This window comes from Papio anubis, chromosome X (assembly GCF_008728515.1).
Source record: "Papio anubis isolate 15944 chromosome X, Panubis1.0, whole genome shotgun sequence".
Classification (NCBI taxonomy): Eukaryota; Metazoa; Chordata; class Mammalia; order Primates; family Cercopithecidae; genus Papio; species Papio anubis.
The window spans coordinates 43,867,946-44,012,124 of record NC_044996.1 but is presented as its reverse complement, the minus strand read 5'-3'; the positions used below and the strand labels follow the sequence as shown (position 1 = coordinate 44,012,124).

The 144,179-nt window shown below is 39.6% G+C and overlaps 3 protein-coding genes across 9 annotated transcripts; 1 reads left to right on the top strand and 2 right to left on the bottom strand.

Annotated features, from left to right (window-relative positions):
• Positions 1-36,861: 36,861 nt before the first annotated feature.
• Positions 36,862-38,393, bottom strand: KCNE5 (potassium voltage-gated channel subfamily E regulatory subunit 5). The gene has a single exon (XM_003918134.5). The coding sequence runs from the start codon at positions 38,183-38,185 to the stop codon at positions 37,757-37,759; it is 429 nt and encodes a 142-aa protein (XP_003918183.1). The 5' UTR covers positions 38,186-38,393; the 3' UTR covers positions 36,862-37,756.
• A 16,636-nt stretch (positions 38,394-55,029) lies between these two features.
• On the bottom strand, positions 55,030-138,654 carry ACSL4 (acyl-CoA synthetase long chain family member 4). Of its 7 annotated transcripts, none has more exons than XM_031660972.1 (16): positions 138,404-138,654; positions 101,962-102,014; positions 88,940-89,176; positions 88,523-88,700; positions 87,066-87,175; positions 86,803-86,941; positions 84,066-84,216; positions 83,789-83,912; positions 79,938-80,009; positions 75,292-75,431; positions 74,411-74,583; positions 71,654-71,728; positions 69,119-69,310; positions 67,414-67,528; positions 65,275-65,432; positions 55,030-57,903 (listed from the first exon to the last, which is right to left on the bottom strand). In XM_031660972.1, exons 3-16 carry the CDS (start codon positions 89,165-89,167, stop codon positions 57,746-57,748), a joined length of 2,013 nt encoding a protein of 670 aa, XP_031516832.1. In that variant the 5' UTR covers positions 89,168-89,176; positions 101,962-102,014; positions 138,404-138,654; the 3' UTR covers positions 55,030-57,745. The 7 variants fall into 7 exon arrangements, with proteins under 7 accessions (XP_031516832.1, XP_031516828.1, XP_031516833.1 ...); XM_031660968.1 differs by having other exon boundaries at positions 88,940-89,468; positions 138,404-138,561; XM_031660973.1 differs by lacking the exon at positions 138,404-138,654 and adding an exon at positions 104,560-104,576 and having other exon boundaries at positions 88,940-89,179.
• Positions 137,748-139,074, top strand: LOC108583682 (synapsin-1). Its single transcript, XM_021932519.2, is given in 3 exon segments — positions 137,748-138,329; positions 138,331-138,460; positions 138,463-139,074. Coding segments are annotated over 3 exon segments (567 nt in total). The 5' UTR covers positions 137,748-138,281; the 3' UTR covers positions 138,852-139,074.
• The last annotated feature ends 5,105 nt before the right edge of the window (positions 139,075-144,179 follow it).

Below are 144,179 nucleotides of genomic sequence, written 5' to 3'. Positions count from 1 at the left end.
ATACCCTACAACCCAGTAATTTTACTCCTTGGACTGTTCTCTTGCACATGTGCACCAGGAGTCAAAAACAGGAATATTCAAAGAAGTACTGTTCATAATAGCAAATATTTGGCGGCAAACAAATGTTCATCAACAACAAAATGGATTAATATATTATGAAATATCATGTGATAGTAAAAATATAATACAGTTACATTAAGCAACATGGATGGTGTGGATAAATCCTAGAAACATTATGTTCCAGACAAAAGAAATCCAACAAGACCATATGCAGTAGAATATCATTTTTATAAACCTCATAAATATTATTTAGACATTCACACTTATGTAATAAAGCTATTCCTTAAGGCAAGGGTATAATAAACACAAAATTCAGGATACTAATTACCTCTGGGTTTAGGGAAAGGGTAGGATGGGATAGGCAAGTATGAATTATTAATAGTGTTTGAAATGGTTTGGCTGTGTTCCCACCCAAATCTCATCTTGAATCGTACTCCTGAACTTCCCACATGCTGTGGGAGGGACCTGGTGGGAGATCATTTAGATCATGCGGGCAGTTTCTCCCATACTGTTCTCATAGTAGTGAATAAGTCTCATGAGATTTGATGGTTTTATCAGGGGTTTCTGCTTTTGCATCTTCCTCAATTTATCTTGTCATAGCCATTGAAGAAGCGCCTTTTGCCTCCCACCATAATTCTGAGGCCTCCCCAGACATGCGGAACTGTAAATCCAATTATACCCCTTTCTATTCCCAGTCTCAGGTATGTCCTTATCAACAGTGTGAAAACGGACTAATATAGTGTTCTATTTCATGAATGGCATTGTGAATTCATTGATACTCATTATATTATTATGCATTTTAATATATATATGTGTTACATAGTTTTACATATCAAATAATACATTTAAAGAGATAAAAATTAAAAGTGTGAAGAATAAAATAATTCATATTTCAATATGTATATAGGTGGTTATGATTAAAGAAATATTGAAATATTGAGCTGTTTATGCCCTTATGTCAAAGAAAACATGAATGTAGCAGCCACAGTTGCAGATTGATAAAGATTTGTGGTATTGTCAACTCAAATAAGATGACTAATCAGTGTTGTGCTTTTCCAAAATGGTAAGTAATTCTTGGTAAAATTGCAAACAAAACAAAGCACGATTTTCTCTCATTTTACATGGTAGTTATATAATTGGAAAATTCAGTATATACTGAAACCTTTTAAAAGCTACTTCGTGTTTTTATTTAACACAGAGTTAGGTTCTGGACTCAGATAATTATAATCAGGTTTCACACCCTGCAAGGTGCAGGTGGAAAACTCCCAGCTTTTCTGTGAGTTGGGCTGGTATTTGAATGAGCTCATAAGAGAAGCTTCCAGATCTGACCATTGAAGATTATGTGAAAAGAGAGAGGAAGAAAGAAAGAGTTTTGGTTTGGGAAGATAAACTGGGCAGGGGCCAGAGGCAGAAGAATGTAGAGAGAAGAAAGAAGTCTAAATGCCAGGCCCCCTAAACTGGGAAAATTATTCAAGAGAATGTCCTGTGAATCTTCAGTCCAATGTTGTACAACTACTCCATGAGAGGCCTACTTACTAGGACCACTGTAATATCCAAGGGGACTTTGGGACACCTAATGGGGTGGAGGAGAAGAATCTGTACCTGTGCTTGTAGTGTTGGATAATTGGATCCCGAATATAACAGTACTCCAATCTGGGTCAGTGGGAAATTGACCTTACAGTCACATAACTTTATTAAACATGTGGGGATGTTGCACCCTGAGCAAAAGGGGCAGTGAAGTCAGCATGTGCCGTTTCTGGCAATGCCCACAAATGTCACCAGGAAGGACTCCACAAGCTTGATTCCCCCTTTATGGATATTTGTGCCGGATCCGCAGCTGTCCACTGACCTCGGCTTAGGAGTTGGGAGCAGGGCAAAGAAGGAAACAGGCTTAACAGATATGCAACTGGGCCAAAGGAAAAAGTAGCCCAGAATAACCTAGGAAGACAAAAAAAGCACTTGATACACAGGTACGGTGCCAGGAGTCAAGGACCGGAGATTGGGTCCAGTTGCGGAAACTGGGCATCCTAAATCTGTCTAAGATAGCTGAGCATTGGAAGGGCATGCTGTATGTGGTAGAAAACAACAAGGATCACTTTCAACATATAAAGTCCAGCCTCAGGGCAGCCAGGAATAGGGTGGAAGCAGCTGTCAAGGTGATATATTGTAGCAATCATCTGCCCATCAGGCAGTTAGAGGAGAGAGGTCAGGTGAGTGCTGATTAGAACAAGAAACAAGTTCTAAGTTATGTTTAAAAAGGAGAAATATGAATCTGTCTTGCAAACCAGATTGGAGGGGGTCCAGAAGGAAATTAATCCTGTAGAATTCAGAGTCTAGAGTGGAAGGCTTTTTCCTCACCCACTGGAATTAATTCAATCTCATTACTCACAAAATCAAAAGACAATGGGTTTATATATTGTTTGGAGGGGCAAGTTGCTGAGTAATGCATAGGATATAATCTAATTTAAGTATTTTATCTACCATAAGGGAAACAAGCACAATCACACATACACATTTGTAAGGGTATAGAGAAAGGTGTGAAAGGATACACACGAAACTGTTAACACTGGTTACTTAGGAGGTAGAATTAAGATATGAGGGTAAAGCGGTCTATAGTTTTCTTTGTATACCTCTATATCACTTGAGTTGTTCAACTACCATGTGAACATTCCTAAAAAGTTAAATCTGATAGAAAGATTGAGCTCACCCCTCCCCTCTGCATATTTAGCAGAAATTGGTCAGGAGAGGGAAAACTTTGACATTCAGCAGACACTGGAGGAAGCAGACACATGGGACATGATCACCTCTTTTTTTTCCTTTTTTTTTTGGATGGGGAGTTTAGCAGACTTCAGAAGGCTTTATTTCTGTCGGGAGGGGTGAGGCACACATTCCCAGAAAAGAGGAGGCAGGGACATGGGAGAAGGAAAGGGTAAAAGGGAGAGGACTTAAGGAAGATAAAGAAAGGACCAAATCAGGGAAGGATGGCCAACCTCTGGAGGTTTGGAGAGTTTTTATATGTGATGCCCCCAAGAACCAAGGCACTGAGACCTTGTGCCTTTGTAAGGGAATGAGGTAGCTCAGCTAAGGCTACAGTGCCTGCCCTCATTCTCAGCTTGGTGTGGCTTTGGACCAATCACCTGATATCTGAGAAATGCTTAAGGGTTTGTTAGGGTCCAAGGTACATGGTATACTTTAGAGAAGGCAAATGTGGCAGCACAACAGGGAGCAAAAGAGCGAAATAGCTGCCTTGCTCTCTCCATGGACATCGACAGCACCCTCATTATGGACTATGGGGTAGCAACAAGTGCCTACCTGCAAACAACTGTGGGCATCAGGGTTACAACGATTATCTACTCATGGATGGCAATCCAGCTGGAGAGACAGTAAAGTCCATTTCTCCTGCTTCCCCCATCAGTGGTAGCTAGAAATTCACCTCAAGTCAAAAGATAGAAGGGACACCACCTACATGTAACTGTATCTTGAAACAGGTCAGATCCCTAAGTACCTTCTGGATCACCAAGGACAGAATTACCTGTTTTACTATGGTTCCATTGTTGTTTTAACTTAGTTTTTAAAAATTATTAATGTCGGCCGGGCACGGTGGCTCAAGCCTGTAATCCCAACACTTTGGGAGGCCGAGACGGGTGGATCACGAGGTCAGGCTATCCACACCATCCTGGCCAACATGGTGAAACCCCGGCTCTACTAAAAAAAAATACAAAAAACTAGCCGGGCAACGTGGCGGGTGCCTGTAGTCCCAGCTACTCGGGAGGCTGAGGCAGAGAATGGCGTGAACCCGGTAGGCGGAGCTTGCAGTGAGCCGAGATTCAGCCACTGCACTCCAGCCTGGGCAACAGCACGAGTCTCCCTCTCCACCCAAAAAAAAAAAAAAAAAAAAAAAAAAAAAAAAAAATTATTAATGTCATGTATCAGCTCAGTAATTATTCCCAAGTGAAGGGTGTTTGAGATTATCTGAAGGTGAGGGAAGTACTTCGGAAAATCAGATATACTAGTCCTCACTCCTAGTGTGTCCAGAATTGGTGGGTTCTTGGTGTCACTGACTTCTAGAATGAAGCCACAAACCCTCATGGTGAGTGTTACAGTTTTTAAAAATGGTGTGTCCAGAGTTTGTTCCTTCTTCCCTGTGGGTTCGTGGTCTCACTGGCTTCAGGAATGAAGCTGCAGACCTTCACAGTTAGTGTTACATCTCATGAAGACAGCTTGGACCCAAAAAGTGCCCAACAACAAGATCTATTGCAAACAGCAAAAGAACAAAACTTCCAAAGCGTGGAACGAGACCCAACCAGGTTACTCGTGGCTGACTCAGGCAGCCTGGTTTTATTCCCTTATCTGGCCCCACCCACATCCTGCTGATTGGTCCATTTTACAGAGAGCTGATTGGTCCACTTTACAGAGAGCTGATTGGACCGTTTTGACAGGGTGCTGATTGGTGTATGTACAAACCTTGAGCTAGACACAGAGTACTGATTGGTGTATTTACGATCCTCTAGCTAGATATAAAAGTTCCCCAAGTCCCCATCAGACTCAGGAGCCCAGCTAGCTTCACCCAGTGGATTTCTCACTGGGGGCGCAGGCGGGTCTGCCTGCCGGTCTTGCGCCGTGCACCTACAGTGCTCAGCTCCTGGGCGGTTGATGGGGACCTAGCGCCACGGAGCAGGGGGCGGGGCTCGTCGGTGAGGCTTGGGCTGCGCGGGAGCCCAAGGCGGAGGGCGGGGCTTGGGCATGGCGGGCTGCAGGTCCCGAGCCCTGCCCCGTGGGGAGGTAGCTAAGGCCTGTGAGAACTCGAGCACAGTGCCAGACTGCCGGCACCCTTTGCAGCTCCTGGCCGGGGTGCTAAGCCCCTCACCGCCCTGGGCCGGCGGCGCCGGCTGGCCGCTCTGAGTGCGGAGCCGCTGAGCCTGCGCCCACGCCTGCCGGAACTTGCACTGGCCCAGGAGCACCGCACGCAGCCCCAGTTTCTGCCGGCGCCTCTCCCTCCACACCTCCCCGGGAGCAGAGGGAGGCAGCTCCGGCCTTGGCCAGCCCAGAGAAGGGCTCCCACAGTGCCATGGCTGGCTGGAGGGCTCCTCAAGCATGGCCAGAGTGGGCGCGGAGGCTGAGGAGGCGCCGAGAGCTAGGGCTGCTAGCACGTTGCCACCTCTCACTAGGTGAGTATCACTGTTTTGGTGACCAATTGCTATATGAATAGAAATGTATCATAGCACTCAGATATGTTGGGATAGAAAAGAACAGCAACAAAAAAGTGAGAACAGCTCTTTTAGGCCAGTAGTTCTCAAGAGAGTGATTCCTAGAGAGGCAGCTTTGGCATCATCTGGAAGTTTGGTAGAAATGCAAATTATTGGGTACCACCCAGACCTTATTGAGTTCTAAACTCTGCGGATGGAGCCTGACAATCTGTTTTAACAAATTATCCAGAGGGTTCTGATGCACACTCAAGTTTGAAAACCACTCGTCTAGCCAAACCCAAAGCCTTTTAAATTTATCACTCTCCTTGGCAGACCACCAACCCCCCACCCCATTATAGTTGAGCTCTTTAACCACCTCCTTTTGTTTAAATGTCTCATCCCTGAGTATCTCTAATTTCTCTTGTCTTTTATTTCTCTTTGAGTATCTCCTTTGCCTCTTCCTTTTTGCAAAATATGAATGTTTGCCTAGTGCTCGATAAGCTGCTCCTACAACCCTCCTTCTTCATTCTTCTTTCATCTACTCTCATAGTTTCAGTGACCATTTGTATGTTGATGCAGCTTGACATCAAAAGCCAAAACGGCAGCCTTCTATGACCATATACCCATAGACTAAAATCAAATAGTGTTTTCCACCAAGTGAGTGTCTAGTCATTGCTTCAAATTAGACTTACCCAACCTTCCCAACTCTGCTTTGTAGACTCTCCAAACTAACAAAAAAATCTCATATTTAACTTTGATGATTCCTTCTCTCTTTTCACCTAGCCCACCCAAACATTCTATTAAATGCTTTTTCACAATGTCTCCTGGATGTGTCACTCTCTGTTACTTTCCAATAACCAAGTCTGAATTCTCCACATCTGACACCTTAACCTCCTAAATGATCTTCAAGGTCATTTCCAGTCTCCCTTCCTTTGATGCCTTCCAAACTGCTAAATATCTGTTCGCAAAAACATTGTATACGTCATATCACCTTCCTGCTCAAAAATCCATTGATAACTTCCTGTCATTCACTGTTTCAAATCTAAATTACTCAGCCTGACATTCAAGACCCAGAACAATCTGGCCTTTTTCTTCCCACCCTCCATTCCTCACTTCGTGAGCATGTCCACATACCACATTGTAGCAAGTACCTAAAAGTTAGCAAAGACTGTGGCAAGCAATCTCCTTAGCCTATTCCTGGATTCTCTTAATCTGCTGCTGCTTGCTTATCTTCCTGGACCTCCAATCCCTGACTTTTGCTCTTGATATCATCTTTTAACCTCTTAGTTTTGATGAATTGGTCCAAATCTCCTTTCTGATTGACTGGACTCAACTCTTAACCCTTTACTGCTCTGACTTTAACATTGCCCTACGGTTTAGGGAAAAACATTTGTTTCACCAGCATTGAGCCTGAAGAACCCTTCCAGCTATACATCTCAACTTCTGTCTCCCACTCCTTCCCCATTGGAGGAAGTTCTTGGACATTGCCTCTACATTAAACCTTCCATTCAAATAAAGCTAACTCCTCACTGAGAGAATTCCCCCACACATACACACATCACTCTTACCCCATGGTGAGCTCTTTGCTCTTTCTGTTCCTCTCATAACCTGCCCATTGTTAAAAACCCATCACATTAAACCTGTTGGAATTTTCCCACACTCATAGAGTAGACTGGCTTGTGTACTAGTTGGCGGACCAAAGTCTGAGGCTGGGTTACAAGAAGGCCCAAATGCAAGTAGTATTCTCCAGGTTTCTCATATCAGGAAGAGAAACAGAAAGGGTGGGACAAAAAGAGAGAGGAAGGAGAAGGAAGAGAAGAAGGAGGAGTAGGGAATGGAAGAGGAAGTAGTCCGGTTCGAGTCCAGGTCTTTGAGAGGAAGAACAGAGTCAAACAACTAGTGAGACAAGGTGCAACATCCAGTTGCAAGGACTAGAGTGGGGTCACAAACAAGATGTTGATTTTTAAATTGGATTGTTATATATTGGAAGTAATAGCATGTCAGAAAACATGAAGGAGTATCTTTGAGCCAGGGGAGTGGTGGAATATTTGCCAGAAACAATGTTGGATATTAGTGGCTCATTTTATAGAATGGTAGGAGAATGAGTGTGACATGATGGCTTAAAGTTTCAATGTTGATGCAGATACCAATTCCTCCTCCTTCCTGCCTTTCAGGTTATGGCATAGAACTTCTATTTTTTCTGCCTACATTTTCTCCCTCTGTAAGCTCTTTTGTACCTTTAGTCTGCATTAAATAATCAAAATCCTTTTTTATTTTGTCCCTTCCTCTAAATATCATTCCAATTTTGTCTTCAGATTTTTAATAACCCGGTTGGATTTTATTATACATTTAGTGACAAACATACTGATACATAGTAGATTTCATTAGAAGACATTAAAAGGAGTTTCTGGAAATTAAAATAAAATATGATTGCCAAATTTAAAACTTCAATAGAGACATAGTCACATAGTCACCGCTGAAAACAAAATTAGTTTTCCTGGCCAGGTGTGGTGGCTCACGCCTGTAATCCCAGCACTTTAGGAGGCCGAGGCAGGCAGATCACCTGAAGTCAGGAGTTCAAGACCAGCCTGACTAACATGGAGAAACCCCATCTGTACTAAAAATACAAAATTAGCCAGGTGTGGTGGCACATGCCTGTAATCCCAGCTACTCGAGAGGCTGAGGCAGGAGAATCCCTTGAACCTGGGAGGCGGAGATTGCAGTGAGCTGACATTGCAGCAATGCACTCCAGCTTGAGCAACAACAGCGAAACTCCATCTCAAAAAAAACTAATAATTAATAAATAAATAAATAGTTTTTCAGAGGATGAATTGGAGGGAAAAACATTCACTTAAAGAAAGCAGAGAGGCCGGGCGCGGTGGCTCAAGCCTGTAATCCCAGCACTTTGGGAGGCCGAGACGGGCGGATCACGAGGTCAGGAGATCGAGACCATCCTGGCTAACACGGTGAAACCCCGTCTCTACTAAAAAATACAAAAAACTAGCCGGGCGAGGTGGCGGGCGCCTGTAGTCCCAGCTACTCAGGAGGCTGAGGCAGGAGAATGGCGGGAACCCGGGAGGCGGAGCTTGCAGTGAGCTGAGATCCGGCCACAGCACTCCAGCCTGGGCGACAGAGCAAGACTCCGTCTCAAAAAAAAAAAAAAAAAAAGAAAGCAGAGAGTTAGTAAAGATAAAAGCTAAAATTAAAGAAATAGAAACTACCACCACCACACAGCCCCACATCCTGCCTCCTACCACAGACACACAAAGGAGAATGGATAATTAAAACCAAAATCAACAGATCTATAGAAGAGACCCTCCTTCAGAGGCCTAATTTTTAAAAAGAGCAAAGATGAAAATATATGCTATTAGGAGTAAGAAATGAGGTTTAACCACTTAATAGATTGAAATAATGATAAGACAAAAATTATATGCAACTTGGTCAACAAGTCTGAAAATCTAAAGGAAATGAACGAATTTCTAGCAAGACATAGAATATCACAATTAACTCAAGAAGTGGTAGAAAATCTGAACAGACCAATAACTATAGGGAAAAAATAGGATATTTCTGAGTTTTATTTAACCTTCAAGAAAGTATTTTTCACATTTCTCAAACTGTCTCGGATTTGGTTAAAACTTCCAAATGTTTTCTGCACATACCTTTTTAAAATGTGATGGAAGAATGCAACAACGAAAAAACTGTAGGTCACTTTTACTTATAAATGTAGATGCAAAATGTTTTTATTTTATTTTTTTATTTTACTTTAAGTTCTGGGATACATGTGCAGAACGTGCAGGTTTGTTACATAGGTATACATGTGCCATGGTGGTTTACTGCACCTATCATCCTGTCATCTAGGTTTTAAGCCCCACATGCATTAGGTATTTGTCCTAATGCCCTCCCTCCCCTTGCTCCCCATACCCCAACAGGCCCCGGTTTGTGATGTTCCCCTCCCTGTGTCCATGTGTTCTCTTTGTTCAACTCCCACTTATGAATGAGAATATGCGGTATTTGGTTTTCTGTTCCTGTGTTAGTTTTCTGAGAATGGTGGCTTCGAGTTCATCCATGTCCCTGCAAAGGACACAAACTCATTCTTTTTTATGGCTGTGTAGTATTCCATGGTGTATATGTGCCACATTTTCTTTATCCTGTCTGTCATTGATGGGCATTTGCATTGGTCTTTGCTATTGTGAATAGTGCTGCAATAAACATACATTGGCATGTGTCTTTATAGTAGAATGATTTATAATCCTTTGGGTACGTACCCAGTAATGGGATTGCTGAGTCAAATGGTATTTCTGGACCTAGGTCCTTGAGGAATCACCACACTGTCTCCCACAATGGTTGAACTAATGTACACTCCCACCAACAATGTAAAAGCGGTCCTATTTCTCCACAGCCTTGCACCAAATGGTGATTATTAAAAAGCAAAGTGTTTCAATATAATATTAGCAAATAGATTCCAGCATAGAAGGAAGAAAAGTAATTCATTCTGATTAAGCAGGGTTTATATTTGAAGAATGCAGATATGGCTAAAGTAGGCAATCTATCCATATTATTCATTCCATCCACATATTAAAGGTGATAAATGTTATACGATTGTATCAAGAGGTAATGAAGAAGTATTCATAACTCATCAGGCATGGCTAATAAAGTCTTTAAAGAAAACAAACATGGAAGGAAAACACCTCAATCTGATAGACTGTTTGCCAAAACCCAACGAATACTATGAGATACTGTGAGTAAAAAAAGGTAACATCAATTGTGGGCTGCAGCAGGCCTGTCTGAGAATGACCTCAGTCTCCAGAAGAATTAAGATAAATGAACCTGAATGACATTATGCTAAATAGAATAAACCAGGTACAGAAAGACAAACACTGCATGATCTCTCTCTCTCTCTCTCTCACACACACGCACACACACACATATAAATATATATGCAGGATGGGAAAAGAGACATGCTGGTCAAAGGTCATAAGATTTCTATTATACAAGAGGAATCCATTTTAATGGTCTATTGCACAGCATGATAACCGTATTTAATAATAACACATACTTCAAAATTACTAAAAAAGTAGATTTTAAACTTACCACCAGAAAAGTAGGTAAGGTGATGGATATGTTAGCTTAATTTAATCTTCCTACGATGTACACATATATCAAAATAACACATCGTGGCCAGGTGTGGTGGCTCACATCTATAATCCCAGCACTTTGGGAGGCCAAGGCAGGTGGATCACTTGAACTCAGGAGTTCGAGACCAGCCTGGCCAACATGGTGAAACCCCATCTCTACTAAAATACAAAGATTAGCTGGGCGTGGTGGTGCACACCTGTAATTCCAGCTACTCAGGAGGCTGAGGCAGGAGAATTGCTTGAACCTGGGAGGTAGAGGTTGCAGTGCACTCCAGGCTGGGTGACAGAGTGAGACTCTGTCAAAAAAAAAAAAAAAATCACATTGGCCAGGTGTGGTGGCTCACGCCTGTAATCCCAGCACTTTGGGAGGCTGAGGTGGGTGTATCACAAGGTCAGGAGTTCAAGACCAGCCTGACCATCATGGTGAAACCTTGTCTCTATTAAAAATACAAAAATTAGCCAGGCATGGTGGTGCATGCCTGTAATCCCAGCTACTCAGGAGGCTGAGGAAGGAGAATTGCTTGAACCTGGGAGGCTGAGGTTGAAGTGAGCTGAGATCTCACCACTGCACTCCAGCCTGGGCGAATGAGCAAGACTCCATCTCAAAAAAAAAAAAAAAAAAATCACATTGTACCCCATGTGATGGTTAATACTGAGTGTCCACTTGATTGGACTGAAGGATGCAAAGTATTCATCCTGGGTGTGTCTGTGGGGGTGTTGCCAAAGGAGATTAACATTTGAGTCAGTGGGCTGGGGAAGGCAGACCCACCCTTAATCTGGTGTGCGCAATCTAATCAACTGCCAGCCCAGTGAATATAAAGCAGGCAGAAAAACGTGAAAAGGCGAGACTGGCCTAGCCTTCCAGCCCACATCTTTCTCTTGTGCTGGATACTTCTTGCCCTCAAACATTAGACTCCAAGCTCTTTGGTTTTGAGACTCGGACTGGGTCTCCTTGCTCCTCAAGCTTGCAGACAGCCTATTGTGAGACCCTGTGATCGTGTAAGTTAATACTTAATAAACCGCTCTCAGAGAGAGAGAGAGAGAGAGATCAGTCCTATTAGTTCTGTCCTTCTAGGGAATCCTGACTAATACACCCCATAATATATATACAATTATTATTTGTCAATTATGATTCAAAAAATAAATTTAAGCATACAATTACATAAAATTAAATATAGTTAAATAAAAGATAAATGGAAAACTTGTGTCTGTATTGGTGGTTGAATGCAACACCCTCTGGGTTGGGCTATCTGTAAGCAGCCTCGTAGGCTTCAGCTTTGCTGGCTAGAATGAATATGGTCAAATAGATACTGTCTTTCACTGAGAAAGAATGTACTTCATCTAGGTAACCGGGATCAAAATTTTAGATCATTACTTTGTGCCACACATGAAATAAATTTCAGCGGGATTAGAAATTTAAGTTTTCACATGAAAATTTTAGAAGAAAATAAAGAGAATATTTTTATAACCTTGGAATGGATATGGCCCATAAATGGGTTAAGCAAGATAGGAAACTTAGAAACCATAAAGAAGATTGACCAACTTGAGAACATAAAATTTTAAAACTCTCTGCGGCTCAAAAGACTCTGTAAAAACTTCACTGAGAAAATATCTGCAAATCAAGTGAAAGAAAACAGATTAATAGCCATATAATATAAAGAGCTCCTAAAATTTTTTATGAAAAAACCAACAGCCTAAAAATTATGGCAAAGGTTGCGAACAGGAAAATCACAGAAGTGGACATACAGATACCAACAAGCATATGATAAGTTTCTACTTTATAGGCAGTCAAGGATACAAAATATTGTAAATGATGGGATAGCATTTTTATTACCCTGCAGATTGGCATCATTTAAAAATATTGATAATGTTCTGTGCTGGCCAGAACATGGGGAACACCAACTACCTTACATTTACCTATAGTAGAAGAGTAAGTTGCCACAACCTTTTTGGAAGGTGATCTGGTAGTAACTATGAAAAATTTTAAATGTGTAGACCTTTGATCTGGCAATACCTCTTCTAGAAATTCTTCCTAGTATATTATTTTCACAAGTCAGTATTGATTTATGCTGAGGATGTTCACTGCCGTAGGTATTAGCACACACACAAAGGAAAACAATCTGAAGGTCTATCAAAAAGGTAATGGTTAAGTTAGCAGGCAACTATACACTCAAATACTAAAATGGAGCACAAGTTGATAGCTCTCTAACTCTCGGCCAGGAGAGTTGTCCATGATGTATTATTGTTGTTTTCAAAAAAGATGCAGAGTATTTTTCATAATATGATGGTATCTTTATTTTAAAATAGTTGGAGAAAGGAACCACATACATGTGGGTGCATATATAACTGCATTTAGTAGAATTCAGAAAAGAATCCGCCCACATTCACATATAATTTTAGATCCCCCTGAATTTCTACTGAATGTAGTTCATGAAATGTTTCTGTATAACAGACTACAAGGGAACAATTACTTGGTAAACGTGTATTTCTCTGTCAAATCAAAGTACTTCACTTCTGTTAAAAGAGTGTGATATTGTGGCTCTCCTGGTATATTTATTAAAGGAACATGTAACAAACCACACTGGTAAGTGTTCAAATGACAGAAAACAATTTTAGTAAAGTATTCAAGTTTAAAGAAAGCCTATATCAAAATTTAAAGTAACTTTGTGTGTTTGTGTGTGTATGTGTATGTATACTGTCAAAAAACAAAATTACAACAAATGCTTTTTAAAAATCTAATTGGCTTTTTTTGTGATTCTGGAAAACAAAGTGAAGGTTTCCATGAACTGAGCAGAGGTTGACTTTATAGGCAGAAAAGGGCTGAAGAAAGAAATAGTGAACAAAAAATGATGGGTCATTTCCAAATTATTTTCCTTGTAAAGGTTAAAATAGAGGGGACTTTCTTATCACACTGGCTAAAACTGGCCTGTCTGGGAATTTGGCTATTATCTTTGCCTCTCTTGGTTTGTCAGAAAGTCAGACAAATAACTTAGTTTCGACCTGGTGGCATGAAACTTCTGCATGAGTAACTCCATTTTGGTTTGGTCTACTGGGCCCAGCGCAAGGGCTCAGTCTGAACCAGTGGCCTCCTATCAATTTTAATAGGGTTCTTCTCCTATCAATTTTAATAGGGTTCTTCAGAAAAATTTGAAAGGACCCACATCAAACTGTTAACACTGATTATACCCCAGATGTTGTATAGGAAGGGAAAACTTTTTTTTCCGAATACATCTTCATATATAATTTAAAATGAACAAGTCGTTTAAACCCTCACTTAGCAAAGAGAAATTCAGGGCAGAGAGAGAACGCAAGAAAGACTGCAAGCAGCAAGACAGACAGGTGAGAGAGAGTGAGAAGAGAAGAGAAAAGAGAAGATAAGACAAAAGGCAAGAGAGAAAAAAACTGCAGTCGGTGATTGAGGAGGATGGGATCTAAGCAGCGCGGAGAGGCAGGCGCCTGAGGTCAGCCGCAGCCACAAGCCTTGGAGCTGCTAATCCCCGCGCGTCTGTGGCCAGCTGCCTGCAGCAGCCTGGACTGGCGGGCGCTCCAGTAATGTGGGAAGAAGCAGAACTTCACAGTCATTGAAACTGTACCTAAGGGAAACAGAGTGGGGCTCTGAATATATATCGATGGGAGCGACTGTTGCAGAAAGCAGACCAGAAAAAAAAGGCAGACGAAGCCTGCAAAGCCAGGCTGTGGGAAGTCTGCCCATCCACAGGGTCAGCTGGCTTGTGAGGCTCCAGGGGAAGGCTCCGGCTGCGCCACCCACCTCTTGAGCCATTAAGCTCAAATGCAGCAAGTACCTCTTGTTCCAAGAGGATGATAATCTGGAGGAGGGTGAGGAAGCGCAGATGATCAGGGAGGACAGGAGCTGGACAGAGAAACAAGCCAGTTATTCTCATTCCGCCTCTCACTGCGCCCTGCCCTTTAAAGGGGAGTCAGTGGAAAGCTGCTCTCTCTGCTACCCTTAGGGATGGGCAGGCCCAAGGGTTAGGAATGGGGAGGAACGTTATTGGCAAGAGAGGGAGACCTGACTCTGAGAAGGAAGAGTGTGGAGCTGGAAATATCAAGCCCCCTCGTCCTGCCAATCCTGACAGACCACATTGAGGCCTTTCACACAATGGAAGAATTTGAGCACAGCGGGCTCTGGATTGAAATCCCAACTCTACCACTTGCTAATTATGACCTTGGACAACCAACCTGACCTCTTTGGGTATCTTCTTTGTAAAATGAGGGAACAATAATAGTATTACCCCTCCCATGAGGTATTGAGATATTAAAGATGATAATGCATATGAAATATAGCACCCGGGAAAACGTAAGTGCCAAATAAATCCTAGTTATTATTAGAACATTAATTAATGTGTCATTTGTGTGCACAGCCCTAGACCAGGTGCCGAGCTTTAATAGCCACAGAGGCTCCTAGATTCCGTCTCTTCACCATCTCCAAGCCCTCCCCATTTCTTCTTCCTGCCCCCACCAGTGCCGGATCTAAAAGCCTATCTTGCTTTGGAGCGTTTCCAGCTGTTTGCTCATTTTCCACTAGCCTGCTGTTCCCCGCCCCCAATACATAGGCACACATTCTCTTGGGAAACACTTTCACTCAGAGAGTGAAACCACCCTGCCCAAGCCTTCTCTAAGTTCACGTGGAACTGAGGTGGGGAGCTGGAGAGGTTTGGGGGAGAGCAGTCTTAGGCTACAGATTTCCAGAGAGAACAGAGAAAGAATATTGAGGCTTGCTTGTGGGGCAGTTCGAGATCCCCAAGGCAGCCAGCAAATAGCAAATAGCAAATACTTAAGGTTGGTTTTTTAAATCAAGCATCTGCAGTTGCTGGGTGTAACCCTAGCCTCCTTCCTCTATGAAATGTGTGAATGTGCTATCATCAAGCATTCCACATATTGATTCTCTCACATTTCACTGACTTGATCCCTCTCTGACACCATTAACCCTGTATAACGGGGCACTTGCTCTTTCAAATCCAGGTCGATTCCTGCAGATGGCCAACTTTCATGATGGTTAACCAGCCATCCTTGGCTCCCCATCTCTGCTCAGAATATGCCATTCTATAGACAAACATGGAAGGCATAAGGGGGAAGACAAGGACTATTTCCTTAAACCTTTGTTTTGCCAAAGAATATGATGCTGCAGAATATATCCAATATGTCCAAATGTTCCCAAAAATAGACCTAGTGCTGAGGCTGTGTTCATGCCTGGGCATTCCTAGAACTGGTTTCACTATCCAGCTTCCAGTCGCTATCTGCGCAGAAGGTGGTAAAGAATTCTCACTTGATGTGGTGCTGAATAGTCAGTCCTTCGAGATTAGAAAGCTTCTTGATTTAGGAGACATTTGTTACGGAAAGATCTCAGTCCCCCTTGGGGAATCTCTGTTCACTCTCCCTGCTCACCATGTTCCTCCTCTTGCTGGCGCCTTCTCAGGCAGATTATAGCCATTGCTGGATGTGACAGCATAAGATCAGCTTGGACCACTCTGGGCAACCATGGCTTTCGACATCCTCATGTATTTTCTGCAAGTTGCTCCAAGTAGACATTCTTCTTTTTAGCTACTTACTGTCAGCTGTCTCACCACCCACCATCATGTCTTTTTAACATGTGTATTTTTATTGAGTCTGATTACAAATGTTAAACATGAGTATTGTAAATATTGACAAGTTACAAAACTGCAGTCTAACCATAAGGAAAACATTAAATGAACCTAAACTGTGGAACATTGTAATAAAATACCTAGACCAGCACTCCTCAGAAGTGTCAAGGTCATCAAATCAAGGAAAATCTGAGGAACTATCATAGTCCACAGGAGCCTAAGGAGACATGACAACTAAATGTAATGTAGTGTCCTAGATGGCATACTGGAACAGAAAAGGGGACATTAGGGGAAAAAACCAATGAAATCTGGAAAAGTGTGGTCTACAGTGATAATAATGTCTTAATATTGATTCATTTTTGTAAATCTGACAGGTGAAATATGATTAGTAATTGTTGCTTGTTTTAATTTTAACTTCTATGTTAGTGAAGTTGAACATTTTTTCGGTTTATTGGCTCTTTGTATTTCTTCTCCTATTAATTTCTTATTCATTCCTTTTGCTCATTTTTTCTGCTTTGTTTTTGATTTGTAAGAACTCTTTGTATAGTAAGCCCTTTGTATCATGTGCCGCAAATATTTTCTGTATAAAATTTTCCTGCAGTTTATTTTTAAAGGTGCTTATGATAGAATTGCTTTTCATTTTCTTTGGTTTTGCCATTTTCATGCCTTGTTCATGGCTTTTGTCATTCTCCACCTGCTTTCTTTCACATAACAGCCCTTCCAGGTAAAGTAATGGATGTGAAATGTCACATTAGTTGCCTTATGGACACACAGATGATGATGAAACTGGGACTTGAACCCAAGTCTCTCCACTCTTAGTCTAGTACCTTTTCCATTGCCAGGAAAGAGCAGAAGGAGTTATTTCCACATAAGAGAAAGGAAGCTTCTTTCTCCATGACTGCTAACCCCTCATGTAAAAATATACAGCTGGGCAGACTATATGACACACTATATGATAGACTAAATGACACACTATAGAGTCATTATGACCAATCTCAATGGGGCCCTTATTGCTGCCACACAATTTTATTAGTTTCTTCATTAGCCTCTTCAATCCTCCTCCACAATGCCAATTTAAAACATTCTTCATTTTTACCAAGCTTCTGATCGCCATCCCTCACTCTGTCCCTCTCCTATCTCACAGAGAAAATAAAACTTTTCAGGTGGGAATGCTCAACTTCCTACGCTATCACTCTTAAATTGTCTAAGTAAAGGGTCCCCCTCTCTTGTCCTATCAAAAAGAGGTGGGGGAGGATATTCCACCTTTTGCCTTCCACTGAAGTTCAGGCTCCAATAATATCCCCCTCTGTTTCCTGTGCCTTCACCTTCTCCCTCTCTATTTACTCTCTTAACAGCATTTAAACATGCACAAGCCTCTCCCTTCCTAAGAAATAGAAGCAAACGGCCACAAAGCCTCTGTAGCCAGACTGCCTCTGTAGCCAGACTGCCTCTGTAGATTCCTCCTCTCTGGGCAGGGCATCTTTGAAAGAAAGGCAGCAGCCCTAATCAGGGGCTTATAGATAAAACTCCCATCTCCCTGGGACAGAGCACCTGGGGGAAGGGGCAGCTGTGGGTACAGCTTCAGCAGACTTAAACGTTCCTGCCTGTTAGCTCTGAAGAGAGCAGCAGATCTCCCAGCACAGCACTCAAGCTCTGCCAAGGAACAGACTACCTACTCCTCCTGATGGGGAGACACCTCCCAGCTGGTGTCAACAGACACCTCATACAGGACAGCTCCAGCTGGCATCGGGCAGGTGCCCCTCTGGGACAAAGTTTCCAGAGGAAGGAGCAGGCAGCAATCTTTACTATTCTGCATCCTCCGCTGGTGATACCCAGGCAAACAGGCTCTGGACTGGATCCCCAGCCAACTCCCACAGACCAGCAGGTGAGGGATCTGACTGTTAGAAGGAAAACTAACAAATAGAAAGCAGTAGCATCAACATCAACAAAAAGGATGGCCATGCAAAAACTCCATCTGAAGGTCACAAACAGCAAAGACCAAAGGTAGATAAATCTGTGAAGATGAGGGAAAAAACAGCTCAAAAAGGCTGAAAATTCCACAAACCAGAATACCTCTTATCCTCCAAAGGATCACAAGTCCTCACCAGCAATGGAACAAAACTGGACAGAGAATGAGTTTGGCAAACTGACAGAAGTAGGCTTCAGAAGGTGGGTAATAATAAACTCCTCTGAACTAAAGGAGCATGTTCTAACCCAATGCCAGGAAGCTAAGAACCTTTGTAAAAGGTTAGAGGAATTGCTAACTAGAATAACCAGTTTAGAGAAGAACAGAAATGACCTTATGGAGCTGAAAAACACAGCACAAGAACTTCATGAAGCATACAAAAATATCAATAGCCGAATCAATCAAGTGGAAGAAAGGATATCAGAGATTGAAGATCAACTTACTGAAATAAAGCATGAAGACAAGATTAGAGAAAAAAGAATGAAAAGGAATGAACAAAGACTCCAAGAAATATGGGACTATATGAAAAGACCAAACCTATGTTTGATTGTTGTACCTGAAAGGGACAGAGAGAATGGAATCACATTGGAAAACACACTTCAGGATATTACTCAGGAGAACTTCCCCAACCTAGCAAGACAGGCCTTGCTATTCAAATTCAAATTCAGGAAATACAGAGAACACCACAAAGATACTCCTCAAGAAGAGGAACCCTAGGACACATCATCATCAGATTCACCAAGGTTGAAATGAAGGTAAAAATGTTAAGGGAAGCTACAGAGAAAGGTCAGTTTACCCACAAAGCAAAGCCCATCAGACTAACAATGGATCTCTCTGCAGAAACTCTACAAGCCAGAAGGAAGTGGGGGCCAATATTCAACATTATTAAAGAAAAGAATTTTCAACCCAGAATTTCATATCCAGCCAAACTAAGCTTCATAAGTGAAGGAGAAATAAAATCTTTTATAGACAACAAATGCTGAGGGATTTTGTCACCACCAGGTCTGCTTTACAAGAGCTCCTGAAGGAAACACCAAATATGGAAAGGAAAAACTGGTTCCAGCTATTGCAAAAACAAACCAAAATGTAAACATCATCAATACTATGAAGAAACTACATCAGCTAATGGGAAAAATAACCACCTAGCATCATAATGACAGGATCAAATTCACACATAGCAATATTAACCTTAAATGTAAATGGTCTAAATGCCCCAATTAAAAGGTACAGACTGGCAAATTGGATAGAGTCAAGATACATAGGTTTGCTCTTTTCAATAAACCCATCTCGCATGCAAGGATACACATAGACTCAAAATAAAGGGATAGAGGAAGATTTACCAAGGAAATGGAAAGCAAAAAAAGCATGGGTTGCAATCCTAGTCTCTGATAAAACAGACTTTAAACCAACAAAGATCAAAAAAGACAAAGAACGGCATTACATAATGGTAAAGGGATCAATGCAACAAGAAGAGCTAACTGTCCTAAATATATATGCACCCAATACAGGAGCACCCAGATTCATAAAGCAAGTTCTTAGAGACCTACAAAGAGACTTAGACTCCCCCACAATAATAGCAGGAGACTTTAACACCCCACTGTCATTATTAAACAAATCAATGAGACAGAAAATTAACAAAGATATTCAGGACTTGAACTCAGCTCTGGACCAGGTGGACCTGATAGACATCTGCAGAACTCTCCACCCCAAATCAATAGAATATGCATTCTTCTCTGCACTACCTAGCACTTATTCTAAAATTGACCACATAATTGGAAGTAAAACACTCCTCAGCAAATGTAAAAGGATGGAAATCATAACAAACAGTCTCTCAGACCACGCTGCCATCAAATTAGAACTCAGGATTAAGAAACTCACTCAAAACTGCACAACTCCATGGAAACTGAACAACCTGCTGCTGAATGACTACTGGGTAAATAACGAAATTGAGGCAGAAATAAAAAAGTTCTTTGAAACCAAGGAGAACAAAGATACAACATACCAGAATCTCTGGGACACAGCTAAAGCAGTGTTTAGAGGGAAATTTATAGCACTAAATGCCCACAGGGGAAAGCAGGAAAGATCTAAAATCAACACCCCAACATCACAATGAAAAGAACTAGAGAAGCAAGAGCAAACAAATTCAAAAGCTAGCGGAAGACAAGAAATAACTCAGATCAGAGCAGAACTGAAGGAGATAGAGACAAAAAAGAAACCTTCAAAAAATCAATGAATCCAGGATCTGTTTTTTTGAAAAGATTAACAAAATAGATAGACTGCTAGCCAGACTAATAAAGAAGAAAAGAGAAGAATCAAATAGACACAATAAAAAATGATAAAAGGGAGATTGCCACCAATCCCACAGAAATACAAACTACCATCAGAGAATGCTATAAATACCTCTACACAAATAAACTAAAAAATCTAGAAGAAATGGATAAATTCCTGGACACGTACACCCTCCCAAGACTAAACCAGGAAGAAGTCGAATCCTTGAATAGACCAATAACAAGTTCTGAAATTGAGGCAGTAATTAATAGCCTACCAACTAAAAAAAGCCCATGACCAGACGGATTCACAGCTGAATTATACCAGAGGCACAAAAAGGAGTTGGTACCATTCCTTCTGAAACTATTCAAAACAATAGAAAAACAGAGACTACTCCCTAACTCATTTTATGAGGTCAGCATCATCCTAATACCAAAACCTGGCAGAGACACAACAAAAAAAGAAAATTTCAGGCCAGTATCCCTGATGAACATTGATGAAAAAATCCTCAATAAAATACTGGCAAACTGAATCCAGCAGCACATCAAAAAGCTTATCCACCATGATCAAGTCACCTTCATCCCTGGGATGCAAGACTGATTCAACATATGCAAATCAATAAACGTCATCCATCACAAAAACAGAACCAATGACAAAAAACCACATGATTATCTCAATAGATGCAGAAAAGGCCTTCTATAAAATTCACACCCCTTCATGCTAAAAAAAAAAAAACCACTCAATAAACTATGTATTGATGGAACATATCTCAAAATAATAAGAGCTGTTTATGACAAACCCACAGCCAATATCATACTGAATGGGCAAAAGCTGGAAGCATTCCCTTTGAAAACCAGCACAAGACAAAGATGCCCTCTCTCACCACTCCTAATCAACATAGTATTGGAAGTTCTGGCCAGGGCAATCAGGCAAGAGAAATAAATAAAGGTATTCAAATAGGAAGAAAGGAAGTCAAATTGTCTCTGTTTGCAGATGACATGATTGTATATTTAGAAAACCCCATCATCTCAACTCAAAAACTCCTTAAGCTGATAAGCATCTTCAGCAAAGTCTCAGGATACAAAATCAATGTGCAAAAATCACAAGCATTCCTATACACCAATAACAGACAAACAGACAGCCAAATCATGGGTGAACTCCCATTCACAATTTCTACAAAGAGAATAAAATACCTAGGAATCCAACTTACAAGGGATGTGAAGGAGCTCTTCAAGGAGAACTACAAATCACTGCTTAAGGAAATAAGAAAGGACACAAACAATGGGAAAAACATTCCATGCTCATGGATAGGAAGAATGAATATTGTGAAAATGGCCATACTCCCCAAAGTAATTTATAGATTCAATGCTATTCCCATCAAGCAGCCATTGACTTTCTTCACAGAATTAGAAAAAAATACTTTAAATTTCATACGGAACCAAAAAAGAGTTCGTATAGCCAAGACAATCCTAAGTAAAAAGGGCAAAGCTGGAGGCATCATGCTACCTGACTTCAAACTATACTACAAGGTTACAGTAACCAAAGCAGCATGGTACTTGTACAAAAACAGATATATAGACCAATGAAACAGAACAGAGACCTCAGAAATAATGCCACACATCTACAACCATCTGATCTTTGACAAGCCTGACAAAAACAAGCAATGGGGAAAGGATTCCCTCTTTAATATATGGTGTTGTGAAAACTGGCTAGTCATATGCAGAAAACTGATACTGGACCCCTTCCTTACACCTTATACAAAAATTAACTCAAGATGGATTAAACATTTAAACATAAGACCTAAAACCATAAAAACCCTAGAAGAAAACCTAGGCAATACCATTTGGGACATAGGCATGGGCAAAGACTTCATGACTAAAACACCAAAAGCAATGGCAATAAAAACCAAAATTGACAAATGGGATCTAATTAAACTAAAGAGTTTCTGCACAGCAAAAGAAACTGTCATCAGAGTGAACAGGTAACCTACAGAATGGGAGAAAATTTTTGCAATCTATCCATCTGACAAAGGGCTAATATCCAGAATCTATAAGGAATTTAAACAAATTTACAATAAAAAAATCCCCATCAAAAAGTGGGTGAAGGATATGAACAGACACTTTTCAAAAGAAGACATTTATGCGGCAAACACACATATGAAAAAAAGCTCATTATTACTGGTCATTAGAGAAATGCAAATCAAAACCACAATGAGACACCCATCTCATGCCAGTTAGAATGGCAATCATTAAAAAGTCAGGAAACAACAGATGCTGAAGAGGATGTGGAGCAATAGGAATGCTTTACACTGTTGGTGGGAGTGTAAATTAGTTCAACCATTGTGGAAGACAGTGTGGCGATTCCTCAAGGATCTAGAACTAGAAATACCATTTGACCCAGCAATCCCATTACTGGATATATACCCAAAGGATTATAAATCATTCTAATATAGAGACACATGCACATCTATGTTTATTGCAACACTATTCACAATAGCAGAGATTTGGAACCAACCCAAATGCCCATCAATGTTAGACTGGATAAAGAAAATGTGGCACATATATACCATGGAATACTATGCAGCCATAAAAAGACTAAGTTCATGTCCTTTGCGGGGACATGGATGAAGCTGGAAACCATCATTCTCAGCAAACGAACACAGGGACAGAAAACCAAACACCGCATGTTCTCATTCATAAGTGGGAGTTGAACTATGAGAACTTATATGCACAGGGAGGGGAATATCGCACACCAGGGCCTATCGGGGGGTGGGAAGCAAAGGGAGAGATAGCATTAGGAGAAATATCTAATGTTGATGACGGGTTGATGGGTGCAGCCAACCACCATGCCTCATGTATACCTTTGTAACAAACCTGCATGTTCTGCACATGTATCCAGAACTTAAAGTATAATTTAAAAATTGTTTTTAATTTAAAAAAAGAAAAAAAAAGAATCACCATGAGATCATTAAAAAATACCGAGTTCTATACCCCTTTCCCAGGATTCTGATTTAATTGGTCTGGAAAAAAAAAGAAATAGCAGCAAACAGACACACTTCTTCAACCCTAGGTCGTCTTCCACCTTGCTTCTTCTAATAATGCAACTGTAAAAGCAAAGACCTTGCTTTGGAGCTGAGAGGTCTAAGATGCTGTATATGTGGTGCCAAGTTGCTACAAATCTATCTTGAAGGGAAGAAAAAAGTATTGCTTGCTGTAGGGGAGACAGTGCTGCTTTGGGAGGAGACAAACTTTTAGCTGAGGAGAGAGGAGATTGACCTGGAAGACTGGCCTGGCTTCTGTTCCCCCTCTGGCCCACCGGGCTGGATTTAAGTCCCTCTTGAAACACATAGAGACTTTGTAAGCTTCTCAGTGAGCACTGAGGTTCAGAGGCTGATAAGACAATTCACTTGCAACTTGATGAGACTCCAAGCATAAATAAGCCTGGCTTTGGGCTCCACTAAGCCAGTATAGAAAAGAATTACAAAAAGGATGGTTAGTCCTGCCTCTGTTCATAACTCAGATCTCCAGTGCCTCCCAGAGGAGCATGTGGTGCCAGACAGATCCCTGGGCATTGACACCAGTATGCTTATGATGACATCTAGCCACAATAGCTGGGGTTGACAGTGGGTTCTGGAGGAAAAGAAAAAAAAGGATAGTAAGTGCAACTGACGGATCAGCTTATAGGCACGTGGGAAGCATCCTTTTGAGTGATTCTCAGATACAAGCAGAGAACTCTCTGAGGGAACTACCTACCTACCTAGAGCACTTGAGGGATGGGAAAGTATAGAAACTTGAGTATAGCTATAAATGTGACCCAGAGTCACAAGCTAAAAGGGCCACAAGGCATTTGAGTCTACTCAGGACCATACACATCACTCAGAGAGTATCCAAAGGGAGAACTAACTCTTCTTTCCCAAAGGGTAGCCAGTGCATATTGGACAAGGCCCTAGCAGCCTTTGGATTGGCCTTTCTGTTCCCCATAGGAGTAAATAAGATGAAAAGTAGGCTCTGTCACATTGTATTTGGATTGGGGCCTGGGCTTGGCGGAGAAATGTTGCTTTTCTATAGATAGATGAGAGCAGGCTTTTTGCCCTGAAGCAAATGATCAGTTGACAGGGCTCAGTGGCAGGCTTCTGCTGCAAAAAGTGCTTGTTTCCACTTCTCCCCTCTCAGACATTTTGCTTGAATTCAGTTCTCTGCTGAAACAGACTCGCACTTAGGAAAAGTCTAGTGAGTGTCAACAGACATACACAGGCAACTTCAGCCATGGAAGAGAGGTCTTTCCAAGTGGCAAACAGCTCTGAGGCTAACCCAGCTGAGGGAGCAGTAAAGGTTTTAATTGTGGGTGATTACCCCAAAGACTCAAGGGGAATGAGCAGAAGAACAAAGAGAGAGATAAAGAAATGGGGTGGCATAAAGAGGAAAAATGCAGAGGAGAAGCAAAAACATCCCTTTTCATGTAAGATGCTTTTGGACAGAAACTCCTAGGAGCTGGGGCCTACATGTCGCCCAGAGAGCATTCAGTCAGTACTTGTTCTCTGTAGCTCTGTAAAGTGAGCACTAAAGTTAGTTGCCAGTCCCAGCAGATTGACTTCATGACCGCTGCTGTATGCCTTGAGCACTGATAGAATTCCCCTACCACCAGCACGTGGAAAAACATGTCTCTGATAAATTCCTCTTGATCTTGAACTTGAAAATCTCAAATAACTAAAATCCTGGTTTTGGGTCATCATGCACTAAAGTTTGTGGAGAAGCAGATGGCAGGAGAGAGACTTTTTAAAAAATAAAATGAACTGTCAAGGAATTATGTGGATTCAATTCAGATTCTGGAAAATTTTCCTCAGCTCTTAGAGATACCCACCTTAATAATAGATGCTTCTGGATTTCTGAGGTTTTGCAAGATCCTTAAATGTATTCCCAATTCTGAAAGAAAAATTTGGTAATGTTTAGGAGAGTAGAGGAGGAGGGAAAAAGGGAGGGAATTTCCCATCTTACAAGTGGACAATATTCTTAAACATCTAATGCCAAGAAGCTTTAGGCATTTATTTACTTCCTTAGGTGCTTAGAGAAACCAGGTCGGGGAGTGGATGTGATTATTCATTTCTCCTTTAAAGGGAAGCTCTGGTTCTCTTCTCAGTCACATGTGGAATTTACACAAGTTTACCCAGTTCACTGTACAGAGGCATTAAGTTGAAGGGCCATCTAAATTAAGCTGCCGTGCTTTGAGCTTAACCCCTACAACTTGGCTCCAGCCTGAGGTGACCTCAAGAGGACTTCTTCTATTGACAACAGTTGGAGACAGCAGTCCAGTTATTACTGATCTCAAAGACCCTGAGGAGGCAGGATTTGGGAGTTTTCTGGACACACAAAGTCACTGAACTGTATTCATTGGCATTTATTGAGTGACTAATAACAATAACTAATTATGTGTATTTTACATGCATTATCTCACTTCCCAACCCTCTGAGATAGGTAGGCCCTAATATTATCATGGGGAAACTGGGGTTCCAAGAAGTTAAATCACTTACCCAACGTCACTGAGCAAGTAAGTGACAGAACAGGAAGTCTGATCTGTCTGCATGATCCAAGATGCCATGCTGATTCCTTCCAAAGACTTATCAATTGATAATCCTTCCCTTTTATTTCATGTCCACCATTCTTGGAAGAATAGACCATACTGGCTATTTTCTGTTCCTACCACCAACTCACTGCTTAACCCTTTCCCTCTGGCTTTCCCTGTTCCCCACTAACTAGGCATCTGGAAGGTGACCAGTGACAGTCATCAGCAAATCAAATGTCTCCTTCTCAGCCTTCAGTTGCAACCAGTCTTCAGAGTCAGATATTCCTTCTTTCTTGAAATGCTTCTCTCCTTTGTTCTCTGCAGTTTTTCCTCTTTCCTGTTACCTTTTTTATCTGTCCTTCTCTGTCCTCTTCCGTAGATTTCTCTAATGCCTTTCTCCATAGATGTGGATTTTTCTCAAGGCTCTGCCCTCCACCTTGCCTCCGCTCTCCTAGATTCAAGATGCAATGCCTCAGTGAGAGGCAGCATAACATAGTGGCTATGAGCACTGACTCTAAAGTCAGGCTGCCTGAATTTCAGTACCCCTCTGTCATGTGCTAATAACTTTGGCAAGTTTCTCCATGCCTCTGTTTGCTCATCTGTAACATGAGGATTCATTGAGATCATGTATATAGAGCATTTGAACCAGGGTCTGACAGATAGTAAGCCTCATGCAAGTGTTTGCTTTTATATAGTCTGGGCCCCCAGGCCCTAACTTTCACCTACACTCCAGGCCCACTTCAACTGGTTTCTTCATATCTTTCCCCAAAGATCTCTAAGAATCACCATGTCCATAATTGCCTGTATGTCTCCTTCTTTCTATCCCACCTTTTATTACTCATCTCTGTCAAATATCACCACTATCCTCATCAGCATGCTGTTATACCAGCATACCAGGCATACTGGCACATGCCTGTAAACCCATCTTCTTGGGAGGCTGAGGCGGGAGGATCACTTGAACTCAGGAGTTCAAGACCAGCCCGGGCAACATAGTAAGAACCCATCTCAAAAACAAAACAAAACAAAACAAAAAACAAACCCAAGACTTTTCAGCTCTGTATGGGATGAAAGAAAAAGAAAACCCTAATGGGTTTGACCCTTCTCTCTCACTCACCATCTTACTGGTTGCATAACTCTGCCAATTCTACCTTTAAAAATTCTCCAATCTGGATGATGAAAATGTTTTGGAGTTGATACTGGTGATGGTTGCATACCATGTGAATACACTAAATGCCACTGAATTGTATACTTTAAAATGGTTCTAATGGTAACTTTTTTGTTATGTGCATTTTACTACAATAAAAAATGAGGGGGTTGAGGCTGCAGTGAGCCAAGATTGTGCCACTCCAAAGGTACTCCAGCCTGGGTGACAGAATGAGACTCTGTCTCAATAAAAACCAGCAACAACCAAAAACTGACCATATCTCTCTACGTCCATTGCCACTGTCATAGTCCAGGCGACTGTCATCTCTCCTCTGGAATACTGTCACAGCCTCCTAACTGGTCTTTTATACTTCTGCTTTTGTCTACCCCCAAAGGTACTGATCCAGGAGGTCTGAGTTGGGAGCCTGGGAATCTGCCCTATTAACAAGTACCCCAGAGAGAAAGTTTGGGAGTCACTGACTACAGCATGAAGTCCAAACTCCTTAGTCTGGCAGGATCTTTCATGTCTTCTCCTTAGTGTGACTCTCTTCCCCTTTATTTGACTTCTTCTTTGTAATTGCTTTATATTTTGACTAAGGATGATCATTTGCCATGAACTGAGAAGTAGGATTAAGATAATTTTCTCTGAAATTCAAGGAGGAGAGAGAGAGACAGAGAGAGGAGAGAGAGAGAGGAAAAGAGAGCTCTGGATTTAAACCTTAGCTCAAATCCTAGCTCTACCACTTACTAGCTATATCACCCAAAGTAAGTTACTTAACCTGTTTTCATCCTCTCTCTCCTTATCTGTTAAAATAATAGTACTACCCTACAGTTTTGCTGTGAGGATTAAATTAGATAACACACAAAAAGTGCTTCGTATTTATGTATTTACAGCACTTTTACAAAAAAGTTAGAGTTTTTAAGCTTAGAAAAAATAGAAATGATACATGTTAATGACATAGTTTTTCAATAAATGTCAGAGTTGTTTCCTCAGTGCTTAGCCCAGTGTGTGGCACACATCAAAAGCTAAGTACATTTTTTGCTGCTGCTGTTATTAATATCATAAAGTTGGGGCTAGGATCAAGCACACTGGCAGAGAGCTTAACTCTGGCAAGGTGAAGGAGCACATCTTCCTCAGAGCCGGAAGCATTTTAGATGGCTGTGTGGAGATGGCTCAGATAGAAGCTGAAGAAGCTCCTGTTAGTTGGCCTCAATCTTCTCAGAAATGAAGGAGGTGAAATCATCTCCTGAGAATGAAGGGGAGGGATGTGGCTGGGGGCTTGAGGAGAGGGCAGGAAGTTTGGAGCAGCTGCTGTAGGGAATGTGATAGGCAGTCAGCAAGCGAGGAATGAACGGATTGTTGAACAGCCAGAGAAGCCAGCTTAGAGAGCACACATTGGCAGAGAACCCAGTGCAGGGTTTTTCAAACGAGCCAAGAGTGGAAGCAGCCACCTTCAAGGGGTCACTCAGGGCTGCATATTGGAAAGACAAGAATGGGACGAAAGGTAGGATAGTGAAGGATTGTAGGATGGGTACAGGAACCATGGAACAGTCCATGGACCTGGGCTGCAAAGGAAGTTCATCTATATTCCTTCAACACATATTTAACCACCATATATTTTATACATATTATACAAGTGCCTGGGCATGAGGGATGCTGAAAAGAACCGTACACACAAAATTCCTATATTTAACACAGGCCCACACAAAGACTTGCACACAAATGTTTATACACGTTTTATTCATTATTGTGAAAAACTAGAAACTCAGATAATCTTCAACAGGTGAATGCATAAACAAACTATGATACCTACCTGAAATTACTCAGGAATAAGAAGAAATGAACTATTGATACATGCAACAATATAGATGCATCTCAAAAATCAGTATACTGAATGAAAGAAGTACATACTGCATTATTACATTTGTATAAAATTGTGGGAAATGCAAATTAATCTACAGCAACAAAAACCAGGTCATTGATTGTCTGGGCCAGCAGGAGGGAGACACAAAGCTAATTTTGGGGAGTGATAGGTAGGTTCATTATCTTGATTTTGGTGAGTTTTCACAGAATCAAGACAATATTCATATGTCAAATTCATATTCAATATTCAAAATCGACACATTTGTATGTCAAAACCCATCAGATCATCCACTTTAAATGTATGCACTGTTTGCATGTCAATTATACCTCAAAAAAGTTATCAAAATAAATTTTTTTAAATTGACCATAGAAAAATAAAATATAAAAATAAAAAAAATTGACCATGACATCTCTGCCTTCATGGAACTTATAGACTACATGGGAAAGACTGACAGTAAACTAGTAAGTAAATAAAAATGATTATTTTAGTCATTGTTTGCTGCTGTAAAGTAAATATATAGGACAATGGGATAGACAATAGGGTGGGAGTGGGAAAAAGGAGCAACTATAGATAGGATGGTGAAGGAAGGCCACTGAGAAATTGCCATTGAACTAGGTCCTGAATGATGAGAAGGAAACAGCCATTGGATGATGTAAATAAAGAACATTCCAAGCAGAGGAAACAACATGCAAAGACTTTGAGGCAGAAAAGAACTTGAAGTGTTCAAGGAACAAACAGCAAGAAGACTAGTGTCACTTGAGTTTAGTAAGCAAGGAGAAAAGAGTATCAGGAGATGAGGTTTAGAGAGGTTGGCTAGGGTCAGATCATGAGGGGCTATAAATCATGGTAAGGAGTTGAGATTATGTTCTAATCGTATGGGTAACCCAATGGAGGGCCTTGGATTACCCATATGATTAGAACATAAATAGAGAAGAGACATGTTCTACTTTATGCTTCAATATTGTTCTGACTGTTGTATAAAGAACTGATTCTTGTGGGGGGCAATGGTAAAGGTAGGAAGACCAACTAGGAAGTGTTAGGCTAGTTCAGGTAAGAAATGATGGGGATATAGACTACAGTGGTAGAAGTGGAGATCTTGAGAAGTGGTTACATGTAGAATTTCTTTTGAAGGTACAATGGAAAGAATTTGGCTCCTAGATTGGCTGTGGGAGGATGAGGGAAAGAGCAGAATCAATCTGACTTCTGTTTTGGCATAAGCAAATGGGTGCTTGGTGGTAGTACCATTTACAAAAATGGATGCTATCAATAAGGGTAATCCTATAATTAAGTATCTTAATAAGTCTCATCTAGAAGCAGGAAAGACTACACAGAAAGACCAAAGGTGTAATTTCTAGAGCAATAGTATTCACTCAAATTAGCTAGGAAAGGAGGATGTTTGGTGTTTTGTGTTTCACGCTAACCTTATGTTTGTCTGTGCATATATAACATGATGAAATGATCTTGTTTTGTCTTACTTCGTTATGGTCACAAAGACATGTCTTGTCTTGCCATTGGACTTATCTGGTACTGGTGAGATTGCTTATGTCCAATAGGAAAATAACATGGCCTACCTGTGAACATCAGGCAAGCTTCTAAGAAGAGTGAAACCTAGATGTAAATGTCACATCAGTTCCCAGATGTCAGGGATTGTTTTTTCTTTCACACATAGAAGAGCAAATTTGGGAGAAAGGAACTCAAAAACTCTAATTTGGACGTGTTAACTTCGAGATAGGTTTAGATACCCAAGGAGAGATGTTACATAGGCAGTCAAATATGCAAGTCTGAAGAGTAGGGGTTTCAATAGATAAAAACTATATAAATTTGGGAGTCATAATTGTAAAGATTGTATTTATATGTGAGGATAATATTTTTCATGTTGAGACTATTTGACATCATCAAAGGAGAAAGAGTAAGACGGAAAAGAGAGAAGGTCCCAGGATGAAGTCATGGGCAGTTCAACATTGAGAGGTTGAGGAGATGAGAGGTTGAGGAGATGAGAAGGCACCATTAAAAGGGACTGAGAAGAAAAAGGGCTAGTGAAGAAAGAGACAGTCCTGGAGACTGAAGTGTTATGGAAGTAAAAGGATGAATTTCAACAAGAGTCATCAACTCCATTAAATGCTGCTAAATAGTCACAAAGAATAAAGACTGAAAATTGGGCATTAGATTTGGCAACATGTAGGTCATTGGTGACCAGGACAAAGCAGTTTCATTGGTGTGAGGAGCTGAAAACCGTATTGCAATGGATTGAGACAAGATTGGAAGGTGAGAAACAGAGCCAGAGTGTAGACCATTCATTTGAGGAGTTTTACTCAAAAAGGGAAAAGAGCACTAGGGCAACAGCTGGAGGAGGAAGAAGGGCAAGAGAGTTGTTTTTAAGGTGAACAAGCCTAATATATTTTGTGTGCTGGCAAGAAATGAAACAAATGGAGCCAGAAGAAGAATAATATCCTGAAAAATAGCAATAGTAGTGGAGGGATTGGAAGTCAAGATGAGAGGGAAGTACAGAATGGTAGCTACTGAACCCTTCCCCTGGGCCAGGCACTATGTTAACTTCCTAATCTTCACAGCAACCCTGGGGAAGTAGGTACTACATCTACTTTACAGAGGTGGAAAGGAGGCTTGGAGGTTAAGTAACTCTCTTGACATCACCCAGTTAGTGAAAAACCATAGAGTTGGACCCATGCAGCCTGGCACTAGCACCTACATCCTATGCACCACAGTATTCTGCCTTAGTGGAAGATGGAAAAAATAAGAAGGTGGGGGATCTTGAACGTACCAGCCACCAGGTCTTGCTAGAGGAGAGGCTCACACTTCCATGGGATAGTGCCAGATAACTTGGTACACAGGATGGAGACTAACCCAGCTGATTTCAGAGCAGCTACCTCCAAGCAGGGCTTGTCATTTCTCTGTGGCCTTGAGTTAGTAGAGACTTATAGGTAGATTGCAGGAAAATGATGGCAACTCCATTCTTACAGTCCTCAGGGGACCCATCCTAGTATTTCTTCCCTCATTCCCCTCAGCCATTCCTCTTGGTGTTATGTTTGCTAAGGTGGCCTTTCAGTGGACAGAGGGCTAACTGGGAAGCAGGGCAAGGCCTTCTCTCCCCTTCCATCTGCCCCAATTACTCCCATCTCCACCCCCATCTTATCCCCCACAATAGGAGCGTCACATGAAAATGAAGATGCCCTCCTAGGCTGAATGTTGCAGTCTTCCAAAATCCCCTAGAAGCAGTGGAGTAAAGAAAAAAAAAAAAGTCCTTTCCTTGAGAAGCTAATCACAATGTTGTGACTGCCAGAGTTAGCTTACCCATATCATATTTGAGTATCCTAGGACAAGCCCTCTTTCATGCCCCTCTCCCTCACTCAGTGTCTGAAAGCCACTATTAAAAATATATTCTTGCATCATCGCTGAGATGAATCACAGATTAGGTATAAATGAATAAGATCATTAGATCCTAGCAGTAGGAAAGAGATAGTTTGGGAATACTGGGACTAGGGAGAGCAAGAGTGAGCTCGGAACAAGAAGGGGAAAAATGAGATAAATACTAATCCCATAGTTTTTCCAGAAGCTGATCCTAATCACATTGCCCCTAAAGAAGTGGTCCTAAAAGAGGAAGATTGAAATTAACAAGTCCTTTGTCTCCATTCTTTCTTGTGCTGGGCCTGCTGGAGCTGTAGCCCCTACTGGATCACAGTTAGATCCTAAAAAGAACCAAGGGGAGATCCCCTGTTGTTCTAGGGACCTGAAGTGTTTTCTTGAATAGACATCTTATGAGTCAGGTATGTGGAAATCCAGTGAGTTTGTACTGCAATCCAGTCATTCGTGGCCACCTCCATCCTCCCCAGGGTTCCAAGAGCATCTGGCAGTGAGAGTAGAATGTGACTTGAGAAGCTGTGGGAAGTCCAGCATACCCACCTGTGTACTCTGCCTGACATCTGTAAACATTTCAAGGTACATCTTCTTCCATATTCCACTGAACCCCACAACTGGAGTTTCTTTCTTGGGGTTTTACCTTTACACTATCCTAAGTGATCTGTTATAAAATGTGAATATCCATGGAAGGGGTACCATCTAAAGCAGTGATTAAGTATGCCACTTCTATTTAAGGGAATTTAAGCGTTCTCGTTTTTCTCTGACTGAAAATGGCACTGTGATAAAACAATGTCTATGTACTTAACACTACTGAGCAGTACACTTTTAAAAATGGCTATGTGGGTAAATATCACATAATGTGTATTTTACCACAATCTAAAAAATGTATCTGAGGGATTTCCCTGTCTACTCTGGCTGCACTCTCTTCAGAGGAAGAGGCACAGGCCACAGCTTTGACCACGACTCTGTCCTCTTTCAAAACATAGCAGATGGGGGACTAGTTGGGGCCACCTGGTCCCATGCTGTGAGGCCTAGCACCGAAAGAGGAATTGGCTTAACCACATTATTTGTCTTCCTGGACAGCCTATAGGTTATGTTAAGTAGGAACAAAAGGGCTGAAAAGTGACTTCTCATCCAACAGCTTCTCCCAAGGCCATTTTTGATGGAAAGGTCAAGTTCATCTAGGCTGACTATTGACCAATCTAATCTGTTCACCTTTGGTGATCCTCAGTCATACTCTCTTACCGTCACAGAACATTCCAGTTCACTCTTCCTCCTACCTCCCTTATGAAGCCCAGCACCCATGATTCTTACCCTTCATTCTTTTCTCTTATGCTCGCTACCAATCCCTGAGGACTCCTGTCTTCAAAAGTCTAGACTCCAGTCCTGGTGGAGCATTGTAAATAAAGTGCTACTGTCATACTTTTTTTTAAAGAGCACCATGGGCCTGCAGGTAAACGAGAGTAGAGTAGAATGGTGAGACAGTTATGCAGTTTCCTAGTCAGCCAAGATCCTGAGAATGGGGTAGATAAGCTTGAAAATGTGGGAGCCAGTGGCTAAGTATCAGCAATCCTCTTCTTTGAGCGTTAACAGTAGAAACTACATAATGGAAACTTTTCTCTTCCTCCCACTACCCCTACCCAAGTGCAAAGAGCACTCCTCCAAAGAAAGAAAAGGAAAGTATAAACTTAATACCTTCTATAGCTTCTATACTTCTCCTAGCCTTTTCCCATCTATTATCTCACTTGATCCTCAAATCCCCACAGCTGTAGACACTGGGGCACCAAGAGGTTAAGCAGCTCACTCTGAGAAACAAAGCTGGTTAATTGGCAAAGCCTGAGCTGGACCCAAGTTCTCCTGATTTCTGGTCCTATGCTCTCTCCACATCATGGTGTATTTGCTTTAGCCGGCAGGCAAGATTGTTTGGAAAGCAGCCCAGACCCTTTTATTGTTGTTGATGATACAAGTTATGTGCAGACCTTGGGTTTATAAAAGCAACGACAAATTGAAAAAGAGAAGATGGTAACTACAAACAAACAAAAGACCCCACTTATATCCTTCTAGAAAAGTAAAATTGACAACACAGAATTGTGTCTGTAATAGAAGAAAAGCATTTCTTTTCGCACTGTCGATGAGTAATTCCAGACATTGAAACTCAAAACATTCCCCTAGTTGTTCCTTGTAGAAAGCCTCAAGTTACAAGTAAGGAAGCAAAGGTCTTTTGCTTCATTATTATTTTGAAGTGAAGATCGAACCTGAATTGAAAGAGGATCTGGTTATGCAGAGGAGAAACAGACTGCTTGGTGGAGTAAAAAAAAAAAATCATTCTATTAGAATGTTTAACATCTTTAAAATCACATTAAGGACAAAGCTAACATTTTCCCAACTTGTATAGTCAGCTATTGCTTTTCAGGAATACATTATCAAAACCAGGGGTTGGCCAAGCAGCACCCAGTTCTTCTTTCTTCTCCCTATCTTTTGCTGACCACAATATGATCACTTCAATGCTGTTAACACCTCCACTGTCTGGTAAAAGTTGAGTGTCCAGACTTCTGAAAAACTTCATTATCTGGGAGACAGTTGAAAGTCTGAGAGTATTTGAAAAAAGCCACTAGAAAGTAAATTAAATCATTCTTCCCAGCCCGCGTCACTTTTCTCACCAGGAGGGTTCTATAGCTACTCTCGCTACATGTTCTTCATAGGTACCCTAAGTCATCATAAAAAGGTTAAAATGTTTTTAAAAGCAGGAACATTTTCCATGGGATTTGTTTTCCACAGCTGGCACATTAATATATAGTATGGGCACTGTCCCAACTGCTCCCAGCTTCTTTTATTTTTGGCAATATATTCTTTTAAATGTCTATGGGAAAATGATACAAATGTGTACCAAATTTCAACACCTGAAGCAGTGACTATGCTTCATTATCAAAGTAACCTTGAGGCTGGGCGCAGTGGCTCACGCCTGTAATCCCAACACATTGGGAGGCCGAGGTGGGCAGATCACTTGAGGTCAGGAGGTTGAGGCCAACCTGGCCAACATGATGAATCCCCGTCTCTACTAAAAATATATATATATATATATATGTGTGTGTGTATATATATATATAATTAGCCGGTGTGGTGGCGCAGCCTGTAGCCCTGCTACCCTGCTACTCGGGAACTGAGGCAAGAGGATCCCTTGAACCTGGGAGGCAGAGATTGCAGTGAGCCAAGATCGCGACACTGCACTCCAGCCTGGGCGACAGAGCAAGACTCCATCTCAGTTCTAAAAATTAATAACCTTGAGTCCCCATTATGCCAGATAAATGAATGGCATTGTTTTACTTAGAACACAGGACTGAAGACTGCCCCGTCACATGTCCTCAGCATTGCTGTATATTATGCCTTCCCTCCACATCCTCCCCAGGCCTTCCTGCCTGGCTGAAATGGCTCACACAGCTTCCCTTCTCTTTCTGTCATCGTCTTGGACTCCTGCCCAATCCCTGGCCCTCACCTTCAAGAGTGACCTTATGGCTGGAACAAGGACTGGAGAAGAGCCAATGGGGCAAGGCCAGTATAGCTTCAAGGAGTGAATCCTGGAAATAAAGGTAAGTTCACTTAACTTATTAATAGTTCCAATAAAATGCTAGATGGGCTGGAAGGTCAGACCCAATGCCTTGAATGAGGTTTGTGTGTTATCAGTGCATTTAAGTGACTGGTAATATATTTGTCCTGCTATCATTATCAGAGAACCCAGCTATATTTAAGCAAATTGGCTTACTTCTAAGAGGTGATTTTATTTGTGGTTGATGAAGCCCAAACAGCCATCATCAGATATAAGCATTTCAGCTGTAAGCAGGGAAATTTCTGACAACCTTTTTGAGACAAGGAGAACAGATGAGTACAACACATACCTCTAACTTTACCCATCATTGGTTAAGATTGCTCAGTTCAAGAATTTTCTCTTTGACTTCAGATTTATACTATTTGGTGGCTTCCTTGTCTGTTAATAAGCCACTTTAAAAAAGTTATTGGCTGGGTGCGGTGGCTCATGCCTGTAATCCCAGCACTTTGGGAGGCCAAGGCAGGCGGATCACTTGAGGTCAAGAGTTCGAGACCCTCCTGGCCAACATGGTGAAACCCCCGTCTCTACTAAAAATACAAAAATTAACTGGGCATGGTGGGGCACATCTGTAATCCCAGCTACTAAGGAGGCTACTTGGGAGGCTGAGGCAGGAGAATCACTTGAACCCAGGAGGCAGAGGCTTCAGTGAGCCTTGATTGTGCCACTGTACTCCACCCTGGGTGACACAGAGAGACTCTGTCTCAAAAAAAGTAAAATAAAAAGTTTTTAAGGCGGCTTCTAAACATTAGGTTTGATAATAGCTGAAAGTGATGGGTCTTAGAGGTTTTTTTAAAGTGCATCCTGAAAAACTGCATTGTGATCTTTGAAAGTGCTTCAGAAATAAGAAAAAAAGGAGGGGTAAGTGATAAAGTAGGTATAACTTTTGAAACACTTGAAGAAACAACCCATTTAGCCACATAAACATTTTCTTCACCCACAATCACACGTATCAAATTGGAACTGGATATATAGATACAAATATCACAACCACCCAACCCCCAAATCCAAACTTCATTTCCAAAAGCAAAAGAAAAAGGATTCCTTCTCCATATGGTACTGGGTCTTAAGGCTGGAATCTTTGAGAGAAGAGTCTTGCGTTATTGTTTAAACAACCTTTATTACCTGCCTCTGACATTCCCCAGGGTTACAGAGCAGGGAACATCTGAGCCTCAAGTTCCACGGATGAAGCAGACACTGCAATAACAACTGAATCAATAGAAGAGAGGCATTTGGAAGTACGGGGGTGATACACCCAGTAATGGTAACCCTCAGCAGAAGATGGCATAGCTACCAGAAATCAGGGAAGTTACCACTGGGATGAAAACTGGGGAGGCGAGAAAACCATACAGTTGCAGTCATAGATCATTTCCCTCCCGGTTGAGAACTCCTCCCGCTTCCGTCCCCCATTAAGTTCATTCTAATCCATAGACTGTTCCTAGTGTCCTGCTAGCTCCCTACTGAAAGAGAGAGGGAGGGAAAAGATGTCTGAGGTCTCTTCATTTCCTTTGTCTCTGTCCCTAAGGCAACTGGAAGCTGGAGCTGCTGCAGTCGGCCTGGCAAGCCTGCTGGCTCTACAGAGTGAGCAGTCGCTGGCAGTCCCTGGAGCAGCTGCCAGTTAGAAGGCCCAGAGTTCTGATAGAATGCATTGCTTCAGTTCAATGCCAAGTGTTGGACGTGTTGGATTCAGTTCCCAGAGGGCTGGAGCCTGCTGTCAGGGCTGTCTGAAGACAAGAGAGCAGAGGCAGTTTAGTGCAGTTGGATGTGCAGGGTAGGGGTGGAGGCGCAGGGGTGAAGAGGGAGAAACTGGCCAGGAATGGGTAAGGTGGTGCTTCTCCTTCCAGGGCCTTCCAGACAAGGTCTCCTGGCCTCTCACCATTATTTGGGCCTCAGATGAGGCGAACCCCGGAAGGGAGTGGGGGGTGAAAGGCGGGAGGCGCGCCCAGGGATGAGCGAGATGAGGAGGGCGCGAACCAGCAACCTGGGGCTGTGGTTTTAGACCCGCTCAGCCCCCTGGGCCAGGGCAGGCAGCCCCCCGGGGGCAAGCTGGCGGCAGCCCTCGGCCGGAGAGTCCGCGGCAGTCTCGGCGTCGGCGGCCAGGGCGCCTCCTGGGGCCCATTCATGCTCGGCGCTAGCCTGGGACGGCTCGTCCTTGGCCTCGACGAGCTTACGGGAGCGGGTGTAGGCCAGGATGAGGCCTCCGGCCAAGCAGGCGTAGAAGATCATGATGAGCAGGATGTAGAGATAGGCGTCGTCGCCCTTGGCGCTGGTCACTTCGCGGCCCAGGAAAGGGTCAGGCACGACCCCCATGCCCGTGCTGGGGCCAGGGCCTGCGCCCAAGCCGCTGGCGTTACCCCGATGGTGCAGCTCGAGCAACAGGCGGCTCAGAAGGGTTCGCAGCCTCTGGCTCTCGCTGCAGTTCATGGCTTTCGGGGAGTGACACGGCGGCTCCAGGACGCTGCTGACCTTTCCCCCTGGGCGAGGGGAAGCGAGCTAGCAAGCGGGCCGGCCGGCGGGCAGGGCTCAGCGGTGGCAACGGCGGTGGCACCCAGCTCTCCGGCGGTCTCGCAGTGGCTGGGGGCGCTGACCGCGGGGCCTCCTTATTCTCTCACTCCCGCCCCTCCTCCCCTTCCCCACCACGCCCCCTCCGGCCCGCGGCCGCCTCTTCCCAGGCTCTGGCTGTCTCGCTGCTCCAGGGAAAGGGGACAGCTGGTGGGGGGAGGAGAAGGGGACAAGAGTGGGGGCGAGGCTGAGAGACGGGCGGAGGGGGCGGGGGCTCGGAATGCGCGAGGCCCCGGGCAGCAGAGGCTGGCAGGGCAGCTTGCTGGGGCCAAGCCTGGACCCTGGGCTGCGGAAGAGAATTCCTTCCAAGTTCTGGCCACCTGCCCTGTAGGCCAGGCTTTGGCCCAGATACAGCATTTGGCCCCCTAAGGCAGCTCTGCCTTGGGGCGCTCAAGGGAGAGGGCAGACGCCTTTCCGCGGCAGAGACCCCTTGTCCACATTTTATGGAAGTTACTCCCATATACGAGGACCCAGGCCTATCTTTTTAGTCCTCATTCCTTTCTTTTTCCCCCCGCCCCCCTTCTCACCCCCCTCCCACCTTGTCGGAGGAGAGCATCTCATTCAGAAGATGCTCAGGCTGAATTTGGTGACTGAGTGCACAGGCACCTGCTAGAAGGCCAAGGCAGAGTAGAATTCCCTGGTTATCCAAAATGGTTTCTGGTGATATAAGTGATGTAACAGCCTTCTTGGAAGCACCCCTGCTCTGATGTTCTATGACACTTTTTGAAAAGTCCACACATCTTAGCACATGAATGTCCTATTCATAATGGGACCCTGTTTCCCATGGGTAAATAAGCCATCTTCCCAGAAGTGAAACCAAGTTCTTCCGGTAAGAGTAGCATGCACATTAAAAAAGGCCCTTTGAATACACTCTGTAGATGTCTCGGGATCTGAAAAGTGCCAGTTCTAGAGAATATGCTCACCCTACTCCCAGTTAGGCCAGCACACAGCTATGTGCCTCTCTAGACTTGGTAACAGGTCTAGGCCCTAATGGCTTATAGGACAGCCATTTTTTCTCAAAGGCTATCTTTTTTTAGGGGAAAACAAGGCACCAAGACAAAGATCAGGCCAGATATGTTAAATTGGAAACAGACTGAGCTTCACAAAGGAAAAGGGTTGGTTTGTAAATGGTGGGGTAGAAAAATTTAGGTAGTGCTGGCTAGGTGTAGTTGTCCATAGTTGCCAAATGAGAGCAGAAAGAAAGAAAAGTGTATGACCTTATGCACACCTTGAAAATAATGCTGCCTGTTCAAGACCGTTCAGTCCAGGGACCATTCCATCTATAGGTGCCATGGGTTAAAAAAGGAAGGTTTTCCGATGCCTCTCCCCCAACCGTTCTTCAGCTCACCATCCACCCAGGGGCTGTAGCCTTCTGTGTGTTCAGGTGAGGCTGGCATCAAACTGTATCCAGGGTCTCAAAAAGAGCCTTGCTTCACAGCCTCTAAACAGGCCTCAGAGACATTCCGCATGACCCTGACACTGGCTGCCTTCTAATCACCTTGCCTCAATCTTCTCACCTCAGAGGGGCTCAGGAAAGAATTGTTAAAGCAACTTGGCAGGATGAATGCCAGAGAACACAGCTAGAGAATTTTCAAAGCAGTACTAACCTAGTGATATGACTGTTGAGCTAAAAAGACTTCTCTTATCTGTTAAAACAAGAGTCCCCAACCTCCCAGGCTGCTGGACCCTGGCCTGTTAGGAACCAGCCGCACAGAAAGAGGTGAGCAGAGGGCAAGTGAGCATTATCGCCTGAGCTCCACCTCCTGTCGGATCAGCGGTGGCATTAGTCTCAGAGGAGCTCAAACCGTATTGTGAACTGTGCATGCCACGGATCTAGGTTGGATGCTCTTTATGAGAATCTAATGCCTGATGATCTGAAGTGAAACAGTTTCATCCCGAAACTATCTGCCCCTCCCCAATGTCCATGGAAAAAATTGTCTTCCACAAAACAAGTCTCTGGTGCCAAAAATGTTGGGTCTGCTGTGTTAAAACATACCTAGAAATATCTAGGGATTTTTTTTTTTTTTAGAGGAAAGGAGGAAGAAGCCCCTTTACTGTAACATAAAAATAATCATTTAAACTTGTTTTCCAATTTAAACAGCCTTATGAGCGAATAAGATTCTCATTTTCCAAAAAGGAAACTGAGGTTCAGACTGGGTAAGTAGCAGGACTGGAATTATAGTTTGACCTCCTTCTTCTCAGTCCTAACACATTACTTGCGTCACGTGGGTGGTATTCAAGTGCTACCTCCATTTTCCCACCTCTCCCTCCTCTTGAACCTTCTAGAGTCCAGTGCTTTCTGCCAAGACTGCTTTCCATAAGTCACTTCACCAGTGACCTCCCGGTCAAATTCAGGGGTCTCTGCTCCCTTTGCATCTTTGACCTCGAGGATGAATTTGAAACCATCAACCACCCACTCCTTCCTGCAACTCTCCTACCCTTGGCTCTTGTGGCATTGCATTCTCAGGTTTCTCTTCTTATCTCTCTGACCCATCATTCTCTGTCTCCTTTGCTGGTTCCTCTTCTTTCCTTCTCCCATTTACTATTGGAATCCCCAAAGACTCAGTCCTCAGCTATTCTGTCTCAACACCTATTTCCTTGAAGAATGTCTCTTTACATGGTTTCACCTACCACTTGGCATATATTTAGCCAAATTTGAATCTCTAGCTCTGATTCTTGGTAGCATGTCTCAGATCCCTCTGCTCCTTCCTTTCTCGTTTTATTGCCACAAGCTTAATCCATGTCCTCATTACCTCAGGTCAAATATGCAAACAGATAATCCTGGCTTACAGCCAAATCTATCATGTTATGGCTAGAATAATTCTGCAACACCACTTCCATCAATTCAGCCCTATGTTCAGAAACCCCGGAGTTGTTACTCATTGATTCTTTAATAGAGTTTAGTCTTCTGTGGTGGAACTTAAGTCCTTACCACCAATAGACACCATCTTCTCCCCTTTAAATTTGAAAAACAGCATCTTCCTGGAGTTCCTCTGCAATACTCTGTGCATTTTGCCTTCCTCAAAATTTGCTGACTGAAAGAAGCCTTGCTGTATCCCCGTTTGCGCTTTCAGATTCTTCACAATGCACCCTTCTGAGCTTTACTTTGCAGCATTCAATGCAGAAATCTTGGAAAACACAAAAAAGTAACAAGAAAAAATTTGGAAATCTTGGAAAACGCAAAAAAGCACAAGAAAAATTTTGGAAATCTTGGAAAACACAAAAAAGTGACAAGAAAAAAGAACAAAAAATTACCAATAGTGCATACTCATGACAAATCTCTCTCTCTCTCTCTCTCTCTCTCTCTCTCTCGTGTTTCATGGCCTTTTTCTCGTGTTTCATGGCCTTAACAACGTACTGTAAATTTTTCCATGTCATTTACTATTTCTCCATAGCGTTTTTTGTCTACACAGTACTCCAGACTATGGATCTGCCATAATTTAACTTTGCCATTTATTGTAATATTTATGTTATTTCAGGTTTTGCTATTAAAATGTTTTAATAAACACAATGCTACTTCTAGTTTTATTGAAAGACATCATTACCAGAGAGAAATCAACCTACTAATTTATAGAAGAATGGCATGGGGAGGGATAGATGTGTAGAAGCGGGTGGAAACAAACGGAGAATAGTCATAGAATTTAAAAAGGCCCAACACTCCGAAAAAAAAACAACAGGTGTGGGGCGGAGGGGATTCTGGCTTTCTTTTCACACTGGGGGCTTCTGGGCATCTTTTAAATCTCAGTTCCAGGCCAGCCTAGAATGGCTGAGATGCCAACCCCTTTCCCTACCACACTTAATGAAACTGCAAATCCAACAGATGGGCACTGGTTCTCATTCCTCACCACCGCTCCACCCTCACTTTCCATGAGCCCCATACCTGTCAAATAATCATCTGTTTATCCATCACCTGGAACTCATTTCCAAAATGGTAATCAAGGGTGTTGACAAAGGGAAGTAATTTACAATCATGTATTTAGACTTTCAAAGAGTCTCAGGAAAGATTCTCTTCCATGCCAAGGTTGCTTTAAAAGTACAATTGAGGCGCCATGGATAGGAAATGCTTTCCCCATTCCTTGAGACTGTGAGTGCTTCCTGCCAAAAGTGCAGCTCTATGGAAGTTGGTTGAATTGAACTGAGTTGAGTTTGGCTAGTTGCCAAAGGACAGACACAGATGGTAAGCACTGTCGGAATCCAGAAGGCTGGCAAAGCCACTGTGGGCTCTAAAGGAGAGAAAGAAAGAAGGCTTCATGAGGCACCAACTAAAGACTGAGAAAGAATCATTCATTCATTCATTCATTCATTCATTCATACAACAAATATTTATTGCATGTTACTTTGTGTAAAGCACTGTGCTGGGTCCTAGAGACACATCGGTGAGCAAGTCACATCGGTGAACAGTCTGTGCCTTTATAACTCTCACAGACACTTCTTTGTGAACTGGGGACAAATAGGGAGTGCCAAGATGTGGAGCTGGGTAAGTAGTGGGCAGGATGACCAGCCAGAATTCTGGTTTGGAGAGAACTGAGACTCTGGGCCCAATCTCTGAGCACTGGAGTCCAAAGCCTTGTTTGGAAAAAGGAAGACTCCAGGTGGTCTGAGCTCACTGTCCCAGGCTATGTTGCAAGCTTCTCTACCTCCTCCTAGCAGCACCATCTTGAGGATATGGTTTGCCATAAGCCACCACAGTAGGTCTGTTCTCAAAAGACTGATGAGAATGTAAATTAGACGGTTCCTGAATCCAACTGGGGCTTCTCAGTTGTTCCATGGGAATATACACAGCATTTCAGACTAACTGGGGTTTGATAAAGATCACAATAATTGTAGGTTGGAATGGGCCTCAGGAGCTTCAAATGCCTTAGAGACTTCTTGGAGATCTTCATGGGCTTGTGCTGATATCCCCCTCTGTTCAGGCCACATACTGAAGCATCAAATTTGGTCTCTGATTTCATTTATCAAGTGTCTAGCATATGCCAGGCATATTACATACATTATACTAATTAACCTTATAACAACCTTATGAGGTGGGCAGGTATGGATTCAACAGCAGTATGTCTTCAATGCTGATCAATCAGAATGGACTAACAAACCATCAGAATAGATGTTGACTGTGAACAACCAGTATGGCCTTACAGAGCCACAACATCATTGGGCAAAGAAGTAGGACAGAGGCACAGACTAAATGGCTTCCCATTTCCCAGGGGATCAAACCAAGATCGCATCTCCTTAGGCTTTGGGGCTGTCCTGGTCATTCTGAACCTCTCTTCATGGATGCTTCCACCTGCTCCCGTTGCTCATTGCAGGTACCTGAAAAGCTCCCTTGCCTGCCAACCCCCCTAAAGCAATGGCATCTATTGCACCTGCCCCTTTCTCCCAGTAAATTCCTAAAGATGTCACTCCTTGGCTCAAAATTCTTGAATGGGTCCACTAGACTTCCAAATGATCACCTTAGTGTGGCCTTCAAGACTCTCTGTGCTCTGGCTTGAAGACGCTGTCCAACCCTACTTACAGCACTAATTACCCAAAATGTCTTCAATGCCACACACCTTCTCAACTAGATGAAATCTCACTCTCCTTAGCAATCTCATAGTGTAAAATAATAGTGATGGATGGGCTCATCAGATGGCCCCTACAGACCTCTTGAGGGCAGGTGCTGTGTTCTTCCTCTTTGTATCCCTCACCATGCCTGGCACAGTGCCTGGCACATAGTATGTGCTCAGGAAATATTTACCTAGGTCTGAGGTCTGCCTTTCTGCAATGAAACTTTCTAGCTTTGATGTGAAACATTGAAGTTACATTTTTCCAAAACAATATTGTGTAAAATTTCAAACATATAGCGACATTGACAGAATTATACAGAGGATATCTGGTAACCATCTAGACTCTACCACTAATATTTTCCTATACTGGCTTTATTCATCTCTCACCTACCTATTCCTCCCTCCATTTGTCTATTCATTATCTTTTTTTTTTTTTTGAAGTTGCAGACATCAGTATGCACTTCACTTCTAAGCACTTTCCCCATACTTATCATTAACTATAGTCCAATATTTGTTTATTATTATTTTTTCCTTTTGAGGTAAAATATACATACAATGAGATATATAAATATTAACTGCATGTTTTCTGAGTTTTGGCAAATTTAACCCCTACTAAGACATAGACTACTACTCAAGAACATTTCCTCTTGTCCTTTCATAGGCAACCCTCTCCCTTCACCCCTAGAGGCAGCCACTGTTCTTTTTTTCCACCATTGATTAGTTTAGCCTGTTATAGAAGCTCATACATATGGAATCATAAGGCATGAACTTTTTTGAATAAGACTGCCTTTACTCAGCTTAATGTTTTTGAGGATCATGCTAATACATGATACATAATGATACATAATTCATATATATGATACATAAATCATGATACATGCTGTTGCAAGTATCAGTAGTTTGCTCCTTTTTATTACTGAGTGGTACTCCACTGTGTGACCATACTACAGTTTGTTTATCCATTCTCCTACTGATGAACACTTGGTCTGTTTCCAACTTCTGGCTATTAAAAATAAAACTGCTACAAATGTTCTCATACAAGTCCTTTTGTGGACATATGCTTTCCTTTTTCTTGGGTAAATACCTAGGTGTGGAAATGCTGGGTCAAGGGAAAGATGTACTTCAGTTTTATAAGAAATTGCCAGACATTTTACCAAAGTGGCTTGTATCATTTTAGACTCCCACCAACAGTGTAAGAGGATTCCAATTGTTTATGGTTACTTGTGCAGCTCTCTGCTTCAATTGCATGCTTAGCCTTGCAGTGCACCCATGAGATGCATTTATCATTGTACTTATAAAAGGGCCAAGCCTGACTGTTTGTGGCTTAGTACTTAAAACTTGCCCCAATTTTGATGACTACTAAATGAACACCCAAGCTCCAGGAAATTACTACATTGTGAGGGTAAGCTCTACGTGATAATAGCTTTTACTGAAAGTGACAAACATTGTGTTAAACACTTTACATACATTATCTCACCTAATCCTTAACAACAACCCTCTGAGGTAGGTAAAACAGCATTCCTATTATACAGATGAGGAAATTAAGTTGCAGAGAGGTTAAGTAACTTGTCCAAAGTCGATTAGCTCATAGGTGGTCAAGCTGAGAGTTGAACCAGAGTCAGTTATCTTTTTTATTGTCTACTGTCCTTTGTATAGAAACTATCAGGGAAAATAAAACATTTCAGGCTTGAAAGTCTCATCTAACCCTCTTATTGTAAAGGTGGAGCTACGGAGGTCCAGAGAGGAGAAGGGACTGGCCTGGAGTCTCTCATTAGTTAATGGCAGAGCCATCAGGAGCCAAGTGTGCTGACTGCTTCAATGTCAGGAAACCTTTTCACTCCACTGCACGGCCTCCTCCAATGCTTTTGGCAATTCACATTTTATTTCCAGCTTTGTGATGGTGACAAGGGTGGAAAAACCACTTTGAGATCTTTGAAATAAGTACATGAATCTAAAAGGGTGGAGTGAAATAAGGTCAACGTTGCCTTTTGGGCCAAAACATAAAGTCATAAATAAAATTGTCAAACTCATGTCAATTCCTGCCTAAACATTATCTTGAAAATGTTTCTCTCACCCACTCAGGCTTCTCTGGAAAATCAAATACAAGAAAATAAAATAAAAAATGTGGCTATTTGGAGTATTCTTGGGAAAGGAGTGGGAAAGGAAAAGGTCCGAGGGCACTTTTCTTTTGGACTCCCACAGCACCATCTGGTGGACGCCTGGAGTTTTCATTTCTCCTCATTCAGAATGTTTTTCTTTTCTTATCTTTTAATTCATACGTGTTTATTTATTTTTAGGGTTTTTTTTTTAAATATATACTTTAAGTTCTGGGGTACATGTGCACAACGTGAAGGTTTGTTACATAGGTATACATGTGCCATGTTGGTTTGCTGCACCCATCAACTCGTCATTTACATTAGGTATTTCTCCTAATGCTATCCCTCCCCCAGACCCCACCCCCAACAGGCCCCAGTGTGTGATGTTCCCCTTCCTGTGTCCATGTGTTCCCATTGTTCAACTCCCACTTATGAGTGACATGTGGTGTTTGGTTTTCTGTCCTTGACATAGTTTGCTGAGAATGATGGTTTCCAGCTTCATCCATGTCCCTGCAAAGGACATGAACTCATCCTTGTTTATGGCTGCATAGTATTCCATGGTGTATATGCGCCACATTTTCTTTATCCAGTCTATTATTGATGGACATTTGGGTTGGTTCCAAGACTCTGCTATTGTGAATAGTGCTGCAGAATGTTTTCCTACTCAAATGTTTCTGTGTCAGGCCCTGTGTTATTTACTGGGATCCAGATGAGACTTGGTAATTTGGTTACTGATGTGATGTTGCTAACATTCCAGGGGGTGGGAGAAAGGCAGATGCTACCCAGACTATTACAACAAGGTGTGGAAAAGGCACTGTTAGAAGTTAATAGAGCATAGTGCTTAAGAAGAGCAGCTCCAGCCTCAAACAAACCTGCCTTTTTACATTTTGGCTTGGCCACCTACCAGCTGTTACCTTAAGCAAAGTCATTCATCTTATCTTTGCTCCAGTTTCCTCGATTGTAAAATGGAGATAATAACCATGCTTACCATAGGATTTTGTGGCAAGGATTGAGTAAGATAATTCATGTACTGAACATAGTGCCTGGAACATATGAAATGCTCAATAATGTTGGCTGTGGTTATTTCATTAACGTTAAACGTATGGTGCAGTGGGAACCAGAGAGGAGCATTTAACTCAACCTCAGAGAGCTCAGGGCACATTTCCCTAAGCATGTGACAACTGACATAAGTTTTGAGTAGGAAATAGCCACTAGGTTCCTTTCTCCGTGCGGAAAACAATGCCTGTAACATTGGTAGGGAATAAACAATAGGGTTTACTCCTCTAATCTCACATTGTGAAGGATGACAGCATAGTGTTCCTTTGCCTCTGGGGTACCAGAGGTTGCAGTCAGGGCTTCTAAGCTGGAAGATGGTATGGGAACATTTAGGAATTATTGGAATTAGGCCCCAGACCACGTTAGAAATTGTTTCCATAGTGAACACACAGAGTTTGACTTGAAATTAGATGCTAAGAGAAACATGGTTGTGTCAACTACCATCTGTCTGTTCTAATTTCTACTTTGCTCTTCGGCAATGATGTTCACTGGCTCTTTATTCATCCAGCATTATGTTAAATAGGCATGATGGGGCCTGATAATTTCCCATTGCCTCCAAATTGTGCCTGGCATACACTACAAACGTATCTGACTCTATTCCTATTGCTCATCACCCTTGCAAACCCTTATCCCTTCCAGGTTATCCGAATTTTACTCATTCTTCAATGCCTAGACTTCCTCATTCATTCATTCATGAAATATTTTATGAGCATGTACTACAAGCTAGGCACAGTGGCAGGCACTAGATATATAACAGCATATGAGACAGACACAGTTTCTACTTTGACAGAGCCTGTGTAACTTGGACTACAGACAGGAAAACAAATCATTGAGACCATGTGTTACCAAAGCGCTCCAAGAAGAGGGATACATCTGAAATAGTGCTTTCTAGCAGTTTTTACCACATAGCACACATAGATAACATATATTGGCTCCCTGGGATAAATGGATAAAAAAGCAACCTGCCAGGGAGCTCTGGCCACCCCAAAGGCAGAAGGCATCAATATCTTAGGTGCATGAGGAATCTCTTGGAGATCTCTGGTGTAGAACCTCAAGCTGTAACCCGTGAAATTCCTATTGCTTTCACCCCATGTAGTCAATGAAGACTGATGGGGCCTTCAAGGACTACATGGGGTGAAAGCAACAGGAATTTAATAATGCAGTGGGCAGAGAGGATGCTGCTTTGAGTGAGTGCATGCTCCTTTTTATTATCTGGAATTTGGTAAAAGTCACTCTCGCCTCTTCAGCAGTAGGCTCAGACTGGAGGCCGTCTCAGGCAACTGAATCCTTAAAGACTGTTTGTCTTTTCCAAATTCCTACATATGTAGACTCTTCAGCTCACAGTTCAGCTTCTCACTCACCCCCATGGTCTGACATCATGTGCTAATAGCACAAGAACTTTTTTGTCTCTTCATAACACCTAGTAATACTACACAAGAAGGGCCAGAAGCATTTAAGTGCCATGTTTTAAGACGAAGGAAATCTAAGAGTATTGGAACTTCACAGAGCTTTAAAACAAAAATGGCTTTGCTACCTAAGAAAAGTCCAGTGCTCAATCTGTCTTTAAAACTTGTAAAAGAGAAACTCCCAAAGTTTTAAGAGAGAGAATGAAGTCAACAGCTCAAGCTAACATATTTGTACAACCTTACTTCCGGAAACAGAATGCTGAGTCCCTGCAGCTCCAGGCCAATTGGTTTTGGAGTTTGTCTTCTCTGAGCAAAACCAAAGGCCAACCAAGATAGCCCACAACCCCAGGAGATGGGATACAGAGCGCTATTGTTTATACCATAAGCAAAAAGGAAGAGTTCACAAGCAAAGAGAGCCTGGGGGCCTCTTGCAGACAAAACAAAGACTCCTGCTGAAATGTAACAGAAGATTCTATATCCTTTCCTTCACTTGGACTCCCTGAGAAAGGTTAATTCTGTCACCACCATGAATCTTGATGGGCAATAAAATGTAGAACTGCGTGAGAAATGATGCCACCCAGAGGAAGGCTGGGGAGCACACTTGAGCAATTTCAGCTTGTCTTTCTATATTTCTCCCTCAGTCAGTATCTAGGCAGGAGGGGCTTCCTAATTTTTCTCTCTGGCCTTGTCCCTCACCTACTCTTGGAGAGCCACTTTGCCACTTTCCTATGTTGATACCTGCTATTCAACATCCAAAACTGAATGTGGGGCATGAAGTGCCCTATAGTAAGGAATGTCGAAGATACAGCTAAGGTGAGAGAGTCATTTCTAAGAAGAGCAGTTGGCCATAGAGAAGAAAGTATATGTGGACATGTCTGTAATTTACATGTATGTACATGTATATCTAATTTGAAGCTTCTTATAACTTCATGGGCTAGCAAACAGCCAGGTGCAAAAATAAATACCTGACCTCAAAAGAATTATTTTCTGATTTCTACTGCAAAAGTCACTCGAGAGAGACACATGCATGGGTGAATTTTCAGCATACTCTCTCTTTTCTTTTTTCCCTTTGTTTTTGTTTGATTTATTTATTATAACCTCAAGGCAAAAATATGAATTGGGAAACTCGATGTTTAGCACTCCCAAGTGTCCCTCCACCACCACTAGAGCCCATTTTTAATTTGTGATACCCTTAGGAGTGTCTTCCAAGAAATGTTCTGATTCTATATCTCATCCTCTCAGAATCTCTCATTCTTTTTAGTGTTAAAGGAAATAGCTAGCTAACTTGTTGATATGGTTAGGCTTTGTGTCCCCACCCAAATCTCATCTTGAATTGTAATCCCCATAATCCTCATAATCCTGACATTTCAAGGGGGAGACCAGGTGGAGGTAATTGAATCATGGGTGGTTTCCCCATGCTGTTCTCGTGATTGTGAGTGAACTCTCACAAGATCTTATCGTTTTATAAGGGGCTCTTCCCCCTTCGCTCAGCACTTCTCCTTCCTGATGCCTTGTGAAGAAGGTGCCTTGCCTCCCCTTCACCTTCTGACCTGATTGTCAGTTTCCTGAGGCCTCCCTAGCCATGCTGAATTGTGAGTCAATTAAATCTCTTTCCTTTATAAATTACCCAGTCTCAGGTAGTTCTTTTTAGTGTATGAAAACAGACTAATACACCTGCCAAAGTGAAAGAAAAATTGATCCTACCAAGAAGGAAGAGTTAGAAGAGCCAACAGTTAACTAGGAGCCTCCTTCCTTGGTTAACCGTGAAGACTGTCGCCTCCTCTGTGAATTATTTTATTATTTAATCCTAAAGATAAATGCTAATAAAGGAATTGAAATATCTAGCAGTATGGCCTCCATTGGCCAGTGAGGGAGGATGAGGTATCGAAATTGTTTTTCTGTTTTGTTGTTGTTTTTAACCTTCCCATGTGATTCCTAAGTGCAGCCAGGGTGAAGAACCACTGGGAGAGATGAGCTTAACATACTGGAGAACATACTGGACTAAAGATCACAATGAATTTATTATATCAACAACTTAAAACTCTTCTGCTGAGCACATCTACAGAGGTGCTATATACACCTCTGTTACACAAAAGTTATACATTTCTTAATTACTGCTATTGTTGTGGAAATACTGCTTCAGTCATCGTCTTCAAATATGTAAATACAAGGGAAATAAATTTATTCCAGACAGTTCCAGATTCAGAATGTGTTATTCCTCCCAGAACAATGACACCGAGGACATCATTTTTCCTTTGAGGCTTTTACCTATCCTGCTGCTGAGCCATTTATGTGCCCTCTTTTTTTTTCTTTTTTGAGGTGGAATCTTGCTCTGTCACCCAGGCTACAGTGCGGTGGTGCAATCTCCGCTCACTGCAAGCTCTGCCTCCCGGGTTCAAGCAATTCTCTTGCCTCAGCCTCCCAAGTAGCTGGGACTACAGGTGCATGCCACCACGCCAGGCTAATTTTTTGTATTTTTAATAGTGACGGGGTTTCACTGTGTTAGCCAGGATAGTCTAAATCTCCTGACCTCGTGACCTGCCCACCTCAGCCTCCCACAGTGCTGGGATTACAGGCGTGAGCCACCATGCCTGGCCCCTTTTTTTGTTTATTATTTTAAGTTCTGGGATACATGTGCAGAACGTGCAGGTTTGTTACATAGGCATACATGTGCCATGATGGTTTGCTGCACCTATCAACCCACCATCTAGGTTTTACGCTGCACATGCACTAGGTATTTGTCCTAATGCTCTCCCTCCCTGTGCCCCTCACCCCTCGACATGCCCCAGTGTGTGATGTTCCCCTCTGTGTCCATGTGTTCTCATTGTTCGACTACCACTTATAAGTGAGAATATGCAGTATTTGGTTTTCTGTTCCTGAGTTTGCTGAGAACGATGGCTTCCAGCTTCATCCATGTCCCTGCAAAGGACATGAACTCATTCTTTTTTTATGGCTGCATAGTATTCCATGGGTTGTATGTGCCACATTTTCTTTATCCAGTCTATCACTGATGGGCATTTGGGTTGATTCCAAGTCTTTGCTTTGTAAATAGTGCTGCAATAAACATATGTGTGTATGTGTCGTTATAGTAGAATGACTTATAGTCCTTTGGGTATATACCCAGTAATGGGACTGCTGGGTCAAATGGTATTTCTGGTTGTAGATCCTTGGGGAATCACCACACTGTCTTCCACAATGGTTGAAGTAATTTGCACTACCACCAACAGTGTAAAAGTTTTCCTATTTCTCCACAGCCTTGCCAGCATCTGTTGTTTCCTGACTTTTTAATAATCGCCATTGTGACTGGCATGACATACTTTCTTGTATGACTCTCTACAATATACTCTTTACTAAGCACTTTGCTACCTCTTGCCTTTTTAAACGTTAAATTATCTAAATATATTGCTATGGTGTCAATGTTTTTCTATCAATTTTCTCTCCTATCCCATACCCACCTTTGATTCATTTGAATTCATTTGAAAAGACTTGAGAAATGTCTTACTACTGACACTGCTGCATGTAGCTCTTGCTTATTTACCCATCTGGGGAAACAGGATGTATTTCCTTTTTTAGAAAAGCCAATTTACAGATTACACTAAAATACTCCTCCTTTTGCATCACTCAGCTTTTTAACTTGGTAAGTTTTAAGAAATTTCAACAGCAAAGTTGTTATTCAAGGGGCATGATGGACTACAAGTGCCTTGAGTTACGTATTATCTGCCCTAGATGTAAACTTCATTGTTTTTTGTTGGATGATATTTTAAAAGGATATAAAATAAATTGGTCTAAAGACAGAAGAAGGAGGGAGGAGGGAGAGAGGAGGGAGGGAGGGAGAGAGAGGGAGGGAGGGAGGGAGGGAGGGAGGAAGGAAGGAAGGGAAGGAAGGAAGGAAGGAAGGAAGGAAGGAAGGAAGGAAGGAAGGAAGGAAGGAAGGAAACTAGAATGGGAAGTTCCTGTTGGAGAGAGAAGATGGAAAGTTTATTGACAGTGGAATAATGCTTTCAACATGGAGAGGAAATTTTCAATCCTATACCCAACCAAATTATCAGTTAAGGTCTCCAATTATTTCCCATTTATCCCTTCTCAGTAAGGTACTGTAGAATGTATTCTATCAAGGAGAAGTGATAATCCAAGTAAGAAAAAGACATGGGATACAGAAAACAGGAGATCCAACACATGACGAAGGTAAAGGGAAGTCTCAGGATGAGACCCTGCACCAGGGAAAGGAGGGCAAATGATCTGGTTCTAGGAGAGATTTTTTTCCAGATGAAATTGTTAGAATTCTTGTTATCTGGAAGTCGAGAGAGATTTAAGCAATTAGTTGCAGAGCCTGCAGTAGAATTAGCAGTAAGTGCATAGAAAACCAAGCAAATGAAAGAAAGACAATTATTAGTTCCAGTGGTTTAAAAGTGCAGAAGAAAATGAATCATTGTTTTCCCACTACTTTTCAGCTCTGAACAGCAGTTATTATAATGTAAAGACTTATTGATCTAACTATGCATTTATATTGAGAGGATGAGAAGTGTCCCTGTGTACACTGAAAAGTTGATAAAATTAAGAAGCAGGGATACAAGCATGTTATTTAGATACAAGAGGGTAAATACCAAAATAATCAACTAAAAGTGGTTGCCTCTGAGGCAGAGGAAATGGGGAGGATGAAGGCAGTGGATAGCTGTTTTTCAGCGACTTTGTGTAACAGCTGCCTTTAAACCTGTGCTTTTCAAACCGTGACTTACAATCTCTCTGGAGTGATGCTGTCCAACATGGACATAAAAATAAAAATCCAGGTCCTCAGTCATACTAACCACATTTTATTTTTTAAAAGATCTTTTACATTTTTGTTATTTTATTTTTATTTATTTATTTTTTTAGAGCTGGGGTCCCACTATGCTGACCAGGCTTGTCTCAAACTCTTGGCCTCAAGCGGGATCCTCCCATCTTGGACTTCCAAAGTGCTGGGATTGCAAGTGCAAGCCACCGGGCATGGCCAATAATAACCACATTTTAAATGATCCACGGCCACATGCACTACAGTGGATAGTGCCGATACTGAATCTTTTCAACTTCACAGAAAGTTCTACTGAGCAGCACTATTTTACAGGGTAATTAAATCAATTTAGTGAGTCACAGCCAACATTTAAGTAAATGAAATAGAATAGAAAACCAGTGTGCACCTCATTAGTATTTTTTCACAAAATATTTTCATAAAATGTGTGTACAGCATTGTGGATCACAATAAAAAGAAGTTTGGAAGCACTCCTTTACATTATGTGTGCAAAACCCTGATTAAAATTTTAAAAAACGTAAGGGTCAGGCACTGTGGCTCACATCTGTAATTCCAGCGCTTTGGGTGGCTGAGGTGGGAGGATTGCTTGATGCCAGGAGTTCAAGACCAGCCTGGGCAACATAGCGAGACCCCATCTCTACAAAAAAAAAAAAAAAATTGATTAGCTGGGCATGCTGATGCGTGCCTGTAGTCCCAGCTACTTCAGCGGCTAAAGTGAGAGGATTGCTTGAGCCCAGGAGAGTTCAAGGCTGCAGTGAGCTATGATGGAGCCACTGTACTCCAGCCTGGGTGACAGAGTGAGACCCTATCTCAAGACAAAAATACATAAATAATTAAAAAATAAGAGTCACAGACTCCTTATACCTAGTAGAATTCTCAACTTCTTGTGATTCATAGTCTCACAGCCCTATAGGAAACTCAGAACCTAGGGCACCATTTAAGAAAATAGAGCTTGGAACAGTAAGATCACAATACTAAAGCTAGACATGATGGACCATAAGGACTATCGTGTTCCCTATTTCTTCTGTCATTTGTGTTTCCCTTTTTGCAAAAGGCATCATTTTTGAAGTGTGTGTGTGTGTGTTTTTAATGGGAAGAAGAAACTGAGGCTAAGGCTAAGGTTATGAGATTGGCCCATGGTTACAAAGCTGGTGTCAATAAACCCAGGTCTCCTGACCTCTAGATCTAGAACTTTTTTCACAAAATCTTCAGGGGAAGTCAGTTCTTGAAGGCCCTGAGTATGCTAGTCAATACTTTAAACAACCTGACTGATGAACAGTGTCTAGATACAATAATAATTATGATAACAATAGCTAGCATAAGCTATTTTTCTAAACACTTTACATTTTAACTCTCACAACAATCCTATTAGGCAGATCCTATCAACCCAATTTTTCCAGATGAAGAAATGCAGCTCCAAAATGTTAATCAATTTGCCAAAAACTACAGTGGCAAAGCCAGGAAATAGAGCTCTTAATGCCATTTTATACACACCCTCATATAACTCAAATTAATTTCTCTCTAAAATATTAATTAGCCTAAAAGTAGCAGTTATAATTTGGTAGCACCTACTGACAAATCCATATTTTGTCCCAAAGTATCAGTGTTACAAAGGGGTTTTACTCTATTGACTGGATCAAAGTAACAGTTTGGGATTCAAATACTCTGAACTAAAGGATGGGACTATACAAGCCTGTTTAACTGCTTAATGCAATTCCACAAACTTGGAGATGAGTACTTTAAAAATATGTGTTTAAAACGTTGGCTAATAATCTTCAGACTTGGAGATTTTCTCTCAATGCATAATGAAGTACAAATTGGCTTGATAACATGGGTGAATTTATTTCTTAAGATTTGAGTGCAAACTTAAAAACAAGAACAAAGCTTTTCATCAAGAATAAACACAAAATCTCAACAATTCTGCAATCGTGCATTTTAACAGAAAGTACAAATATGAATACATTACAATTTGTAACTGCATTTAAAAATTAAAATATTTCTCTCCAAATCCAAAACACCACACAATCTTTATCTGTTCTCATCTTGTTACCTTAGAAACATTTGTCATATGCTATCAGGAAAATATAGGCAAGAATCACTAATCAGTTATTCATGATCAAAGAAACATGAATCTCCTTAACTGTGACTTTTTGAATCATTTATCTATATTTCTGAAATATCACACAATTATACCCTCCACTCTAGAGAAAAAAAAGAATAAATACAAATATCAAGGAGGCAGGAACATTCACGGAATTAAAGCAAAAGTCACAAGTGTTTGACTTAGAAATGTCCATATTGTAGTAAATTTTTAAAGTACAACTTTATTTGATGGCTGACATGTATGTAATAATTGTGAGCAATTTAAACAGTATAAAAATGTGAGATCAAAATCTTTAGTCTTAAATACTTGAAAAGTCACTATGAATATGGAAAGATTTGCTTACATAAACATGTATATTTTTGGATGGAAAATCAAGGGGTAGTGGCATCTCCCTGGTCCCTTAACAATGTTTGGATTTTTGCAAAGAATTAGCAGCACCCAACCTTAAGTGTTAATGATGTGTTTCTACAGGACCTATATAACAGATCAGTTGGCAGTGTTCCAGCTTTTGGGAGTCGGGGGCGGATCGAGGGTGCAAATATCTGAGATAAGACAGTGCATGCACTCACACATTTAAAATCACCATTCTAAATGGGAAAAAAAAAATCACATATTGGAAAAGTCTAAGAAACTCATTCTTAATGGGTAAACAGCAGGGCAGGAATAAAAGCTGAATAGTAGTCTACTTGATGATAATGGTTTTTCACTCTTCAAAGGCAAGTTGGGAAGAATGAGAATACTCACATACACATAACTCCAGGGAAAACTTGCCTAAAATTTTACCTTGCAAAACACTGAACAGAAATCTTTACAAAAACCTTCATTCTTGTTTATAATACTTGATTTTTCCCTTATTACCACCATATGCATAACATTTAAGTATTTTCTTTATAAATATTTTAGAGCAAAAAGAATTTATTTTGTTGCAATGGTGGCCCACATCTGTACAAAACAACATAAGCAACTCACACACACACACACACATATATATATGTATATATGCATATATATATAAAATGATTAAGAAAAAGTGCAAAGAGTAACAGTATTAAGATTTTTTGTGTTTTACAGTAACTATGGTTCAAGTGTGAATATTTATCAGGGATATATAATCCCAGGTTTTAATTAAAGATTCAAAAAGAAACCACACTCCCAAGTTACTGCACAAACATCAGTCCCTTATCAAGTAACTCTGCCCTTCTCCCAAATCTAGTATTTCCAGTTTCTAAGCTCTTCCCAAACAGGAAAAAATGGTAACAGTGTTTTCTTCCCTTTAACTTCCCAAAACTCATCCAAGTTAATCACCTGTAACTTCAAGCAAGATATTGGGGAAGTCATTCATTATAACCCGCTTTGCTAAAATTAAAGCAAAATGAAAGGCTTCCTGAAATGCAAACTACTGATCAAGAATCAAATCAGCAACAGCAAACAGACCTTAAATTACAAATGTAATTTACTACATGTACATTTTAAAATCAATCCCTGTTATCAAAGATAAATTCAGAGTTTAAATCTCTTTCCCAGGTTCAGTGCTGTGCAAGGGTTCTAATTCCAAATACTTACGATTTTATCATCTTTTCTAAGAGAAAATGTTTGCCTGTTAACTTTTTACCTTCCTGTCATTTTGCTCTTGGTCTCAGCTTTTCAGTTTGAATAAACACAGAAAGGCAATTTTCAGCATTTCAAACAATGTCCTTTCCTCTTAAGTCATTCAAATAATTACAGTTATTTTTAGATCTCAAAGTTTCAAAAAAGCAGCTCAATTTCCCTTTAAATATATTACTAGATATTTTTTGGTGTTGTATATGTTGTTTTATTCTTACTTTAGGCACTGTAATTATTCACAACATTACAATGACTCTATATCTAACCTATGCAACAATTATAATCTTAATACCTTCTAAGGTATTATTTGATTTTGTGTATTATATTACTATTGAATTTTTCCTTCAAGATAAATGGTTGGAAGAGAATTTTAAAGCCCTGCAGCACTTTTGCTTTGAGTAGTGTTAATACATATTTTCTGTCATGCTTAATATTTAAACTTCTTCTGAAATAGGAAGACAAGAGGCATTGGAAGCTGCGAATTTCCTCAAACTACATTCTACTCCAACTCCGATTTATTTTGTTCAACATTAAATATTTTTCTTTACAAAAACAAGTATATCTTAGGCTAATTTTTAAAAACAGAATTTCTGCTCTATAATAACACAGCTAAAGGGAAATAACTTTTCAATTTCAGCTGCACTAGAACTATGCAAAACTAAGTTAAAGTAAACTGGACAACAATTTTACTAACTTTTGGTTTTGTTTTCTTTTTACTGTATCTTTAGAATGATATACCTTACATTCTAACAGCTCAGCAAAGGCTTAATATTCTAGAAGTGAAAAACCACCAGGCTACCTCCTGCACAACTGTCAATAAGAGAGCATTTTATTTGCCCCCATACATTCGTTCAATGTCTTTGAGGTAATGGTTCTTCAGCTCCTTCCTTTTCAGTTTGAAAGCATCAGTTACCAAACCAGTTTCAGGGGTCCATGGCTCTGGGCTTAATCGAACCTTGATTGGAATTTCAAATCGCTCCAATTTCACTGAAATTAGAAGGGAAAAGATGGGAGAAAAGGAGACGGGGGAAAGAGAGGAGAAAGGAGTAGGGACAGGGAAAGAAGGGGAAGGAGAAGCAATTAATAAAATATGAGTTTTTCAGGATTTACCTAGATGATTCAGGTGCTGAATCACCAATCACCACAAACTTATTTAATGGTATACTAGATAGTTTACTAATGCTACTTCTACCTTACAATTTCATTTCATATTTCTCAAAGTATACATAAGTTGTTTCAGTTGGATAGTTTTAGTCTATGTGGTTTTTAATATACATGCATATACACATTATACACACAGACACACACACACACACACACAAACACACACATCTTCCTCTTCAGAGACTTTATATTTGCCTGAGATGGTCTTTCTCAATACAGTTGTGTGTCACTTCCATACTTTATCTGTATGTCTGCTCAAATGCTACCTCCCCAGAGAGGACTTCCCTGATCACTCATAACAAAAGAGAAGTACCTTTGTCTCTCTATATCTTCTTAACACTATGCTTTGTTCAAAGTAGTTATCACCACCCAACATATTATATATTTGTCTCGCCATGGAGGTAAAATGTAAGCTCCATGAAAGCAAGGTCTTTGATTTTTTCACTGCCATCCATAGGGTTGAGAGCCCTCCATAAATACATACAAGTTTATTAATTCATTCTACAGAAAATTCTCTAGACAAATATTCTTTATAAATTTTAATATATATTCAAATACAGATAAAAAAGGGGATTGTGAATTTCATATATTTAAATGGTATAAAACTGATGCAATGAATATTGTATTTGAGTTAGACAACCTAATACATATTGGAAAAAATATAAGGAAGGACATAAAGATAATTAATGTAGTATTAATACTTTCAAATTCCATAAATTATATGCCATCAAGTTATTTATTATGACTACAAGGGTAATTCTTTAAATTATGGAGGCCTATTAACAGTAATGTTAATCAATAGATGAGCCTTGTTTTATGTGATTATTTAAAACAGCAATTGCCAAGAAGCAAACATTGGCACATTTTTAAAAACTACTAAAAAATAGCCTAGATGACTTTAGAAATGATTTGGTTTCAGTGGCAAGCACAAAGAACTCACATTCACCGAAGTTCTTTTCTAGTACTAGTCTGTTTTATGAAAGGTTGGTTGAACTAGTGAGTTTCTCACTAAAATGACAGAAAAATATAAAGTTGAGTATGAAAATATCTTTTAAATCTAACTTAGAACCAACTTCCTACAAATAATGCCTGAATAGGTCATAAAGGAACATAAAACTTGCTTGAATTAACCAAGTCTACTCTGTTAATAAAGTACAGCTCAATTACACAGAGGTTCATAAAATAAGCCTATCTGCTCCCAAGGTCACATTTAGAACTCAAGTAAACAGTTAAATTCTCAGGTATAGATTTGGCCCCCCAATTTTTTATTTCATTTTACTTTTCTTACATACATAGGTACTAGTCCAGAAACACTGACAAGATTGGGACAAGGCAAGCACATTATTTCAGTTGCACACAAGCAAATGAAAGCAGGCTGAAAACAATCTTTCTATTTAGTTAAATTCCTGCTTTAAAGCCAAAGAAATAAAGACAGCTATAGAGGTTTCATCTTGAAAATTCCTAAACATTATCTAATACCCCAAGCCATAGGAAGCAATGGGCTATCACAGTTTCCCGTAAATAGAATAAATTGCCAACAAGTGAGAAAGGTTAGGGGAAGGAAAAACAAACAAAACCAACAAAAATGTGGCATTTTTATCTGAATTAACTACAACATTATGAAACGTGACCTGCAGGTGGCAGCAAATATCGATTTTCATAGCCATTGGAAGTCGCTCAAATCACCCAAAAACAAGTATTTTGCATTCTTATGATACTATGTATACCTCACACAATTATACTTAAAATATGAAGAGGCCTGCTATGAAAGATGTATAACTTCCGACAGATTTGCTGAATATAATCAAAACTATTTTACACTTTTTTGCATAAGTCTCCGAAATTATAATTTGCAAAATGTTGGCAAGATAAATCCTTTGTGGCACAAAAGGCTTATGATTTATACATTTAGCTCATGATTACCACTCATTATCCAAATCATGAGTTACACGCCTCACTCCAAGCACAGGAAAGTTATGAGGACCTAGTGGGTCCTAGGATTTTATTCTGCCTTCTAACAAAGTGGGATACAGCTTGACTTCCCCCATTGTTGCTTTTACACAATTAAATATGCAATGGAAAATTATTCAAGTCACACTCTAATCCATTAATATATTCAGAGGATGGCTAAGAATAACGACAGTGCACCTCTGATGGTTAGCCTTTTGGTTGAAATACGATATATTTCTTGAAATACTATATTTAAAGAAAATACTATATTTGAAATGCTATACTTAAATACTTAAAGAAAATACTATATATTTTTGGGAATACTATATTGAAGGCAAATCAGGCTTTGTATCAAAAAAGGTTCTGGGAGCTTGGTGTCATTAATATGAAAGTGTGTTATATCAATAATATTATAACAAAACCATCTTGAAGAAGGAAATATTATGTCACACTGTTTTTATAGGTATAAAATAAGTAAGCTTTTTCAATCTGATTATGTTAATAGGCAATTGTCATTTAAAACTTTACAGTATCTAGAATTCAGAAAATTATTCTTGGGGAGAAATTAGTTTTCAGATAGAAAAACTATTACTACAAACTATATTTTTAATCCCAAACGGAACCTAAGTAGTTAATATTTTTAATAAATAAAAATAATAGGAGTCCAGAGTTAGGGAAATAGGTATATTCATGTATCTCTGATCGGAATATAAACCGGTTCAGTTTTCCTGGGGAGAGGCAGCAATTTGGCAATGAGGAAAAAAGTCTTTAAAATATATATTCTCTTTGACTCAGAAATTCTGTTTCTAGGAATTCACACTAAGAAAATAATCACATAAGAAAATAATTGAGTATACAAGATTCGTGTTATATTTGTTTACAGTGATGGGGAAGAAGGTGAAACTCACCTAAAAATATAACAGGGACTTTAAATGGCTATTTATGTACTGGGACTATTTAGTATTTAAAATGATACTGTAATTTTCTATTTACTGACATAGAAACACTTTGATTATGTTGACAGGTTAAGTATATATACCAAAATGTAATCTCACCACCCAAAGATAAACTACTCTCAAGTGATTTTGACTTCCTCCTTTATAATATTCTGTTGTCCAATATTTTATAATGAGTATAGATAACCTATAATCAGAAAAAAATGGTATTTTTATTTGTAAGAGAAAAACAATGGGTTAAAACTAGGTTAAGAGCTTCCAACAGAACATGAAGAGTATACAGTTTTTCTCTGTTCTGCCTAAAAAAGAATTTAAATTGTTCAGAATAATTTAAAAATGAAAAAGGTATTAACCACCAGGCAAAAAGTGAAACAAGAGAAAAAGGGCACTGAATGAGAAAGTGCAACAAAATCTTAGAAGACAAAAAGCAAAGGAATGTTTGGTAATTAAGTTAAGGCTGAGGGATCCAAAGCAACTACCAACAAAAGAGGTTGCCAACAAGCAGCAAACTGCCCTCACAGTAGAGCCTGGGCAAGTGCCCTCTAAGCCTGTGCTTCTGAAGATAGAGATGAGGGGTAAAGCTGGAAACAGCAGCACCAGGCTCCAGCCTGTTTAGAGAATAGTTCTCCCTCACCCTGTGCTGCTCTTCCCAAAGCCATTTGTAGGCAGGTCTACTTTTTGGAAAAACTGAAGCAGAGACTCGGGACTCAAGGACATTAGGTACAACAGAAGGAGGGAGTAAAGCTGAAAAGAGAAGGATTCAGTGAGGGTGAGACCCACTGCTCTCCCATCCCCCCAGTAACTCCTTTACCTCTTTTGGGTACCAGAATTCTGGCAGTCAGGCTAATATCACCGGGGAAGAGACTGGAGAAATCTCCTTTGGAGAAATAGAATGACTTAAGAGAAAAAGACACTAACATTGGAATGCCTTTTCAGTGAAGCCCAGTAAGCTTTCCAAACAGTTTTTTAGTACCTGGTTCTTAAATACGGACATACAAGGATCAGCAGACACTTGCAACTCAATGACCAAAGCAAGCGTAAAGTGCAACTTGGAGGTAAAAGAGACAATAACAGGAGAGGAAAACTACATTAAAAGGATTCCTTTTAGTATCCTCAGAGGAATAAGAGACAATGCATTAACTGCATCCATGAAAGAGCAACAGGGTGCTATTAAAAGGAACACTGAGAGGACAGGAACAAGCTCTTGAAAATTAAAATTCTGATATTGGAAATTGGAAATTCAGTAGACAGAAGAGATGATAAAGTTGAGAGACTCTGCCAGAATATAAAACAAGAAGAGAAATAAAAAATTTTAAAAAGGATAATAAAATTAGAGGATGAAAGCTGGAAGTCCAACAGCCATATAAAAGTAGTCCCAGAAACAGACATACAGGGTGGGGGGAATTATGGGGAAAAAAGCAAATGAACAAACAAAAGATAAATTAACACTTCCCAGAACTGAAGGGCAGAGATCTCCATACTGAAAGGGCCCACCCCAAGTATGCGCAATGATAAATGATCAAAGACCCACACCAAGATATATCATTATGAACTATCAAAACACCAGAAATTAACATAATGACTCTGAAAGCTACGAGAGATAAAATAGATCACACACAAAGGAATGGGAATCAGGATGCAACACTGGAGTTGGAAGACAACAAAGCCAAGTCTGCAAAGTGTTCAGGAAAAATGATTTAGAATTTATCATTCTAAGCTATGCCAAGACACATCTCAAGGGTGAGGACAGAATAAAAACATATTCAGACATGCAAGCACAGTCTCAAGAATTTACCTCCCATGCACCTTTCTCAGGAAGCTGCTGAAGGATGTGCTCTACCCAAACTGGAGAGTAAACCAGGAAAAAGACAGATATGAGATCCAGGAAACAGGATCCAACATAGGAGAGAAGCAAAGGAAATTCCCAGGATGATAGTAAAGGGAAGCCTTGGGGAGCAAATAGTCTAAATTTCAGTACAAGGATAAAGGGCTCTAAGAAGTATGTCTCTGAAAACAAAAATACAGACACACTATCCTTTCCTGTATTAGGGAGAATTTTTACAATTTTATCAGAGTTTGGAGGAAGAGTTAAGAACAGGTATACAAAAAACTAATGAAGAGAGGAAATTTTAAGATCCAGGGAAACACAAAAAATTGTCCAAGAAAGGAAATACCATCATAAAACACTATGTAATTCAGCTGTGAATATTTTCATAGTCATAATGGAAACCTGGGGATAAAATGCGAATTGTACTATATATTGGAAAAGAAAAAGTGTGGTGGGGAAGGGGAGGAGAATGGTAATAAGAAAGCTAAATCATCTTCTATGGTTAGTGGTCCATAAAAGTCTACAACATCATAAATGAAAAATTCAAGAAGGAGCAATATAACCATTTTCTTTAGAAAAATGGAGACGAATGCCAGAAACTTTAAAAAAAACAACTAAAGTTGAAGACAGATGAGACTTGGGGAAAAGAGGGATACAATATGGGCTGCTTTTTGTTGCAAGTCCATAATACTGATATTTTTAAAACGATATATACTTGTTATATTGATAACATTGAAACTTAAAAAAAAAATGGAATCCCTTGTTGGGAAAAAGGGGGGAAAAAGCCTACTATTGAACTTGAGCATTAATTTTTAATCTCTTTAATTTTCCAATCAATGTTCCAATAAGCTTTGTCAGTCCTTTCTGCTAATGTTAAACTGCTGATTACTCTCTTTCCTGAAACTCTCTTAGCAGTGCTCTGCATGGGCATTGCTCTCCTGACATCTTGCCAATCATGCTTCCCACACACATCTCTTTCTTCATCCATTCCTTATATGCTGGTGTTATCCAGAGACCCATCTGCAGCCTCCTGTTCTCCCTTTACAATCTCGCCCAAGGTTGGCCCATCTTCTTTCATGGTTTCAATTATCCCTGAGTCTATAGTATAGTCCAGGCCTCTCCCAATAAAATTTGGACTATACACAACCGCCTGCTGGGCATTTTAACTTTGATTATCCAAAAGATGTTTCAAACTATGTGTGTCCCATACTGACCTCATCATCTTCTTGTATATGCTGGCTCTTCCTCTTGTATTTTCTAGCTCAACCAGTAGTAGTATTTACCTTGTCACTTCAGCTACAAATCTGGGGGCTATCCTAGACTCCTCTTTTCCTTTATCTACATTATCCAATTAATAATTAAAGTGTGCCAATTTTGCTTCATAAATGTTTCCTGATTCCCTGCTTCCGGCCCTCATTACTCACCACCCCCCAGTCTAGGTATCTCCTACAGTCTTCTTCAACTGGCCTTCTGCCTCAGTCCAGTCCCCCTCAAATTCATCTTCAGCACGGCCTCCAGAGTGACTGCATCTCTCCAAAATGCAAACCTGACCACACCACTAACCTAGTCAAACCTGCCAATGGCTCCTCACTGCCTACAGGATTACATCCAAATTTCTGAACACAGCATAGAAGGTACTACACAACTTGGCCTCTGCCAACCTCTACAGCCTTACCTCATACTTTGTACTGTACCAGTAACACCAGACACCTTGAAGTTCCCTGCACACATCATCCTTTTCATACCTATTTGCCTTTACTCATGTTGCTTCTTGGCCTAGAATGCCCAACCTAGTTAACTTCTAATTAACCCTTAAGAATAAGCTTAAGTGACATCTCTTTCATGTCCTCCCAAGTAGGTTAGGCACCCCCATCTGTGGTACCATGATTCTCTGTTCATCTCTCTATTGCTGTTAAGATTGTTGTCTCTCTCATGTGCCGCTCTCACCTGATAATGAACTACATGAGAGCAAGAAATGAGTCTTACTACTTTCTGTATTCCTAGTGTGTAACACAATTCCTGGCATATACTATATAAGCAGATTTTCTCCAATTGGTTATTAACGTACCATCTGAGACAGTCCATTTACAGAGCCAAAGTATACACACAAAGCATAATCATGGTTATAACACTACTAAACTTAGAGTTATTAATTTCTGCTTTACAGACACAAAGTAGATTTATATAACAGATCTACCCAAAGATGGACCATTCCAAACACAGGCTAGATGACCACTTTGGGAAAGATGTTGAAACATGCAATAAAGAACTAGATACGTTATTTTACCATACGACACTGAAGGATCCTTCCAACATGGAAATCCATTATACATATTTAAGAAACAGGTTTCTTAAAATCCTGTATTTTATTATTAAAGCGAACATCTTGAAGAGCCTAATGCAAAAGATATCATTAGATGACTTTTAGGGACTACACCAGTCTAGCAATTTCTTACTTACTGGCATTTGCAGCTTCTCGAATTTCTTTCAGTATTTCAGCTTCCATAGCAGGATTATTGCAGATATCAACCCAAGTTCCTTCTACCCCTTTCTGTTGTGCCAAGAGTGTCAACCTTTTCTGATTAGGAACCACAAAACTGATCACATAGGACTGGTCACTAAAAAAATAGACAATAAAATAGAAATGAAAGCATTGAGAAAAGTTATTCATAAATTAGTCAATGAAACAGTACAGTACAGATAAAGTTTCATTAGGAAACAATAAAACCCATAGTACCAGCATAAAGACAGACATATAGACCAATGGAATAGAGAAAATAGAAGTAAACTCTTGTATCTATGGAGAAATGATCTTCGACAAGGGTGTTAAGACCACTCAATGAGGAAAGGACAGTCTCGTCAACAAATGGTACTGGGAAAACTGGATATCCACATGCAATGAATGAAGGTGAACCTTTACCTTACAACATATACAAAAATTAGCTCAAAATGGATCAAAAATCTAAACATTGAAGAGCTATTAAGTTGGTGAAAAAGTAATTGATATTAATGGCAAAAACTGAAATTATTTTGCACCAATCTAATAAGACTATAAAACTGCTAGGAAAAAAAAAACACAAGAAACACTTTATGAGAATAGATTTGGCAATATTTCTTGGATGTGACACCAAAAGCAAAGGCAACAAAAGCAAAAACAGATAACTGGGACTGCATCAAAATTAAAAACTTGTGTGTATCAAAAGACTCAATCAGCAGAGTAAAAAGACAACCTATGGAATAGAAAAAAAGATTTGCAAATCATATATCTGATAAGGGGTTAATAAACAGAATATATAATTTCCATAATTCAATAACAAAAAACCAAACAGCTCAATTAAATAATGAACAAAGAACTTGAATAGACATTTCTCCAGAGATAATATATGAATGGCCAACAATCACAGGAAAAGGTGCTCAGTGGCACTAATCATTAGGAAAATGCAAATCAAAACCAAAACAAAATATCCCCTCACACCCATGAGGATGACTACTATATAAAACAAACAAGTGCTAATGAAGAAGTGGAGGAACTAGAATGTTTGTGTACTGTTGCAGGAATGTAAAAATGGTGCTGTTGCTATGGAAAACAGTATTGCTCTTCCTTAAAATTAAAAATAGAACTGTCATATGATCCAGCAATTCCACATCTAGGTATCTATCCACATAACTGAAAGCAGGATCTCAAAGAGATATTTGCATACCCATTTTCCTAGAAGCATTATTCACAACAGCCAAGAGGGGGTAGCAACCAAAATGTGCACTGACAATGAATATATAAACAAAATACATTAATGGATACAATGGAATATTGTTAAGCCTTTAAAATGAAGGAAATTCTGACATGTACTATAACATGGATAATCCTTGAGGACATTATACTAAGGGAATTAAGCCAATCACAAAAAGACAAAAACTGTATCATTCTACTTATGTGAGATTTCTAGAGAAGTCATATTCATAGAAACAGAAAGTAGAATGGTGGTTCCCAGGGGAAGGAGGGAGGAGGAATGGGAGTTGTTGTTTAATGGGTATAGAGTTTCCATTTTACAAGAAAAAAAGGTCTGGAGATTGGCTGCACGCCAATGTAAATATACACAACACTACTGAACTGTACATTTAGAAACTGTTAAGATGGTAAATCTTATGCTATATGCTTTTTACCACAATTACAATTTTTAAAAAAGAATAAAATCCATAAAAATAAGACATATCAACATATAAAGAAAATGGCTCAGTCTCAGGCTTTTGATTTAGAAAAACTTGGGTTCAAAATCCATCTCAACATGTAGTAGTTGTGTTACTTTTTTTGGGAAAATTACTTATGCTAAGTCTCAGTTGTCACGGATGTTAAACGAAATAACTTGTCGCATAGCTAAGTATTTAGCAAGATGCAGGTGTCCAAAAACATAGTTAACATGTCTCAGTTATCTCAAATGATCTTCGAGCTGTTGATTCAATAACTTTCATAAATGTACAATTCCCCAGATCTGATGAAAATTCTAAGAGGAGTCTATGTTACCCTTATGATAATACGTAATCACATTATTTTCTAAATATCTTTTGACTTATGAAACAAAAAATACAACTTTGGAAAGTTACCTTTTGGCAAAAGCACAGATGTTGTCAATAAGTGGACAATTCTTCAGTGCAGCTTCTACTTTCCCAAGAGATACATATTCTCCTGCTTGTAACTTCACTAGATCTTTCTTACGATCTGTAAGTCATAAAGAATGTTAAGTCAGCCATAGTTTGTTTTACTAAGGTATATGCAATTCTGACTGTCTTCTTTGAATATCATTGCCTTAATTGTTATTTACAAAACTACTTCTTCTAAAATTATTATTAGGTTGGTGCAAAAGTAACTGTGGTTTTTGCCATTACTTTTAAAATGGCAAAAACTGCATATATATAATGGTTGCCCATACACACCAGTTAAAAAGAAAATGCCTAGTTAAATAAGTATTGGCTAAAAGTTACACCTTATACCCAAAGCTTTAGCATCTTATTATAATCTTAAATATTATAATCAATTTAATAGAAGGAACTAGGACTTTGGAACATTCGATTTTAATGGTAACTCTGCCTGATACTAGCTAAGTGATCCTGGGCATGTCAGTTAACCTCCTAATCCTCAAGTTTTATCAGAATAATGATGCCTACCTCATACAGATATATCCCACAATGTCTGGCATATAGAACACATTTAACACATGTTAATTCTCCTTCTCCACTTTTGACATTATCTTGTTAAAATGACAGTTCTCTAAGAAAGTGCTAGTACAGGATGGCACAGCTTGAATAATCATTACATGGCCTTGGAACCTTCGTGTGAGTGCTGATTTGCCTACCCATAGCCTGGGAACCCAGTCTACAGAAATAACCTTTGATTCCAGTGCAATTAAAGAACAAGGGGAAAATAAGCTTATTGTTTCTCAACTGAACCATGGTTCCTAGGAATTTCCCCAGCAGATCAAATTTCTAGATGAAGAACCAATTTTCCCAGGAAATCTCTAACTATATTCAGGTCAGATATCGTAAGGTCCAGCAATGGATTGAAATCAGTCACTGGATATAGGTGAGGAAACTCTATGTCTTAAAAAAGACCTGACTGGGATCCTGCTGAGTGGTCCTCATCAGCAAGTTTTAACTTCTGCCTCATCCAAGTGAACAGCACATTCAGCCCATTTTGGAGTCATTTTTTGAACATAAAGGTCCACTTCAGTAAACTCAATAAGGACAATGCCAAAGTAACTGACATTCTCAGAACCGACTAGTGCTAAGAATTGATACTAATTTTCTAAGGTTCAGGCCTAGTTAGACCCATATAAATAGCCAACAGTAAAAAAAAAATATGAGCCCATGCTGCCCCATGGGTGGAGAGGTAAAGAATGAGGAAGGCCTAGCATAGAGTATGTTACAGGAAATAGTTATATAAAATCACATGTGGTTGACCAAGAAAGACCTCCTCTGAGCTCTTTTTGTTTTCTCATTACCAATTTGCTATTTCCCTGTCCATTCTCTCTACACTCAATGTTGCTGTGGCTAGTGCTGCTAGTACTTACACTAAGGTTCAGGCTCTGTTTAGAATTTTTACATCTATCAACTCATTTAATCTTAACAACAGCCCTATAAGGTTGGTATTGTCCCTGTTTTGCTGATGGAGAAGCTCATACATAAGTTAAATAACTTGTCCAGAGTTTGAACTAATGGAACCACCAACTTTATTAATGACTGATCAATACTACCTTTCATATATATTGAAGTTATAAAACTAAAGAAAACCATAAAAAGAAAACATTCTGACCTATAATCTGTAAACATCCATCGGGATGGAATTCTCCAATATCACCAGTGCAAAACCACCTTTGTCCATTTTCATCCACAGAATAATCCTCTGCTGTTTTCTCTTCATTTTTAAAATATCCCATGGAGATGTTCTGTCCACCAATTACGATTTCACCTCTGGGGTTTGGCTTGTCATTAATTGTATAACCGCCTGGAAATCATAAAAGTAAATTAGTTACTATTCTACAACAAATTTCATTAATTCTTAAAGCTTGTATGTTAGTATTTTTCTGCTGATCAAATTTTATACCACTTTATGAGAGAACATTAGTTTATATTTACTAAGATTTACATGAGGATACTGGGTGACTGTGATTTTAAAAACACCAAGAAAGGCTCAATGATAATCACTACCAACAATCACCCATCTCAAACCTTCCCATACCATAACATTTCACACTTAGAACACCATTAGAGCTTAGTGTTCATAGAGCTCTGTTAAGATAAAATCACCCCCAGGAAGAGTAACACTTGAAGCTGTTATACGTAAATTACTAACATACTGATATCAATGCATTTCAAATTTTTTCTAAGGAGGTTTTAACCAAAAAAAAAATGCAGTAAGTACCCAAAAATGGTAGCACCATAAAGTGAGAGGGAAAGGGGGGACTATGGGAAACAGTAAGAAAACTGTATTAATTTTACCTGCGGCCAGTCATGACTTTAAAAGTTCAAACACTAAACTAATTGACAATAACTACTAATATATTTTATCACTACTCATTACCTCTGTATTACTGAAGGAGGCTTACTTTAAGGAAAATATACAAAAATCTAAATTTGTAAACTAAGATATAGATTAGATTTTGTGTCATAAAAGGATTAAAATCAGGGTTCCTTTCAGCTGTTAGCTGCTCTGATAAAACTATTCAATATTTCAACATGATAAAACCCATTGTATGTAAAAAAAAAAAAAAAAAAAAAACTGAGATCATTCCTACAGTATAAAGCCAAAGAGACTTCATAGCAAGGAAAACTCCAAATACATGTTCAACAATGGACCTACTCCCCAAAACTGACATTAAGGCCCAGTACCAGGAAATCAGAATATAAAAATTATAGTAAAACTTGTCGAGGAGATTTTTGCCTTTAAACATTTCTGTGATTCCACTGCCTAACAAATAAAAACCTACCTAATAAAATAATTCTGATGTTGATGTCCAAAACACATACACACATACTATTTTCTTCAGATTTTCATGGTAAAATTGGAATGCCATTACCATGGAAGAAGGGAAGACTAAGTCTCAAGGTGTAAAACTCTGGCTTTTTAAAATGTGTTTTTAAAAAACAAATAGTCATTTGCTCATAGAGCACTGACAATAACACACATAAAAAAATGCTTTAGAAACTTAAAGTTTATGTTAGATAAAAACGCATTCATTTTCTTAGGGTTTGGACAACCTAAGGGTTACGTCCTACAAGGTAAATTGTACTTTAAATTTTCAGTCTGTGGTTCCATCCTAAGGTAAATATTCTCTTTTAAAATCTTAAGCATTTTAATTATTATTCCTTTATCTGACATGGCTAGGCTGTTAATTATTTGTTTTATTTAACAATCTACTTTATTGTAGTTACTGTGTATGTTTAGTATCTTTCATTAAGAAGACTGGTTGATATTTGCCTTCAGCTAATTTATAGAAAGGATGATCACCAATATCTCTAGGTTTCTTCTAAGTGGCTTGTCTCTGCAGGTACATATAAAAATTAAACTATACAAATAGGCCAGGCGCGGTGGCTCAAGCCTGTAATCCCAGCACTTTGGGAGGCCGAGACGGGCGGATCATGAGGTCAGGAGATCGAGACCATCCTGGCTAATACGGTGAAACCCCGTCTCTACTAAAAAATACAAAAAAAAAAACTAGCCGGGCGAAGTGGCGGGTGCCTGTAGTCCCAGCTACTCGGGAGGCTGAGGCAGGAGAATGGCGTGAACCCGAGAGGAGGAGCTTGCAGTGAGCTGAGATCCGGCCACTGCACTCCAGCCTGGGTGACAGAGCAAGACTCCGTCTCAAAAAAAAATAAAAATAAAAAATAAAAAATAAAAAATAAACTATACAAATAGCTGGACAGTTGAGTCTCAACTATGAAAACCTTTTCTGGGGTCAAGATCTAAGAAGTTGGTGTATGTTTGCAACCCATCATTCTATCCCCTAAAAATCTGGGGTTTCTTTCTCAGTCCAAACATTCTCACTAGTAAAGTCAAGTTTCAAGGATCCTCACCTTCTCTAAACCCAGAAAGCTCCAGTAAGAATTTTTTTTCTCTTTACCTTCAAGTATTGTCAAGCTCAGAATCATTAATCCTAGATTCTAGAGATTTCATTTTCCTCTTGGGAACCTAAAGATATCACTAAGGAAAAAGAACGCATGGGGACAGGCAATAGCAAACCAGCAGAGAATTATTTGCTTCCCCAGACTTTAACGAAATGAAAGTCATAAAGCTGACAGTAATTTTCAGCATATCTTGAATCACTAGAGCTTTTCATAAAATTCTTACCTTCCTGCCAGTCTTTTAGCTTAATTTCACAGCAAATAAGAGGGGCTCCAACTCTTCCAGTAGTATAGTCAGTTACTGTGAGGGAAAAAGTAACAGAGAGATTAACATACCACATTCCAGATTTGTACCAATGTACTGGGAATATTAGAGTTAGAGCCAGAGTCAGAAAAATGACAAAAGAAGGAGTGGAAAGTGTGATCATTTTTCAGTATTTCAACTCCATTTCAATAGTGCGATGGATTCCATTGTTGTTACATCATTTTTGCTTTTCATGGTTATATTTTATGTAATTAAGTACAAAGATCTGTTAAAGGAGGAGAGATGGCTCCACCGTTATCTACCTAAGATTGTCGTAACATAGATTTTAATCGGAATTCCTACTCTACCACTCACTGGCTGTGTAACATGGACAAGTAACTTAGCCTCTCTAAGCCTCCACTTCCTCATCTATGAGATGGAGATAGTAACAAAAGCTACTTCAAACAGGGATGTGCTGTGAGGATTAAATGAGATGATACATGGACAATGCTTAACACTTCTTGGCACAAGCTAATCTTTCAAAAGATGCTAGCTATTGTTATCAAACATCATCATGATGATGATATCCCTTTGCAATTTGTGATTACTGCTAGCAATAAACAAATATTTATGGACAGCCTATTATGTAAACAGCATTATATTAACTGTTGTGAAGAAAACACAGGAGAGATAAGAAGACCCTGCACTCAATGGCCTTAGGAATGAACTGGGAAGAAATGCATGTGAAACAATTCAGAGAACATTTAAATACTAAACTGCATGGCACTGAAGGTGAGCACAATAGCAGCTTAGAGACTCAAACAATCAGTGTAAAATGAAGTGGTTGGGAAAGACATTATTGAAAAGTGGGCATTAAAAGATGGTTGTGATCAATTAGCAAAAAGGACATTCCAAGAGAAGGGAAAAGAAAATACAGAGCAGTGAGACCAAGAATGCCTTCATGAGAAACAGTAAGAAGATTGGCTGGTCTGGAGAGAAGAGCCAGGCATGTTTATATGTGGGGAATAATGGAAAATGATGTTGGATAAGTACACTAGCGTCAGATTAAAGATGTCCTGGAAGCTAGGTAAAGAGGTGTTTAGATTTGATACATCAGATATCAAGCAGTGGGTGAGGTGGATGTATCTAATAGAAGGATACAGGATACATTAGAAGTGATGTAATGTAGGCAGACACAGCTGTTAAAAGGCTGTTAGGTCAGGCCAGGCGCAGTGGCTCATGCCTGTAATCCTAGTACTCTGGGAAGCTGAGGTGGGTGGATCACCTGAGGTCAGGAATTCGAGACCAGCCTGGCCAACATGGTGAAACCCCGCCTCTACTAAAAATACAAAACTTAGCTGGGTGTGGTGGCGCACGCCTGTAGTCCCAGCTACTCAGGAGGCTAAGGGAAGAGAATTGCTTGAACCTGGGAGGCGGAGGTTGCAGTGAGCTGAGATTGTGCCACTGCACTCCAGCCTGGGCGACAGAGCAAGACTCTGTCTCCAAAAAAAAAAAAAAAAAGGGTTTTAGGTCAGAGCAGAATGGAGCAATAAAATGTTAGACGACAAAGGTGGTATGGAGGGAAAGGAGAAACCTAATGAAGGAATGATCTGATGACATTTAAAGATATTTTAAAATAAGCAATCAGATGACTTCAAAACTGATACCTGGAATGACTTTAAGGATGGTGATACCACTCACACAAACAAATAATTTGTCAATAGAGAGACAGTTTAGAATAATGGCATTGATTTTGGACACAATGAGTTTAAAGTGAAAATAAGATTATCCAAAAATACAATTTCTATACCCCAGTGTTTCTCAACCTAAAGTGATTTTGCCCCCCAGGGGATATCTGGCAATGTTTGGGGATACGTTTCATTGTCACAGCTGGGGTGAGCCCATAAATATCTGCTTTGGCAACTAAATATCCTGCAATGCATACAAGAGTCCTCAACAACAAAGAATCATCGGATTCAAAATCTGAACATTGTCAAGGTTGGGAAAATTCGCTTTAGGCTGTTGAAAAATAACAAACAGGAAAGCAAAGAAGTCTGGACAGGAACACAGATTTAAGGGGGAGCATAAAAGTGATACTTCATTTTTAATAGTACGGTTCTCCAAAGAAGCGATCATTTATAGAAAGAAGACTAAAGGACCAGGGTGACAGGATTTTGAGGACTGACTGTGTGGCATAAATATTTATAAGGCGACCGGGCATGGTGGCTCACCGCCTGTAATCCCAGCACTTTGGGAGGCCGAGGCGGGAAGATCACCTGAGGTCAGGAGTTCAAGAGCAGCCTGATCAACATGGTGAAACCCCATCTAAAAATACAAAAATTAGCCGGGCGTGGTGGCACACGCCTGTAATCCCAGCTACTTGGGAGGCTGAGGCAGGAGAATCGTTTGAACCCGGAGGTGGAGGTTGCAGTGAGCCAAGATCATGCCTTTGCACTCCAGCCTGGGCCACAAGAGTGAAACTCCGACTCAAAAAAAAAAAAAAAAGTTATAAGGCTTAAAATTAAAGGGTCCACATGATACTTATAACTAAGAATTCATAAACTAAAACTACATTGATTTGCCATGAATCTGATATTAGTTAAGAGGTATTTTAAAGTTGCAATGAATCTGATATTAGTTAAGAGGTATTTTAAAGTTACCATGGTGTCCAAAGGTAATGCAAATATATTTTATTAGTAGCATCTGATACAGAATATTTACCACATTAATAATGCTTACCCTCAGTAACTGTCCCAGCACCACATGATTCTGTCAGTCCATAACCCTGGCCAATTGGGCAGCAGAAACAGACATTCATGAATCGGTGTGTCTGAGGAGATAGTGGGGCCCCTCCAGACAGCATCATGCGGACATTCCCTCCCAGCAGAGCCTTCACCTTTTTAAACAGTAACCTTGATAAACGGAGGATAAATGATTTTAATGTACGCATACATTATTCTTGGCAACGCACTAATTGATAAGCTCTGGGAAAGATTCCTCAACTGGTTGAACACCTCAATGTCAGAATCACGGTGAGAATGAGAGGTTAACAAGGCAACAACCAGTAACGCCTTGAGAAAATGCCAGAAAAAACTCTTTAAAAATGAAGAAAGATAATGTGCAGTATCGGGAAACTATGCTGACACAAGTAAATGATCACTTATGTTATCTCACTTCCAATAAAAAATGCTTCCCCATCCCCACTCCTCAGTATCACATTTAAAATAACGGTTATGTTCATACACTTACAACACTATTTTATGAATACAATAAATCAGAAACCTTCATGCAATGAAGGTCACTTTTTTAGTTAGAAATGACATTTTTTAAGCTCAAGTGTCTTGATTCAAAAGTCTATTTTAGTTTTTCTTCATGAGACTAAATTTTATAAATAAATCTTAAATACATACTCAATTATTAAAATCTGTTAAATTGCCAAGATCAGAGTCCTCTGCTTGCTGTATGAACAGTAAGACTTAGAATAAAAGAGAAATTCAACCTTATGATCATGGTGGTGATATTCAAATGAATTAAGTTTCCATATATTTATTCATCTTCTGGATTTAAAAGCATAAAAAAATTTAAAGGCTCAAACCACAGAGCCTATGAAATGTACTTACAGATTGCAAAGAGGTGCATCATATCCCTTTTTGATCTGTTCCAATTTGTAATCATATCCTATCTTGAACAGAGTTTTCTGAATATAATTCATCTCTTGGACTTTGCTCATAACATTCTTATAAATTCTATCCATGATTTCCTGAAAGTTAAACAAAATATTCAATAATCTGAAAAGAATGGAGACAGTCTTTAGTTGAAGATACCTTACTTGCAACATCTTGGGTAAAAGTCATTAGCATAATGGACATATTTGTTTCTTTAATTATATAATTAATTTCACTGACTACTTGTTCACTACTTCAGAAAGACTAAGGACAGCTATAGGGGTTTCTTTAGTTCTATACATTAAGTTAATCTAATTTTTTTTTTTTTTTTTTTTTTTTTTTGAGATGGAGTCTCACTCTGTTGCCCAGGCTGGAGTACAGTGGCAGGATCTCGGCTCACTGCAAGCTCCACCTCCTGGGTTCATGCCATTCTCCTGCCTCAGCCTCCCCAGTAGCTGGGACTACTGGCCCCCACCACCACACCCAGCTAAATTTTTTGTGTTTTTAGTAGAACAGGGTTTCACTGTGTTAGCCAGGCTGGTCTCGATTCCCTGACCCCGTGATCTGCCCGCCTTGGCCTCCCAAAGTGCTGGGATTACAGGCGTGAGCCACCGCGCCCGGCCAAGTTAATCTACATTTTTAAGAAATGTTAGCTCGAGTTTAGAGAATTTACTCAGCTGTCACCAAAAAAAAAAAAAAAAAAAAGAAATCTCTTTGTTACAATATATTCACTTATTGTCAAACAGTACCAAAATACCTATGTTGAATCTATTCATGATGCTTTTCTCTTTTTTTACTACAACTTTGTAATCTTCTTACAGCATGGCAGAAAGCATTAGTTTCTTAAAATCCTAAGTATCTATAGTTTAAGCATTTCTATTACATTTTAACAGAAGCAAAGAACATGATTCTTGCTCATACAAACTTGAAAAACTGGAGGTAGGACCAGGTTTAAGACATATTGACTCCAAGGTTAATACAAAACAAACAAAAAACCAAAGAGCCCAGACTACCACTAAATGATGTTATCTTGAAATTATTTAACACAAATTAACAAGAATTATTACATAAAGCACACCTGTTTATAAATACGTGTTTCCAAATACTTAAAATATCAATTATCAGTACAAATTAAGGTATGCTATAATGAATAACTTAATGGGCAGTTCTTTTAATATTAGAACAGAGCCACTCACAAATGAAGACAGCAGAACCATCCCTTAAAAAGGTTACCACAGGTCAGGCGCGGTGGCTCACGCCTGTAATCCCAGCACTTTGGGAGGCCCAGGCGGGTGAATCGTGAGGTCAGGAGTTCGAGACCAGCCTGGCCAAGATGGTGAAACCCCGTCTCTACTAAAAATACAAAAATTAGCCGGGCGCGGTGGCAGGCGCCTGTAATCCCAGCTACTCAGGAGGCTGAGGCAGGAGAATCGCTTGAACCTGGGAGGCGGAGGTTGCAGTGAGCCGATATCACACCACTGCACTCTAGCCTGGGTGATAGAGCAAGACTCTGTCTCAAAAAAAAAAAAAAAAAAAAAAAGTTACCATTACATAGCACTCAAGCATGGTACAATATTGTTTTCTCCATTTCCACAAGAGGAGTCACTACTATATAACTGAAATATTTCTCTACATCTGTGACAGAATCCCCAATCATTCCCTAGCAGGACTTGAACATCCTGTAACCATCCTTCTTAAAAAGCATATGAGATCTTTAAAAAGGGGGGTGGGGTGGGGGGAGGGGAGCGGGGGCAGGGGCTTGGGAATGAGACAGATGTGTGAGAACCATGTCTACTGTTCTTTCCAGCACTGGGTATTAATCATAGACTTAGGCAAGGCCTTGATGAGTAAGGAACATAACACAGTTGTAACATGTTGGCAGAGTTTATGGTTAGCACATTAAGTCACCCTTTATCTCAACCTAACATTACATGATGTTCAATGGAGCCACAGCTGATAAGTAGTGACTTATTCTGAATTCTCATTGTGAATGTTATAGTATTCAATCAATCTTTCATTCTGACCCAGGAAAGAAACAAACTCAAATAACAGACTCTACCAAAAATAATTCTCAATAAAAAGTGTATTTCTTTTAAATGGCCTATTTCTGGAGAAATAGGAGGAGCTAAAAAGGAAACCCGATAATATTTGATGAGGTGCCAATGGACTAGCAACATAGGAGACCATTTACTATCTCAAGGCCTCAAGAAATAAGAAAAGTGTCATTGGAACCTGGATGAGGACTCTAGCCACAGGAAAGACCTGGTTACAAACAATGGGAAGGAGACTAACCAACAGAGTCTCCTGACAACTGCTAAAATTTGCAGCCCAGCAGGAAAGGAGCAAAGGTAATAAGTGTGCAGACTCTCTCTCTTTCTGCCCTCTGATCTCTCATGAGGGCCTCCAATTGGCCAAACCCAACCAGAAGTCATAAGGCAAGGACGCACTGGTAATTCGTGCATAGAATGTAGCCCCTCAAGACACAAAGTAAAGCAGGGAAGAACAGACAACGGGCAGTTAGAGGATAAGCAGCCTATGTGTTAACTGTGCTTATCCTTCAGGCCCAAAATCGGGGATCACTTCTTTTTTATTATTATTTATTTATTTATTTTATTATACTTTAAGTTCTAGGGCACATGTGCACAATACGCAGGTTTGTTACATATGTATACATGTGCCATGTTGGTGTGCTGCACCCATTAACTAGTCACTTACATTAGGTATATCTCCTAATGCTATAGCTCCTCCATCCCTGCACCGCACAACAGGCCCCGGTGTGTGATGTTCCCCTTCCCGTGTCCAAGTGTTCTCATTGTTCAATTCCCACCTATGAGTGAGAACACGCAGTGTTTGGTTTTTTGTCCTTGCGATAGTTTGCTGAGAATGGTTTCCAGCTTCATCCATGTCCCTACAAAGGACACGAACTCATCCTTTTTTTATGGCTGCACAGTATTCCATGGTGTATATGTGCCACACTTTCTTAATCCAGTCTGTCACTGACGGACATTTGGGTTGGTTCCAAGTCTTTGCTATTGTGAATAGTGCCACAATAAACATTCGTGTGCATGTGTCTTTACACCAGTTAGAATAGTGATCATTAAAAAGTCAGGAAACAACAGGTACTGGAGAGGATGTGGAGAAACAGGAAGACTTTTACACTGTTGGTGGGACTGTAAACTAATTCAACCATTGCGGAAGACAGTGTGGCGATTCCTCAGGGATCTAGAACTAGAAATACCATTTGACCCAGCCATCCCATTACTGGAGATTACTTCTTTAACACCTCAGCCCTTACCTCTTCCTATGTTATCTGATAAGGTTTGCTACGGAATTCTGTATGCTAGATAATAAAGCCAATGTATTGTTTTCCAAAATGAAATAATAACAAGAACATACAACAGTCCTAAATAGACAGCCATAGTGGTTAAGAAGACTGGTAGACTGATACTCCACCAGTATCAGATTGGTGGAGTTCAAACATTGATGCCATCACCTATGAGCTGTGTGGCTTTGGGGCAACTTTCCTTCTTTGTAAGATAGGGGTAACAGGGCCCACCTTGCAGTCTTAGAATTAAGTGAGATCATTTATCTAAGGCATTTCGCACAGTGCCTACCTAGCACATAGGAAGCACTGCACTAGCTATTATTAGCAACTTTATATTATGGTTTTAGTCCGAAGCCTCTTCTTTCTGTTTGAAAACTTTATGAATTATACAGAACCTCTAAATAAAAAGACAAAGTCTTCTCTGACCTATTCTACTTCTTTGTTATTTGGTAATTTTGCTATTAGAAGCTAAAACGACCATAAAGTATCTTCCATCTATAATTCTCAGAAAAATCTGGACTGAATACTTTCTTATCTAATCTCAGACTTTCCATATACCATAGTAATTCTGTGAAAGATACTGGGATAAGATTTCAAGTCTGATCATAATATAAGCAGTAGCGACACACAGTCTTTCTGGAATTTCTGAAGCATAAAAAAGCTAGAAGATACTTGATTACACAAATCTGAAACATGGTGTTAAATGTTTCAAAATTCATCATTACAAGGCTATAAAATGTAACATCTTGTTGTTTTTTGTTTTTAAGGCAGTATTTCACATGAGGATTCTGAATATATAGAATTAAACATTTTTCCTTTGGGAGCTCTCTCCAATTTTCAGTTTACTTAATCACCGTAAGAGGGTTGGGAGGGCTTAGATCCTCGACCTTGTATATGATTCTTCAGCTCCCTAGGATGGCTTAAAGTTTCCTCATTTTTTAAATTAAGAGATTAAACAAGATGGTCTTTAGAGTATGTTCTATCTTAAAATGGTCTGACCAATTCTCACAGTAGGTAATCTGAACTAGGTCATTTTCATCACCTAATTTTCATGTATCAGCAAACTCAAACAGGCATACATTTCAAAAGCTTGCCATTTTGTCTTCCCCAGTACGGTACCTAAGATTTTAATGAACATATTTGCTATGATTTCAACAAGGTAAAATTATTTTAAAATGTAGACATATCTAAGAGTATTACTTTTTAAAAGGTCCAAGTACGAGCAATAAATTAAATAAACGATCCTCTTATGCTCATATTCATATTCTGTACTCACCGGAACAGCAGCCATAAGTGTGGGCTTCAGTACAGTACAGTCTCCTTTGCTTCCTTTTTTAATTTTGCTGGACTACATTAAAGAAAAAGTAAATATGATCAGGAAAACCAACCTTAACAAAACATGTTGTAATTCAAGTATCAATAACAAATATAGAAGTTACACATGGAATTTGAGCTGTTATTGCTCTGTGATTATCTGTTAACAACTATCATAACCTACAAGTCTCAAGTGTAAGTACTTTAGTGCTACAGATAACTGCTTCTAGCACATTTCACCTTCCTTAGAGGAGAAACCTTGATCCAGGATAAGAAGAGAATGGGATATTTTGATGAATCAAACATTCTTATTAATAACACACTATCAAATACAGCACAGACTACTACTACATTTTCAAAAAAAAATTGATTAAGACAGATATAACACTAAAACAAACTTGAAGGTGATTTTAACTTTCTTTGATTAACCAATAGGCAAAGCCACATCTTAAAGACACGACTATATGGCCGGGCGTGGTGGCTCAAGCCTATAATCCCAGCACTTTGGGAGGCCGAGACGGGCGGATCACAAGGTCAGGAGATCGAGACCATCCTGGCTAACACGGTGAAACCCCGTCTCTACTAAAAAATACAAAAAAAACTAGCCAGGTGAGGTGGCGGGCGCCTGTAGTCCCAGCTACTCAGGAGGCTGAGGCAAGAGAATGGCGTAAACCCGGGAGGCAGAGCTTGCAGTGAGCTGAGATCTGGCCACTGCACTCCAGCCTGGGCGACAGAGCGAGACTCCATCTCAAAAAAAAAAAAAGGAAAACTACTATGAACATCAATTAACATCATACTGAAACTCTAATTTGGTAATACCCTAGTTGGTAAGATACAGAGAACACTGCCAGGGACAAAGTAGAGATACACATATATATACATAAATGTGCACATATTCTCTTTTTATCTTTCTTTCTTATACACATAAATACAATTTGGTATTTCAAATGTTAGATCAGTTGGTAGAAAAGTTGATAAAGTAACCCACTGAAAAAGCAAGATAAAAATAAAAATCTGCTATAACACAGTTCATTAGCCTGCAAGTTTAGGTGTTTGTCACACGTTAGCCATTGCTAATACAGGAAAGAAGAAAACCAGCTGTTAAGCAGTGTGATCCATAAGAACTACCAGCTTGGCCATATAGAGGATGGTTCTCCTGATAGAACTAAGTTGCCTTTCTCCTACTTTTCTTTAATATGGATAAAGGAGATAAAATAACTTGTTTTACGTGTGTGCAAGGATGTGCAAATTTGCAAGTGGAAACCTACACAGAAACCAGGTACACCACACACAGGAGGGCTGCTCTGCAGAGACAAAATGGGCTCTCATGTCCTTCAGGTCAGAGTTGCCCTCTGCATGCTACTGACCAGTTCTTGCTACAGAGAGCAGTTCTAGGATAGCAGAAGCCACAAGAAGTCCTTCTTTGTTTTTTTTACTTAGTAATTTTATCAGTTATTTCGTCTTCTTGTGATCATAGTAATCCTGGTTATGACAATATTGCTATCATCAGTTGGCTCCAAATGTGGTGCTTCTAGTCTCCTGCGTCCTTCTGATTTCCTATGTGAGGGAAGTTCCTGTGTTTTAGATTCCTAAAGATTGAGAGTCTTTACAATAGTTCATTTAAAAAGTAGGTGTGAATTTTACTGAACAGGCTTCTAATGTACTAGCTTAGCCTAAGAGACAGCAAGAATTAAGTCAGACCAGCAACAGACTCCAACTGTCCCTCCTTTCCCACACTGAGGCTATTGTTCTCAGAAAGGCAGTGAAAAATCAAAGAGTGGCTAGTCCCGGCTTCCAAATTCACAAAGGGAAAAAAAATTATACTCGAAGTTTACTGAAATGTTTTCTACATTTTGATAATGTCTCTGAGCATAAGAAAAACCCATGACAATAAAACATAATCATCAGAGATTTTACTAAATTTTTTTTAGAGTTTAAGCCTCAATCTTATTGATAGGTCTACTTTGATTTTACTAGGTCAAGTTCTGTTTATCAACTGGATAGTGTATTTATTCATTCCATTACTATTCTAGCAGATTTTAAGTGTGAATTTATAGCTGAGTGGTATAGTCAAACACAGCAGCACCCTGTCATACAAAGATTGTGTTTCTTAAAGTAAAAACCTAGGAGTTGTTTGGAACAGAATGCTTTCTCACAGAAAAAGCCACTTTAAAAGGAGGCTGGATTCTTCTTTCAAAGAGAATCCAATGTGGTAATGACTAGGAGGGGACACAAGGGACATTCACGGGTATTGAAAATGTTCTGTTTTCCTAATCTAGATGGTGATGATCACAGAGGTCTATATGTATATATACTTATTAAATCTAATCAAGCAGTACACTTAATATTTGTGCACTTTGAGTCATACATAAAAAAAAAAACACACAAAAAAAGGTGACTAGAATCTCAAGTTCAAAAAAAAAAACTATTTAACATTTTTTGTTTTAATAGTATACAACCTATCTAGCCTTTCCCTAAAATGGTATTTCTACAAATAAAGTATTACAATTTCTAACTGTGAACACCAAGGACATATCTTACCAACTCCATGCTCCATGGAGACTCAAACAAAAGGCAGCATTGCCGGGGGTGGGGGGGCGGGGCGTCTGAAAAACAACAGCTGGGCCCCCAGTGTTGAAGGAGCAGAGCCACATATAGACAAGTCATTCCTACCTATCTATACTCGCTTTATCTTTCAGCATCCAGAACCCCACAGCTTCTTTAGTGGCTTTTTTTTTCCCCCTATGCCTGGTTGAAGCTTTTCTACAGCAACTATTCCAAAGAAGACATAAAACAGAACTGTGGACAATAGTATTAGGTGTGTAATTTCAAATGGGTATAACATATATGAGTTAGCCCCACCCATTGTTGGGATTTCTGCTATGAACCACAGGAAGAAGGAAGAATCCTAACTTAGTATGGTGAGCTGAGACTACCTTTGGAGATGCCTCGGCCCTTACCAATAGAACTTTCTGTGATGATAAAAATATTCTTTATCTTTGCTGCCTAATATGGTAGCCATTGGTCACACCTAGCTATTGAGCACTTGAAATATGGCTAAAGCAAATGAATTTTTTTTTTTCAATTTTACTTAATTTTTATTTAAATATCTGCCTAGTGGCTACTGTATCAGACAGCACTGCTCCAGAAAAATCTCAGAAAAACTGGGCCAAAACCCTAACATATGTCCTCCCAGAAAACCCACCAATGCTCCTGGGTAGTGTGTCAAAAAGGCTCACTGTATTTATATTCTCTATCATAGTTCTCAAGAGTAAAAATCTAGTAGAGAAAGATAAAAATAGTTATTCATTCTGAAATAATTGTAAGGCTGGGCGCAGTGGCTCACACCTGTAATCCCAGCACTTTGGGAGGCTGAGACGGGCGGATCACTGGAGGTCAGGAGTTCGAGACTAGCCTGGTCAACATGGTGAAACCCCATCTCTACTAAAAATACAAAAACATAGCAGGGCGTGGTGGTGGGCGCCTGTAGTCCCAGCTACTCCGGAGGCTGAGGCAGGAGAATCGCTTGAACCCGAGAGACAAAGGTTGCAGTGAGCCAAGATCATACCATTGCACTCCAGTCTAGGCGACAGAGCAAAAGAAAAGAAAAAAGAAATAATTTAAAAATATATAGCTAAAGCAATGCTAACACATCCACAGGGTAATTTCCTATAGCTACATATTGTTCATGGAAGCTATTTTGATGTCAAGGAGAAAGCTTTAGCTGAATTAAAATATCTCGTGTCCTAGTATTATGTTCTCAGCCAAACTATGCAGCATCATATAATCATGCCAATATGAAAAGTTTGTCACCTGGTCAGAGAGTGTAAGTGGAGAAGAATATCCAATCCTGCAGCCATAGGTAAAGCAAGATATCTCTGCTGTCAGTTCTAGCACATGAGCCAAAGGCAAGTAGCCAATATATGTGTCCTTTGGTCTAAAACAAAATAAGAGAAATATTTTAACCATTCTTGAAAAGGCATTTGAAGTTAGAAATACCAAGAACTTTATCATTTTAATATAGATTGAGTTTAGAGAATGCTGAACATGAACTCTGATTTCTAAGAAGAAAGTTAAAGAACTATCTTACCCCAGTCCAGGTATTCTTTCACATTGGCCTGTCATTCCAGCTATCAAATTGCTATGATGCATCATCACTCCCTTAGGTCGGCCAGTAGAACCACTAGTATACATAACAATGGCCATGTCTGAAGGCGTTGGTCTACTTGGAGGAATGCCCACTAAATGAATGAATGAAAAACACCACATTTACTTCAGTTCAAAAGTTAAATTACTAAACAATAATACGATATTTAGATTTTGCATAATGATAAACTATCAATAGACAGCATTTGCTTTAAATCATCAAAATGAGCTGGGTGAGGTGGCTCATGCCTGTAATCCTAGTACTTTGAGAGGCCAAGGTAGGAGGATGGACCCCTTGAGCCCTGGATTTCGAGACCAGCCTGGTCAACATAGCAAGACTCTGTCTCTACAAAAACTAAAAAAGTTAGCTGGATGCAGTGGCATGCACCTGCAGTCCTTGCTACTCAAGAGGATGAGGCAAGAGGACTGGGTGAGCCTAGCAGGTTGAGGATATAGTGATCTATGGTCATACCACTGTGCTCCAGCCTGGGCTAGAAAACAAAAATGTTTATCAAATTCTGGTTACAGTGAGCATTTTGGACTCAATTTGGCCCATTTTCTGGATGTTTAACCTAATCCCTGTCTGTGCTTTGCCTCTCCACAGTGTTGTACACAGAGCAATGTCGTAGAAAGATTTCTGGGACTTTGGAGTATCAGGAGGACAGAGTATTGTGTATAAACTTCTTAGGCCTCAGTTTCTCATCTCTAAAATAAGACAGTTGGACAGATTGTGGTTACTAACCACTAGTGGGTATCAGAATCACCTGCAGAACTTAAATAAAATACTATTTCTGAACCCCCTTTCTGAAAATTCAGATTCAATATGTCTGGGATAGAACGAAGCTCCACAAGTGATTCTCATATATGCCCCTGATTGAAAACCACTGGATCTGATCTTTAAGGTGATTCCAATGCTAAAATTCGAAGGTGATAAGTTTTAAACAGCACCCTGGAGCTTCCACTTTCAAGACAGTGTATAGTGCTAACCTAGTAACCACTTTTCCTTCCAAGAATATACCAAAGTGGCTAAGAAGCCACAGATATATCATCAGAATTAAATACAAGTTTAACAGGGTTATCAGATTTTAAAATCTTTACACAAATTATTTACATTTTTATACACATTAAAATAAAATTATTTTAAAACAGTGAGCTATACCACTGAAACAAAGATAGTTACACTTAAACTGGCTAATTTTAATGCTTTTTAAAGATACAGTCATAGTTTATAAACCAAGCAAATAAGGACTGCATATTTCCTCTGATGATTAACCAAAGCAACAGCAGTAGCTAAATTCTTAATCTAAGCACATAATGTGATACTTTGCTTCTGCCCACTTTTAAGTAAATATGCAAAAAAGTGGCATCATAATAACTGTCTGTACCACAAAAACATATGTATCCTATCTATTGCAGAGATGAGTAGAACTAAGCGGGATATGTGGCCTATTACATTATTGCTCACACAAAATTATGAAGACTGCTGACCCCTTAGTTTGCTACCAACACCCTTTGGTGAATCAGCAGAACTGCAACTGATCCCTACCAATCAGGACTTTTCAGTCAAGTTTATCCCAGTCTTACAGGGTCAACCTGGTGTAGAGAAATAATTCTCTATGGGTCTCATGTTCCACACATCTTGCAAGCAGAGACATTGACTTTGTTCCAGACTATCTTTACAAGGATATTTGCAAAGAGATAGTGTCTCTCCCCAGAGCAAACAGCAGGCATGCTTACTGTCCAGTACAATAAGATAATAAGATATTCAGGCTCTTTAAGCTCAGAGTTCCTCTCTTATGACACAAATGTTGATATGATACTCTGGCTACTGCTATTGTTGTGAGTAAAAAACTGTCCCTCATCTCAGACCCAAAAGTCTATGGCCCTAAGAAGTTTTGCAGGCTCATCTGTTTGCCAGCAAGCAGGGTAAAACCTCAGACTCTCTGCCATTCTGGACACATGGCAGAAAGCTATAATCCATACCTGTTATTATAAACGCATGTTCATTCTCTAACAGTAAAATGTTCAGAAGCTGAGTAGTGGTTCGACCAACATTTTCTCCTGCAAAAATGTATCCTTTCCTCATTATAGTATGGTATTATGACCATCGCATTAAACATGATAAGAAAACTCTTCAAATGGAGTATTAATTTCCTCAACTCTCTGCCCTGATGGCCAACTGACATTTTGCTACAAGGTACACTTACTTGCTTTAAATGAAATACCAACTACCACTTCAGTGGTAAAATACATCCAAGCATTAATCTTGGTAAACAGTTTTGCATCCTCTGAAACATCCTTAAGATAACTAGCATTAAGCATTTATTTCAGAAAGTTTACTGAATGGAAGGCCTGAAATATTTTTCTTTTATGAGGCCCAAATTGGAAGGTTATAGTGGGTTATTTAAAAAATGAAGAAACATTTGGCAGCAACTGCCATAAAGTCTGAACCACTGATTACATCTCAACCATTTAGTGAAATTTACTAACTTACTTTTTTTGAGGAGAAATGGAGGGAAAATCTTAATCATATATGGTCTTGATGGTTTTTAAAGAGTTTTAAACTTTTTTTTTGCAGTCAAAGAACTTTTGTGGATTTACTCATATCACTTGTTTCCCTAACCTACCGAAATAACTAACCTGGAATAGGTAAATAAAATTGTTTCTACTGCTGTACTTACAGTTTTCTGGGTTGGATCCCAACTCTTCTACTGATTGCATGCTGTGAATCTCAAAACCTTCCGGGTACTCTGCTTTATTGATAGTCTTATTGTCCACATAAATGATATGTTTTACACAACTGATATCTAACAATGCAGTCTGTTAGGCAGAAAGAAAAAAACCAGCTATTAAATTTGAGCCTGCAACAAAAATCCACTTACTGAATATTTTTCTGTCCTGCCAGACAATGCAACCATGAATTAAAAGAAAATTTCATATTTACCTTAAGTTTACTTTCCAGAAGTTCAACACTGGTAATCAGATAGGAAGCCTCAGATTCATTTAGCCCATGAACTACTGCTTCTTTGCCAAGTGTGGCATATAAAGTCACAACTACATAATAAAAATAAACAGAAATATTAAGTAATAAACATCTATTAGAAATGGATATTATTGAAGTCAGTCTTTAATAATAGGTACACTTAGAGACACAAAGACATTGTGTATTTTAATTTGATTTCATAGTCTCTGTCACCATCCTTCAACCTTGCTTCAAACTCCCTCGGAGCCCAAAGTTTTCCTTACAAATTCCCAGAACTCTCACTTCCTAAACCTGAAGAAACCCAGAAACACTCGCACTGCCACAGCTGATCAAAAATCTGTCAATTAAGATGCTCAAGGCCAATTGGTACTGGCTGAACTCTTAATTCAGGTCAGACTGGCCCAGCTAGAGCTTCCTCTTGATACACACTTTCATTGGCCATAGCCTCCAAAGAATGGATAAGTCCTTGAAAATCTTGAGGATCTTAAGTCATAAGATCAGCCACAGATAATGTCCTTACTCCTTCTAAGAAGCTGCTTTAGTGAGTCCAATGTCCAATGTGATTGGTGACCTCCACACCTTAATTAGAGAGATCAAGGAGATCTACTCCTTAGGAGCCACCAGAGATAACATAAACTTAAACCAAGATCAGTTGGAATCAAAGGGCATTTGCTAAACTTAGAAAGAACTGAAAATTCAGCTCTAGATTAGTAACTAGAAACAACGTGGTTAAAAATAGCCACTTTTCACAAGCTGTTGATCGTTGAAAGTGGGTAATGGGTACATAGGGGATCATTTTCATATTATCTATTTTTTGTTTGAAATTTAAGTTCTTCAATCCTACCCTACAGTGTTATATTTCATTCAACAAACAATGGAGTACTTAGTATGGAACAATACATTATTTACTTCTTAAACAGTGGCAACAACAAACGCTTGAGTATTAGAAACATACTCAATTTTACTTTCTAACATAGCTAATGCCAATTCCAGTTGTCACATGCATATTTCACATGTAAAATGGAGTAAGTCAAATAAGAAGTCTCAAAGTGTAGCAATGAACTTGAATTATCCTAAGAAATGGTTTTTTGTTCTTTTAATCATTACTCTTTGTATATCATCCCTGAAAAATACCCCCAAACTCCAACTCTTTCAGGTACAATTCATTTCCAATTGGAAAATAAAAGTGTAAATCATATCCCTTAAAGCTGCCAATTCCCATATTAGTTCTTACAAGTTATATTTAACAGCAGCTATCAGATATCTTTTAGCCGCAATATTACAAAATGTATTGTGGATGTAATTTCTGTGTAAAATGGCTAAACAACACCTACTCTGAAAACAGAAGCATCTCAAAACAATTTTCACATGCAAGCAAAGACTCTTCTCTCCCCGCTCCAAAAACACAAGGCACTTACGAGGAAAGTTATACTTAAAGCAGGTCTGTGCTGCAATCATCCACTCGGCCCTGGTCTCACAGAAGATGGCAATGGTGTTCTTTGGTTTTAGTCCCAGTGCAGTGAGTCCACTACCAAAGTTATTCACTCTGCAGTTCACTTCAAGGTAGTTCATCCATTTATAATTCCCAAGAATTAACTGTTAAAGTGATACATTCCCTAATATTAGTATATTCAAACAAGCAATTAAAATACTATCCAAAGCATAAAACTCTAAAAATGCTCTTAAGTGAACATAAAGAAGCTACGAACGGCTTCTGAGTAGTTTTACACAGCACTATAATAGAATGCCAGCATATTTAAAACGCACTCCATTTATAATAAAACAAATGTGTCTTACTCTTTAAAACATAAATGAAAAGCACCAAAATACTTTACCTTCTTAAAAACTTTTCCATTTGGCTGCATTTCATTTTCTTCACTTAGGATTTCCCTGGTCCCAAGGCTGTCCTTCTTCCCAAACTTGGATACAGCATGGTCAAATAATTTATCCAGAGTATCTGCTCCAGGGATGTCTATTACAGCTAGTGAGTCGAAGTGTGTGACAGAGCGATATGGACTTCCAGGTTTGTCTGAAGTGGGCTTAGCTTTTATTCTCTTTGCCATAGCGTTTTTCTTCTTGGCATTGGTAAGAAAATACCATGGAATAAATATAAGGGCACTGTATATTGTTATTAACAAGTGGACAGGCAGCAAAATAATGGTGAGTACATTTAGCTTAAGTTTCATAGTGGAAAGGCTTCTAAAATGGTGCTTATTTCTTGTTATTCTTTGGCTTTTGAAAGCCTTATTTTGCTGAAGAAGGCAATAATAGAAGCAGCAGTAAGAATAGCAGTACAGCCAAGGCAGTTCAATCTCAGTGATACAGATAAGTTAGTAATCTTTGGAAGCCGACAATAAAGTACGCCTGTAGGTGATGACAATGAATCAAGCAGAGAGCAGGAGAAAAAAAAAAAAAAAAGAGTATTAACAAGTTGATAGCACAATTGATTTAAATACTCAGGTCTTTATTAGTTTACACAATTAATTACAGAAAGCTGAAATAACTGGTCTGAAAGGCTGGCATTTTCCATTTGTAATCATTATTGACATAAATGTCTTTGAGCACATCAACTTCTGAATTTAATTTTTTCCAGATTTCTAGGTGTAGTGGTACTCTGGCATATCATTCTGTGAGTTGAACAACAACCTTAATGCTTACGCAAATGCATGAATATGATATTTAAATCTGGCAAAACTTTGGTAGAATAGGGTATGCCAATGAGATTTTTCTTAAACATGTGCATGTAAACTAGACATCTTTAAATAGTGTTAAGTTTATATCCAAAGGCGGGGGGTGGGGGGCAGAAACTACCAACTTAGATTTACTTCTCAAAGGTCAACCCAGAAACATTATTCTGAGTTCTTCATTAAGGTACATTTCTCAGGTAATGCTATTTACTATCTCCTGTTTCCCATATGGGATCAATACAGTTGTAAAATCATTTCCTGTATGTCCACTTTGTGCTCAAAACTGCACCAGTTGCCTAGGAGTGGTAATACAAGTATGAAGTTGTATTAATTCCTGGCCCTTGGCCATTATAAGTTAACATTTATGAGTCAACTATCACACAAGATAGATCCAGTGTTTTTGAAACTGTTTGGGGGCATGGGGACAGGGGGTGCAACTAAACCATCTCTTCTAATAAACACTACTACAAACTGCCCATACATAACACTAAAAAGTGGAGTTGCTCTGGCCAAAACAGGGTTTGGGGATGTCTAGAGTCCTGCACCAGAATTCCCTGAATCCCAACTCCCAAGGTGACCACTAAAGCACTTCCACTGAAAAGCCTTGTGGTAATACATAACTAATACATAACTACCACATGCAGTATAGGCAGTAGTATAAGCAATAAACGCAAAAGGAGTTCACAGAAAGTGCAAAATGGCCAAGAGTAACTAGGAGAGGCGTTGTGGAGATTAGATTTAAGCTGGACCTTATGTTGGGCATCTAGAAATGAAAGAGGAATGGAAGGCATTCCAGGCTTAGGGACTGTACGAAAAAAGATACGAAGGTGGGAATGAAAGGACTTTGGGAGAATAGGAAGTACCAATAGCAAGGACACTAGTCTGACTGGGGCACAGCATACACTAAATACGCTAAATACACTTGACTAAATATGCTACGGTAGTTACAAGATTTAACAAATTAGGCAAAGTAATTTTGATTGGATAACGCAGAAAGCTGGGGGCTGCTGCAGGTTAGAAAAACAGTGCCATTGGAAAGAAACTACAGAAACAGGCTCAAAAATAGTAATTTTGCTTTTTTTTTTTTTTTTTTTTGAGACAAGCTCTCATTTTGTCACACAGGCTGGAGTGCAGTGGTGTGATCTCAGCTCACTGCAACCTCTGCCTCCAGGGCTCAAAAGATCCTTCCCACCTCAGCCTCCCGGGCAGCTGGGAACACAGATGTGCTAATATCACCATGCCTGGCTAGTGTTTTTGCATTTTTTGTAGAGATGGGGTTTCGCCATGCTCCTCAGGCTGTTCTCAAAATCCTGGGCTCAAGTGATCTGCCCTCGATGGCCTCCCAAAGTGCTGGGATTACAGGCGGGGGCCATCACACCCGGCCTAAGAATAGGAATATTTTTCAAAGAGTTTACCTTCAACTGAGAAAGCTACTTTGGTGAGTCGTAGCATATTTCAACAAGAAAAATCAAAATATTACTTCACTTTGCAGAGACAAACTGAAGCCCAACCTTCCGCAACTTTTGTAGAAACAGACTGACAGACTTAATTCAATTGACCCCAGGCTAGTTGATTGTTTTTATGCCATCTAATATAAAATCGTAGCTTAATCCTGCCTGTGCCTTTGTTCATGTAGTTTAGCTGAGTATAGTGAAATCAGCAAGAAACTAGAAGTCACTGGGTGTCAATCCTCATCTCTGCCCCTAACTGGCTGTGTAACCTTGAGCAAACCATCTGTCTGAATCTGGGAACACACTAGATCAGTAGGCCTTAACCTCTTAGAGATGATGGGCCTTTTTGAGAATGAGAACTAGGAACCCAATTCCCCTCAGAAAGACATGCTAAATGATAGACACAATTTCAAGTGATTCACAAGTTCCTTGAAATCCATCCATGAACTTCAAAGGGCAACAATCCTGAACTAAAAATGTCTGGCCTAGGTGATTCTTAGGGCCATTCCAGCTTTAAATTCTATGATATACCTTACCTGGAAAGTACTTTCTCAGTCTCTTGGACAAGTCTGGTCATTCATTTCTTCAAGATAAGGTGTGTCATGTCAAGTGTTTAATCATAGTGCTGAATGTAAGATCCCCTCTAACTGAAGATTTCATGGCTACCCAAGTCCAGAACAATCTTTAATTTTTCTAATTTCACACATCATTAGCAGTATCGACCATTCAATCTGATATATGATTATACTACCATCACTTCCAAACTTCTGGGTGCCTTAGTACAGAACATAGACCAGTAGTTCTCAACCATATCAAACCCAATACCTCTTTCTTATGACAAATATTTTGTGATACCTCTTCATAAACATCAAAGGATAGTCATAATCTACCAACACACCATTTTTAAAAAATAATTTCTTACTGGTACTATAAAAGAGTACCATAAAGAAACTAATTTAAAATTTTAAAAAATAGTTGTTTCAAAACATACATTCTCAGAGACAATATTAGCAGACATAAAAGCATGTCTTCAGATTTATAAAATGCCCCTAAGGGGTGAGTACCACCTTATCCTCAATTGAGAACTCTTCAGACTTAAGGCTGAAGATATATGAAGAAATAGAAAATAGCTTTTGAAGAGCCTATACTTTAGTTGGATTTAAACTGCACTGTATGTTTTTTAGTTATTGATGTTACATAAATTTAATCTTTTATACATATTTGCCTTAAGTCTTGGAGAAAGAGAAATGCTTACTAGGTAATCCTCATAATGGTTAGTACAGACATACACACATTGCACACACACACACACACACACACACACAGAGTAGGCAAAGCTCAAAGAACATTCAGGTGAGAAGAAACCAGAGAGATCATTTAGTCTAGAGGTTTTCAAATTCTTTCTGCAGGTAGTGAGGGGGTCATGGGTCATCCATTTGAATAGAATCTTATATAAAAACACAAGTGTAGATGAAAGCAAAAAGCATAGCTGCTCTGGTAGGGGAGGCTATGACAGCCCCTGAAGGTACTCCTTGGAACTTCCAGTTCAGCTGAATATTTGAACAACTGATACTGTCTGATCCCTCATCTTACAGAGAAGCAAATGAATGGTAGAGCACAAATCGAGCACCCAGTGCTCTTTCAAGTACACTAGCCAGCCTCTGCCCAGTTTTGCCTATCATCATAAACTATAATACTTCCTTGTCAGGTGTTATACTCAGTCTATTGATAAATTCATTTCAAAAAACATTTAAACATTTCATTTTACTTCCAAAAAAAAAAAAAGAGTTGGTGGTAAGGGTATGATGCTGAGCATCGTACCCATCATTAGGCAGAATATAATGTCTCATAAGAGAAACAACAAAAATTTTCTAGGCTCACAGATCTGGGTTTAAAATGTGGTTCTATGCAGCCACAAAAAAGAATGAGTTCATGTCCTTTGCAGGGAGATGGATGAAGCTGGAAACCATCATTCTCAGCAAACAAACACAGGAACAGAAAATCAAACACTGCATGTTCTTACTCATAAGTGGGAGTTGAACAATGAGAACACATGGACACAGGGAGGGGAACATCACACACAGGGGCCTGTCAGGGAGTGGGGGGCTAGGGGAGGGATAGCATTAGGAGAAATACCTAATGTAGGTGACGAGTTGATGGGTGCAGCAAACCACCATGGCACATGTATACGTATGTAACAAACCTGCACATTCTGCACATGTATCCCAGAACTTAAAAGTATAATTTAAAAAAGAAAGGTCTATATTAGTGGCTTCATTTGTAAAACAGGAATACTGCTTATATTACCTCCTTTATAGTGCTTTTGGGAGAAACCTTTGTCTTCTTCCTCTTAAATTCCATAGCTAATCATGCTTGGTCCCTGATAAATACTCTCATCTCTCTTGCCACGCCCTCACTTGGTTGTACTTAATCATCTTAACCACAGCCTGGTTCTATCCTATCCAATTCTCCACCTCATCTGTACCTGTACCTATGCAGCTGAATTTGCTGTGAGAAACACACAACTGTGCTGAATGTCTCACTTTAAACTTGTGATTGCTACCTCAAATGGCCTCTCCCTGATGCAGAGAGACCACACTGCACTAGTCCACTCACTGGCCCACTCCTCTGGATTTCATACCTTACTCTCTTCAGAACACCAACATTCCTCATCCAGACTCATTCTCAGCAGCTGACCTATTCTGCAGAAAAAACAGCAACAATCCAAAGAGAATTTCCACAGACTCTCACTGCTACATCTACCCACCTAATCACATCTGTGGCCACATGCTGTTTTTCTCTCCTGTGACTATGGATGAACTGCTGATGCTCCAAGCTGAGGCCAACCCCTTCACTTGTGCATTACACCGTCTTTATAAGGACATGGAAGTGCTACTCTACCAATTCTTCCCTCTCGTCCTTCCTCATTAATTTTCCCTGCTCTTCTGAACTATTCCCTTCAGCATCATAACCAGCTGTTATTTCTTTCATCTTAAAAATCATTCCCTCCCTTGCATCTTCTTTTCAGCTATAGCCCATTTATTTTCTATCTCTTTGGCATTCCTTGAAAGACATGTCTATGGCTCTCTGTCTCCCAGTTCTCTCCTATTCTCTCTTGAACCTACCACAATCAGGCTTATGTCTCCTACCACTCTATAAACTTGTTCTCCTCATCTGGGTCTCCAATGACTTCCATGCTATTAGATCCAGAGGTCAATTAAAGCTCAGTTCTCTTCTTCCTTGACCCACTGGCAGCCTTTAACACAGCTGAGCCCTCTTCTGCTTTAAACTTCTTCACTTAGCTTCCAGGAGACCATATTCTTCAGGTTTTCTTCCTACTTCCCTGGCTATTCCTTTTCGGTCTTTTTTTTTTTTTTTCCCCCTGCTTCTTCCTCATATTCCTGGCCTTTAAATGGTATGGGGCTTGGTCTTCGAACCTCACAATTTTAAATACCACATATATGTTGTGATGACTTCCAAATTTTTCCCTCAAGCCTGGAAGTCTGCCTTAAACACTATATTTGTATATCCAACTGTTTCCTCAACAGATCCACTTAGATGTCAGTTAAATACCTCAAACTAAGCGTGTTTAAAACTGAGATCATCTTTCCACAATCCTATCTCACCCAGTCTTGCCCATCTCTATATATTCCACTTGCTTTGACCACAAACCTTAGATTCACCCTTTTACGCCCCCTCTCTTTCTCACACATTCCACAGGCAATTTATCAGCAAATCCTAATGGTTTGACTTACAAAACAGTTGAATCTAATTCAACTACTTCTCACCACCTCCACTGTTACCATCCTGGTTTAAGCCACTATCATCTCTCAAGTGGATAAATGGCATAGCCGATCTAGTCTCCCTGCTTCCACCTCATACCCCCACAATAAATTCTAAACTCAGAAGACACAGTACTATTCTCAAAATGTAAGTTAGATCATACCATTCCTCTGCTCAAAATCTTTTAAAGAATTCCCATATGACTCACCCAGAATATAAGCTAAAGTCCTTACTATAACCTGTAAGACTATATAATCTTTCCCCTACCCCAAGGTTATGACTTCACCTCCCAGTACGCTTTCCCTGGAACACTGTTCTGCAATCCCATTTGTTCCTGCCTCATGGCCTTTGTACTTGATGTTCCCTCTGCCTGGAATGTTCTTCCAAGACACCTACATAGCTTATTCTCTTGCTTCTTTTTTTTTTCTTTACTCAAAGAACACCTTCTCAGTGAGGCATTTCTCCAACCACCTTCTTTTAAAATTGGACTCCCCACACTTTATGTCCCTTACTTGCATTATTTTTTGTCCACAGTACTTTTCACTAATATACCATGTTTTATTTTTCATGTTTACTGTCTATGCCCCCAGTAGAATATAAGCTTCAGAAGGCAGAGAGTTTGTCTCATGTGATGCTGAATCTGTGACTGGAACAGTGCCTCCATGTGTTAGCTTCAAACTGTTTACTGAATTAAGAATGTACCGGAATTCTTCTGAATCTATAAGGTAAAAATATATGCAAGTATAATAACATGAAGGTAGCTAACTTTAATCATCTTAAAAACAATTACTTGTCCATGTCAACATCCTAGGAAATACTATACCCTTAAAATCCCTGGTAATTAAAATAAACTTGAATGTGTTGTTAGTTGCTTAATAGAAAATATGAAACTGGAAAAACTGCCTGTTGCACAGAGGAAAAAGATTGGTGTTATAAAAGCATGAAGATTACACAATTTGCACTATGTGCATCTTCACTGATACTTTTCACAAAGGTATGCTGTCCTTCCATGTATGAAGAGTGATACTGCTATCCCACCATTAGGAGGACATGGACTTTGGCGCTTCCTTGAGATCATGTATTTGTATGTCAGCCAGAAAAAGGCAGGGCATTATCTTCAGTCACTGGATAGTTAATTGCTCCTGTTGAACTTCACCATTCCATATGGGAATCACAGTAATAACCAGGTACTGAGCATTTACTACAGGCTAGGTACTATGCTAAGTCCTTCAGATCGATTATCTCATTTAATCCTTCAGAAAACTCCTTTGAGGTAGTACCTTCATTTTAAAGATATAACAGACTCAGAGAGATTAAGTTGCCCAAGATAGCACAGCTGAGTAGAGATTTGAACCCAGGTCGATTTGATTTTAAAGTCCATGTTTTTAGCTCAGTTGTCTGTGATCCTAGTCATACTGGTATAATCTAAATAAGTGAGAGTGACAAACTTTGGGTATGAAGAAATACTGGCAACAATTTTGAGCAATGATCTGTCCTATATCCTAAGACATTTCGTTTGGGGGCGGGGGCTGTCTAGATGTCCAGTAAGTACTAGAAGTTTTAGTGAAAATCAGATTCAATTTTATATTTTTGTTCTGAGGTGAGATTTAATAAGTATTTCATTCCAGTTACTTCAAACACTCCAAGATAGGTTAAACACAAAAAGCATTAGTGATACATTAAGCTCTAGTACACAAAGTAAACAGACACTACATATTAATTAAAGTCTGAATTTAAAAGAAGAAATCGTCTTACCCAGAAGCATGTGACACAACACCAGTTTGAGAATGAAAGAGAAAAACTACTGAACTGCAGTTGGTTAATGCCAAGACATTTTTTCAAAAGTTTTAGAAAATGAACTAAACCAAGCAAGGATCCATGCATCTGCCACGTTGAAACATACAGTAGTGACAAATTAACTTTGTCCTTGATATAAGATCTTACAATAGTTTTTAAATCAATTTGAAAATCAACAATTAACAATATAAGTGCTACTTTTTTAAAGTTTCATTTTCAAGTTACACATTATTTAAGAGTAATTTAAACACCAAATAAAAAACAATTTGCCTTCTGAAACAGATTAGTTGTAACTAGTAAACATTAAATCAGGAAACAATTATAAAAGCTCCAAGAGATTAAACAGATAAGAATATCTGCTGTACTTTAAAAGATCATATTTCTAAATAGATGTTGCACCACAAAGACTTTTGTAAAGGGGCGGAGTGCTTCCTTAAAATCTTACTTTCTTTCACACACTATTAAAAACTTCCAAATTGTTTTTGGAATGATTGTAAAATATACAAGAGAAAGCTCAACTACTAGGTTAAGAATGGTTTCACTTTGTAAATGAAATCCAACTTTACAAGAGACATTACAATTAACTTTATACTTTAACATTAAAACTTAGAGAATGACAATACCTTAAGAAAATAAAGGCATTAAGAGTTGCTAACAAGATCTTTCATCAGTCTGCAAGATGAAATAATCATGTAAAATACATGTATCATTATAGCACTTGTCTCATCTGATTCAGATTGTTATATTGCAAATAACAAGCAGTCTATTCAATATAAAATAACTTGTGCAATCAAACCTTAAGCTCAAATACACAGTAATTATAATAAATACATTTTAAAACCAAGAAAAGCAAAACAAAACCTAAGATGACTATATAGATGCTGTATACCAACACATTACACCTGTGCCTGGCTAGTTTGACTGAAAGCTTTTCACAATTATGACTGATCTTTGGGTGCGTCTCTCACAAGATAAACTGAACCTGTTTACTTCATCACCTGGAGAGGTATTAACTCCTGAATTCGCCATTCTGCCAGTCTCTTTGCAGCTTTTCCCAGCAAAGAAAGCACCTCAGCTGCCATGTTGAAGATACTTTTAATGCTCTACAGTGAGTTCCCTCCCATCATGCCTTAAGAAGATCCCCAGCATGCATCAGATAATGTTGTTTCTAGGTCATAGGATGTTATAATCGGTATCCTATCTGTATATGTCAAAATGAGGAGCTCTAGGAGTCAATGCTGCTGCCTACACACTTCACCTACACTGTGTATAATTATACATCTATTCCTCATTTCAAGTGATCAAGATATACTTGATTTTTTAAAATGTAGATTTCTAAAGCTGGGAATTGGTTGTATATAATTTAATCCAATAACTGGTTGTAAATAATTTAATCCAAAGCTTACATCTAAGGAATCTTGAGGATAAATCAGGCTAGAAGTGGCACCTGCTGGCTAAGCATGATGCTATAATCAAACTTTATTAAACATAATGAAAAAGGGACAAAAACTAAGTTCTGGGTGATATGTGTTTAGAGAGCAATACAAATGGTTCAGTGCTGTAGAAGGGCAGCAGATAGCACAATGACAATGTTAATGTTGTCCAACTGATGCTAAAGAGTAACTGCTGCAGGTCCCTGTACACAAAACCTTGCTGCTAAATTAAACTGCCCATTGTACCACAGTGGAGACTTAATTTTATCTACAAAGTCTTCAATTTACTGGGTGCTTTTTCTTTGTTGGGATATATAGATGATTTTAACAGAAGTTAACTAAAAATAATTGGGTTATAGAATTTAACTTTAAAGTTAACTTTTGTAACAAATGTGTTTTCTTCAAGTGAAGAATATACAAAATATCTATAGGTTATACATCTATTTCCTGTAATCTTACATATTTATTATAATAAAGTAATACAACTTAGGGCTTTCAACCATGGCTTTCAACCATGAGTGTAGGTTCCAAAAAAGTCTCTAAGCAGCAGTAGTATTTCCCATAGGAATATCTTCATGTTACAGGGAGAATTTTACAACTATGCCCTTTTTTGCCACATGATCTGCCCTCCCCATCTGCTAGAGGAGGAACCAGTTTAATAGGTTAGTTTGTGAATGTTCTTTCCAATATGTCAGACTGTTAATAAATTATGCAACAATGTAGTCTTAAACCATTTCTTATAAAATGGCCAAATAAATGACTATAATTCAGCTGCCTGACTACCATAATACAAAATTGTATCGTGATTAAAAAAACAAAAAAACTCATTCTGCTTTTCAGTATTAAATGGATCTCAGAAGTGATTCTAATTAAAGAACTCAAAGACAGATTATTCAATAATCTGCTGGATATTGAAATTTTATGGCCATATAGTCAACGCTCACATATTAGCTGTAGTAAAGAACAGGACACATATTCTAAAGACAGCAGGTAATTCAAAAATGCATTTTATCCTTATTAGCATTTCATTTTGAGTATGTCTGACATTTCAGAAATTAAAGAATTCCTACGTAAAGAAGTAAGTCACACAAAGCCAAATATAAGAAGCCATGGAAAAGTACCCCTAGAGTTAATGTCTCCGCATTAGGATTGGGAATACATTTCATTCCGTTCTCTCCCTCCACATTCATTTGTTTATCTGGCTTATGTTTCAGTAAGATGAGTGAGACAAGGGTGATAAGGAAGTTAATTATTTCCATTTTGAAACATACTTTGGGAAAGTTCAGACAACGGCAATTAATGGGGAGCCTCCAAAGTGTCACAGAGTACTATCTGCAATCTCCTGAACAGAACAACTGGCCAGATATGTTCATGCCAATGTTTCTGGTAACTTCTACTCTTCACCTTGGTAGTTTTTTCCCTTCCAAATCTAGATGGGCTGCAGATTGATTGGTATAAATATGTATGTGTGTGTGTGGGTGTGTATCTGTGAGAGAGAAAACAGTACTTTCTGTAATTAAATTAACTATAGAAGTTTGAATACTACACTCTTCACAGTGGCAGTATAGTCTGTCAACTTCCAAAAGGAAATAATAACTTTACTGATATTTTAACTTCTTTGTCAGTCATTGGGGAGCATGTAACACCTAAGTAGCTGAATTCGGTGACAGCTAATTCTGATCTGCTGATAAAAATCTTTGGCCATGTTTAAGATTCTTCTAATGCAGGCTAATCAGTGGACTTCAGCACTTAGCTATACAAGAACATGGTCTTTTGAATTTCTTTATACTTGGAAATCAAAAATAGTTATTAGCACATAAGAACTACTATATCTTCAGTTTCAAATTTATAACCTATTAAAATGAAAGCAATTTTCATAAGACCAGGAATTCTAGAGAGACAGTATCACACATAGGGTTTTAGTCGTGGTTCACAAGCTGCTGAGCTGTAAGACCTGGAACAAATTAACCTCTCAATGTCTGTTTCCTCATCTGTAAAATGAGAAGTTGGGTTCATATTTTAAGATATCACAAAACAGTAAAAAATGTAAAAGAAAGAAGAATCGTAGGGGGAAATGACACAGAGCTACCAAGTTGTTGTTGTTGTTTTGCCGAGCATGAATTTTTTTAAAGCCCTACCATTTATTATCACCATCATTTCACGAGATAAAGAACATGTTTAATTCCTCTAAATTAGAAAGATATATTCCGTAAGAAGCACTCCTTTAAAGTGAAAATGTTTAGCTTTTAAAAACTCATGATCTTCTGTCCTTATTTTTCTCACTTCACCATGGACCAGTGAAAATGTTTTCACTAACCAGCACTGGTCTAAAAGTCGATAATTGGGGATTATAGGAATAGGTAAATTTCAAAGTCCAAGCCTCAAACACTATGATTTTAATTTTACGTGCTCTGTTGTATTTCTTTTACTCCATATTGTAGTCTAGAATAGATGCCTCAATGAAACATCTACTTAAAAATTTATGAAGATCAGAAATACACTTAAATCAGTTTGAGAGACAGCCTCTATGTATACTTGCCCCAACACATTGAAGTTTATTCTTCAATAAGCTTTGGCGCAGGTACACATTGTGGCTGTCTCTCAAAGAATAAGCTTCAGGTTGGTATGGTGGCTCACGCCTGTAATCCCAGCACTTTGGGAGGCCGAGGTGGACGAATCACAAGGTCAGAAGTTTCAGACCAGCCTGGCCAACATGGTGAAACCCCTGCTCTAGTAAAAATACAAAAATTAGCAAGGCGCCGTGGTGGGCACTTATAATCTCAGCTATTCAGGAGGCTAAGGCAGGAGAATTGCTTGAACCCAGGAGGCAGAGGCTGCAGTAAGCCGAGATCATGCCACTGCACTCCAGTCTGGGTGACAGAGCAAGACTCCATCTTGGGGCAAAAAACAAACAACAACAACAACAAAAAACAATAAGCTTCAATGCATCAGGGCAAGCATAAACTGCTATGGATGTAACTTCATCAACAATAACGAACCACTGAGGACAGGTGCGGTGGCTCACGCCTATAATCCAGCACTTTGGAAGGCGGAGGTGGGATAATCACTTGAGGCCAGGAGTTCAAGACCAGCCTGGGCAGCATGGTGAAACTCCATCTCTGCTAAAAATACAAAAAAAAAGCTGGGCATGGTGGCATATGTCTCTAACCCCAGCTACTCGGGAGGGGGAGGCGGAGGTTGCAGTGAGCTGAGATGGCGCCACTACACTCAAGCCTGGAAGACAGAGCGAGACTCTGTCTCAACACCAACGATAATAATAATAATAATAATGAACCCCTGATTGTGTACTTACTATTAAACCCATTTTAAAGATAAGGCAACTGAGATAATGAGAGACTACGTAGTTTACCAAAGACACATATTCTATAAGCCTCAGTAGTCAGAACTGGAACTCTAATCTCTGATCCAGTTTTGGGTAGGACTCAAATAGAAAGATGTTGCTTGGATTTTAATTACCACTTGCTCTTTTACAAATGAGTGGCAAATGGTTAAAATTTTAGAAGCTGCACAGGGTAAAATGTTTTCCTATTTTGCTGTATAAAATAGTGCCTTTTTAAACACAATCATAAATATTGGTGGAGTTTTTCCTCTATAAGAGTCAAGATGCCCATTAGTATGGTCACTTACTTTTCTCAAAAAGCTAATAAAATTACACATTTAGAATTTCTAAAGGACAAATACTTACAAATGTCCTCTTTTTCTCTTAAGAAGAACACGAATATCTTCTGTGATTTCAATCTGCAGTAAGAGACAGCATTTATGAGTACAATGACATGAGAAAAGTACCCCTTTAAAAGAAATATTGAGTGCTTATTCACATTATCTGCGCACCTTAGCTCGTAAGCTTTTCCTTTTTACTAAAGGAAAAGCAAGAAATGACTAGAGATGAGTGTCTGACTAGAATTAGTGCTATTACAATCTCAGAAAGTAACTGAGCCAGACTCTAAGTAACAGTAGTTGAAACTCTATGGAAAAATGACAAGAAGCAAGAGTCATGTTCTTAACGGTTTTATTTGTATCTCTGAATCCCCCATGGTCAGGACCAAAGCCATGTTCAGACACAGAGACAATGTCTGACCACAGCAAACTAGTCAGTCACACAAGACAGCCATCCCCACACGCAGATGACTGCAGGCATCTATTCTCCCATCGAAACCAAAAACGAGTAAGTTCCTCGAAACAACACAAGGTTCCTTCCCAAATACAAATACGATACTGGTCTAAGTAGAAACCTAAATATATTTCCATCTTCTTTCAGTCTGTAAACACACCATTTTTGTGACATTTTTCAAGATATACACCAAAAGGGCCAGGCAATGGTGGCTCATACCTATAATCCCAGCACCCTGGGAGACCAAGGCAGGCAGATTCCTTGAATCCAAGAGTTCAAAACCAGTCTGGGAAAAATGGCAAAACCCCATCTCTACTAAAAATACAAATAATTAGTCGAACATGGTGGTGCATGCCTGTAGTCCCAACTACTTAGGAGGCTGAAGTGAGAGGATCACCTGAGTCTGGGAGGTCAAGGCTGCAATGAGCCAAGATTGCACCACTGCACTCCAGACTGTGCAACCAGAGTGAGATCCTGTCTTAAAAAAAAAAAAAGAAAAAGAAAAAGAAAAAGGAAGGAAGGAAGGAAGGAAGGAAGGAAGGAAGGAAGGAAGGAAGGAAGGAAGGAAGGAAGGAAGGAAAAGAAAAGGAAAAAGATATATACATCAGAAATGTTTGTCAGTTTAGGGTTGGGGTTTGACCTATTTTGGACAATGCAGGAATAAACTAGTTACCATCTGAATACTTGGAATAGTAAAATAAGGCCCTTCAGTAATTTGATATTGCTTTCTACAGAGCTGGGGCTCCCTGGGCATGATGCTATACTCTAAATAACTGAGGCTTTATTCCATCCAGCAGTATTCACTACTACTTGCATATGATTACGTAACAAGAATAACCCTTCGAGTTTTTTGGTTTTTTTGTTTTTTTAGTCTAGACGCCTCCATAGAAGTCATACAAACATCCACATAACTGTAATCATCACACTAACTAGCTGGTGTTAATTCAGACAGTTAATTTTCTCCTTGCTACTATTAAAGAGATGAAGGAAAGAATGATTTATACCCAAGCCTATTACTAACAAAGACTAGTTACTAACAGTGAACTACTTTCAACTTTATGTTAATATCCACAATCTACTTTTGTTGAGGGGTTACCAGGGACAGCATCAGTATATGTCTTAACACAAATAGTTAAAACTACTTATAAACAGAAGTCATGCCATTTCATATGTTCTTATTTTTCTTCCAGAAGGCTAACACTGGCTATTAACATGAAGGGGGGGGTGGGGCACTTATATTAAAATAAGATCCAAAGAGCTCACAAGGAGAATGTTGGGAAAGAAAAACTTCATACTTCTATATAAAAACATACACATTTCCCCCATAGATAATTCCAGTAACTTAAAAATAAATGACAAAAAAAAAAAACCACCCATCCTTCTATAAAATCATCTAAAGATCTAAAGGTGGAAGTTGCAGGGGAGAGGGATAAGGGAAAACACAAAACTATCTGCTAGTTTGCTTAATTTGGAAAATAACTCCATAAATAAATATTTGCAAAGGATAGTCAACTCTTGACCCTTGGTACTAGAGAGTGTCAGGGAATTCTCCAAGCTGGATGAGAGCCCCAGCTTAAACCTTCTACTCATCTCCATTCTCGTAGCCCCAAATTGGCTGAGCAGGAGAAGCAACTCTCAGAGGTTCTCTAATGCTAAGGAAGTAATTTTTCTCAATGCCTATCACCTTAAAAGCCATTTCTTTCATCACAAAAAAATGAAAGAAAGTAGCAGCTACCCAGGAAAGAAAAGGAAACCAAATCACATTTTGTAACCTAGCCTAATTTAGTTCTACACAACAGAAAAACTGATCCTGCACTCTCCTCTCTCCTAGTCTCCTCCTACAAAATAGCACCTCCCTGTTAAAGTCATTATATTAAAACAAATTGAAGAAACAATTTAATATAAAAAAACTAGGCAGATTACCACCATGCGGGTTGCATTTACAGACGATCAGGAATTGGGATGATTTAGCTAAAACTGTAAAACAAACTTCAGACTCTTTCACTTCAGATATACGCAAGGTTTTTGTAACATAAGAAAGTTAGAAAGTCTTAGCCTAGCAAATTGTTAACAGACTGAAGCATATATTGTTTATTTTCAACCTAACAGTAACATGGTGGCATTAAAAAAAGAAAAAAGAGATAATACAGCATCAAGAGTTTATTATCTTACCATTAGAAAAGAAGGCAGCACTGAAAAAGCCCAACTCACCAAATGCCAGTGAGCAAAACGAAGTCCATGCAGCTAATAGGACAGCAAAAAGTGATATAAAAAAAGTAAAAACTGATAAAAATACAAGGCAGTGTTCAATTTCAGACAACCCTCATATCTGGGGACAGACTTAAAAACAAATCATTAATGTGTTTGGCTCTAGCCCTCTCTGCAAATAAGTTGGTCTCTTAACCAATATTTTGAAAACATTCTTCCACAAGCAAAGTCAATACTAAACTTGTGATAGCATCTGTTGGAAATGTTTCAAGCACGAAAAATCATCGTCCTGTACTTAATGTCTCAAAAATCGATCTTAATAAGTTTAAAATAGAATGTTTCAGAAAACAGTGGAAAAATATTAAGAAAGCTTTTGGCTGGGGGTGGTGGCTGATGCCTGTTATCTCAGTACTTTGGGAGGCTGAGGTGGGCAGATGACCTGAGGTCAGGAGTTTGAGACCAGCGTGGCCAACATGGCGAAACCCTGTCTCTACTAAAAATACAAAAATATGCTGGGTGTGGTGGTGCATGCCTATAACCCAGCTACTGGGAAGGCTGCGGCAGGAGAATCGCTTGAACCTGGGAGTCAAGATCACACCACTGCACTCCAGCCTGGGTGACAGAGTGACTCGGTCTCCAAAACAAAAAGAAAAAAAGAAAAATATTAAGAAATATAAAAATATTAGCACTTAATGTTCAAATCTAAAAGTAAATTCTGGCCAAGTCCTTTTCAAAACAATTCCCTACACAATGGTCCTTGATAAGTCTTATTTTAGATAAGTATACATAAATCACATATTGGTAAATAGTAGATTAAAACTGCCATACTAAAATACATTTCAATGTTTAGAAATGTTGTTATCAAGAAATAATACAGGTCAAAAACAGTATGTATGACTCCATTCTACATACATACATATATTTGAGTGTTACATATTCATAGAAAAATTAGCAAAATGTATTTCTAATACTAACAGTTATTGCTGGGTGGCAGGATTAGAGGTGAATTGTTTTAATATTTGCATATATTTTGGGTTTTTTCTGCTGATTTAGTGTCTTCCAAAATTTTCAAAAATAAAAATTGTATACTTAAAATTTATTTTAAAAACCATAAAAGAACAAGAAAATGACTCATTAAAAACAGTACTAAAAAACTGTAGTAAGCCAAACTACGGAAGGTGTCGCTCACAGGCTAAGCTGTGGGAGAAACTTTTCTTTTCCCCTTAAGAATATATGTGAGCCAGGCCCAGTGGCTCACGCCTGTAATCCCAGCACTTTGGGAGGCTGAGGCAGGCAGATCACAAGGTCAGGAGTTCGAGACCAGCCTGACCAACATGGTGAAACCCCGCCTCTCCTAAAAATACAAAAATTAGCCCGGCATGGTGGTGGATGCCTATAATCCTAGCTACTCAGGAGGCTGAGGCAGGAGAACTACTTGAACCCGGGAGGCGGAGGTTGCAGTGAGCTGAGATCACACCACTGCACTCTAGCCTGGCTGACAGAGTGAGACTCCATCTCAAAATAAATAAATAAATAAACAAACAATAAAATAAAAATATTCAAACATTACAAAATATATCAAATGAAGTGAAAGTGTCCTTTTTTATCCAACCACCTAGAAATAACAGCTTTTATGTTTGGTGGGTAACTTTGAAGCCCTTTTTCTAAGCATATTCTAATACACACATACATGTGGTGGGCGCCTGTAGTCCCAGCTACTCAGATGTGAGATGCTGGAGTCTCACTCTGTCACCCAGACTGGAGTGCAGTGGCATGATCTTGGTTCACTGCAACTTCCACTTCCCAGGTCCAAGAGATTCTCCTGCATCAGCCTTCTGAGTAGCTGGGACTACAGGCGTACACCACAGCGCCCAGCTAATTTTTGTATTTTGAGCAGAGACGGGGTTTCACCATATTGGACAGGCTGGTCTTGAACTCCTGACCTCAAGTGAACCACCCACCTCGGCCTCCCAAAACGCTGGGATTACAGGCATGAGCCACCTCGCCTGGCCAACACATAAAATTTTTAAACAAAAATTGAATCATACCATCTATACATGTCTGCAACTTGCTTTAAAAAAAAAAAAAACACTGGGCCAGGTGCAGTGGCTCACACCTGTAATCCCAGCACTTTCAGAGGCCAAGGTGGGTGGATCACATGAGATCAGGAGTTCGAGACCAGCCTGGCCAACATGGTGAAACCCCATCTCTACTAAAAATACAAAAACAAAATTAGTCGAGCATAGTGGTGGGCGTCTGTAATCCCAGCTACTCGGGAGGCTGACACAGGAGAATCACTCAAGCCCAGGAGGCAGAGGTTGCAACAGCAAACCTCTGTCTCAAAAAGAAAAATAAAACAAAAAACTGACTCTCTTACATGTCTTTCCATGGCAGAATACACAGATCTACTTTTTAACCATTCCATGGCATTCCATTGATTATATGACCACATCACAATTAAGTCAACCCATATTCTCTGTTGGTAGACATTTGGGGTTTTTCTAATTTCTGATCATTCGAAAGATCACAATGAACATCCCTATCAATATACTTATGCTAGTGATTCTAGAGGGTTTATATCTAGCAGAATTGCTGATTCAAAAGGGTATGATTTTATATTTAGTCTATTAAAAATTGCCCTCCAGGCCTAGAAGCAGTGATACCCCAATAGCAATGAGCATATCTAGCACACAGATCTTGGGTTCCAAATACAATTCTCTAAGAAAAGGAACCAGAGCTCTTTGGAGCAGTTGATTCCAGGTCTGAGGCAGGAAATAGTCAAGATGAAGTTAGTGTCATCTGGTGCCAAGGAATAAAGGAGGGCTGAATTTTTTTAAATGGGGTCATGTGAAAAGGACACAGGGGTCAACCCAAAAAGAGCTCCCAATGGCCAAAGCTGGTATTAACACAACCTGGGCAACAAATAACAGTAATACTAGATTATATCCCACAGAATAAAATAATATCCATGAGTCCATACTAATATACATGAACGACTGAATAAGTAAATGAGGGAGAAGAGACTAATCATCCTTACAGAAAAATTCTAATAAATGTAGAAGGAATAATGGAAATAGAAAATCTCCATTACAGCACCACAGGAATAATTACTACAGGCAAAATCCATCAGTGAATGCTAATGCTGGTGAGCAAAAGCTGAAACTGGATATTACATGGTCTCAAAGTATCTCCCCCAAATATGTATTAATAAAATGTGTATTGATATTACTTCATTGCAAAAGGGAAAATAATAACATTACTGTAGAAAAACACAGTTGATAGCATCTTAACTAGGTGATCAGAGTTACCATCACCAGTAATAAGGTGCATCTATACCATGTAAGCCCTAGATTGATTCACTGAGAAGAACACAGCATCATTTTTGTGGTATTCTTGCCCGAATTGCATAATCTCAATCAAATCATGAAAAAACATTAGATTAACTCAGATTAGGAACATTTTTAGTTTTTATAATTATACTATAATTGTGTAACATGTTAACATTAGGGGAAATTGGGTAAAGGTCCCATGGAAATGGTGTATAATTTTTGCAACTCTATTGTAAGTCTAAAATTTTTTTTATAAAAATGTAAAAATGCCTTCTAAAAAAGAGTATACTATTTCATATTCCCACCAGCAGTATATTAATATGCCCATTTCCCCATACCTCCTCCAATACTAGATTGAACTGTTTGACAGATACCAAAAACACTGTCTTAATTTTTTGCTTTTCACTATTAGCCAATGAACATATGAAAATATTTCACTGGCTGGATACGGTGGCTCATGCCATAATCCCAGCACTTTGGGAGGCCGAGGCGGGCAGAACACTTGAGGTCAGGAGTTTGAGACCAGCCTGGCCAACATGGTGAAACCCTGTCTCTACCAAAAATACAAACATTAGCCAGGTGTGGTGGCAGGCACCTGTAATCCCAGCTATTCAGGAGGCTGAGGCAGGAGAATTGGTTGAACCCGGGAGGTGGAGGTAGCAGGGAGCCGAGATTGTACCACTGCAGAGCGAGACTCCATCTCAAAAAAAAAAAAAAAAAAAAAAAAAATTTCACTATGTCTGAATTTCTTATATAAATTATTTGCTCAAGTTCTTTGCCCATATTCAACTTGGTTTTTCATTTTTTTCTTATGATTCATAAGAGCCCTTTGTATATTAAGGAAATAAGCCGTTTGAGATATTGCAAATATTTTCTCCATTATAGCTTTTCTCTGTTTTGAGTGCTTGTTTTGGATAAATATTGTGGGGTTTTTTGTTGTTGTTGTCTGTTTTTTAGTTTTTAGTAGTAAAATGTATCTCCTTTATGGCTTCTGGGTCATTTTCCCACTTCAAGACTATAAAATTATTCCCTCGCATTTCTTAGAAGTATGAATACTAGGTCAAAGATCTTATAAACTATGCCATATTCACATTATCTGATGCCTTCTTGCTTGAGACACCAAATTACATATCCATGACAACAGTCATATTTCTTTGCGTAGATAAATATGCAGTATTCTGATAGTTTTCACTTTATCCATTTTGAAGCAGTTTATTTATTTTTATTTTTCTTATCTAAGTAAGGTAAAAACTAAAGCAAATAAGCAATGCTTATTTATCCTAGACCCATTCTCTTCATCTAAACTCAAAGACAGAGTCTACTTTGAATGCCAAGAGAAATATTCCAATCTTAGCTAATAATTCTATTATCATTCATTTTGTTACATAAATTCTCCCCTGTCATTAGTATGGAGATATATAAATACTGATGTAGATCTATCAAGTGCCTAATGAACTGCAAGCACACAAATTTCACTCCTGACATACCAAGTTGTAGACTCTTAGAACCAAAATAGGCTTTAAAGTGAAGATAATGAGCCTGTCTCTAAAAAAGAAACTCTTCTCTTGGGCAAACCTGGAGGACACTATGCTAAGTGAAATAAGCTAGACACAGAAGGACAAATACTACATTATACCATTTATAGGAGGAAACTAAAATAGTCAAACTTAAAGCAGCAGAGAGCAGAAACCAGGGTGACCAGGGGCTGGGTAGAGGGAGAAACAGGATGGTATTAGTCAAATGATACAAAGTTTCATAAGAAAGATGAAAAAGTCCCAGAGATCTACTGTACAGCATAGTGCCTATACTTAACAATATTGCATTGTGTATTTTAAAATTTGCTAATAGGGTAAATCTTATGTTAAGTGTTTTTATCACACATACACACAAATAACAATACAAAAGAGGGCAGAAGGAAACTTTTGGAGGTGATGGATGGGTTTATGGCATAGATTGTGGTGATTATTCTCTCCAAGCTGTTTACATTCCATTTTTACAGCTTTTTGTATGTCAATCATACCACAATAAAATGGTTTTAAAAAATGAGGGATGGGTGGTTAATTATTGTCCATTTTGGTGCCAATAGTTTTCAAAGGCAACTTTTTAATTATATAGGTGTAATCATTCTTCAGGGAAAAATGAATACAAATTAGAGTGTGCACACAGAGGTTTCCAAATGAATCCATCCATCTCTCTTTAGGAAGTCTCTGCAGTATACATTTCTTAGGACAGTTTTGCTTAAGGAAGTTTAGCTTGTTCTGCTACCAGTGACAAAGAGCAGGGTAAAAGACACAGGGAACCAGTGAGATGCCTACTAAAATAAGAAATGGAAGATGCTCAAGGACAAACATTGCCTGGTTTGACATTTTGTCTGTGTGGTTTATTCTGCCTATTTGCTTCCTTTACCTGAGGCTTAATTGAAATCTCCAGTTTCTGAGCCATACTTTTTATCTCAGCTTTGAAATTCAGTTTAAATATGTACCTTCTGGGAAAGTGTTGTTATTTATTTATTTTTTTTTAACGACAACCCCACCCATCCCTCATATTTAATGACAAATAGAAAGTTTTTTAAACGCCAGAAAATTCCTTTTTTTTTTTTTTTTCTGAGAAGTGGAGTTTCACTCTTGTTGCCCAGGCTGGAGTGCAACGGCACGATCTTGGCTCCCCACAACCTCCACCTCCTGGATTCAAGCGATTCTCCTGCCTCAGCCTCCCGATTAGCCAGGATTACAGGCATGTGACACCAGCCTGGCTAATTTTGTATTTTTAGTAGAGACGGGGTTTCTCCATGTTGGTCAGGCTGGTCTCGAACTCCCAACCTCAGGTGATCCGCCCGCCTCAGCCTCTCAAAGTGTTAGAATTACAGGCGTGAGCCACCGCGCCAGGCCCCATTTACTTTTTAGCAATAATATTTAAATCTTGACTTTTGAATAGAGGTATATACTAGCTTAAAATAACTTACTATAACACAAATAAATTATGGAGTGAAGTACAAGGTTGACGTTAAAATTTATTAATCTACTCTTTACCTTCCTCACAGAGTGTTGTAAGAATTTTAAAAACTGAACATAACGATAACTGTAAATAATTTTAAAAAGAAAGAAACAGTTCCCCCTACTCCATGACTAAGAAGCTAAAATAGGGTCTGCTTTCTGGAACATTAAGAAAGCACTCTTTGTACTTCCCTCTATACTAAAATTAGGAAATTCTTTCTAATCAGTTATAATTACAGCTTTACTCTTAAGATTATCTTGAGACTAGATAAAAGATGAATGTGAGAATATGAAAAAACAGCAAGAAAGTACACCATTCCTATTCTTTCAGTTACCTAGAATTAAATTAGCAGTGGTATCAACAGTGAAAGCACATTCTCCTTATGAGCTCTCAATATATCAATTGCATTTAAGTTAGAATTTTTCAAAGTCATAAAAATCAACAGATCATGCTTTTTTAGGTCCACACCTAAGAAACAGCTTGATTATTATGAAACAACTACTGGGGAAAAAACTTTCAATATATGAAAATTGCTGTCACACTGGTAATTCTTGACTCAGAATCAAGAATCTTATGATACTGATTTTTAAATATTTTGGACAAACAGATTACATAACAGCAAACACTGACCTTACCACAACTCTCCCTCCCTTCCAAGTTTAGTCAACAAGTGTGTTGATACATGGATGAATCTGAATTTACAAGGCATTCATTAAAATACTAGAGACCTGAACAATACTTGAAGAAATTGTTTGTTACCTTAAGTGTTCTTAACCAGAAAGTACTCCTGTGTAACAATCAAGACTTCCCACAAAATTTGTACAATTTTTGCCAGAAGGTATGTTTTGTTTTTGTTTAAAATGACAAAAACATAAGTCTTACACACAGAGAAATGCCTAACATTATGAGCAGAAAGTACATATGGAATTATAATTTTAGGAGAAAAAATTAGCACTTTCCTCTACATTAGAGACTGATAAAGTATTTCAGAAACGAAAAATATATTTTTAGAAACACAGACTCTTAGAGTTAAAATATGGTCCGTTTAGACAATTCTCAAAGTACCAGCTGGGGTTACCAGTTCCTTGCAGGACTACTACTTATAATATTGCATCCTTACTTTCATTTCTGCCATGAATAACTTTTATTTACTAAAACAGATAGCAATGCGCTGGGGGTCCATAAAAACTAGTGCCAATTAAGAATAAAGAAATTACTCAGTGCTGCCAAAAGTATACAAAAAGGCACTTTATATACTGTTGACAGAAGTAGAAATTAGTACATGCTAAATAGAAAACAACTTGGCAATATGTGACAACAGGCCTTCAGTTACACTTCCTGCACTTGTAATTTCACTTTCTATTTCTGGGAATATCCTAAAGCTGCAGTTCCCAAACTTTTGGGCACCAGGGACCAATGGTGGAGCTCAGGCAGAAATGCTCACTTGTCGCTCACCTCCTGCTATGCAACACAGCTCCTAAGAGGCCATGGACCAGTACAGGTCCGTGGTCTGGGAGTTGGGGACCCCTATCCTAAAGGAAATCATTAGAGATTCACACAAAAAATAGAGGACAGTCATCATGGTGGTACAGATAACAGAAAAAAAAATAGGAACAACTTCAAATGCCCAATAGGAGATTGGTAAAATAATGTATCCATGTGATCAAATACTATACAGCCATCAAATGCAGTATTGCCAGATTTAAGAGTATGAGAAAATGTTTAAGATATATGAAGTAAAATTGGTTTAAGATGAAACTTCATACTCAAGATCAACTTCCTCAAATTTATGTAGGTTATAAACCAAAATGTCAATCTCTAGGTTGTAGAATTACAGGTGATTTTTTTTTTATAGAGACAAGGTCTTGCTCTGTTACCCACGCTGGAAAGCAGTGGTGCAATCTCGGCTCACTGCAGCCTCGACCTCTTGGAAGCTCAAGCCATCCTTCCACCTCAGCCTCCTGAGTAGCCGGGACGACAGGCATGCGCCACCACATGCTAATTTTTTGTATTTTTGGTAGAGACAGGATTTTACCATATTGCCCAGGCTGGTCTCCAAATCCTGGGCTCAAGCGATCCATCTGCCTCAGCCTCCCAAAGTGATGGGATTATAGGCATGAGCCACTGTGCCCACCTAGAGGTTATTTTTAGTTTTATCCTTATAATTTCCCTACATTTTCTAAAACTTCTACAGTGAATGTCACTTTTATCATTTAATAATAAAGTAGAAAATATAGCACCAGCCTTCCAATTAATTCTAACGTGCGTCTCTGTATTGATAGTAACAATGAATATGGTCCAAAAGGTGTTTAGCCCTACTCAAGTGGCAAAGTAATACTGTAAAAGGAGCTAAAAGTTGGATTTACCTGTACTAAGGAAAGCAGGTTAGACTCTTCTGTTTTTAAATTAGGCTCAAAGCAAAATAAACTCTTCTTTTGCTCATGTAATATAATCTATAAGCTAAATAAAATGAGGGTTTTCTTCCTTACTATAACTACCATGGTTAACTGTTTCCTGAAGCTAAGCATCCTTGTGGTCCCCTATGTCAAAACGTGACTAACAAAAATTGACTAGTACAAGCTGAGTCTCCCTAATCTAAAAATCCAAAATCTGAAATGCTCCAAAATCTGAAACTTTGTGTGAGCACCAACATGACACAAAGGACATTCTCATTGGACTACTTGAGACTTTTGGATTAGGGATGCTCAACCAGTCAGTATATAATGCAAATACTCCAAAACCTGAAAAATTCCAAAATCCAAACACTTCTGGCCCCAGGCATTTTGGATAAGGGATACTCAACCTGTAATAGCAAGTGAACAGACAGTATCAAAAGCCAGACAATCATGACGGGTTCTGCACAGATGAAAGTATAATTTCTTTAAAGCTAAGAGTTCTACTTACTTATCCTATTAAAACAAAACAAACGGGAACTCAAATGCCAGATTATATCTGCACGAGATTGAATAGGTACCATGCCATACTTGCAACCTTCTGCCCCATAGTGAAAATGTTTTTCAACTGACCAGAATTAGTCCCCTACAGGAAATGAAGCCTGCCCCAGGAGAAGGTAACTTAAGCAAAAGGAACCAAATGAGTATCATTCCTTTGATGTCTGTGATTAGTAGACCCAGAGGGCTACTTTCCACACGGGTGATCAGAGGGCCTGTGAAAGGAGGGTATTTCAGAAGTGAGCTTTCCATCAGTACTCTCTTCTTTACAACCTGGTTCTGGGGCCAAATACTCAAACTTCAGAGGATATCATCTTACCCGTCTAGCTTCAGACATTCCAATCAATGGTGCTATCACATTACAAATGTGTACTAACTGATTTCAAAAAGTAGGAGGCAGAAAAGGCTGAATCATTTCTTTCTCTCAAAGTTTTTATTTCAAAATGTTTCAAGCAGTGGTAAAGTATCATTAGGTAATTTCACTTCCTGTAAGGCCCACACATCTACAAATGTGTCCTGTAATAACCCCAGCACGGTCTGGCAGCATGGAGTTCACAATGCTAGAAAGTATAAAAAGAATACAGCTGCTATGCATACAATTCAAGTATAATAATACAATAGAATATTTACTCAAAAATTAACATTTTTACTCCAAAGGGAAATCCCTCTGTCGTTGATGGTTCACTAAGTTGATGGTTCACTAAACGGGGTTGAGCCAGTACTTCTGAAGCTAGAGTCACAAACTTGATCCCCAGATAAACTGGTTAAAATGAAGGCAAGGCCGGGTGTGGTGGCTCACGCCTGTAATCCCAGCACTTTGGGAGGCCACAGCAGGCGGATCACCTGAGGTCGGGAGTTCAAGACCAGCCTGACCAACACAGAGAAAACCCATTTCTACTAAAAACACAAAATTAGCTGGGCCTGGTGGTGCATGCCTGTAATCCCCTCTACTCGGGAGGCTGAGGCAGGAAAATCGCTTGAACCTGGGAGGCAGAGGTTGCAGTGAGCCAAGATCAGGCCATTGCACTCCAGCCTGGGCAACAAGAGTAAAACTGTCTCAAAAAATAAAATAAAATATAAAATAAAATATAAAATAAAATAAAATAAAGGTGAACACATTTCCCAGCTTTCCAAGGACTGTCCTGTGGTTGTCCCAGCATAATTATCAAATCCCTCTTTCTTTTGCAAAAATATCCTAATGATGACCCTAGTTGTATCCTAACTTTCGTCCCACAGAGAACAAGGCAGTATAGGTATGGCATGGGTATATTAGCAGAAGCCAACCTTCACTCCTGGAAAAACACTTCCAAGTAAAAACTCCTGTTTGAATCCACAGTCATATACGATGGGCAAGTAAATGAAAGCACCAGCTGCACACCATTAATCACACACACACAAGACTCTTTATTCCAAGTGTTTCAATGATATCAAATTACTACAATCTTAGTTTATGTGCAACATTTATAATCTAATTTCTAAAATCTAGATTAACACCTTAACTGATGACTTCAAACTGAAGTCAATTTCTCATCTCACAAAAAACACACTTGTATCTTAAACACATATAGGATAAATCACATGCATTGTAAGAAAATATCTCCGTGTATAGGTATTTAATTTGTGACTTTAAAAAAATTATAGTCCTATTTAATAAGTTACGTTCACCCTTTAACTAACTTTATTTTTTAATTTTTTATTTCTTTTTTTAGAGATGGGGTCTTGCTTTGTTACCCAGGCTGGAGTACAGTGGTACAATCACAGCTTACTGCTGCCTTGAACTTCTGGGCTCAGGCGATCCTCCTGCCTTAGCCTCCTATAACTAGGACTTAGGAACTCACCACTGCATCCGGCTAATTTACTTTTTTTATTTTTGTAGAGTAAGCATCTCACTATCTTAACCAGGCTGGTATTAAACTTCTGGGCTCAAGTGATCCTCTGGCCTTGGTTTCCCAAAGGGCTGGGATTACAGGCATGAGCCACTGCACTCAGCCTAACTAACTTTAAAAATGAGAGAAAAGGATATTGCCAAGTTAACTTTAATAATCAAACAAAAACCTTAGCCTTGCAGGAAATACATATTTCACACTAATTTTATTTTTGTAATAAAATATGTAACCAGTTATAATTTCCCATCTATGATTTTCTGGAAAATATGTGTCAGTAGCCTCAGAGTTGCATATCAAATGAAGCAGTTCATTCCCAATCAAGAATAAAAGACTCAAGCAAACCTGTATTTCTAAACTAATCCAGATCCTGTAAGCTCCAGCTCGTTTTATGATATGTAGTACCAGACAGACCATTCCATTTACTAAGGAAGACTATGCCCCAGCTGAGAGGCAATCCAGTATGGTAGTTAGGAGCCAATATACTACAGCCAGATGACCTGGGTTCAAATCCTGGCTGTGCCACTTTACTAGAGACGGATGACCTAGGGCAAAATATTTAACATCTTTTCCTCATTTGCCACAACCATAAAAATGGAGGGCATAATATTATTACTTACAGGTACTGTCATGAGTCTTAAATGAGTTGATCTTACAGTTCTAGCCATTATGAACTTGAACTTCTTTTAATTTCTCAAAAGCATCAAGCTTAATCTCTCATCTCTGCTTCTAGCACATGTTTTTCCCTCTGCCAGTAACATTCTCTTCTGCCTTTTCTTGCTTCCCTTTAGGTCTTCATTTAAATGAAATATGTAGAAAGCCTTCCTTGACCTCCTGTTATATGAGGTGCCTCTACTATTTGACCTCAAAGTACTCTACAGAATAGCACTTAAACTTGTCTAAGTTTTTGTTCCCCTGCTAGGCTGTAAGCTCCTTAGAGGCAGAGGTCATGTCTGTCTTGATAACCACTGTAATACCTGGGGCCTAGCACAGTACTGGTTCACAGTAGGTGCTGAATAAATATTTTTGGAATTAAGTTGGAATGAAATAACAAGTCACATTATGTAGAAAGGAAACCAAAAAAGGATTTCCAAGCTAAGTCTTTCAATCTGAGTAGAAGTATATGCCTCTCGGCCGGGCGCGGTGGCTCAAGCCTGTAATCCCAGCACTTTGGGAGGCCGAGACGGGCGGATCACGAGGTCAGGAGATCGAGACCATCCTGGCTAACACGGCGAAACCCCATCTCTACTAAAAACACAAAAAATTAGCCGGGCGAGGTGGCGGCGCCTGTGGTCCCAGCTACTCGGGAGGCTGAGGCAGGAGAATAGCGGGAACCCAGGAGGCGGAGCTTGCAGTGAGCTGAGATCTGGCCACTGCACTCCAGCCTGGGCGACAGAGCGAGACTCCGTCTCAAAAAAAAAAAAAAAAAAAAAAAAGAAGTATATGCCTCTCCACATTTGAAATACATAGGAGAGCCTCCTCTCATATATTAGGAGTCTCACCATTGAACAGGAGAAGTGGCATTTTTTTTTAAAGAAATGGGGTCCTGCTCTGTTGCCCAGGCTGTGGCACAGTGGCACAATCGCAGCTCACTGCAGCCTCAAATTCCTGGGATCAAGCAAGCTTCCCGCCTCAGCCTCCTGAGTAGCTGGGACTACAGGCACTCACCATCATGCCTGGTTCGTTTTTAAAAATTTTGTAGAGACAGAGTTTCACCATGTTGCCCAGACTGGTCTCAAACTTCTGGGCTCAAGTGACCCTCCCACCTCAGCCTCCCAAAGTGCTGGGATTACAGAGGTGAGCCACCATGCCTGGCCAGGAAGTGCCATATTCTGACCAAGAACAAACTTGATGCCAATTCTGGGTAAGAACCATGACTTCATAAGCAGAGTAAGTGATAGTGTGTTCAGGGTGTTTATACTTATTATTTCACATCCTATATTCCAAAGCTTTATTAAAATAAGGGTGTCACAGCAAAATTATGTGGCTAGTGTAGCTCCCTGAATATTATCAGCTGGCCAAAATGAAGCGCATAAATACCAGTGGCACAGGTAGGGAAAATAAAAGGAAAGTGAGACCATGAATGTGGAAGAGCATACAAGAAAGAAAAAGAAAGCCAGGTGCCATGGCAGGTGCCTGTAGTCCCAGCTACTCAAGAGGCTGAGGTGGGCGGATCATTTGAGCTCAGGGGTTTGAGACTGGCCTGGGCAACATGGGGAAACCTTGTCTCTACAAAAATTTGCAGGCCGTGGTGGCACATGACTGTAGTCTCAGCTACTCCAGAGGCTGAGGTGGGAAGATTGCTTGAGCCTGGGAGGTGAAGGGTGCAGTGAGCCGAGATTGCGCCACCGCACTCCAGCCTGGGCGACAGAGTGAGACTCTGAGAAAGGAAAGAAAACAAAAAGGAAGAAGGGGAGGGAAGGAGGAGAGAAGGGAGAAGGGGAAGGGAAGAAAGGGAGAGAAGAAGGGAGGGAGGGAGGAAGGGAGGGAGGGTAAAAAGGAGGGAGGGAGGGAAGGAAGAAGGGAAGAAGGGAAGGGAAAGGGATGGGAAAGAAAAGAAGAATTTGATACAGCGAAGAGTGCTAGAGCAACATCAGCAGCTTGTCTACAACGTGCCACTGGGTGGCACCACTGTCCTTAGCTAGTCACTAGAGATATGGAACCAGGATAGAGGAACATCAGGCTCTCGTGCAGAGCTTAGGTGAAAACTCAGAAGTCTATCTCCATTGTATTGACACACAGATGCAAGTCACTATAGTTAAAGTTATCTGCCTATGTCATCAACACAAGGATATGTCTTCAGGATGTTGTGTTTATCAGAGACTCCTGGAAGGTGAGTTTGTCAACATTGTTGCCTAGTCCAAAGGCTTCAGAAACAGCTCACTATTCTAAGTGCAGATTCTCAGGGAAGTGAGAGATGGGACAGGGGTGCAGGGTGGTCAGAATAACCTAGAAAGCTTTTTTAAGCTATTAGGTTGAACCACATAAAATTGCCAACAGTAAAAAATTTGCTACAGACAAAAAAAAAAAAAGGCAATTTCAAGTGGTTCAACATAATATACATATATTTAGAATCACTGGCTTATTGAGCCACTGTAATGATGACTGTCATATTTCTCATTTGTTAGGGAGGAAAAGATTGAGAAGACACATACAGTTGGCCTTTTACTTAAAATCATGAAGAATTAACTGAGCAAAGAGATGGAAACAACAAAATATCTAAAAATAGCGAATAAACTACAGTCATGCACCACACAGTAATGTTTCAGTCAATGACAGACTGCATATACAGTAGTCTCATAAGAATATAACGGAGCTGAAAAATTCCTGTAGACTAGTGAAGTCACAGCAGAGCACATTATTCATGAATGTCTATGATAAAAAAAAAAAAAAAAAGGAACAAATCTAGCAAACCACCATGGATGTATCAATATTTCTGAAAAGAATGACACCTTCTCAAGAAGCGCCTCAGGCAGGTCCTCGAGGAGGCATTCCAGAAGAAGACACTCTTCTTATAGGAGATGACAGCTGCATGCATGTTACTGCCCTTAAAGACCTTCCAGTGGGACAAGATGTGGAGGTGAAAGACAGTGATACTGATGATCCTGACCCTGTATAGGCCTCGGCTAATGTTTGTGATTGTGTCTTAGTTTTCTTTGTTGTTGTTGTTTTAGACTGTGTCTTAGTTTTAACACAGAAGTTTAAAGAGAAAAAAAATCAATTTTAAAAATATAAAAATGCTTATAGAATAAGGACATGAAGAAAAAAATATTTTTACAGCTGTACAGTGTGTTTGTGTTTTAAGCTAAATGTTACAAAAAAAATCAAAAAGTCAAAAAAATTTAAAAGTTTATAAACTAAAAAGGTTATAGTAAGCTAAGGCTTATTACTAAAAAATTCTTTTATAAATTTAGTGTAGCATAAGTGTACAGTATTTATAAAGTCTACAGTGGTGTACAGTAATGTCTTAGGCATTCACAGTCAGTCACCACTCATTCACTGACTCACCCAGAGCAACTTCCAGTCCTGCAAGCTCCATTCATGCTAAGCACCCTATACAGCTGGACCATTTTATGATCTTTTATACTGTTTTATAGTACCTTTTCTATGTTTTTAGATACATAAATACTGAGCACTGTGTTATAACTGCCTACAGTATTCAATACAGTCACATGCTGCACAGGTTTGTAGCCAAAGAGCAATAGGCTGTACCATACAGTCTTGGTGCACAGTTGGCTATACCATCTAGGTTTCTGTAAGTACGCTCTATAATGTTCACAGTGATGAAATTGCCTAACAACCCATTTCTCAGAACATGTCACTGTCATTAAACAACCTATGACTATGTAACTACATGTATTAAAAACAGCAAACATGGCAAGAGGTTCACAAAAAAACTAAATGCTATATTAAGTATTAAAAAAGTAAAATGTGGGTCAGGTGTGGTGGCTCACGCCTCAAATCCTAGCACTCTGGGAGGCTGAGGTGGGGGGGGGTGGGGAATCCCTTGAGCTCAGGAGTTCGAGACCAGCCTGGGCAACATGGCAAAATCCCATCCCTACCAAAAAACACTAAAAAAAAATTAGCCGGGTGTGGTGATGAGTGCCTGTAGTCCTAGCTACTTGGGAGGCTAAGGTGGGAGAATCACTTGAGCCTGGGGAGGTCGAAGTTGCAGTGGGCTATGATTGTGCCACTGCACTTTAGCCCAGGTGATAGAGTAAGAACCCATCTCAAAAAAAAAAAAAAAAAAAAAAAGCAAAATGCAAAACAGTACATGAAATAGGTTTGAAACCTGTCTTTTAGGGAAATCTCAACAGTTTTGGGGGGAATGGATTTATATTCTCCATGTAAAAAAGTATGGAAGGTCTCGATCTCCTGACCTCGTGATCCGCCCGTCTCGACCATCCTGGCTAACACTGTGAAACCCCATCTCTACTAAAAAATACAAAAAAAAAAAAAAAACTAGCCGGGCGAGGTGGCGGGCGCCTGAGTACCCGGCTACTCGGGAGGCTGAGGCAGGAGAATGGTGTAAACCCGGGAGGCGGAGCTTGCAGTGAGCTGAGATCCGGCCACTGCACTCCAGCCTGGGCGACAGAGCGAGACTCCCTCTCAAAAAAGTATGGAAGGGCCAGGTGTGGTGGCTCATGCCTATAATCCTAGCACTTTGGGAAGCCGAGGTGGGCAGATCACCTGAGGTCAGGAGTTCGAGACCAATCTGGCCAACATGGTGAAACCCCACCTCTACTAAAAATACAAAAAATTAGCCAGGAATGGTGGCACAAGCCTGTAATCCCAGCTACTCAGGAGGCTGAGACAGGAGAATCGCTTGAACCTGGGAGATGGAGGTTGCAGTGAGCCAAGATGATACCACTGTACTCCAGCCTGGGTAACAGAGCAAGACTCCATCTCAAAAAAAAAAAAAAAAAAAGGAATGAGGGATATATACTAAAAATATCAGTAGTTGTCTCTGGGTAGGAAGATTACTGTATTTTGTTTTACACTTTTATAAACATACATTTTCTAAAATAAACATGTATAATAATTTTGAATTCTGAAACCAAAGAAAAAGATTTTGGTAGAAAAACAAGGGAAATCCAAATAAATTCTTTAGTCAATAGTATCACACTAGTGTTACATAAAATGTTAACATTAGGGGAAGCTGGGTGCACATTACACGGGACCTCTGAACTATCTTAAACAAATTTTCTGTAATTTAAAATTATAAAAGAGGCCATGCACAGCGGCTCATGCTTACAATCCCAGCATTTTGGGAGGCTGAGGTGGGAGGATCGCCTGAGGTCAGGAGTTCGAGACCAGCCTGGTCAACAAGGTGAAACCCTGTTTCTACTAAAAATACAAAAATTAGCCAGGCGTGGTGGTGCACACTTGTAATTCCAGCTACTTGGGAGGTTGAGGCAGAAGGATCACTTGAACCCGAGAGGCTGAGGTTGCAGTGAGCTGAGATCATGCCACTGCACTCCGACTGCATCTCAAAAAAAAGAAAAAAAATATATATATAGAGAGAGAGAGAGATCAAAAAAATAAATCATATAATAAGATCATATTTTTAAAATCTAGAGGGCATGAAACTAAAACTTTTAAAAAATCTAAACAAAAGTATCCATCTGGTTAAGTGGTCCCTACATATAAGCAAGAATACGGTGGCACAAACCTTTTCTGGTAGTAAGTCACTATGCTCTTTTAAATTGCAACAGAAAGTTATAAAGGCAATTATATCATCTGGCCTCTCCTAAATATGACAGTGACGTCACCCCACTGGGTACAGACTCCCTGAAGTGGGAAACGATTAATTCTGTTTTATTTGGTTTTGTAAACATCATTGCTGAAGAATAACATGTTGATTTAAGGAGAGAAAAAATTAAAAGTTAAGTATAGCCAGTAACAACCCTTTTCCTTCAAAATATTTTTAAAAATCTAGTTTCCTAAACCCTGGGTAGTTACAGGTACATGTGCAAGCATTTGTTCAAGAAATACTCAGTAAGTATATACTATGCCCTGCCCTTGTGGAGCTTACCGTTCAACTGATATTTTAAGTGGACGGTAGACTAACAGAGAGAACTAGACATGTAGATAGAACAGGAAAGGAAGGTCACACACGAGGCAATCCTCAACCCTATAATAATTGCCCAACCTGACAATTATATGCTTTTTAAAAGTTAAAAATAATAGTTACCCTCTGGAATTAACCAGTTATACCTGTTACTACTTAGGTATCACCTGGCTTGCTTTGAAAATGAATGTTATTTAAAAACTTCCTTCAAATATTGGGGCAAGGAAGAGTATGCAAAGCCAAAGGATGAAAGTGAGGTTCTGAAAGAACAGACGAAGAAAAATGCAGAGTCGAAAAGCACCAACTGAGAAACTAAAACATCTTGATCAATTTCATCTACAGACTAGCCAGCTGTTACAAACAACACTGCTGCTGTCTGGTTATAATACTCCAGCAAGTGTAAAGTTTGGAATAGGTTAGTTCCACTGTGTAACACAGCCAATGGAAGTTTCATTCTTTAAGTACTTAAAATGCCTCAGTATAAGGCACTTTTGCATGGTGCCAAAACAAGAACTCTAAGAACAGATTTAAAGAGAAGAGCCAGAGCACTAAAAAAGCCCAAGCAGAGCAGGAGTCTTTTTTCCCATCTCAATGAAATACTATTTAAGGAAGGAGAGTTATGTATCCCCATACAAAGGTCAGCCAAGAAAACTGCTGTAATCCTAACAGTGTTGATATTTCCTACTAGTAGATATTGCCCATGTATCCTAATGCATTTAGCTTCTGTTGCATCTGCAAAGTAATGTACCTTTAAGATATCCTTTTGCAGCTATTTCTATGATTATTTAAGATATATCACCTTTAAACTAGGCAGTAATTCAATCCTCCTTGAAGCAGTTGCAACCAATATGAATAGCAATAAAATATAAGAAGGTAGTTTGCTTTTTCATCAAAGACAAAACTAAGGCCAACACAGAGGGCAGTTTTGAAAACAAAACTGTTCTCTCTTACCATAAATCTTTAACTCTGATTGATGGCTATGTGACCGTGTCTTACAAGCCAGATTTTTTTTTAAGAATAAGAAAAGATTGGCTCACGCCTGTAATCTCAGCACTTTGGGAGGCCAAGGCGTGCGAATCACCTAAGGTCAGTAGTTCAAGACCAGCCTGACTAACATGGTGAAACCCCATCTCTACTAAAAATACAAAAAATTAGCTGGGCGTGGTGGTGGGCACCTGTAATCCCAGCTGCTAGGGAGGCTGAGGCAGGAGAATTGCTTGAACTCAGGAGGTGGAGGTTGCAGTGAGCCGAGATAGCGCCATTGCACGCCAGCCTAGGTGACAAGAACAAAACTCCATCTCAAAAAAAAAAAAAAAAAAAGAACAAGAAAAGATTAATACCAAAATGCTTTCAACAGCCCCATCTTATAGTTTTCAGGGCTGCTAATACCTGAAACTAGAAGGGAATGACATTGAGGTTCACAGCCTTGTGCCAAGCCCAGACAGCACCCTGGTCTTTCAGCAGCAATGGGGCAGTACTAGTAAGAGCAAGGGAAAAAAAATGGTCCAGCGATAGCAGGACATGGCCCCAATCCTGGACAAAAATCAAACTCAACACAATTGCCAATAGTTTATACTCACAGTCGTGTCCAACCCTTTGAATGCGAGGACTTTTTTGCTTATCTCTGGTGGTAGATACTGTGAAAATTATGTACACACCTTTTTTTTGTTGTTTTTAGCTCATGAGTTATCATTAGTGTTAGCATATTTTATGTGTAGCCCAAGACAATTCTGCAAACGTGGTCCAGGGAAGCCAAAAGGTTGGACAACCATGGTTTAGAGGATCATTCCACAGAACAGTTTTATGCAACTCAAACAGGTAACTGTGCAACTTTGATTTTAACTAAAGAGGTAGACATCATAAGCAAAGTCCACAATTCTAAGATCTGGTTTTCTGTCCTAAACAAATTCCTACTCACTCCTCACAATGCAAAAGTAACATTTTCCCATGATTTCATGACAAAACATTACAGCATTTAGAAAAGACTGGACAAATGATATGACCTTAATGTTACAATTTGCTAGGAATGATGCAAAATTGGAGAAATCAACTCCAGGTTGAAAAATAGTTGTTTCACCCAAAGTCAGCTGCTTCAAAACGTGTTGCTTACATCTCACTGAAGTCATTAAGGTAACAGGTAAGTGTTATATAACAATAATCCCAACTTTGAAAAACAAAGACAAATTCCGTTTTGACTCAATTTTGCAAATCTTCACTGGAGACTGATCATCAAATGAAATATTGCAGACTTCTCAATATACTACTTAGCTTAAGAAATTCCATTGTCAGCCAAGTGCAGTGGCTCACTCCTGTAATCCCAACATTTTGGGAGACTGAGGGAGGTAAACTGCTTGAGCTCACGAGTTGGAGACCTGCCTGAGCAGCATGGCAAAACCCTGAGTCTACAAAAAATACAAAAATTAACTGGGCATGGTAGCGCGCACTTGTGGTCCCCATACTTAGGATGCTGATGTGGGAGGATCACTTGGGCCCAGAAGGTGGAGGTTGCAGTGAGCCGAGGTCACACCACTGCACTTGGGTGACAGAAGTGAAACCCGGTCTCAAGAAAAAAGAAAAGAAATCCCATAGTCTACAATTTGTTGTTTAAATATGTCTCTTAAGTAGAGACTAGATCTCAGATTCTTGGTTTTTAAAACTCAATGTACACTCTGGCTATAGACTGTAAGTTCACTGCCACTCCTCCTCATCTTTGGTAATATGCTAGTATGGCATCCACCTCCTCTTTTAAGCTGGCAGGGCCCTAAACAAGGTGATCCTTCAATCAAAGGGGGTGTAGGAAGACAGTCAATAGACTTCCTCGGTTGAAGACAACTGGAAACAAAATTATAAGGAAGCACTTTATCCCTATGAGGCTAACGAACAAACAAACAAACAAAAAAGCATGGTCTTTAGGGTTAGGGGTTTTTCAATAAAAAGATCAGCTCTGTAAAATGTGTGTTAGGAACAAATCTTCTGTTTTACTAAATATTGTCACTGCAATCATAGGCCAATCACTCCACAGAAACATTTTATGTAACCAAACAACAATGGCATAGATGGAGGGTACCACAGAGATAAGACAGGGGTTAAGGAACTATCCCACCATTAGAATGTTCTCCAAAGTGCCAGAAGTGCCACCTATGTAAAAGTTGTTACGCCTACCGCAGCTTAAGAGTGACCCCTACTGAGCTAGGATTCAAGACAGCTGTCAGGGCTGGTGCAAGTGTCAACTCCCCTATTTTGTACTCCTCGCGCTGAAAATCAATCATTCAGTTCTAACCAAGTCCACAAAGAAATGCAAAGATATGGCTGAGCTGTAATGGTGATGATGGGGAACTCCATTTCAAAACAGGAATAAAAAAGAAGGTCGGGAATTCACCATGAAAGTTTTCATTCTGCTACTGTCTCTTCTGAAACAGTCTGTACTTTAAGGGATACCACCTGTAATGAAGTAAATTCTTTGGGGGAATGTTTCCTTTAAAAAGCTACTTTCCACCGGGCGCGGTGGCTCATGCCTGTAATCCTAGCACTTTGGGAGGCTGAGGTGGACGGATCACCTGAGGTCGGGAGTTCGAGACCAGCCTGAGCAACATGGAGAAATCCTGTCTCTACTAAAAATATAAAATTAACCGGGTGTGGCGGCACATGCCTGTAATCCCAGCTACTCAGGAGGCTGAAGCAAGAGAATTGCTTGCACCTGGGAGGCAGAGGTTGCGATGAGCTGAGATTGCGCCATTGCACTCCAGCCTGGGCAACAAGAGCAAAACTCCATCTCACAGAAAACAAACAAACAAAAAAGCTACCTTCCTGGCCAGGCACAGTGGCACAGGCTTGTAATCCCAGCACTTTGGAAGGCCAAGGCAGGTAGATCACTTGAGGTCAGGAGTTTGTGACCAGCCTGGCCAGCATGGTGAAACCACTCTTCTACTAAAAATACAAAAATTAGCTGGGCATAGTAGCACAGGCCTGTAATCCCAGCTACTCAGGAGGCTGAGGCAGGAGAATCACTTGAACCCAGGAGGCAGAGATTGCAGTGAGCCGAAATCGCGCCATTGCACTCCAGCCTAGGCAACAGAGAGACTCTGCCTCAAAAAAAAGCTACTTTCCCACAAACATTTTAATACTTAATCTCTTGATGATCAAGAGGATGTTAAAATTAAGTCAATGTGTATATAAATTTTTAAAAAACTGCTTCCACATAAAAACCCTGGCCTTAATACTCGACACTAAAAAATAAAATCTTAGTAAAATAGTCGAAAATTTTCTGGGCGGAAATCTGAGCTGTATAACATACTTAGGTCAGTCATTTTGCTTAAAAGTTTATAACATGTAACTCTATTTGAATGAATATGCTAATACTCACATTTCTACTTGAGTAAATAAAAAAACTACATAGCTTCCCATCTACGGATTGCTATAATTTACCAATACTGTGTGCCTGAGCCCTGCCTTTTGTAGTTTCCATGTTATGGAAACAACTTGCTTCACAGAAATTCTAACTTATTCCTATAAGGAATTGTCTGGGTATAGAAGGGACCCTGATGCCTTCTGAAATGGGTCTTACCTTAGTTCCTGATACTTTCTGAACTCCAAATATTCCACTAAAGACTTTAAACCATCCTAGACTAACCATGCTATTGACTGTTGACCAAATTTGGAAAGTTTCCGTGGTTCCAGGTGAAGAAATATCATTATCCTAGGCCTTCTCTTCTCTTTTCTACTCGGTCTGAAACATATTCATCTAACAATTGCTACAGCTACTTCTGCCCAGTTCTACCCTTCAGTAAAGTTGTGATTTTTCAACTATTCTTTGAAGCTGCTTCTCAACTTAGTATCTTCAGTGGTCATGTGGAACACAGGATCTTTTACTTGGATTCATGCCATGTGGTATTAGTGCTAGTTCTTCTTTTTCTTCTCAAAACCATGACTGAATCTTATCCTCATTCACCAAGTTCCTGTCTCCTGACTGAGGGAAGTTTTCAGTTTTCAGTTCATTTGAAAAGCAGAAATTACTAACATATCCTGAGCACAGTGAATTTTCACCATCTTAGCAGTGGCAGCTCTGTCTATTTCTCCAGGTTTTCTTTGATAAAGCATCATTCAGGTATCCGCAGGAGAGTTGGTCCTTCAAAACCCTATCATTATTTATAGTATTAAAACACTTTCAGTCCACATTAAAGGTAATAAAACAGAATACCTAAGAAAAAACACGGGCCAGGTGTGGTGGCTCATGCCTATAATCCCAGCACTTTGGGAGACCGAGGTGGGTGGATCACCTGAGATAAGGAGTTCGAGACCAGCTGGGCCAACACGGCGAAACCCCATCTCTACTAAAAATACAAAAATTAGCCAGGTGTGGTAGCACACGCCTGTAGTCCCAGCTACTCGGGAGGCTGAGGCAGGAGGACCGCTTGAACCTGGGAGGCAGAGGTTGCAGTGAGGCGAGATCCCGCCACTGCACTCCAGCCCGGGTGACAGAGCAAGACTTCGTCAAAAAAAAAAAAACAAAAAACAAAAAAAACAGGTATTTCACCATACCTCCCCACTGCATTAACCTCATAACTACTACCACAAGAATCCACCATTAACATTTTCAATACCTCTCTAAAAGTTTAATCTCACATGCCCTCTCATTAATCAAGTGAGAAATACAGAAACTCTATCCTGATTCCCTTTAAAATCTGCTAACTTGATTAGCACCTAAAATCCTCTGTACTGTGAAATCAATTCCAAAAAGGCCTAAATGGCTTTGGAGAATAGGGACACTGTTTCAATCATCATAACAAAAACCTTAGTATAGCTATGTTGGGCTTTCACATTAACACCATTGTCTACCAGGTAGAATCTTCTTCTGTAAAAGGCACTGTTGAATTCATGGAAAGTCATAAGTAACAAAAAGCCTTCAACAAAAGTAAGATGTTTTCACCTCTAAATCCTACAGCATAAACCCAGAGAAAGTTATAATGGGTCTTCAGCAAATTTGTTTAACAAATACTTCTAGATAACAAGAGAAAGTAGCATACATACTTGCCCAAATCAAACTTAATTATCTGACACAGTTCTCCTAACAATCAATTTGATAAACTACAAACTGAGATACCATAGAAAAAGATTAATGTTGCTACAGATACCTAGATTTTCTTTACTTTTATAAGTTGTAAAAGAATACAACTACACACACCTCTACCAAAAACTAGCCACAGCAGTTGGTTTTTCTTTGAACAAAAATAACCATTCAGGTTCAGTTTTTAATTCTTCGTTAAAATCAAACTCCACCCAAAAAAGCTTCCTAATGATATTTTAATACGCTGCACTTTTACATCGTCATTGGTAACTGCAATATAAATAACACGTTCATAGTTAAATTCAAAACAGAACTGAACTAATTCAACATTAAAGACTTTAAAAATCCTTGGTTATTTACTTTGGTGACCATGACTTTTTTTTTTTTTTTAATTATGGTTTGTCCTAGAAACCAGTTATTTTAACTAAAACACTATATTTACATGGCACAATGTTGGTCTTTTCCCAAAAAAGTCTTTTTCACTTACTTGAAGTTACTGATCCTGCAAGATGCTCACAATATAGTGTCGAGTTAAAGAAGCAAGTTACAAATCAGTATGTACAGTAAAAACCCATTTTTGTAGAAAGGTGATATATGTGTGCACATGTGCATGCAAGTGTCCATACATATAAGCACAAGCATATATACCAAAAAGTTGACAATGGATGTCTCTGGGTATGACATTACTGCTTTTATTCTTTTTTATACTTATATTTTTGGTTTCAAAAATTTAGAAAATACCAATAGTACTTCATCGATAGCAGAAAACATCATTTTTTTAAAAAACCTGAGTGTTCAGTACAAGGCTTAATTATATTTATAGTAGAGTGCTGTTGTAGAATGAAGGAATCCTATAATAAGCATCCTCCAGTGTGCAAATCTTTCATATTGGTAATCTGCATACCTACTATCAAAATAGTTATTGTAAATTATAACATATAATATAGAACTGTATAGGGAAAAAGTAAAACTATACTGCCCTCCTCTAACACCATTCCCTTTTAATCTAGGGATAATTACTCTTGATGTGTATCAATCAGATTGTTTTGTATTACCCATACATATGATGAGGGTTTATTTTTAGATAAGTGGAATTATGGTATATAACAGTTCTTTGACTCCCTCCCCCTCTCTTCCCCTGCTTAACAGCATACTTTGGAACTCCTATGTCAGTGTATATGGGTCTAACCGAAAGGCTTTTCTCCTTTTTTTATTTAATACCTCAATGGTATTCCACCGTATAATGTATCATTATTTGAATTATTCCCGTACTGATGGCTATTTAGGATACTGCCAAATTTTCAGTTACACTTTCACTGCATCGAAACCTTATACATAGATTTATACACATGTGATATTTCCCTAGAATTGTTTTCTAATAAAACTATTGGGTCAAAATGTATGCACATTTAAAAATGAGATGATTTTGGTATTCTTCAGCAAAGAGTTATACATGTGAACTCTCATTAACAGTGTATGTGAATGCCTATTTGTTAAAAGTGGATATTATATTAAGTTCTTGCCAATTTGTCTGGTGAAAAATGGTTTACATTTCCCTAATAACCAGAGTGAATTTGAACATCTTTTCTTTTTTATTCACCAGTACTTATTTTCCTAGGAAATGCCCACGTATAATCTTCTGCCACTTTTTGCTTTTTGTAGTGGGTACCTTTCTCTTATTGATCTGTAGGAGCTCTTTCTCTATTATGGATATTATGCAGTAGAAACCCTTTTAATCTAATGTGATTTGGAACAATTGGTTATATAATTTAAAGGGTTAATTTCAGGTAAACGATCATAAAAAATATGTATGGCAAACATTTCACCTTCCTTTCATCAGTGGTGTATATATATACACTCATTCACCAAACATTTTGTGTGTATGGTTTTGATTTATTTTGGGGGAGCTTTTTTGTTTGTTTTGTTTGTTTGTTTCTGAGACAGGGTTTTGCTCTGTTGCCCAGGCTGGAATGCAGTGGCGTGACCTTGGCTCGCTGCAACCTCTGCCTCCCGGGCACAAGCTATCCTCCTGCCTCAGCCTCCCAAGCAGCTGGGACTACAGGTGTGCATCACTATGCCTGGCTAATTTTTGTTTTTGTTTTTTTGAGACAAGGTCTCACTCTGTCACCCAGGGTGGAATGCAATGACGTGAGTGATCACGGTTCCCTACAACCTCCACCTACTGGACTTAAGCAATCCTCCCACTTCAGCTTCCCCAGTAGTTGGAACCATAGGTACATGCCACCATGCCCAATTAATTTTTTGTATTTTTTGGGTCAGGCATGGTGGCTCATGCCTGTAGTCCCAGCACTTTGGGAAGCTGAGGCAGGCAGATCACTTGAGGTCAGGAGTTTGAGACCAGCCTGACCAACATGACAAAACCTCATCTCTACTAAAAATACAAAAATTAGCCAGGTGTGGTGGTGAGCACCTGTAATCCCAGCTACTCGGGTGGCTGAGGCAGGAGAATCACTTGAATCTGTGAGGCAGAGGTTGTAGTGAGCCAAGATCACGCCACTGCACTCCAGCCTGGGTGACAGAGCAAGACACTGTCTCAAAAAATAATAACAACAATTTTCCTTAGAGATGGGGTTTCACCATGTTGCCCAGGCTGGTCTCAAACTCCCGGCCTCAAGAGATCTGCCTGCCTTGGCCTTCCAAAGTGCTGGGATTATAGGCGTGACCCACTGTACCTGACCTGGGTTTTTTGTTTGTTTTTGTTTTGTTTTTTTATTTAAAGACAGGATCTCACTCTGTCTCCCAGGCTGGAATGCAGTGATGTGATCATGACTCACTGTGACCTTGAACTCCTGGCCTCAATCAATCCTCCTGTCTCAGCCTCCTGAGTCACTGGGACTACAGGTGTGTGCTACCACGCCCAGCTAATTTTTTTTTTTTTTTTTTTTTTTGAGACAGGATCTTGCTATGTTGCTCAGGCTGGTCTTGAACTGGCTTCAAGCAATCCTCCTGCTTTGGCCCCCAAAAATGTTGGGATTCCAGGCATGAGCAACCATGCCAGCCTCAAACTTTCCATATGGGGCCAAGAGGCCAAGACCTTTTTCTCTAACTCCAGGCCCATTGATTTTACATTTGAAAAGTAATGTGAGTATAAAACCCTTTTAGATGGCCGGGCATGGTGGCTCACGCCTGTAATCCCAGCATTTTGGGAGGCTGAGGCAGGTGGATCACCTGAGGTCAGGAGTTGAAGACCAGCCTGGCCAACATGGCAAAACCCCATCTCTACTAAAAATACAAAAAAAAAAATTAGCCAGGCATAGTGGTGGGCACCTATAATCCCAGCTACTCGGGAGGCTAAGGCAGGAGAATTGCTTGAACCTGGGAGGCGGAGGTTGCAGTGAGCTGAGATTGCACCATTGCACTCCAGCCTGGGAAACAAGAGCGAAACTCCATCTCAAAAATAAACAAACAAACAAATACAACCAACATATACAGGTTTAGTAACAAAAAAAATTTACTGTACTGGTAGGTACACAAGCACACTGGAGTACTGGAGATCCACCAACTAATACCAAGTATTCAGTGTACACTGTATTTTACAAAGGAAATAAAAATTATTCAATGTGGTGAGTCAGTGGAGGTCAATTAAAGCTTCTACTGCATATGTAGAAGCTTTTTCAATTTTATTTATTTATTTATTTATTTATTTTTGAGACAGGGTCTCACTCTATCACCCAAGCCAGAGTGCAGTGGTGCAATCATAGCTCTCTGCAGCCTTGACCTCCCAGGCTCAAGGGATCCTCCCACTTCAGCCTCTGGAGTAGCAAAGACTACAGGCACATGCCACCATGCCTGGCCTTTTTTTTTTTTTTTTTTTTTTCCCTGTAAAGACAGGGTCTCACTATGTTGCCCAGACTTCTGGGCTCAAGCAATCTTCCCACCTTGGCCTCCCAAAGGCGTGAGCCACAGGGCCCGGCCATCACTTGTCTTTTTAACTGGGTTATGATGTCTCACGCTTTCCAGAAGACTTTTTTTAAATATATACTTAGATTTTTAAAATATATCCTTAAGTTATTTTTATGTATGATGAGAGATGGAGATGTATTACTTTCTAAATACACAGCCACCTGTCTTTACGCAACTTCCATTTTCAGCATCACACTTAGAACACTTAAAAGAACTAAAGTGTCAACTGCTTAGTTATAAGAAAGGAAGTTGTACAAACAAAATAATAAACCAACAGTCTAAGTTCAGTTTGATAGGCTCTTACTACATGTAGTTAAGGATCACATAGCAGTTTCAGGAGCAAAAACATGACTATGCCTGGCTCTCTCATTACCGCTATGGCTCACAACAGGGTCTCCAAAAGACATCATAGACTGCGTATTAGTCTATCTGCAGCTTACTGGTTGCCACACATGTAAATTTACATTCACATTTAAATAACCCACACTTAACAACAAATCAACCGCCTCAATTCTCTGTGCATTCCTTATTGCTGCTCCTAGACCACAGTGCTTTGGAGACTTAGTAAAGAAAATGAATGCACTCTCCTGAATCACAGTATCACCTAGAAATGGAACCAGAAGATATAAAAAGTCAGGATAGTTTGTTAAATTGTGTATGTGTGTGTGTGTGTGTGTGTGTGTGTAAATCAACAATTTATAAGGTTACCTCATCTCTGGGGTCAGCAAACTTTTTCTATAAAGGTCCAGAGAGAAAATTGGCTTCACAGACCATAAGGTCTATTTTTCAGCTCTGATGTTGTATTGTGAATGCGGCCAGAAAATACATAAATGAATGGATGTGGCTATATTCCAAGAGAAGTTTATTTACAAAAATGGGTGGTGGGCAGGATTTGTCCACAGGCAGTATTTTGCCAGCCCCTGCCTTACACCAATGTTTTATCTTTTTCAAATAAGAATCTACTTCCCTCATTGCACACGTATTTGAGTAAATATAGTAACACTGAAGGGACAAATAATGATTTCAGTACTGCCTTACAAAAATGAATATTCTCAAAATTAATCACTAACCTTTTCCTATAAGTCCTTCTCATATAAGCACATACATTTTTCAAAATATAAAACTGTAATCACCTTGAACCTAATACTTATTTCAAAAAACAGTTACAATGAGTGTTATGTAGCTGCTATAAAAGGAAAAATGCAGTCTAGACAGTCAAATACAATGATCTTTTATTCATTATTCTCATAATCAACAGTGAGTAGAAAAGAGTGCTAAATACATGGTCATGAATCATAACTTCACTACTGAAAATGCAGAAGTAGACTTTGCATTTAAATAAGAACACAAATTTGTTTTTTGGATTACTTACCAAAATCCTTGATGGAAAATGATACAGCTTTGCCAAAATATTTTTAATTTAGAAAGTGAGACCAAAAACCTTTTTAGCATATCATACATCTATTTAATTTTAAAATACAAATTTTAATGTTTCATTTGACAGCCTGGTGAGGTAGACATTATATTTTTAAGGCAGCCATTTTAATATAGTGAGAGCATGTGTGAATATGTATTGACATTCTAAGCCATTAAGGCCACTTGTTCACAGAATATATTTGAGCTCTAAAATTGTTGAAAGAGAAAATGCTCAAGTAGCTTGCAGAAATAATGGATGTTATACAGAACAGAAAGGAATAAAATTAAACAACAAAAGTTCATAAGATTTCTTGACACCAAAAGCACAGTCCATAGAGGAAAAATTAAAACTGGACCTCATCCAAATTAAAGTCTTTTGCTCTGTGAAATTCCCTGTGAAGAGGTTGGAAAGATAAGCTACGGACTGGGAGAACATATTTTCAAACCACTACCTGACAAATGATTAGTATTAAGAATAAAAAGGCCAGGTGCAGTGGCTCACGCCTGTAATCCTAGCACTTTGGGAGGCCGAGGCGGGTGGATCACGAGGTCAGGAGATCGAGACTATCCTGGCTAACACAGTGAAACCCTGTCACTACTTAAAAAAAAAAAAAAAAATTGGCCAGGCGTGGTGGCGGGTGTCTGCAGTACCAGTTACTCGGGAGGCTGAGGCAGGAGAATGGCAAGAACTCGGGAGGTGGAGCTTGCAGTTAGCCGAGATCGCGCCACTGCACTCCAGGCTGGGCAACAGAGCGAGACTCCGTCTCAAAAAAAAAAAAAAAAGAATAAAAAACTCTTAAAACTCACCAGGTTAAAAAAAAATCCAAATAGAAAATGGACAAAAGACATGAACCGACATTTCACTGAAGATACAGAGATGGCAAATAAACACATGGAAAGATGATCAACATCATTAGCCATCAGAAAAGTGCAAATTAAAACTAGGAGGATATATTACTACACACCTATAAAAATGGCTAAAATAAAAAATAGTAACACCACCAAATGCTGTCAAGGATGAGGAGCATTCACACATTCCTGGTGGGAATGTAAAATGGTACAGCCACTCTGGAAAATGGTTTGGCAGTTCCTTAGAAAATTAAACATGCAAGTGCTATACCACCCAAGAAGTACACTCTTGGGCATTTCAGAAACAGAAATTTATGTTCATACAAAATCCTGTAGACAATTGTTCATATGAGCTTTATTCAAAACAGGCAATAAATAAATAAATAAGTAAAACAAACAAAAACCCTGGAAACATCAGATGCCCTTCAACAGGTGACTGGTAAACAAACTGCAGTAAATCCATATTATGGAATACCACTCGGCAATGGAAAGGAACAAGCCATTGATAAAGGGTACATTCCTTGAACTAATCTCCAAGGAATTATGCTGAGTGAAGTAAAGCCAGTCTCCAAAGGTTATATACTATGTGATTTCATTTATATAAGCATTTTTGAAATGACAAAATTATGGACATGAAAAACAGATCAGTGGTTGCCAGGAGTCAGGGATGAAGGGAGATGGCTACATCTATAAAAAGACAACAAAAAGGATCCTTCTGGTGATGCAATTGTTCTGTATCTTGACTGTGGTGGTGCTTATATGAATATACACGTGATAACATTATGTAGAATTAAATGCACACATGCAAATGACTGCATTAAAGCTGACGAAATCTAAGTAAGGTTGATGGATTGTATCTATTTCCATTTTGTAGTTGTGATGTTACACTATACTTATGCATGAGATTACTATTGGGGGAAATTAGATAAAGCGTATTATTTCTTACAACTGTATGTGAATCTACAAGTATCTCAAAATAAAAAGTTAAAAGGGAAAGAAAGAGTATATAAGACCAGCCAATGGTAGAAGTGGAAAAACAAAGCTTTTACTTTTGCTAAAGGCTCAGCAATTGAAAGTGAAAGGATGGAGAAAAAGGTAATGTCAAAGAGTCTACAGGCTACAATAGAATCATATCTTCCTTCCCTATGGAGCCTTAACTTCTCCAGAATTTTGTTTGTCCTTGATTTGACTGTTGTTCTTTTTAATAAAAATAAACTGCATGTACATCTGTCTCTCCACATGCCTCACAACCATCTCCATCAGCCCAAAGTATAAACTCATAGAATAGGGTCTTCTTAACCATCATGTACTGAGGGCCTGACATAAGTGACAGATGAAGGAAGAAGACAGTTGAATGAATTAATAAATGAATGAGATGCCCACATATTCTTTTAAAGTTCCTAGCCAATTACAGTTGTAAGGCAGTATATGAGTGCAGTGGCGCGATCTCGGGTCACTGCAAGCTCGGCCTCCTGGGTTCACGCCATTCTCCTGCTTCAGCCTCCCAAGTAGCTGGGACTACAGGCACCCACCACCACGCCTGGCTAATTTTTTGTATTTTTAGTAGAGACGGGGTTTCAGTGTTAGCCAGGATGGTCTCGATCTCCTGACCTCGTGATCCACCTGCCTCGGCCTCCCAAAGTGCTGGGATTACAGGCGTGAGCCACCGCACCTAGCCATTCCCTTACAAATTTCTAAAAGCCATGGACGTTTAAAAAATAGTGCTGTATAACATACATTTCACTTGTAAGCAGAAATTAACGTAATACCCAACATTTGTAAAATGCTTCTGAGTTTACAGATTTTCACATATAATAATTTATTTAATCAGGATGAATTAAGAACTAAGTATACCTAAATTGAAACCACTATACACAAACCTTTGAGAAAAACATTCTACTCAACGGGTATAACAGGATTTATGATAGCCTTAATGCAAATTGCATTATATATGTGTGTGTATACATATATATTTGTCATATATATTCATTTTAAGAATATATCATTCAAATTGGGGGACTTGTGGATCATTTCAACAGCCATAAAGACACTTATTTTACAGACGCAAACACTAAGAGAGGTGAAGTGACTTGTTCAAGGTTATATATCTAACTAGAGCTGGGTCTAGAACCTGAGCCTCTTCAGAGTTCATTTCTCTTGTCTTTGAATTGAACAAGACTCTTGTTTCTTCACCCATCTCACCCCTACCAAAAATACTGAAAGAAATATCTTAATCTAAATCACTTGTTTTTAAATAGGGGGTTTTCCAAAAAAAAAAAAAACCCACAAAACTGAATTTACTCAAGCTTTCAATTGCTGTATTACACCTTCCATGGATTTTTAGTTGTCAAATTATTTCTTATATCAGGACAATAAGGTACTTTATTCTAAGGTACAAGTATACTGACAGTTTAATGTTTCATTCCCCCACCTAAATGGCAGAGTGTTAATTCTAACAGGAATCTTACATGTCTTACACTTTAGCAGTTTCAATCAAAAGATGAGCTATTTTACAATTTAAGGAAGAGGCCTTACATTATTAAAATCTTGATTGATATGCTCAATGGCAGTACCATCATTGAATCTTCACCTGCTGTCTTATGTATCAAGAACATTTAAAAGTCTTTCTTGTTAGAGACAAAATAAAAGAAAAACTAAAGTGACAAGCAACTATGAGAAGTAAGGCTTTAATCAGGTTAAATTTGCATTACGCAGCCTGCATGAATTTAGAGGTCCTAGAATCAAAACACTAGAAGGAACCTTAGTTATGCTCTAGTTCAACAGACTGATTTTTGCAGAAGAGGAAACTGAAGCGCTGATGAGACCATTAACTAATAAAGCAAACCGCTTACTTTTTCAAAGGGATTCATTTCAATGCCATCTTACCCTTATTTTGCATCTCACTGTTGTTTCTCAGGGCGACGGTTGACCTTTTTTTTAGGTGAAAAGAGCTAATAGAGCAAATTAATTTCAAGAGGGTGAAAAATGCCTTTGAAGGAGGAGATGCTGGAGTGAAGAGGAGAAATGACGTCTTATTTAAAATATGTAACCCCTTGATGGGGTTAGACAATGAATCATATTCTCCTAGATTTTTCTATGTCTATAGACATCAGCCACAGTTCTTTCGGGCACTCAAACGAGAGGAAGAGGAAGTGAATAAAGCTCATACTAAATATATAGCACCCACTGAAGGCAGGGATGTAGACAGAAAGAACGGGGGTGGGGGAAGGAAGGAAAGCACGCGTCGCCAGGATCCAGCTGTTTTCTAACATACCTAATCCTACGGAAGCTAGGAAGATATCGGAAGCAAGGAAGATATCGGAAGCGAGGGCATCCCTCAAATTCGAGAGGGCGGATGCCTCTAGGGCTAGAGAGACTCCCTGGCCCTCTTTAACAGAGCGACTGGGAGGGGACAAAATGGAGTTGAGGTTTAGGGGCATCCTAAAGGTCGTTTGGAGGTCTAGCAAGCACTTCATGGTCTCCTCTGGAAAGGGCCGTGGCAAAACCTACTACCCCGATCAGGAAGATGACTTCTAGCCCTCGGGATGCGGTGAGCGGCAGGAAGAGGCAGGCTGGGGTTCCGAGGACCCCAGACTCCATCACAGGAGGTTACTGTAACCTAGGGAATCTTCCCGGCCCCAGCGGAGGCGAACGGATAGATAGCCCTAGCTCAAGAAAAAAAGCGAGCCGATTCCAGCAGCTGGAATGCCCACCCAACCTCCTCCCGGCTCAGGTGAGGTACGCCAGTCCCCACCCTGGAGATGGGGCCCTGGTACCGACAGGGCAAGGGTGCCGGGGCCGCAGCCTCCCCAGCCAGGGATACTCACCGGAGGGGCGGCCCACCGCGTCTTCGCAGCCGGCTGGCGCCTGGCACTCGGGAAGCTCGCAAAAGGGACCGCGTGCCCGCTAGCGTTGGGACGAGGAGGAGCGCGCCGCGGAGGCCAGAGAAAAAGCCGCAGCGGCGCGCGCGCACCCGGACAGCCGGCGGAGGCGGGGCTCAGCGCGATCCCGGAAAAGACGCGCCCGGAGGGGCGGGCGGAGCGGGGGCGCGCGGTGGTGTGGCAGAGCCAGCCGAATCGCTGGCTGCAGACGGCTCGGCCCACCCACGCGCCCGCCCCCGCTCGCCCGGGACGTCAGCCGAAAAGGCGGAGCCGAACGGGCTTCCCGGGGAGAGGGAGGGGCGCTGCGGGGAAGGCGAGGCGGCTAACGGCTCGCCTCAAGTTGTTGCTCCCGCTGGCGAGCCGCTTCTGTCAGGCTCGCTGCTGGTGTTGTTGAGTGTGTTTCCGAATGTCCTTGCGCCTAATAGCAGTGAGGCGCAGGACTGGCCCACGCCCTCACCTGCGGCTTGCTTCGCAGGACTCCACCCCAGGATAAAAGTTCCCCTCGGGTCATCTTCCAGCTGCCCTCAAAAGACACTCGTTTTTGTATTTCACTGCTCCAAGTTTAGAGAGCTATCTTAAACACTCTGACTAAAAACATCTTGCTCCTGTAAGCCTGAGCTGATGCCTCTCATCCATTTATCTTGCCTCTCACTGCGTTAAGATCCCCGCTGACTCCCACTGATGAAATATCACAAGGACGCAGGATTTTCACGTTGTCTTCCATTTCCACGATGGTTTCATGGCAAAAGAATCCCCAACTGATAAGGAAAAGTCACCGCAGCTCTGTGACATCTTACTAGCCCTGATCATTGCTTATAAGCTGGTCATACGAATGCTGTTACAATAGATGCAAGAAATTGCCATTAAAATTAAAATTCCAGCGAACTATCTGAGGGCTTCAAAAGGGAAAGACCATAATTGCAAATGAGCCCTGATAAACTGCCAAGAATATATCACCCAAAAAATTAAATCTCAAGAATTCTTCCAGTTCCCTGATGTGTAATGGTGAACTAGCTTCCTGTTCCTGATGGCAATCGACATTTCACTTCACCTGCTGATTTCCATTTTCCCATAGAATTACCATTTCTGCTTGTGTGTGTATATCTGTGTATATATGTGTGTGCGTGTGTGTATATATATGTATATATAAAATGCCTTACCACCTGAGATTACAGGCTAGAGTAGTTCTTAAACTTCAGTGTGCATCACAATTATCTGGGGTGCTTGTTAAAATGTAGGTACCTGGAGCTACAACCCCCCGGTATTTTTATTCTGATCTGGGTAGGGATAAGAAATTTGAATTTTTAATAAGCAGTCCAGATGACACTAAAAGTGGTTAGCTGAGAGCACAGAGCTACAGTTTTTGTGTGTTACTACTCTAAAGCCATATTACCATTTCAATTTCCAAGAAACCTACCTACTTACATAAAATATACCTATAAATATTGCTAAGACAGTCGTGTAGCTTCCTTTTTGAGGATTGACCTACCAAGTTCAGTACTTCAAACAACTAGTTTAATTGCATTGTTTATTTTATGAAATCTTGTTTCAATACCAGAAATCAGCAATCATTTTTCAGGTAACTATGATGTACAGAGCACTATCACCTACAGTTGGCTTAACACAAATGAAATTGAAGAAATGAATATCGCTGCTCTCAACAAAGTTAGTGTCTACTTGTGGAATTAAAATATAGACATAATACAAACCCAGTGTAGCACATAAATCAATGTGTTGGATGAAGATGAAAAAGAACTTGTAATTAAAGAGTACTTTTGCCAGTTTCCTTTATTGTCAGTCTCTTAGCCCAGACATTTTCAATTAGGTAATTTCCTCTGAACAGTCTTCAGCTTACTGAAGTTCCTCCAGCTCTACAAGACATAAAGGAAAGAAATCACTATAGCCTGAAACTATCCGTTTTTCGGTATACGAATGTGTGTATGATATACATATAAGTATGTTTATCAGACCAAGAAGCTACTTGGATTTTCAAGATTTCTTATTACTTAAACTATTCGTTAGTGTGTACAGTTCTGGCTGTCTTCATCACCTACCACATCTCACCTTCTTCCCCATTTAACTGCACCCAAGTTGAAGAGGAAAGAAGAACTATATCTCCAAAAAGGAAACCAAGTATAACCACGCTATTTCCAGCTTTCCTTTTTCAGAGTCAAAACAAACCTTGCTTAATTTCTTGTCATCAGAAACCTTCCAGAAATTACTGCCCAGGAGCAAAATATTTCCCAAGCAGCTGTCTGACATTTTAAAGAGAACATTTGCAACGCTGTTTATTAGGAAGATAGGGTATTATTATCCCTATTTCACAGATGAAGAAATAGATGCAGGTTAAGTGTCTTGTCCAGTCACACAACTAACTAGTAACAGAGCCTGAATTTCCTACTACACTGCTTATGACTCCTAGACCAGGGTGCTTGCCACTACATCAAGCTGCCTCTGTAATGAGTCCTACCCAGAACTACCAAACCAATTAGAAATGGAGTAGATAAACGTATGGAAATGGAAGAGTTAGGGAAATGTACAATGCAACTGACAGATTCAAAATGCAATGTAGTAAGTACTAAAAGCATGAGAATTAGTCTGTTAGAAGCTAAACAGAATTTAAAGGACAGCTCTGTTAAGAGGCACTGATATTTAGGCCTTGCCTGTTTTATTATTCTGTAACAAGAAGCTGAAACAGATAGCCAGGCTGCTCTTGGCATTAGTTATTTATGGAAGGGCAAAAAACAACTGTTCTTCATTGACTGTGTAACAAGCCTTTGCGTGTTAAACTTCACGGGTTTGTAGAATAATAATAATTTTCTCTTGTGGTCCAAATACAAGCAGCAGGACTTCATAATAATATTTGCATTGACAAGTTGTGTTAGATTTTGTCATTAACAAACCTTATTTTTGGCAGACCCAACAACCAGGCCAAATATTGTCTTTAGTGGCTTGTGTTAAACAACCAGTGAAATCAGAAACCTAGGCAGAAGATGATCTCACTGTGAACATAAATAATAACCTAAGCCACTCCTTTAAAAAATGATCAAAGGCATAGTAGCTACATCTAAATGTTATTTTTGAGAAACGATTTGTTTTTTCAAAATAACTATTTCTTTTCATTCTGGCACATTTTTCAGGTTTTTAAATTAATGGAAACACCAAAACAAACAGACATCTAATGCACCCAGATAGGAAGACACAGTATTGTATGGAGTCAAGTCTTTGGAAATTAATCCATCAGGACATTGTGGTCCACGTCAAAATCACAGCAGGATTTTAATGGAACTTAATTTCAGTTTCTCTCATGAAACTCCTTATTTGTCCTTTTTAAAGATAACTCCAACCCCCCCTAAATAAAATCCTCCACAGTTATCCTTGAAATTGTTTGTGCAACCTTCCTATAAAGGATCAAAAATAACAAAATATTTTTATTATCCATAAGGCCATAAGTATGCGAAAAATCTGCTGTGGTTGTCGTTGAATCTGTAAGAACGTTGCTTTTCGTATATTTTTGCCCACTCTCTGTAGTGATTCTAGCCCAGTAATATTATGAAAAAAGATAGGTCATCGATATCATAACTTGCCTTAAATGTCTCTTTGTTATCCTTTCCCTTTAACATACAAAAAGCTTCCAATATGTCCTATTTTTTAAAAGACCAGTAAAATAACAAAATTTTAATGTGTCCCTTACTCAAAATCTTCCACTGTTAGTGCTGGGAAGCTACTTAGATGCAGAGTAGCAGGATGGAAACCATATGGGTTTGGACTTAAGCCAACCACTCTAGACCAAGTTATATAACATTTTCCTGAGCCTCAGCCTCTTCTGTAAATTGGGGATAATAATGGTACCTCATTCATAAGACTCTTCTGAGGGAATGAAATCATGCCTATAAAATTCCTGATTTATGGCAAGGGTGTATAAAATGATGGCTATTAATCACCAAGTTCAACCTCTTCATTTCACAGATGAGAAAAAGGAAGCTAGAACCAGAAAAATCTTTCTCCAGATTCTCCTACTTATTCAGTGACTTTCTTTACAGCTAAGGACAAATTCCTTGAGAAGTGGTCTACAGTCACTTCATTCACTAAATCACTATCTGACCTCCAAGTTAATCTCCATTCCCATTTTTTTTTTTTTTGAGAGGGAGTCTCCCTCTGTTCCCCAGGCTGGAGTGCAGTGGCACGATCTCAGCTCACTGCAAGCTCCGCCTCCCGGGATCATGCCATTCTCCTGCCTCAGCCTCCTGAGTAGCTGGGACTACAGGCGCCCGCCACCGCACCCGGCTAATTTTTTTTGTATTTTTAGTGGAGACGAGGTTTCACCGTGGTCTTGATCTCCTGACCTTGTGATCCGCCCGCCTCGGCCTCCCAAAGTGCTGGGATTACAGGCGTGAGCCACCGCACCCAGCCAATCCTACAAATATTCCTATTGCTAATGCCTTCTATGAAATAGACAAACCCCATAATTATACTTAAATAATTATGGGACTATTTCACTCAGACCGAGTGAATAGTCCCACTGGGACTATTGGACTGATTAAACCTTTGGATATTTATTCAAAGCATCCCTCTTCAAACCAAAATTCTGTAATAAAACTGTCTGCTTCACTTGGATCCTACATGGCACGTGGTACAAGCCAAGTTACTGTTATTCAAATAAAACATTTTTTAACAATATGTTTGAATGAGTAATTATTACTTTTAGAAATAGATATAAAAGGTTATTAAATATATTTTATTTTCCCCTTCAAGTTGGTAAGATTTTTAGATTGATAATATTCAATTTTGGCAAGAATATGAAGAAACTTGCACTCATATATTCTTTTTTTTTTTTTCCCAAGATGGAGTCTCACCCTGTCACCCAGGCTGAAGTGCAGTGGCGCCATCTCGGCTCACTGTAAGCTCCGCCTCCCAGGTTCACGCCATTCTCCTGCCTCAGCCTGCCGAGTAGCTGGGACTACAGGTGCCCACCACCACGCCCGGCTAATTTTTTGTATTTTTAGTAGAGACAGGGTTTCACAATGTCAGCCAGGATGGTCTCAATCTCCCAACCTCGTGATCCGCCTGCCTGGGCCTCCCAAAGTGCTGGGATTACAGGCGTGAGCCACCGCGCCCGGCCTGCACTCATATATTCTAAGTAGGAGTGTAAATAGTTTTGGTCCCTTTATTTTATTTTATTTATTTTTGAGACAGAGTCTTGCACTCTCGCCCAGGCTGGAGTGCAGTGGCACGACCTCAGCTCACTGCAACCTCTGCCTCCCGGGTTCAAGAGATTCTCATGCCTCAGCCTCCTGAGTAGCTGGGATTACAATAGGTGCCCGCCACCACACCCAGCTAACTTTTGTATTTTTAGTAGAGATGGGGTTTCACCACGTTGGCCAGGCTGCTGTCGAACTCGGAACTCAGGTGATCCACCTGCCTCGGCCTCCCAAAGTGCTGAGATGACAGGTGTGAACCACTGCACCCAGCCTGGCCTTTTTAAAAGACAATGTGGCAGTATCTTTTAAAATTTAAAATGCATATACTCTTTGACATTTTCATGTACAGGGCTCTATTATACAGAGAAACTTGAACAAATACACAAAGATATATGCACAGGAATAGTAACCAGAGTATTATTTTAATAGTGAAAAATTAATCAAAAATCTCAAGTGTTCATTAATAGGAATATGGTTAATACCTTATGGTATATCCATACTATAGAATACTGTGTTAGGTT

Excerpts from the sequence above, each read along its gene's own strand:
- KCNE5 (XM_003918134.5), bottom strand. The coding sequence starts at position 38,185 with ATGAACTGCAGCGAGAGCCAGAGGCTGCGAACCCTTCTGAGCCGCCTG.
- ACSL4 (XM_031660970.1), bottom strand. The coding sequence starts at position 89,290 with ATGAAACTTAAGCTAAATGTACTCACCATTATTTTGCTGCCTGTCCAC. Across the intron at positions 83,913-84,065 it reads GAAAGAATACCTGGACTGGG|ACCAAAGGACACATATATTG; the intron begins GTAAGATAGTTC and ends ATTTTGTTTTAG. Across the intron at positions 80,010-83,788 it reads CACTTACACTCTCTGACCAG|TCCAGCAAAATTAAAAAAGG; the intron begins GTGACAAACTTT and ends TCTTTAATGTAG.